This window comes from Ambystoma mexicanum, chromosome 4q, assembly GCF_040938575.1.
Source record: "Ambystoma mexicanum isolate Mex_15411 chromosome 4q, UKY_AmexF1_1, whole genome shotgun sequence".
NCBI classification, from domain to species: domain Eukaryota; kingdom Metazoa; phylum Chordata; class Amphibia; order Caudata; family Ambystomatidae; genus Ambystoma; species Ambystoma mexicanum.
Genome location: NC_090928.1, coordinates 376,367,044 through 376,511,222, shown reverse-complemented (window position 1 = coordinate 376,511,222; position 144,179 = coordinate 376,367,044).

Sequence of the window (144,179 nt, the reverse complement as noted above, 5' to 3'; positions counted from 1 at the left end):
TCGCAAGAAGTCCCAGAACCAAGCGCTAAGATCCCAGTTTCCTTCGGGAACGTGCACTTCTGAACTAAGGACATGCAGATTTTGTATTGCCTTGAAAATAGTTGGGGAGGAATCTGGCACAAAAACACAGCAAGCGGACCCCACTAATTTACACACTCCGCCACGTTCAGCCAGAATGACATCTAATGCCATCCGGTTCTGAAGTGATGCTAATCTTATTGCTTTCTGTTCTAATGTCATATTATAGAGTATGTCTGTGGTCCGGTTGATGGTTCTCTCCAGTACTCTCGCTAGTCTCCTGATGTCTTCAGAGTTCGCTATTTGTCTCCAGGAGGGCACAAAGGATTTTGCTACGTCTCCCAGAACCTGTGCTGGATTGTCACCATTCTCGTCCCGTCGTGGACGAGTCTTTGAAACCTCTACAGTACTGACTATGAATACCCCGGGTAACAAGATCCTTAAATAACACGTTCCCTGCCAATCCCTGGGTAACCATGGAAATGCTACATTACCGCAAACAAAGTAGACAGGTTCGCCTGCATACAAAGGTCTGTCTTCCCCAGTCAAATTTGCACCGTTGGCGCAACCTTTAATATCTCCCATTGACTGAGTGCCATTCCTCTGTATGCAGAAAGAAACTGAATCGGGCTATGGTTAACAGTGTAAGAAGGAGGCATGGCATCCTTGTTGCAAGTACCACAAGTACTGTTTGCTGGACGGTCTTGCCGAGCGGCTCTCCTCAGTGCTTTGGATTTTGCTTGGAATTTCGCCTGGAGGACGTCTTTAAACGCAACACCGCGGCTTGCCTGTTCTTCCATTAAGGAAAGAGAAAAAGGACAACTGCCTGCTGACCCCTCCCCTGTGGTGACCTCGCCCCTACCTGCCTTTTCATATATCCGGGGCCTTGCGCACCCGCGCCGCGCACCTGTGCAAATACCACAAGTACTGTTTGCTGGACGGTCTCGACGAGCGGCTCTCCTCAGTGCTTTGGATTTTTCTTGGAATTTCGCCTGGAGGACGTCTTTAAGCGCAACACTGTGGCTTGCCTGTCCTTCCATTAAGGAAAGAAAAAAAGGTGACTGTTTCAGCACGTTGTGCTCAAAGTGTGTATTTGGCCCTTGCATGTTCTGTGCTTCTTGCACGTTGTGCTCGTTGTGCTCGTTGTGCTCGTTAGCACAGTGAACTAATTCACAAAACACTTCTCTCATTTTCCCCTCTTTTGTGTTTATTCCTTTTCTTTTTTTGGACAACTGCCTGCTGACCCATCCCCTGTGGTGACCTCACCCCTACCTGCCCCATCATATATCCGGGCCTTGCGTACCCGCGCCGCGCACCTGTGCATATACCACAAGTACTGTTTGCTGTTTGCGGTGCGCGGTGCGGGGGCGCCAGGAGCAGTCCAGACGTCAGCTTTATTCTTCTTTATTCTTTTTGGTTTTAACATTTGTGATTGTTGGGACATCTGGAAGTTTTCTCTGTTAATAATTGTATATTTTTCTAGGTTTCAATTGAGGCGCTTCACCAATGTTTATTACTTGTGCGAATATTTAATTTATTATTACTCATTTCTCTTTGTTGTTTTTGTGTAACACGTGTTTCGTGAACATAGACGTAACCATGAACCATCCGTTGACACAGGTATCAGGATTAATACACCGCTTATTTCTATTCTTCCAAACTGTTTCTGAGCTAGCCGACTTGCAACTAATCTAGCCTAGCAACCTTTGTCCTGTGTCTGCCAACAGGATTGTTATAACTATGGCATATAGGCTTACTACAAATATGCCGCCTAACATCCCAAGCCTATCCGAAATACTGATGAGTCAATCGACTCAAATCAGTCATGATGAATTTGGAGCTCAACCCCAAGACTTCTACACTGCTCACTCGTTAATTTCATCAGGCGCTTTGTTATCCACAAAACCGAAATGTACTTTTGACGACAAGATAGATGAATCCATTGTTTCCATCTCATCAATGTCAATCTCCCATTTAGGCAACAGCAATAAACCAGAAGGCTCTCATGCACAGGACACATCCATTTCATTAAGAACCCCATGTATATGAGTCAACCCGCGTCCTCTATCTGACATTACAATGCTAGCCTCTACCAAAAATTGCCCACGCCTCTCTTCTTCCCGCATTGCCATCTCCCCGATTACCTTTCCCGCACTAGTGCAAGATCAAACTGGTTTATCCATTCATGCCAGCCAATGTGAATCTCCGATTGTATGGAGAGCTCTTCATTATTCCACCGATGACCCCTCACACAGCAAAGTTACCTTGTCTCAACAATTCTCACAGAACTCTAAAAACTCCATGCTTCATTAGTTTGCCTTACCTACACCTAGAATATCTAAAACAGTCCCTATGGAGAGCTCTTCATCATTCCACCGATGACCCCTCACACAGCAAAGTTACCTTGTCTCAACAATTCTCACAGAGCTCTAAAAACTCCATGCTTCATTAGTTTGCCTTACCTACACCTAGAATATCTAAAACAGTCCCTATGGAGAGCTCTTCATCATTCCACCGATGACCCCTCACACAGCAAAGTTACCTTGTCTCAACAATTCTCACAGAGCTCTAAAAACTCCATGCTTCATTAGTTTGCCTTACCTACACCTAGAATATCTAAAACAGTCCCTTCAGATCTATTTCTACAACACACAACCATGATTCAACCAGCGTTGATTGCTATTAACACTACTATCATAAGCCTGTGTACATTATTTGAATCATTGGACACAAAAGTGTCTCACCAATCCAAACAGTTTGATGATCTAATGAAGTGGAATTTGGCCCATTACAATTCTTCATTGTTTAAAAATCTGTCACTACCCCCTAGGAAAAGGTTGATAAATGAATCAATAGAATGGCAGGTTGGGTGCAAATCTACATTGACTAATGTCCCTGTTCCAATTGCAGTAGAAGTGTTACCTATGGAGGCATGTGCTTTACCCTTGATCACTGGTATCATACGACCAATCACTCATATGAGTCTCTCTCAGGCCCCTTCTCAAGGGCATGTTCCCACAACTCTACCACCACCAAATTTTGTGCCAGAGGCGATCCTGGTGCTTCCAGTGCCTAGCCATGAGCGCAAAACAGGACAGGGATTTAGCCACCTAGACGCCCTTAAAGTAAGAAACCTGAAAGTTGCACCTAAAAAGCCTCTTGCAATAAAAAAAACAAAAAAATATGGCTAATCTCAAGCAAACTAAAAAAACATTGAACTCATTCTTCAAGGCCTTGGGTAAATCTACTGCTCCAAAAAGATAATGTGTTGGGTGCTTCTCAACAAGTCCTTGTTCCTTCACTATTCTCTCCGGCCCCTTCAGTGCCGGTTGGCCTGCCCCCGGTCATTCCCATACCAGCTGCTTTTCATCCAGCCTTACCAATTCCTCCTCCTTTTCCACTTTTTTTGGCCCCATCAGTGCTGGTTGGCCTGCCCCCGGTCTCTTCCATACAAGCTGCGTCCCAACCAGCCCTATCAATTCCTCCCCCTGTGCATTCCATGATGTCCTTGAGAATGTTTCAACAAGCTAATGATACACAATCTGGTGCCCCCCTTTCCCCTCTGTCTCAGCTAGTCTTATCTATAGATCAGAATATTGAGGCAGATAAGCAACTTGCCATTTTAAAAGCACAAAATGCTGCCCATGTGGGGTTGCTTTCAAATGCCCACAATCCTGTTTTGATGGGCCCCTTTCTAACTAACACTGCAAATCACTCATCAGCTGCAGCTATTCAACCTGTCCAACCTCCAACTCCCCTTGCTGTAGCTTTTGCTAAAACCTCCACCAGCCGGGGTCAACAGAACTTGGCAGATACTTCCAATGTACTACCTACACCAGATCAGTTTGAGAATTTTAAACAAAAAATAGATGAATATCTGGCAATTAGCTTAGCTAAAGCGCAAAATTATTTTCTTCCTGTTGCAGCCAAGTCTAGCAAGCAGCCCTTCCATACTCCATTTAGCACACAGCAAGTTGCTCAAGAAGATGGGTATCCCGCTCAAGCTAGCACAAATATTGCTAACTTACATCTGCAGTGGGCTCCGGAGAAATCGAATGCTCATTCAGTCTCACGTCATCTGAACCCTCGCCGTGGGCATTTCTCTACTCTCATCCTAAAATGTAGAGAGGGAAATTTCCCATCTTACGATCTGAATCGGCAAAGTATTCTGAATTTATTCAGAGACGTCGCTGAGTTACGAAACCTGTCCTCTCATGACATAGACCAAATAGAATTTATCTCCGAATTCACATGCTCAGTAGTTAGACTGTGGATCCCCTCTGGGCTGGTCCGAGATTCAATTTGGCAATGCAGAATGCAACTATTTAATATGGGTTTCCTCATAGCAGAGGAACCAGAACAAGCTCACTCAAATCCCCAAAACATCAGTCGGAAATCTCACATCTATCAGGGAGTGCAGAGGCAAAACCATGAGACTCAAAGTGGAACCAGCCAACAGCAGTAACCATTAACAGTCTGCGCCAAAGATACTATTCAGTTTTTAAGCTGGAAAACAAGGGGTCATTCCCATTTGCAGTCTTCCATTGCCAATCTATCCAGCATTCATTATCTGATAGCCCTACAAGAAACTTGGCTTATTATTTGCCCCATCTCGGATGGCTATGAGACTACCCTCCTCCCTGCAATCCCGAGTAGTGGTCGCTCATCGTCGGGTCTCTTAGTGGGTGTGCATAGTGCTAGTGGCTTTAGCATTAAACCTTGGGCCTCGATAGGGGGCCAAATTCAGTTAGTATTAATCTTATGTCACTCCCAAGAATTGGCCCTAGTAAATGTCTATCGCAACACTGCCACCATGTCCGATGATGTATTCTATGAAGGTCTGAATGGGACCTTGGATTTAATTATATCCAGACATACCATCACTCATACCATCATTGCAGGAGATCTCAATCTGGATTGTCGAGATAGACCTAACATAACCAAGGCAGCTAAGAAATGGACAAGCATTATGTATGATCGTAATCTACATATGCTAAATGGCTCTGTTAAGGGAGATGTACCTCCCAATTACACGTGGCAACGTGGGAATAGTACAAGCACACATGATTACATCTTTGTGGGCCCTATCCTGTTTCAAAATGTCCAACTTCTTTCCATTAGTAAGCACCCCAACAGCGATCATAGATTACTTGTTGCGCAGATCGCATGGACCCACAGAGAAGCTTCATCCAGACAGGTTTTACACGCTGTGACAACAGTGAACACTGCCAGAAGTCGTCTTCGATGGAACTCAGGCAAGATTATGTCTCTCATAAATATTTTAGAAGACAATGCATTGCAATATAACGGTGCTCAGTACCCTGAGCTTTTAAAACCTTTAATGCAAACCATTACCATTTTACGGCATAATCGTGTCTGCCATCTGCATATCTTTGACGCTGAAACTCAGCGTGTCAAATCCGATTACAGAAAGCTCAGAAAAAAAATATTATCTGTGAATGATCCCTCAAGCTGGCAACTCTTAAAAACTGCCAAATGCCGCTATAAAAACTGGCTCAGGAGTAAAAAAGCGTCTCAGTTTCAGCGTGATTGCATTTCCATGCAAGCTGCCATGTCAAATAAAAACTCGGCGATGATGTGGCAATTACTAAATGATCAAAGATACAATCTTATGGGTGACGCGCAAATCAACTGTGCCCTTGAATCTGACTGGTTCACAAATTTTTCCTCCTTATATGCTGATCCAGCCTTCGATGATTTGATGTACATTCCCTCAGCTGACTCACCATGGCAGCTACAGTTGTCTGAACTATCAATTCGTTCCATCATTATGCAAGTCAGTTCATCCAGAGCGAGAGGACCTGATGGGCTCTCAAACTCCATGCTAAAGGCTCATCCTGATGAATGGGCCCACATCCTTTATATTATTTTTAAGAACATCTCACTTACTCGCGCGATTCCTAGTTCCTGGAAGACATCTATCATCATTCCTATATTCAAGAAGGGTGATCGTAGTCTCCCAGCTAACTATCGACCTATCGCCCTTCTGGATGCATCAGGGAAAGTCTTTGCCAAAACGATTCTTGCAGACTTCAATGATTGGACTCTACACTCACATTTGCGAGACCCACATCAAACGGGTTTTGTCGCAGGAATGGGAACATCGATTAATCTCTTCGCTTTAAACTCAATTAAAATATAGTGTCATTCACAGAAACAACAAGTATTCATTGCGTTCGTTGACCTCAACGCTGCTTTTGACTCAGTGAGACGTGTCCTCCTATTAGCGAAGCTGCGTAGAGACCAATGCCCTGCAACTTTACTAGATGTGATAAATGCATTACATTCCGGAACCTCAATAAAAGTCCGCCTTTCGTTAGATGGTGTACTTGCAAAGCAGCTCAACACCTCACAAGGCCTTAAACAAGGTTGTCTCCTGGCGTCGGCAATCTTTAATAATTTCATTCAAGACGTTAAATATGACTTATCCACTGTGACTTCGGACTCTCCCAAATTAAATAATCATCCAATTCAAACGCTCCTATATGCTGATGATTTAGTGCTTATCTCCAGAACACAAGTAGGCTTGCAACGATTGTTGAATGCTTTCTTTATTTACACTCAAAATAATGAATTGAAAATAAACACATCTAAAACACAAATCATTGCATATTCATCAAGGCAGCGTGGCCCGCTATCCCATGTGTGGACCTTCAATCATATTCCCATAAATATGGTGCCGCATTACACCTACCTTGGCATTCTTTTTGAGAGTTCAGTTCACCCAATGGGCCATATCACACACCTAGAGACAAGGTTAACATCATTTATCTCACAAGCAGTATTCTTATCTATAAATATGGCAAATTTTCAATCTTGCCAGCCTGGCATTTCTGGACCACGAAAACCACTCCAACTCTATTATACGGTCTCGAAACCTTTCAGGATAATCCTTCCATACAATTTGCAAAATGGGAAGCAAAATATTGCCGCTGAATATTACACCTCCCAAATTGCATTCCAATTTCCTGGATAAGATATGAACTTGGTTTAGTCTCCTGGCAGGCTATTTTCAACTGCCATCAATGCTCCTTTTTCAGGAAATGCTTGCTTTCAACCACTCTTCAAATTCTGTTAAAACATCTCTCATCCTATATTTTTTCATCAAAGCAGTGGTTTATCAAATCCTGGCTGACGGGTGTCTATCGCGTGCTAATCTCGGCAGATATCTCACTGGATTTACTACTACAAAATCCAGACAAAGCTAAATCTAAACAGTATCAAGCAGATTGGTCTCTTACACGAACAGCACGTCTTTTGTATCAAGATGGTGATGAGTATCGCTTCCCACACAAAAAAATACACACCTTACCAGCCTATTTAATTTGCTGCCCCTCACATAAACTTCGTAATAACATTTTAAGAGTGCGTTTCAATGTATGGGTCACACAAGATCTACAGGCCAAAAGGAAACTTTTGAGCCCCTCTGAAAATGTTTGCCGCTTTTGCATGTTGATGGACACCCGCGAAACCTTGGTGCATTTTATCACGGAATGTAAGGCCCTCCGGCCACTTCAGGAAACTCATTATGCCAGACATTGTAAATGTATATGCTTGCTCCCCAAGATTTTACCTGGTCTTTGATACTAGGTTCTGGTTATTTACCATTACAAATTGCCACTGTTAATTTTCTATTAAGTCTAAATTTGGAAACTCAGTGAATTCATCAAAAGTCCTGATGTCAACCAAGTTGAAGTTTGCGTTTCATACTGTTTTTATGTTTGTATCTTATTTTTTACCACATTATAGTGAACATTTATATGGTGATACCTATGATTAGACATAACTGATGTATTGTTAGCTACACTTTGCACTATTTAAAATCATGTGTCTCTCTATTTGTATCATTGAATATTGGAAAATGGGGAAAAAAAAGTTTTGTTTGTTTTTAAATTTTAAAATACTATTTCAATTTTTTATTTTGTATTTGAAAGGTTGATTTATTTCAACTAAATCAAATAAATAAATAAATAAATAAATAAAAATAGGAGCCACCTTGAAAGAGATCAAAGATTGAAAAGGATGAGACAATCTGTCAGAAGGCCTAATAGAAGCAACGTTGAGCTTGCTCCTATTCGCAAAATTCAAGCATCCCAGGGGCATAAGAACACGTTTCTCAAAACTATTCAAATTAATACCATCAAAGTTCCCCGAGATGCTATTGTTCCATCGATCAAAGAATAGTGCTCTAAGAGAGGCATAGCAGGCAGTTGTCAAAGGTAAAGGATGAATATACCAACCTAGCCCCTTATCCCCGTGTTGCGGTAAATGCGAACAGATCCAACAGTTGGACTTATTAAAAATGGCATGCGTAGCATTCATGATGAGTAATAATGTATTATTGTAGTATCTCTGTCTATGCTGAGAGTATCTAGGAGATAGAGTGTGCAGATGCACAAAAGGAGTAGAAACAGTGGGTACATTTTCAGTCGGTAACAAGGTTTCTAGTGGATGCACATCTTCGAGATACCAAAAGCCTAAATCAATTACTATTATAAAACCAATTAACATTATAAAAAGACAGCAGTACGTTTTCGGGGCCCAAACAGTTTGTCCATTCTCACAGCTGGTCACACAATCATTTATCAGTCCTGTACGAGCAGTAGCGGTTGCAGGCATTGCAGTCTTCAAACGAAAAACCCCAGTGTTTTTGGCTGGCGACCTCCTGGCCGAGCGACTTCTTAGTCCTTCCACAACCCTAGCCAACAGAATCCCCTTTTTCAAACAATTACTTGGGCAAAAAGCAAGCCCTTGATGATTTTTCTTCTTTCTTCTCATGCACAGCCGAACCGTGCCGTAAGTCTATATCCTTCAATGCAAATTGTACCTCGTTGTCCCCGGTACTGATTGATCCGAGAACAACGTGTCGTCACTTCCTGTTGGAAGCGACGTATCAAGAGCAAGTGAAGATGCAAGATCCGGAACAACAGTTTCCGGAAGCAAAACTTTTGGCTAATGTGGAGACAAGATGGCTGTTTCCCCAGGCCCCACGGGCTCAGAGAGAATCTCTGATGCGCTCTCAATGCTGTTTACTGCTTTGGGATCGTTGGTTGCAGTACTGGTGAGGGGTTCTGTTTCTTCTGTATCGTATGGCACCGGGTGTGGAATCCTCTTGACATGCGTCGTGTGGATCCAGTTTTTCCTGCCTGTGACCCGCACCGCCGTCTGTGTGACCAGCAGGACCTGGAATGGGCCCAGACACCGAGGTGCAAGACACTAGGATTGCTCAAATGCCTTCGTCAACACCCAGGCACTGGGCCGAATGCTATGACCTGGGCCCTCGTATCGTACAGGTAAAGCCTCTCGCACCTGGTGATAAATCAAATACAGGTTTTTAGTCAACTGGCTACAGTAATCTGAAAGAAGTACATTTTCAACATTTTTCAAAGACCGACATTTCGGAGGGTTCCAGATATTAGCAGGTCTCCCCATTACCACCTCAAATGGAGAGAGCCCAGTCTTAGTTTGAGGGGTTGTACGCATGGCTAGCAACACGATCGGTAAGGCGTCCGGCCATTTTAGTTTGGTGCCGGCACACGTCTTAGCGAGCTTGTTCTTGCTGATGCCGTTGTGTCTTTCTACTAGTCCGGCACTCTGAGCGTGTCTGGCCGAATGGAATTGTTTGTCGATCTGTGGTGCCGCACATATCTGCAGAATTACAGTAGCAACAAAATGTGGACCATTGTCCAACCAGATGACTCTTGGTAGCCCAAACCTAGGAAAGTACTCCTTTAACATAGTTTTTGCAGTAGTCATGGCTGTAGCGTCTTTAACAGGAAAAGCCTCAACCCATTTGCTGAAAGCACAGATGACAACTAACACATATTTCAAGTTATTACACCATTCCATTTCGATAAAATCAAAGTGAATGACCTCAAAGGGGACAGAAGGTGGACCAAAACCTCCCCTGGGAGTTGATGTTCCCTTTCCCATTTGTGCTGCAAACAGATCATACAGTCCTGAACATATCGCTAAGCTATTTTAGAGATTTTGTCATTTGCCCAAACTTTCTCCAACATTTCTGTAAGCTTCCGGGCACATATATGTGTAGGGCCATGAGCCATGATGACCATCATCATTATGTATGCGTCAGGAAGTAGCCATTTCCCTTCAACTACATCCACCCAATACCCATCATCATCGAGTTTCCCCAAGCCTTCAGCCCATTTGTTGGACTCCTCTAGTATGGCATCGGCTTGGATGTCTCTTACAGAGCCAGCACCCTCATCCATTACATAGGCATTTACAGTCTCCCTTGAAATGTATACGTTTACAGAGAAATCGGTGGCAGTCTGTTTAGCTATCTGATCAGCGAAAGCGTTCCCCTTTCCTATATCATCTACAATCTTTTCATGTGCTGCACATTTCACGACAGCTAACTGAGTAGGGAGTGCAAGCGCTGAGTGTAGTTGTACTATTAGGGAGCCATGCTGAATCTTTGTACCGTGTGAAGTTAAGAACCCTCTTTCTGACCAAAGTCCACCAAAGTTGTGAACCACTCCAAAGGCATACTGACTGTCAGTATATATGTTTAATGTAATCCCTTCGTAAAGTTCACAAGCTCGGGTCAATGCTATAATCTCTGTGGCCTGCGCGGAGTTATGCGTGATTCTCTTGGTTTCCACGACCGTGCTTAATGTGGTGATTGCAAAAGCAGCTGTGGATGTAACATCCAGAAGTTTGAAGCAGGAGCCATCGCAAAACAGCTCCCCTTCTGGGTTGTTCAAAGGAGTGTCTTTTAGGTCAATTCTACCCTTTGTCTCTTGTTCGGTAGTGTACAGACAGTCATGTGACTCTTCGTCACTGCAAGCAGTACCTTGCGGGAAAGGTAAGAGTTCAGCCGGATTAAGAACACAACACCTCTTAATTTGTGTGTGAGGGGTAAACAAGATCAATTCATATCTCGTCAACCATGCGGAAGTGAGGTGTTGCGTTTGAGTTCTGTTCAGTAGAACATCCACAGAGTGAGGCACCATCAAGGTTAGAGGATGGCCTAGGACCATTCCCTCACTCTGTTTTACAGATGCAGCAGCGACAGCTCGCAAACATCTTGGCAAAGCGCATGTTACAAGATCAAGGGCGGAAGAAAAGTAACCTCATGCCCTATTTTTCCCTCCATGTTCCTGCGTTAACACAGCCAAAGCACATCCATCACATTCATGCACAAACAACACAAAAGCCTTTTCATAGTTTGGTGTGCCCAAAACTGGTGCAGTCTTGAGCAAATCAAATGCTTGCTGGTGCTCCATGTTCCACGGCAATGGTGAAGAAATACCCTTCTTCGTCAGAGCCAACATTGGCTTAATCACTAGTGAGAAACTGGAGATCCACTGCCAACAGTAAGAAGCCATTCCGATCAAGGCTCTGACTTCCTTCTGTGTACTTGGGACAGACATGCTAGAAATGAGTTTTCTCCGTTCAGGGGTCAATCTTCTTCCCTCCTTTGACAGGAGATAGCCTAAATAGGTGATCTCCTGTCAACAATATTGAAACTTTTTAAGCGAAGCTTTGTGTCCATGTTTAGCCAAGTGTATAAGTAATAACACAGTGCCCTCCTTACAAGCGCTCTCTGAGTCGGCAGCTAAAAGCAAGTCATCAACGTATTGAAGCAGCGTAGTAGAGGGCAATTCAAGGGTATCAAGCTGTTCTATCAAAGCCCTACTATAGATACTAGGACTTTCCATGTAACCTTGCGGTGCACGGGTAAAGGTGAACGAGCGTCCCCCTAAGGTGAACGCGAACAGATATCTACTGTCCTTGTGTATAGGAATACTAAAGAAAGCATTCTTCAGATCCACAACACTAAAGTAAGCAGCTGAAGCCGGGATCATAGTCAATATTGTCGTCACATCAGGCACGATTGGAAATTGTGGAGCGACGATCTTATTGATCGCACGTAGATCAATTATGAAACGAAATGGAATTGCATTATCGCCTTTTTTGTACACGTGCAAAATCGGACTATTGCACAAACTACCTGCAATTCCCTCAATCACCCCTCGATGCACAAAATCGGAGACAATGCATTTCAAAGCTTGCTCACCCTCAACTGAAATCTTATAATGTGGAATACGTGGCAGTTTTACTCCATGTTTCAAGACTATTTTAACAGGCTCGATCTGCAAAACACCGATGTCATTGTCATCAATTGCCCATAAACACTCTGGTACATCACTGAATTCTGGCGGTAAAGGTCTAGTCAAGAATTGAGAGACAGAAAGTTGCTGTGGTGAAATCGTCAAACACACTCCGTCAGAAGAACAATGAATTACTGCATTTAATTCCTTCAACAGATTCAACCCCAGCAAATTCTCTCCACAATTCGAAGTCAAAAGAAATGGACAGTGGTCCGTAAACGGACCCAAAGCGATAGGCACCGGAAAAGAAACCGGACAAACAACTGGTGTGCCAGAAAACTCTACAGAAACATTGCTTTGCACTGACAGTGAATGTTTGGAACCCGAGAATGATCAATGGAACACTTTTGTGCCCCTGTATCTATCAAGAATAGATGTTTCCTATTTCCCACTATCATTTCAATGTAGGGGCCTTTCTGATTAACGGGAATAGGCGTAGGTTCAAAACCCTGCTTCGGCAATCCTAACGAAACAAAATATCGTCAAAAGGAAGTTCTTCAGAGAGGTAAGCAGCAGAAGGATGATCGAATATGTTTCTAGTATCCACTCTTGGTACCTGATTATCCTGTGAAAAAGGTTGCTGTGGATCCTCTGCAAACTGACCCCTACCAGGGTCCCCTACACCCGGGTGACCTCTGGTTCATCTCCCCATATTTCAAAATGTGTTATTTGACCTTTGACGAAGGACCGGGCATTGTGCACGCCAATGACCCTCTTGTCGACAATAGGCACACTGGTTAATGTTTACAGGACCCAAGCGCACATTTCCTTGTGGAACACATTGACCTCTAAACTGCGAATTACCCCCTCTTGGGCCTCTAACAATCTGTTGTAATAATACTTGTGTCGTCAAATCACCTTTTCTCTTTTCGATTCATTCCTTTTCATTATTGACACGATTCTCATAGTACTGAGCCATGTGCAGTACTTCTGATTGAGACTTTGCTTGCCAAGCGCTCTCAGAAGACATAATTTGCGACTGAATGTCAGGCAACAATCCACGCACAAATTTGTCTACGAATAATATTTTCCCAGACTCCATTCCTAAGTCTTGTCCACTAAAATCCGAGAATACTTGTTCGAACTGATTGAAGAACTCGGTAGCACCCTCAGACTTCCCTTTGACACAGGCCGTAAGCTTGTCCCAAATCATTCTTTTTTCAGGAATTATGGTTTTCAATTACATTTTCAATAGTCCTAAACTGTTTCCACAAATTTACGGGCAGGAGTACGGAAATAACAAATCAATATCACTTAAGGTGAATACTGAGGATTGCAAAACAGACTCTATTTCTTTATAGAACCCTGTCGGATTTTTCCTAATGTCGGGAATAGATTGTCTTATAGTGTTCACTTCCTGTCTTGAGAACGGGACGTGAACAAACTGTGACACATAATGTGCAGGAATATCTCGAGCAGGTGTACCTGCTGCAGTATCAGTGGGAATCTCAACTTTTGGGACAAATGTCAGAGGAACCTCTCTCATAGGCAACTGAGAAGTAGGCAACTCCCAACGCTTACTAAGCAACAGAGCCAAATCGAGCGCTAAAGCAGCCGAAGAAGTGTCAAGTGAAAAAGCTCTCTTATAAATACTTAATGACTCTGTGGGACAACAAATCTTTCTTTTTACAGACTCATCCTGTAGGTACTCTACCATTACCTGTATCACTTTCCTCTGCATTTCTGGTGTATACTGACTATAAGTGTCATATATTTCAACTGGAGTTATCGACGTGTCTGAGATCCATCTAATCGCGTCTTTTGTGCAAATTCGTGTTTCCTTAGACATCGATTTACGACAAGGAAGGAACCGTTTCTGTACGTACATACTATCCTCATTTTCATCCTCATTCTGTAACCTTTCCAACTCCTTTCTATACTCAAATATCCTCTCAACATGCTCTTGTACTTTCTCCACAGTGTCTCTAGAAAGCGCTAAGGTGTTCAGATCCCTCAACCCTTGTGGAAGATCTGTATTGTTTAATCTGTCCCACATTACGCATGAGTGAATCCCTAATCCTTCAATAAAAACTTTTTTCTCAGGAAAATTGTCCATATTAGAAAGTATGGCAAAAACATTAGCTCGATCATCCCTCTCTATACAATGCTTAGCCCATGCAATCGTCACGTTTTTTCTCTGGAGATACAGTACTGCGAGTGACAACCCTTGATCCCGCTCCCTGATCAACTACAAGCGGTGTAGAACCACTTGGAAGAGGAAGAACAGGCAAGTTCAACAGAGGTGCTATCGCTGGTACAATAGGAAGAGGCGTTTCCCGCTCGACAGGAGGGGGCCCTGTTCATGGGTGCTTAGTAGCATTTTGTGGAGGGGGGCTATGTTATTCCCGCCTAGTTTTTGCCAAGTTTCGACCGGGAACCCGTTAGGGCCCAGTGTTTTCCCTGTTTGCAGTTGTGCTAGGGCTTCAACTATTTCGGCTTCTGAGAGGTCAGAGTCCAGTGTCGTCCTCTGTTGTGCTGACAGGGTTGGGAGTGTGATATCGTTTAGGAGGGTTGGATCCAGTGACGAGGTTGGGGCCTGATATAGTGCAGCATAGAATTGGGCGAAGGCTTCCGCTATCTCGGCGTGCAATTGGCACCTCTCACCCCGTGGGGTGACGATCTCCCGGACACAGCGTTGTCCCTCATCCCTCCTCTCTAGCCAGGCTAACATTTTGCCAGCTTTGTCCCCAAGCTCATATATTCTTGCTCTGGAGTCCCAATGGGCTTGTTTGGCATTATCTAACATTAAGTTTCGGAGGCGCTCAGTGGCTCGTTTGAGGGACACTTGGGTCTGAGGGGTTGGGTCTAGGATGTATTTGTTCTTCCATTGGGTTAACTCCCCTTCTGCCTCTATTATCATTCGGAGTATTTTTTCTTTTTGTTTGCTCTCCAGGAGATTATTTCTCCCCGCAGCACGGTTTTATAAGCCTCCCATATTGTTACCGGGTTGTTTTCCCCAATGTCGTTAATCTCAAAGTATTCGGTGGAGACTTCAGTAAGGCGGTCCACCAGTTCAGGGTAGCCAAGATAGTAATTATTCAGGCTCCATGTTTTAGGGGGGGTTATACCCTGCAACTGCATTTCCACCAACAGGGGTGAGTGGTCCGAGACTCCCTGGGGGAGTAAGTCTGCTGACATTACTCTAAAGAGGTCTATGTGCGGAAGGAAGAGGTAGTGAAGCCTGGAGAGGGAGCCGAATGGAATGAATAACCTCTAGCTCCCGGGTGTAGTTCCCGCCACACGTCGCAGAGGCCTAAGGCAGATGCAAAATTAAATAGCTTCGTGGAGGTATTCCGGTTGCGTTGTCTGAGATGGGTGCGGTCTCTGGTATTGCACATGACGTTGTTAAAGTCACCTCCCAGAAACCACTTATCAGGTTGATGTTTGCCCATGAGGGTAGTCAGTTCATCTAACAGTTCCTGCCCCAGCCCGGGTGGGGAGTATATTGAGACAAAAGCAAATTTCTCACCCCAAAGCGTTCCTAGCATTAACACATAGCGACCCCGAGGGTCCTGTTCTAAATTCTGCAAGGCAAATGGGATGCGTTTATGTATAAGAATGAGGGTGCCCCTGGATCTCAATGTGTATCCCGAATGAAAGGCGGCCCTGTAGTTGGTTCTCTGGAATAGAGTACAGTGTGATCCCGCTAGATGTGTTTCAGTTAGCAGGGCCACGTCAGGGGAGTGTCTACTGATAAATTCTTAACCAGGTGTCTTTTGATCGCAGAGCCCATCCCGTTTACGTTCCAGGTGAGCACTTTGAGGGACTTGGGGCGTTGCTTCGGTTGGGCCCCACCTGCCTCCGTTCCGCCGAGCCGGGGTTCTTTAGTTCTTCTCCCTCGCTCCTCGCTCCTCGGAGCGTGGTCACCCAGCCCCCAGCCACGACCGCGGACGGGCGTCCCCTGGCCCAGTCATCATGCCCGCGGACCTCCACCACACCCCAGCGCACCAGCTCCTCTTTGCAGCAGGCAACAGGCTGGTAGGTTGGCCATCTTGGTTGCCTGCAGGTCGGCGGCAGCGCCAATCTTCACTGGCCTTCAGTTCTTCCACCCCAGCACGTTTCATTCTGATTTTAGGCATAGATGTGCCCCAAGCTGTCACACTCCGGCGGGAGTATTTTGGGGGTTGGCAGGTATAGGATTGCGGGCGTTACAAACAGGATATCAGCCGCGGTCGCAGGAGCTCAAGAGGCTCACGTCTATCGCATCTCGCAGTTGGCCACGCCCCCCCAAAATGCAGCTTTTCATTCCCCAACCGGAATAATTTAGCTGGTTAAATATATCATTTGGACAGGAGGAAAACTCATGCCAAGAAAGCATATGGTTATTGCTGTAATGCGCTGAAGAAGCCGGCACTGTTACCTTTTTCTCCATAGCCTCTCTGATCTGCCTGTCTGAACATATTGGCCTTTTCTCTGATTGTGAGCATAATTGTAAACAAAATACTGTTCTGTATTGCTCACAGTATCTCCTCTGTCGTCTGATGCTTTTCTATGTTTGTGAACAATTTAATGCTCGGTCTGTTTTTACTGTTTATTCAAAATGAGGTGTGTTGTATCCTAAACAGGGGCATGCATTCAATAACTCACAGACACCAGGTGCACGTCTGCTTCCCTTTATTTCCATACAATCACTAACTCATCCCCACGTGCGTTCCCTGCCCTTCCCATCTCCTCCCCGTCTCTTGTTTCTTTTACTTAAGGGGACTGTGTCCCATTAGCCTCCAACACCCCCCTTACTTATCACGAAACTTCGCGGCCTACATCTGTTCGTTGAGGTGGGGTGGCCTGCCTATACTTTGTTGTGGCCGGCCAGGCAGGCCACCGGCGTCTTCATCTGGTGCCTTTGGCGGAGGGTCCTCAGTGGGTTCTGACTGGAGTTCGTCGTCCCCCGTTTCGCTTTCTGTCACGGGTGTCTCATCTTCCTGATCCTCTTGGAACAATTTGAGAAAGAATGATGCGTTCCTTGTTATGTCTCTGCACTCTCCGGTGGCCGTGATCATGGGTCCTCTGACTTCAGTGACCACGAGGGGTTCGGGTCTGTATCTAGAGTCTGTTTTTCTCTGTTGTTTCTGTTGGACCAGTACAACCTCTCCTACTGGGATCTGGTGCTCTTTGGCCTTCCGCTTCTGATCCGTCCATTCTTTGGCCTTTCTTCTCTCAGCCTCCCTTTCCCTGATCTTGGTGTCTTCGGCCAGAGTGTAGTCTTCCAGCTGCAGTAGTCATGTTTGTGGCTTGTATTTGATCGACTGTATTGAACAATTTGGAGCTGGCATGGCGGTGCGGTTGCCGCTGTCACCTGACATGGTATGCAGTGTCTCAGTGTGTCCTCGACTATGGTGTCCATGTAGGGGAACCACACTTGATTTTGTAATATCTTTTTTGTATTGGCCATGCCCTTGTGCCCTTCATGTGCAGTGATGACGAGGGCTTTCCTGAGACTTCCTCTCAGAAGTGTCCCTTGTTCTGTTGTGGGCAGCTCTCTGTGTATCCTTGCCATTCTCTGCAGGTCTCTCCTGTCCACTTCCCCCATTTCAAAGCATTTTGTGGACACATGGTGCTATCTGTTGGCGTTCGTGAGTTGGACAGCTGCCTGAATGGTAGGGTCACCACTGCACTTCTCTGTGAATAGCTCCTTCGTGATGGTCGGAAGTAGGGTATTTAAGGACAGATATGCGATGTATGATTCCGTCTCCAGTTGCATATCGGCGTCCGGGGCACTGCCGAAGGGCCTCGACAAGTAGTCTGCCGGGTTGGCTTCACTGCCCGGCTTGTGGACAATGGTGTAGTCGTACTCCTGGAGGCGAATGCCCCGCCTCTCTATGCGTGGCGGCATCTTGATTTTAGGATTCTCGAAGAGCGACAGAAGTGCTTGGTGGTCCTTTATGAGGACGAAGGTTCTCCCAATTATGAAGTGGTGAACCTTTTCGCACGCCCAAACCGCAGCCATGCTCTTTCGTTCAGCTTTGGACTAAGCCTGCTCGATGGAGGTGAGCGCTCGGCTGGCATACGCTACTATGCGCGTCTCTCACTTCTGGTGTGGGTTGGTCTCGGCCAGGATGGTGCCCAGTCCGACTGGGCTGGTGTGGACTGTGATTTCGTTATCCCGCTGCAGGTTGAAATACGCAAGCTGGCGGTTGTTCGCCAGTTCCCTTCTCATCATGCAAAAGGCTGTTTGACACTGTTTGTCCCATGTAAAAGGGAGATCTTTTTTGAGGAGCAGCCTGAGTGGGCTAGTCAGTGTCACATAGTGAGGTAGGTACCGGGAACAGTATCCTGCCATCCCTAGGAAGGATCGTAGTTCAGACACATCCTTCGGGGGGTCTAGGTCGACAATGGCGCTGATCTTTTCTGGGTCCGCTCTGATGCCTTGATCTGAGAAAATATGTCCAAAGAAGCACAAGCTGTGCTTGTTAATGGTGCACTTCGGGCAATTGAGGGTGAGGCCTGACTCATGGAGAATAGTGCACACTTGTCTTAGTGCATCGTTGTGATGTTCTTGAGTGACTCCGAACACCAAGATATCGTGATTATAGTTGAAGGCATTGGTGACTGGTGCTATCAACCTATGTATTGTCTCTTGGAATATCTCGGCTGCCGAGGATATTGTGAAATTGAGCCTCTTATAGTGGAATAAACTTTCGTGTGGTGTGAAGGTCGTTTTCAGCCTTGACGCGGGATTGATGACCAGCTGGTGGTGGCCTTGGCTCAGATCCAACTTCGAGAACAGGGTGGCTTGGTTCAGTCTTACCAGCATGTCCTCGATATTGGGCCCGGGATGTCTCTCCTTTTGGATTGCCGTGTTTGGGATCCACATGTCGATGCAGAGGCGTAGATGCCCATCTGGTTTGGGAACTACCACCCACGGTGTAGGTCCTTCCACTCTTTCGATTATGTCATTTTGTAGCAATAGTTGCAGCTCGTGCGTCACTTTTGCTTGTAGATGGAACCCTATCCTTCGGGGGTGTTGCGGCACGGGCCGTATGGTAGGATCAATATGAAGGTGGATGACTGTGTCCTTTAGCATGCCTATTCCCTTGAATAGGTTGTGAAACATTACTATCAGCTCGTCCATGTCCACTGCTTTTTGAGCGAGGGCTTGTATTGTTTGGGTCTATGGTGGGAGGTCTTGGATCGTCTCGGACTGGTGATATTGGATGTAGATAAGTTGCAGAGTGGTGGCTATCTTATAACTGAAGAGGCATCTTCCTGTCACTGGGCTATGGATAACATGAATCGTGACAGGGACCCTTCGATCCCTGTGTATCAAATTGCAGAGAAATTGTCCTTTAGATTGTAGTGGTCGGGTTGCTCCACACTGAAAAATGCAAGCTCGGGACGGTTGTAGTGGGTACGTGCTTGCCATTGCCTGATATGTTTTCTCATTCATCACATTGACGGTGGCTCCTGTGTCAATGAGGAACGGCGTGTGGAGTCCTCCTAGGTGTAACATCACCTTCAGGGTTGTGCTATCATCAGAGGTGTTTATGAGCGGGATGTATTCCTTACTGTACCGGTCATACTCATAGTTTGGTTCTGTGCCGGGTGTCTCTTCTTCTAATGGCGGGTTCTCATAGGGGTCATCCGTCGAGAGCTCTCGTTGTTGGTCTTCCCCTTGGTAGAGTTGTGTGCGAACATGATGCTCTGAGGTGTCGAAGGCTCTGTCTGGCATCTCAACTTGTAAATGTTCTACTGCTTGTATGAATCCCGAGTGTGTTGTATAAGTTGTTGCGTTTCTATTGTAATTGGGTCTTGCCCCGTCTCTCTCTGGGTATGGCCGCAGGTTGGGAGCCCTCATTGGGTCATATCTCCGGGAGGGCATCGTTTGAGGTGGCAGTCTGTATGCCGGCAGTAGTGGGACCCTTTCCCGGCACATAGCTTGGAAATGGTTCTCCTGGCCGCACATCATGCACATTTGGCCTAATGGTGGGGCATTAGCCCTTGTGTGGGAATTCAAACCCGCATCTAAAGCATTGTCTTTCGAGTTGGGCACGGTGGGTGGCGTTCCAGGTGTTTCTTTAGCAGATGTTTCCTAAATTGTGATAATATACACCCCTCTATCACCCTCAAATGGATGGCTTCATCATCATTAAAGTTGGCAAAGTACTATATTTAATTTTTCTCTGGAGACGCAGTTTGAACTGTCCAATCGTCTAATGGGGGCTTGGGTGCACAGATTGAACGTGTATAATTTGTAGTCTCAGTTGACCATTTATTGCGGTGATGAGGAGATGAGGAGTTGGTAGGTAAACATTTCCTGGGGGGGTGGTCTTAATGACACTTTTCATTTCTTTCCCTACCAGGTTGGTGAAGATGTCAAGTTTGTTGGGTGCGTCTTGGTTTCCAACCGCTCTCATGAATTCCTTGAACTCGTCCATCCACTCCTGCCATCGTTGTCCTTGATCTTCTTGTGGTTCTAGGGTGAAGGGGTTCGGCAGCATAGGAAGGAGACCGGGTTGGTGGGGGCTACACCCGCTGCAAGCTGCGCTGCTCGGTCTGCTGGTCTTGCTCCTGGTTGTGACATGTTTGCCCTTTCTCGTCGGGTGCGGTGGCTGCTGCGTCACAGTCACTTTGGTTAGCTCTTAGGTGTAGGCGTTGCTTTTGGCACTCCCCTTGTAGAGCTCCGCGCCCTACGTCTTTGTGGCGCTATGGTCCTCGCTTTCAAATGGGTTTTCTGCAGCGCAAGCCCTCTGCTTGTTGGCAGGGTGCGCTCTGATTGCTTTACAATCCTCGCTTTATAGTGGGCTTTGTGTCGTTCACTGTTTAGTATTGTTGTCATTGTCTGGTCCTTGTGTTCTAGTGGGTTTCTTGTGTGGCACTTTGGTTGATTCCCAATCCTCGCTTTCTAGAGCCTTTATATGTGATGCATGTATACGGCATTTGCATCAGCGTCCCGTAAATATGTTCAGTATTATTTCTGTTGTCTAATCTTTGTGTTCTAGTGGGTTTTCTTGGGTGGCACTTTTGTTGATTTCCAATCCTCGCTTTCTAGTGGCTGAATAGATGGTATGTCATGCGGCGTAGTTCATGGAGCAGCGGCTGCTTCCCGCCGTCTCCATTGCATGTTGGGCTGCTTCCTTCTATGCATATTGTGCACAGGCAGCTGGACTCCTCTCTTCTTATGCTGGCGGAGTTCCTCTCTCCCCTTATCTGATCCTGATACTCCTCCGGTCTCTTCTGCACCACCCGTCCTTCAGCGCTGGCTTCCTACGCAGGCCGCGATCGGTGTGACGCTCTTCCTCAGCGATGCTCTGTCTCCGTCACCAGCAGCACTGTGTTGGTGCCGGTGGGCAGGCTGGCTTCCACTTCCTCATTCATGCCTCCTTCTCCTCAAGGACGTGAGCGTGGGCCTCCTTCTCGTTCAATAACTCACAGACACCAGGTGCACTTCTGCTTCCATTTATTTCCATACAATCACTAACCCTTCCCCACCTGCATTCCCTCCCCTTCCCATCTCCTCCCTTAGTCCCTCCCCCCAGTCTCTTGCTTCTTCCCCTTAAGAGGACCGTGTCCCATTAGCCTCCAACAAGGTGATCCATGTTAGAGGCATGCCTTATGTTTAAACTCATTTTGTGATTTGTCCAATGGGATAATCTCTGTACTCTTGAATGTGCAGGATTTGTGTGCGACAGAAACGACACAAAATAAGATTATTGATTAACTGCACCTCTTTACTTAGCATATGAAATGAGATTGAGATGTTGTTTACAGTTTTCAATTGTCAATGAAAGTATATTTTTTCAACTCCTCACCCAAATTTCTATTTGTTTTACACCTCACACTTCCCAAACAGGAGCTTCTCTAAAGAAACGGAGGTGCTAAAATGGCATACACATCATACAACAGACATTGTGGTTTATTTGTATTCATTTTATTTGACATTTGTATGGCGTCTATACACAAGTGTTTCCAGGCACAACACAACAAGATGGAGGGGACATGGGAGAACAACAAAAAACAAATATACTGGCCTTGTGACAATCCTACCGTGCAAGTACATGACAAGGTGGTAAGTGCATGGGGGTAGAAGGAGAAGTGCAGGAGTGGGTTGCCCAAGGGAAGGGGTGGGAAAGTGCTGGGAGGGCCAAGGCGGCAAGTGCCAGGAGAACAGGGGGGAAGGGAGGATGAGTGGGATGGACAGGGAGGACCAGGTTGGGCTAGTCTGAGAAAGGAAGCCAGAGGGCAAGTGCTGGCAAGGGATGCTTGGGGGACTGGTAGGGGGTGGTCTGGCCCCTGTATGACCAGGAAAGGATCAGGCCCCAGTCACAGCGGCAGAGGGAGAGTTAGCACAGGAGTGGGAGAGGGAAGGAAGAGGAGAAGAGATAAGTGTTGAGTTTCTGGAACTTAAGAAGATCCGGCTCAAGTCTGAGGGGGGCAGGGAGGCCGTTCCAGAGGGAGGAATCAGCTGTAGAAAGGGATCTACCTCCCACTCTCTGCTTGGAGAAACGTTCGACCTGCAGAGAGTTGAAGCCAGAGCTGTAGACGACACTGTTTTTCAAAAAGGAGGCATTGATGAAATGTGTAATGAACGGGGCTAAGATGTCTGTGCAGTCTTTGACAATAGATGCAGGACAAGTGTCACCTTTGCATCTAGATGGTTTCAGCTTCTGGATGATATTAGTAGTTTCTTCTACTGAAATGTCCCTGAAGTGAAAAGAGTTGGTAGGTGGATTGGTGTGGGGGTGTTGCAGTGGTATCTGTGACATCTACTCTTGTGACTTATTTCCCATTACTTATACATATAACTGAGTAATTTCACACCTGGCTTCCTAGTTTTGGAAAGGCATGTAAGTCAAGTCCTGACTAAATGTTCTCAACCACAAGGCAGGCACGCCACCATTCTTTGGCTTTCACATGGTGCTTATCCTCTAGATGAAATAACATCTGTCCTCCTGGGTCCTCAAGGGTCCTAATTCCTGCAGACACCTTTGATGAGTAACTAGACGGTTCATAGTCCCAATCTCCTCTGCTCTACTATCCCACACTCTAGAAGGATAGCGGCTATTACATTGGATTCTTCATATGTGCTAAAATCTCTGCTATCATACATGTGCACCAGAATGCTCTCCAGCATGCTTGGAGCTGTGGGGACATTCACTCTCACTTTTCATGCCACATATTATTCTTCTACAGCAGTAGATTTCCTCATTTTCATGAAAAGATTTTTTGGAAGGACTTTAATCACAGAGGAATCGGCATGCTTCTTAATTTTTGTTACCAAGTTTGGAACCTTTAAACTGATACATTTTCCTTGCTCAAGCTGTTGAGACAGCCTGGGAAAACCCCAAAATTACACAGAGGATCAGGAGCCAGAAAACTCAGACTCAATAACAGAAATAGAAAAAGTGAAAGGCAAAACCCAGCTTTATTAACATTCAAATAAAGCAGGGACAGCATACACGCATACAAATCTCGATGCTCCCAGCGTGCTTATCAAAACCAACAATTTTTAGACTATGAATGTGTCATCAACAACGCCATCATTACACTCACAGTTATGAAAACCTATGGGATGAGGGGATTGGTTAAGGGGATTGACTACATATGCATACTATACAGGTTAAACTTCTGATTGGGTAACAACAATCTGATAGCTCCTCCTGAGACCACCCCTAAATCTACCATATAATATAAAATTCATAAGTGATGATTTTCTGTAATATTTTTATGTAACAATATTTGTAATGCTTGAAATTGGGGTCATTGTATGTCTTACAGACATGGTGCTGGTGTCATTCGTTCCACGTTCAGCCCACTTTAATGGTATGCTGTCCATATCTGCAATTCCTAAGGCATTTGAAGTTTATTCACTGATAAAGTTGTGCATAAGTGACGATTTTGTGTAACTTTTTTTGCTTTTTCGTAACGTTTTAAATTGGGGTCATTGTAATTGTATATCCTAAAGACATGGGTCTGGTGTGATTTTGTTCCATGTTTCACCCACTTTAATGGTATACTGTCCAAACTGCAATTCCTAAGGCATTTGAAGTCCCTTCACTGGAGTTCATTCACTGATAAAGTTGTGTATGAGGGACGATTGTGTGCAACATTTCATATGAGTCTGGTGGCATTCCGTTTCACATGCATCCAACTTTGATGGTATACTGTCCAAATCTACAATTCCTAAGGCGTTTCAAGTTCATTAAAGGAATAGTGCACTCAAAAATATGATTGTCCTGAGGGTACGGGTATGTGTTTTTAAGCATACATTGATCGATCGTAGAAACATGTCCTATGCACCTTACCGTAGTTTTCATCTTTTTTACATATGCAAAATCAGGCAGCTGGACGTGGTCATCTTGTGTTAATCTTATCCGTTGCTGCATCGCCCTAAGGTGAACTGCCCTAGCGGCACTAAATTATATCCCCCGGACATGAGGCTGAGATCACTAGATGCGTACTGCCCATTTCACAACGCCAATGCACGTCTCGTGTCAACATTCACTGCGCTTCAGCTAATGACTTGTCTCCATGGAAATGGCAGGACGCCTCTTTCCTCAATAAGTATAAACAGACCGCTTCTCATCAGACAACATCAGATTTGCTTTTGAGTATTCTGTGCCTCGTTTCTGTGCTCTGGTCAGCTCCCTTCATTGCTCGTATTCCGTGAGAACAGATACTAGTACTATTACTATCCATTTATATATTGCTCCATAATGGCAACAATACAGCCCTACCAGTATTAGCCGGAGTATTCAGAGGCGGAATTACTCGAAAGAGAAAGATGCAGAAATGATGGGGCTTCCAACGACAGTTGGGAGGACGATTCAGCAGATCAAGAGCCTGAGCCTAGTCACATGGACGACGTCTCCACCTGGTGTACCTGCAATAGGTGCACGGTAATGTCAACCGAGGAGAACTGCTGCTGCCGAGAAAACTCTGGATGCTTGTCCTACATATCGGAAGGCGAGACATGGCTGCAATACGTTACCGAGCTGCATGACTTCAGGGCAGCCTGCCTCACATGGTCCGTGTTGAGGATTATGATGGTGCTTATGCACAAACTCCGCTCTACAGTTCGCCCTCTCAATCCAAGTAACGAGTAAGTGTACTCTAGTTGTGATGTCACTTCGGCCACTACCATTTCATGGTTGTCTCCTATATTATCGTAACTTTGATCTATTACTGCCAATTGAATGTAGTCTTGCAATTCTATACATCACTCGCAATTTGGGGAAATCATATTGGTCTTCTTATGTTTATTTCATTTACAACCATGAAGCAAAATTTCTTTGTGTCGAAAATGTAATGGAATGCATAGTAGTTTAATATTGTAATGTGTCTAAGTAACATTTGTACTGACAACAATGCCATTGGATACAAGATTCCATTTTCAACTAAGGTTAAATACACTTATCTTGTTAATTTAAAAACAGTTTGTATCTTTCTCTTCCACAGGTGGTACAGGCTGATGGCCTATCGTTCGTTTACATGGTGGCTTCATGGGAGGCTTGGACACCGCGTTCGACGAGTAATACCTGCCTGTGTCATTGGTGCCATTAGAGACACATTCCCCAGTGACAGCGGTCAGTACAGGGGATTTTCCCATACTGTGCTGCAACCCAAAGTTTATAATGTGTAGTACATTAGTGGCATCAAAATCGGAAACAAAATAAAATACAAGTGAACCTTTATGAATGGTTGTTTTAATTTTTCAGTGAAGGAAGTGTGTCTCCATTTAGCAGTGTTCTGGCCCTTTCCTGCATGCCTCATGCCCCTCCATCAACCCCTCCAGAATCAATAACTGTTAGCACCTGTGGGCGTGCCCTCCCAAGGTGGCTGGCAGGATGGGAACGGCCAAGGTGCCACACACCATGTACTCTTCAAAGGTATTTTACGGCTAGGGGCCATTGTTCACATGCCCTCCCCAGAACCAGTGTCTCCAGGCAGACTCCCCTGAAGCAGGCCGCGCCCCTGCAATCCACATAAGTATGTGTCTCCATTCAGCAGTGTTCCTGCCCTTTCCTGCATGCCTTTTGGCCATCCGTCCCCCCTACCCTATCAATGACTGTTAGCACCTGTGGCTGTGCACTCCCAAGGTGGCTGGCAGGGTGGGAACTGCCAAGGTACCACACACCATGTACACTTCAAAGGTATCTTATGCGCAGGGGCCATTGTTCACATGCCCTCCTCAGACCCAGTGTCTCCAGGCAGGCTCCCCTGAAGCAGGCCGTGCCCCTGCAATCCACATAAGTGTGTCTCCATTAAGCAGTGTTCCACCCTTTCCTGCACGCCTCATGCCCATCCATCCCCCATCCATTATCAACGGCAGTTCACACCAGTGGATGTGCACTGCCAAAGGGGCTGGCAGGGGTGGGAACAGCCAAGGTGCCACACACCATGTACACTTCAAAGGTATCTTACGCGCTGGGGCCATTGTACACATGGCCTAGCCAGACCCCGTGTCTCCATGCAGGCTCCCCTGAAGCAGGCTGCGCCCCTGCAATCCACATGAGTGTATCTCCATTCAGAAGTGTTTCGGCCCTTTCCTGCATGCCTTATGCCCATCCATCCCCCCTCCATTATCAATGGCAATTCGCACCAGTGGATGTGCGCTGCCAAAGGGGGCTGGGTGGGGTTGGAACGGCCAAGGTGCCAAACACCATGTACACTTCAAAGGTATCTTACATGCAGGGGCCATTGTTCACGTGCCCTCCTCAGACCCAGTGTCTCCAGACAGGCTCCCCTGAAGCAGGCCACAACCCTGCTATCCACATAAGACCAGGCCATATACACGTCACTCATTCACATACACACCCACTTTTCTAATTCTTTATAAACCACTTGATATTTATCATGAGAACATCTTTGAGCACTGCAAGTCAACTCGTGAACGTGCCACCTGAGAACTTCTGTGACCACTGAGAGTCAGCTTGTCATCGTGCTACCTGTGAACATCTTCCTGTTCTCCTGTTACTAACTGCCCTGCTTGCTAAATCTAACTGTTTGTTGGTCAAGGTAAGGGCAGGTCACCTAATCATATCTCCTTGATCTTGAAATTTCTATCTATTTCAAACGAACGTACCCAATAGTGTAATGTTCATTCATCTCATTGCCATTACCATTGACTTGAGTTTAATTTGTTCTGATATCGATATATAGCAATTGTCCTCAGTGTCAATTGAGATCGAATTGCATCCTTCGCGGACCGTGTCTATAAGCATGTTTCCTTTTGATGCATGATAGTACATTCAAGGGACGAGTAACATGTTACGATTTGCATCACATCAATGAATTGTGTATGAACGTTATCCTATAATACAGCCGGCTACGCTACACAGGTTTTGCTTCAGTGACCAAAACATAGATCGCACAGAAAAATGTATGATATAATTCCATCTTTCTCACGCTTTTATGCAAAATAATTTTTTATGATGTGGACCTTTTTTTTCACAGAATTTCCAACAATGCCTGCATGTATGGTTTACGGTTGCCGTTCTGAGACCCATAACAAACCTAAAGGCACAATAATGCATCTATTCCTGAGGAATATTGATCTAATAAAAGAATGGGTCAGATATTGCGGATTTGCTCCGGAAGAGCTTGAAAGTAGAGGCCATGATGTCTTGGTGGACTTGGGGGGTGATCGATTCGGCATCTGCAGACTGCACTTTGCTACGAATATGTACAACCAATCGCAATACACAAAGAAGCATCGACTCAGAAAGTCTTGTAAATTGCTTCCAAATGCAATTCCGACTCTATTCATGAGTCACGGTTCCTGATTTAGCTCTAGGACTTGGGGTACTGAACATGTAACTACATGGACGGAATGGTGTTACAAGATTCTATTGCTTTATTACTAAACCCCATTTTGCTATAAATGTGTCCTTGGTTTTAGGAGCATCATAGAAAACGATTTATGGGCACAGATAACTATGTTATAGTGCCCTTGGAAATAAGCATAATCTTTTCATAATCAGTTGCTTTACATGCCAATTTATTTAGGTTTGCATTTCTAATTCAAATCTAATTTTCCCTTTACAACTCTATGACAATGCACTGAATATGAAGGAGCAAGATTCTGCATCCATGTCTTTCCCGGAGTCAACAACAACTTTGAGCGCGTATCAGGTAGTTTTATTTTGCTATTCAGTTCTGGAAATGTTTTATGCATGGAATTAGAGATAATATGGTAAGGTTTACGTATCCTGTCGTTTGTTTACATAATGTTTCATTTATGGGTTTTTATTGATATGTACCATTGTCTGCATCCCATTGTGTGTGTTCAATTTCACTTTTTTCATCCATACTAAAACAAGTACTATGTTACAGGGTGATTCTGGTACTTCGACTACAATTACATCATCTTTCAAGCTGATACAGAGCCTGAGGTATGCGTACTGACAGTTCCCTTGAATGAAAGAAAGTATATCATACATCTGATACTATTAGACAGTGACATTATTATAATTGATCACCTTTTGCAAAACACTTGAGTGCAACATTCCAATCAGTGGTTACGAAATATATATTTTGACTAAATGATGTACACAGTGTACAAGGGTTTCTATGTAAGCAGTGTGTGCAAGGAAATAATTTGATTTCAAATACGATTTACTTTTTTTAAATCAATATTCTATTCTAGGCATTTATACAAGATCGGGAAATAGAAGAGGAGGCACGTGGATCCGAGGTGGCGGACCAACTTGCTGGTGCACTCGTTACAGTGAAGAACACGGTTTCAAAGAAAATCAAGAACAAGTGCAATTACAAAAAGTGTTTTGGGCAGGTGTCTTCATAACATGCTTTATTTTAAATCTAAAGTGATATTGTATGTTGGTTTTACATTGAACATGTTTTCACAACCCATCTCCTAGAGGCCCAGAAGTAAACAAACTTTGATGACACAGACTATTATTTGAGGCGCAGCGTGTTCAAATCAATAAGCAGACTCGAGATGCTTATGTCCAATGGCCAGAAAATGAATTGAATGTGACCGGAGAAGCCAGCAAAGTGTTGTTGGACCATTGCTACAATGCGAGAACTCCACAAGATGAAGACGAAACTGAATATAATGTTGATGCTTTTGAATTACTCGCAGACCACTTGACACAATCAACACCAGCAAAAAAGGGGCCACTCAACAAACAATTTATGTTTTCTCCGATTTGTGTTAAAATAACAGAAGCTGAATTAACAGAGACTGAAGCCTCAACACAATAGACCGAGGAACTTGCCAAAGATCTCGACTACAGTGCGTCCTGTTTGGCCGATATATCCACCACAGTTGAGTCACAAACCACATTCATGCAGGACGATACTCTAATACAGAAGCCCAAATGCATTGTATTCAACAGCTTCCTGATGGAGATAATACTGATGCTGAAGTGTGTCCATCCAGTGAGGGGGGAAGTATGCGGGAAGCCATTGTTGAATGTGACTCGTGTATCACAAGGCACTGACTTGAAAATACAAGCCACCTGTGATCTGCTCCATGCAAAATATTCATGGTCCGCTGAACCAATGCTGGGGAAAGTGGCAGCTGGAAATCTACTGTGTGCAGCAGCTTTACATTTCAGTGGCTCTACTTTTAATAAGTTGTCCAGTTTCTGTAAATTTGTGGGATTCCAGTTCCTTTCGAAAACGCAGTACTACAAATATCAACATGAATATTTATTCCCTGCTATTAGTGAAGCGTGGAAAATTGAACAAATGTCAATTGCAAGGACATTCTCTGACAAACGGTTCAGGCTAGCTGGCGATAGATAGTGTGACAGCCCCGGATTTTCAACAAAGTACTGCACATACCACTTTCAGGACATGGAAACAAAAAAAATGGTGAGTTTGATGGTCGTGCAGGTGTTTGAATGTAAATCCTCAGTGGCCATGGAGAAATATGGTTTCATCAAATCCCTGGAAGATCTCCAATCGAGGGGAATGCAAATTGACCTCATAGCCAGGGACAGACATGTTTCAATAACCAAGACCATGAGAGAGCAGTTTCCCAATATTCGCCATCAATTTTATATATGGCATGTTGCAAAATCAATTAATAAAAAAATCTCAGCTGCTGGAAAAAAAAAGGTTCTGAAAATATTTTACAGTGGTCCCAGTCTTTCAGCAGCCATCTATGGTGGAGCTCCAAAACTTGTGGTGGGTCTGTGGAAATTCTACTAGAAAAATGGCGGTCACTAATGCACCACTGTCCAATGTTCACTCTTGGACAGAAAACCAACATTTCCACCAATGTGCACATGGACCTTTGTCGCCAGAGCAGGAATGCAAAAAGAAGTGGTTGATTCCATCTTTACCTTCACACAAAGCTCTTGAGAAGATCATGTTTGATAAAACTCTATCAAGAGAACTGAAGGGACTCACAGAATTCTGTCACAATATGTGCCTAAAGTACAGGCCCAAGAGATTGCATTTCGGCATAGACGGGATGCAATATAGGATATTACTAGCGGTATTAGCACATGATGAGAACATAGGGCATGAACACTCGAGGACTGCAGGAAACTTTGGGATGCTTCCTTACCCAGTAGCCTTTACGAAAAGAAGCAAAAAATGGGTGGTCAAGCCAATATACCAGGAAATGGAATTCAATTTTGTGAAAGATCTTATTATGACTGTCTTGGACATACATACTCACGGAATCGCGCACGATTTTGTTCCGAGGACACATACATTGCCACAAAACATTGCAAACATTCCCTGTCCACCTAAAGCAGAGCTTGTGGAACAGTTCACTTCCCGGTTCAAATGATTACCATCTATTTCTTTCAACAATGTTTATATAAAGTGTCCAAATAAATCGTCCAATTATTCTTTTGAAATATATCCTCTTTGTAAAAAAAAATTTCAACAAGTGCCTTTTCTGAGAATGCCATGCAATGTAACGCTGTGCTTTCACACTTCCGAGTTTCGTGCACCTATTGTGGGACCTTCACTGATCATGGGAGGGTCAGATGGATAACAGCATGAAAGCAACTTTGGGGTTCTGCAGTTGCCTTACCAAACACTTGCCCAAGTAGCTGAATAATTACGCGTCCCATAAAAGGAATGAGACCTAGGCTAGATAAGATACTCGGCACGCAAGAACCACTGACCATAAGCAAAACAGCGCATCAAAGGGGGTTGTTGGTGAGAAATAGCTGCACTCTGACCTATATTTTCATGGGGACATGTTTTGGGGGTTGTTGCTAATGTATGGAAGGAGTGGGTCGGTAGAGCCCTTAGCCCCCATACATTCTAGGTGAAAGTGACACCTTGCTCTTGCACTCGTGGGGGACGCCTTCTTTGCCCTTCTGCAGCCATGGGGAAGAAGGCCCTGACATAAGCAGAGGTGGGGCTTTTGCTAGACGCACTTGGAGTCCATTTTGTGTACCCTCGACTCCAATTTTGGACTGGGCCGCATTCTGGCATTGCAAAGTTTCGTTTCCCCTCCCCCTCAGCAACACCGCGCACAGCGAGCACTGACAGCCCCACCTTTTTCCTCCTTGCGCCTATGCCTCCCAAGTCCCTTTCTCACGGATGCGCTGAGACAAGATGTTTGCGAACAAAGAATGCATTAATTTCATTCTTCCTCTGAGATCACTGTCCTGTGTGTGATAGGGCCAAACCATGACTTGTAGTTGTTCATCCATCTCAACAAATGTACTCTTGCTCCTCTCACCCCCGCTGCTGGAAAAGTACTGCTTGTTCAACCTTGTGCCCCTCCAAAGCTATTCTTTTGATGTACCAGAAGTGTGACCCTTCCTTGCTGACCACCCCAGAGTGCCTCCCAATAAAACAAGACCCCAGTCACAGTATATTCTGTCCTAAACTAACGTGTCAATCCACCCCCTTTCTCGCTCTGATGTGCCAGACCTGTCAGCTATCAATCCCGACCCATGCAGGTTACCTCAGGGGCAAGGCCCCCACTCCCTTCACCTCGCTAGTGACCCAAAGTGGGATAGTACAAACACACATGTGCAATTTTTAGGCCTCTAATATATACTTAAAAGGTATAGTGATGATCATTATTTAATGCATGTCTAGGATAAGTGTGTAGATCAGTGTGGGGAGTGAGCGCCTTCACTATAGGATGTCTTATCACAGGGGCCGATCTTTGATTTGCAGCCCTTGGAGTCTTACGATTTCAAACGCAGTGGGAGTAGGTGTAAGCGTTACCAGAATATATGACCAATACAGAATAGGTATATGGGGGGTGAGGTTGAGGTGGTACAGGATTTGGGTCTGGAAACCAGATGCGTTCCAGGAGAGCTGGGGTCATGGGTTCAGGGGACCATGGCCTGGCAGGAAGGGGTTGTAGCAGGGCTTGCTCGGACATTCTCGTATGAGCACATTTTGCCAGGGCTCGAGACTCGCTCCTTGCGAAAAATGTTTACGTGATTTGCCATGTGAACAGGAGATGGGCTGAGCTGACACGTGGTGTGGGCTGGCTGTGGGAGTCGCTGAGAGAGTGCAAAGTTCTCCAGAGGAACATTACAAATAAGGCTTTTGGAAGTAAACTAACTGTAACTGTTTTCATTAAAAAAAAGTAAGTTACTAGAAATTTCGTGCTGGCATTGGTGGATTGCAGCAAACAATTCATTTGTTTTTCAAAAATATTTCTAATGCCACTATGGTCTGAAGGGCTATTCGCTCGTAGTCGGAGTTAAGGTCAGCGGCTTTGATTTTTGCTTGCGAGCTGAGCAAACCCACGCATTGTACACAGTATACGTTTCAATTGTTTTTCGACCTTGGAAGAAAGGGAGGATTCCGAAAGGAATTAATGAAGCGAGGGGTGTAATACGTCAAAAATGATAAGGTTCACCATTGCAAAACTGGACAAAGGAACATGTAATTTCATTTTAAGAAAATTCGTTGATCTGAACGGAGTCTCTGCATTACGCCGAGAGAATGTAAATGCCGAATTTTATGTTAGTTTTACTGTAGACGATTTTGTAGACCAACGAGTCAACGTATCATTAGCCGACCGTTATTGCTGGCTTACATTGTACTGGGTTGTTCTTTGTGGTATATTGCAACGACACGCAAATATAACCTGTGTGTGTACTTGTCTTTGTCCCGGGCACATGGGCAGTCCAGCATCAAAATGCATGTAGTCCACAACTGGGTTCCCCCAGGTTCCACAAATGCCAAATTCTATGCTAATATGTTGTTAAAATGCCGTGTATGTGTTCTTCAAATTTTTGCGTCAGCTTCCACATCCCATTTCGAGCTGAACATACTCCACCGCACTAAGCTCTGAAGCAAGACTACTTTCCATGTTGTTTTCTCTGTGTTCCAATTTTTTCACGTCTGTGTTCATCATTAGTTTTCACATGGTGCAGAATTAATGGGTAAAATGATAAATTGTAATAAAGATCGGCTACTGAGACACATTTCTGTTATGTTTTTCAAACAGCTACATCCTGCCGTTCTGCAATTGTAATCGATTCCAGATACCAACTGTCGGGTTTTTTAACAGGCAGCTGCAGATACACTTAAATGGCTGCATCACCATGACGCTGATTTGGGCCAATTGCCACGGGCCAATATGCCCTTACGTGGTACCAGCGATAAGGAGCAACCTGACATCGTTTACGGTGGCCTAGCGTCAAGCTCTTGCCCAAGCCTTGCAATTCACAGCGCGTCTAATCCGCTTCTTATACCCAAAAGAAACACCGTGTGACTCACAATAAACATTTGTGGATGGAGAACAAAGAATAAAATTACTCAATTGCTTGAATATGGCAAATGCCGGATGTTCTTGGAGCGTTTATTGTGAAATAAAAGTACATTCAAATTGTAGAGTTTAGCTATTTCCTTTGAAAGTATAGTATTATATTCGAAATTGGGATGCGCTGTGTTCTAAGATGATGTTTGTTGATATTCCGGGTTCTGCGTCAACCTATGTTAACACGTAGGTGATGACTCGGTGCGTTTGGCTGCGCTGCCCAGTAACGTCATGGAGATAGGCAGAGAATGGGGGTCATTACGTTTACACCATGGTGGATGGCGGATTTACCGCCCCATTCCAAGGTGAGTGGGGCGGTAAATCCCCATTTCCCATTTTCCCTTCCCCATTCCCATTTTTGCCCCATAGGGCATAATGGGAGTGGGGAAGGCGCTAATTACGCCACCGTAAATTACGGTGGCGTAATTAGCATCATGGCAGGTTAGCGCCATGGATTTTAACGGCTGCTAAAAGCAGCCGTTAAAATCAGAATAGGCGTTAAGGGTTAACGACGGCGTTAACCCTTAACGCCTGGGTCGTAATGAGGCCCAATATCACTAGGTGATGTCAGCCTCAGGGGCGGGAGATACGATTTAGTGCCGCAAGGGCAATTACCCTTAGGGCAACGCGGCAATGGATAAGATTAGCACAAGATGGCCGCACCCTGCTGCCTGATTTCGCACGTGTAAAAAAGAGGAAACATATGGTGAGGTGCATGGGAAATGTTTGTACGATTGATCAACGTATGCTTAAAAACACATGCCTCGAACCCTCGGGACAATAATATTTTTGAGCGCACTATTCCTTTAACTGACATTAACTGATGAAATTGTGTGATGAATTGTGTAAGTGATAAGTGACAGTACCGTAGCACTTTGAATTGGGGTAATTGTATGCACTAAAGATATGGGTCTGCTGTCATTCCCTTCCACATTTCTTTGCTGGTATACTGTTCAACTTTCCAATTCCCCAAAGGGGGGGGTGCAAATGAAGCAAGTCCTTGGTGGAGTATCTCTACAAGCCACCAAGCCGCCGAGTACAACATGTAGCAGTCGCCAAGGGGGTTAGGGGGTGAGTGATGCAAGACCATCGGGGGGTTGGGCACCAGAGGCACCAGGGGAGTGGAGTCCCAGGGTTGGGTGCTGAAGGCACCAGGGGAGCAGAGCCTCCCTAGTTGATAACAATAAAAGACATCACTTCTACAATATATTATTGGTTAGTCTAATACTTACTGGGTGGCCTAACATCAGGGGTTGTCATTGGTTGGCTCCGTACTGATCAACCTTGGGAAACTGAGAGGTCATCAAGACATGAGCCAGATGGGAGTAGTGGGAGAGAGGTCCATGGAATGCTTCCCTTCCAAATAAAAAAGATACCATCCCTTATTCCTAGGCCATGAGTCAGGGTGATTCCTCTGTAGTTGGCCTTGTACGACATCTTGTGTCTAGAAATATATGTGAGGAGTGAGGCAGGTGTCCTATCTGTGTTTTGGCCAATGAATAGACAGTGTTCTTCAATTATGGGTCACGTGTGATGAGACCGTGTTTGGAATTATTTCACCTGGCATTTATTGGGATTTTAGCTAATATTATTACAAGTGTTATGGTTCCTTTTACCATTGGGGCTGGACCGAATTTCTATTGTGTGGGAGAGTGGCATTCTAATGGCAGAGGTGTTGTGCAATGTGTCTTAGAGTAGTGCATGTAGTGGGTGGGTGCTGAGAGGTAGTCCGGAGAGTATGCAAGAGCAGGCAAATCATTATATGTGCAGCTAGACCACATTTCTATCATGGGGATAGCTGCATTCTAATGGCAAAGGTGTTGTGCATGGGTTTTAGAGTAGTGCGTGATAGCAGATGCATGTGGGTGGGTAGCCGTGCCTTTGGCTAGTATCCATAGGCATAGAGTGTGATACGTACCTGTCTGTCCTGGCTGGTTCTTGGTTGCATAGATGCAGCTGGATTTAGAAGGGGATAAATACAAAATGCAACTAAATGCTGGCCATTGATTATGAAAATAAATCAAATATTCCTTAATAACATTACACTTAAAACACGCCATCAACTATGTAATTACTTAATACCCATAATACCAGTATATTACTTTCTAAACATACAAATTGTCTCCCTTTAATACATTTCACAGTCTGAAAAAAATTGAGAAAAAGTTGAACAAGATGCACATTCTATTAACAGTAAATGTACAAAATGGGTTTTTTCAATCAACCTTTTTTCTCCTGACCCAATGATTACAATATGTTAATACAACAACAGTGTATCACACACACATGTTGTAGAAAACATAGTACATGCAATGTACTACTTATGAGGGTAAAAACAAATAAATGTATATCGTCAATACCATGATCTACAACTAAATATATTTTCTTTTCTTTACAGACAAAGAACCAAAGATGTTCCCTTGTTACCATGTCCAACTAAACACACTGGGCCTCATTAGGACCCTGGCGGTAGCCGTGCCCTTATTAAGGGCACGGTTGCCGCCGTTAATGAATTTTTACCGGGTCCATGGAATGGGCAATTACTGGGTCATGCCGACCTTGGCGGACCCGGTAATTGCCCATTCCATAGACTTTGTAAAAATGAATCCCCTTTCCCATTGAGCCCGATAGGGGCTCCCATTGAGCCCCGATAGGGCTCAAAGGGAGTGGGGATGATGCTAACAACGGGCCCGTTAATGATGGGCCCGTTGTTAGCATGCTGGTCCCCTTGCGGGACCCGCTCTGGACGTCTGGTCTGACCAGACGTCCAGAGCGGGTCCCACAAGGGAACCTCGTAATAGGGCAGAATGGGTTTAACGGCGCCGGCACCTTTACCGGTGCCGTTACACCCATTCCACCAGGGTCGTAATGAAGCCCACTATTTTAAACATGTCCAGTAGCCACATTGCTGCTGGCATTGAACCCAAAATAAACAAACTATTGTGGCCATATCCAGTGGCTAGATTGTTCAGGCCATGCCCCAAACACTCAGACCACTGGCCATGGCCACAACAATATGTATTATTACTACTACTATTATATCCACATTCCATACTGGCTAACACTAGGGGTACTTTTCCCCAGCTCAATAAGACCATCCATCATTCCCCGGCTGATAATGTGCTTATTCCGTATAAAAATACCTTAAAGTGCTTTGTTATTTCGTCACTTATGCAAGGCAAAATAGCAATATATGATATAGAGTTTCAATCATCTCTGTGACAAGCTGGGTATCACTGATCAGGCTCTGGCCTGGCTGTCCTCTTTCCTTTCTGATCGACCCTCCCAGGTACAACTTGTGTCCTTCCTAACCTCTATCTCCTCTCTACCTGTGGTGTTCTCCAGGGGTCTAACCTCTCGCCCTGGCTTTTCAACCAATACCTGGCAACTCTCGCTTACTGCATCTCGATTTTCTGCTCAAACTTCCAGTGCTATGCTGATGACACCCAACTCATTTTCAGGCTTCCCTCAGACACCTCCTCTCCATCCTTCATCTCTGATTGCCTAATCGCCATTCGAAATTGGTGTGCCGCCAATGATCTTTGTCTTAATGCCAACAAGACTGAGATCCCCCTCATTGGTACACCCTCACCATCCCTTCACCTCACTCTCTGGCCGGCGTCCCTTGGGCCTCCTCCTACCACTACCTGCAAGGCCAAGAATCTCGGGGTCATCTTTGACTTCACACTTTCCTTCTCCGCACACATCTCTGATGTCTCTAAAAAGTCAAACTTCTTACTACACCTCCTTAGAGGGACTCTGCCTTTCCTTGCCTTCCCTTAGAGGCTCACTGTCTCCCAAGCTCTGGTTCTCTCTAGGTTGGATTACTGTAACATCCTCTTTCTAAATCTACCTGCCTCCACTCTCCGTCCTTTACAACTAATCCAGAGCAGGACTGCGAGACTTTTCCTTGGCCTCAAGCCCTTGGATCGTATCTCTCCAGCTCTGAAATCCCTTCATTGGCTCCCAGTGGATGCAATGATTACATTTAAAACCCTCTGCAATGTTCACAGGCTTTCTGGGGCCTGGGTCCAAAATACCTTCAACTATCCCCCTGTAAATACGTCCCTTCTCGAGCCCTTCACTCCTCTACTTCTAACTCCCTCAGGGTCAGTCGTTTTTCAAAGAAACAAGCTGGGGCAGATCTCTGTCTTCGGCTGGGGCCTCCCTTTTGGAATAGACTCCTGGCCACCCTGAAACTTGAGGAGAACCATCTCCAGTTCTGCCTTTGCCCCCCCCCCCTTGTCCCCTGCTGATCTGTTTTTCTCTCTCTGCACCGTGCACCTGGCCACCCTCTGTCCCACGGGCCCAGGTACCTGCTCACTCTGCCTCCCTCCTGCACTGCCTCCCGGCCACCCCTTGCACTGGGATCAGTATATGTACCCATAAAGTCCCCCATTCTTCTTCTGCACTTATCAGATATACCCTATCTGACTAATCTTGCACTTGCCACTTGCTGGATGCACTACCACTTGCATTTATTTATTTATTTATTTATTTATTTATTGCACTCATTATTTTTTCTGTTCTCTCCTCTATTCCGCACTTTCCACTTCTCCCCCATCCATGCAATGACCCCCTTTTTTCCCTTTTCCATGCACTTGTGCGTTTAAAATGTCACTGGGCCTAGTAAGATCGTTGCTTTTGTTCTCCCTTGTTCCCCTCCCTCACTTGGTCACGCTCTGAAACAAATGTGTATGAGCATGATATAAATAAAATATCATATCGTACCCTCCTTCTTACAATAATGACATTGGGTGTCCCTCGGACTGACTAGAGAGCTAACAGACAGTGCCTCTTTAGTAGGAAGCAAGTTCAAGCGTATTCTCATTTACTGCTTTCTGTAAAAGCTGTTGGGAAACTTAGTAAGGTACCTCGGACTGAGCGAAAGCCTTTGCTTCATGGTGCAGATAGTAGAACAGTTTGTATCTACCTGTTTCTTGCAAGGTTGTTATCCAATCCATTTTCCATAACTTCATTTTTTACCATGTGTGGGTTGGTCTTTACATCCCTTTCTGAGGCTCCTATCTTACCTAACAGCTCACAGCAGGATAAAGCCCAGGCCCTCAATGTCTTGTCTTGACCATTTGCCATTTCTGTTTTTAGGATTTACAAAATCGCTGGAGCAACTTCTAAAATACATTTCCTGTAAAGTGATAGCCTCTTCCATTGTACTAAGGCCCTTGATGATATCAACCCCAATTCTTGTTGTAAAACCTGGATTGGGGTTGACAGCGGAACCCTCTTCCAGAACAGTCCTTCTAAAACAGACCACGGATTTTCGTTATGAAGTATAAGGTTTCTGCTCCGTATGCCAGGGCTGCGGTCACTTTCCTCTTGTAAAACCCGTGAACATGTAACACGGAAAAACAGCAGAACTTCCTGTCATCACCCTATTTTCTGGTCATTCAAGGATTACAACTTTTGTTTTTTCTGTATTTATTATCAGATTATTCTCCTTGATGTAGTCCTCCAATTTGCTCAGCTGCTGCTGCAGCCAGACCGCATGTCGTCTACATACAGTAGCTAGCTAATTGGCCTAAATCTCACCCTTTGGGGGAAGCTCTTTGCTTGAGTTACTGATTGCCCAGGTCAGATAGAAACAGATTAAAAGGTGTGGGAGCCAGCAGTCAGCCCTGCTTAAGCCCCTGGGACGTACATACCTCTTGTTTAATAACATAATGATTACATTTGTTCCCAACCCCTGCACAAATCTAGTTTGAAAGATATCATTGTGTCCTTCTCTTGCACACCACTCATTCAGTCTAGGCAAGAGCAGCAAACCAAATATCTTACCAGTCACTTCCAAAAGGGCAATAGTTATTTGGATCATCCCTATTTGCCCCCTTGAATACTCGTACTATTGTGGCCCGCCTGCATGACACAGGGATTGTTCTGGTTTTCATGATTTGGCCAAACAGAATATTTAATAAACAAGCCCATGTCTCGGGCTTCTGCTTCAACAAGGCATTAGCTATTCAATCAGGGCCTGGAGCTCCAGAGCCGCTGGCCTTCTTTATCTTTGAAATGATATCTTCCACAGTGTGCGGAAACTTACCATGTCTTAGGCTCAATATCCAAGTTCTCACAACGCTGGTAACTAGTCTCTGAGTATAGAGTTTTAAAATGGTCTACCCAGATATCCTCGGGGACACTATTTATCTGTGTCACTATCTGTGATGACTTAGTGCTTTTTAGGAACCCACAGATCTCCCACTTTTTTATTAAACAAATTCCTTTTAGTTTGAATTCAGTGGTTTGCTGCAACATCTTGGCCATGTACCAATGTAGACAAGCTTTGTAATTTTGTATTATATTATTGACTGCAGGGGCAGCCTCTGGTGAGTTTAAGGTTTTTTCCCACCTGAGTGCTTTCCTCATTTCTCTCCTCTTTCCCACAATTACACTGTCATAAGCATTCCAATGGCTCTGCGCACCCACACCCTTACCAGATTTCTTTCCTCCAAAGCAGCATAACAGCAGTGTGTAATCTACCACCTTTTCCCCATCCCCCAGGTCCTTTAAGGCTACCCATTTGAGGTATTGGTATTGTGTGGACATTTTGAGGCAATTTCCACCACTGGAAGCTTCTACACACAACTTGGTCAGAGCACCCAGGTTTTCATTCCCAGACTGCCATAGCATTATTTACCAAATTGTGGTCGCTGGCAGCTGTATGCACCACCTTAAAATTCAATATTGTATTTAACAAGGCCCTTGAGACAAAGATATATTCTATTAATGCATTTAGCCCATCATGAGACCAGGTTGGCAGCCCGTTATGGCACCCTTAAAGTGACCTTTCAATATATGTAGGTCTCTTGACTCCATCAGTGACATCAAGGCCAACCTTCTTCTTTCAGATGGCTTCAAGTAGTGGGACTCATCAGAAAGTATTCCTCCCCCTCTGTCCAAGCACGTGGTGTTTCAGTCACCAAAAACAGTAATGTACCCTGGGCCATCTTCATGCTATGCCTTCTCTATTAGGGCTGCCACTCTTTCAATAAAGTCTTCTGACATCTCTGCTGGGTTCCAATAAAGATCAATGATAGATAAGTGATCCTTTTTCACCTTCTCCAGTGGCCCACCTGGAGGAGTCCAATGTGCTGCTATTCGCTATGTATAAGAGTTGGTAAGGTTAGCCTTTATCAAATCCAAACCACTTCAATTTTTGATGGCTGTTAGTAGTCCCGACATTGGTCTCACCTTTGGTGCTCTTTTTGCTGGACTGAGTGATATTGTAAAACTGTCCAGTAATGGTTTTTGAGCCCCCCACATCTCTTGAAGGAAAACCAAGACAAAGTTGCCCAAGCTAACATTTTCGCTAGTCATCAGGTCTCATCAGGTATTTGAAGCCTCGGGTATTCCATGATGCCAATACCAAATCTCCCCGACAGGTGTTCCTCTCAAAGGAATTTGGAGGTCTATTCTGAGGCATTGAGACCAATATCTACACTCCGCACTCTCTATGGCAGGACAGTGTCATGCCGATGTCACAGGTTTCCCCCCTTCTCACCTGTCTTTGTTGTTTGTGGGAGTTCTTCGATGGAATTTTCTTCCGTAGAGTTCGGGTCATGTATAACCCTGAGTGCAGGTCCTCGGGTTCCAGTGTGCGTTCAGCATTCCGAGTCCTGGGAACGTTCAGATGTCCCGGAATTCCGAGGAAATCCAGGAGAACAGTAAGAGTGCACACGGAAGACGAGTGCACGGAGATCCAGGATGCAAGGAGGACAAAAGGAGGGGGAATGAAGGAGGAGGAATTTAGCGGAACCGGGAACCAGGAATCAAAGGAAAAACACAAGCGAACTATGGCAGCACACGTCTAGCCACGGCAAGCGGTAGCATTGAGACGCGCAGGGCCGTGGGGGCGTGTCTGCTTTATAGAACGTAATGCGTACGGCGCAGAAACTGGTAAACAGTATTACGCCTTCGGCGGCCATGTTGGGAGTACTGCTGAGTGCAAGCCCCTATGGGTCAGGCACCAGGAAGTCCAGAAAGGACGCGTCCGATTGTTCATGACAGCCGAGGTTTACTTGGCTTGGCTTTAGCTCTTTATCATCAATCACAATTGGGAACCAATCAAAACACTGGGGACCTAAAGCCCTCCCAAGTGCAGCCCTCTGCTTTGTGGCCTGGCAATTATCCTTTACTAAATCTAAGGGGTATACCAAGGTTTCTTTATGGCTAGTGCTGCTCCCCACCTCCTGGCAATATTCTTTGACAGTTGTCATGTCAAAACCTAACAATTGAAGACTATCCCCCGCCTAAAGTAGCATGTTCTTGACAATTGGCGAGTAGATATGAAGGCAGATATGGTCTGTACGAATCTCGTCCACAAATTCAATCAGATGTTAGGCGTTGGAGCTAATTTGCCGAAGGTTAGGGATGCAATATAAGAGTTCAATAACATTTCATCTGTTTAAAATGATTTTGTTCTCTCTATCCACTAACCCTTCCAACTGCAAGCATCTTGAGCTATCTCTAGGTTTGACGTTTGTGGGCCTCTTGGGCGGGGTCTGTCCTTACCAGGATTTTTTTGCAAGACTTCTTTCCAGTAGTTAGAGGATGTAGCCATTCCCCCATGTTTGTTATAAGGAGGGGCTGGGAAATGCGGGGTACTCAGCATCTGACATTCCTTTGTCTTGCCCATTCGAGCCTTTCCCAAATGATCAGTGGAGGTTGTTTCTACTGACGTGAAGCTGTTACAGGGCTTATAAGCAATGACTCCTTCTTCCCTCACTTGATCCTTGTTGCCCGTCATTTGACTCTGTTTGAATTTGGCATCCGCTGCTTGCCTTTTCTCTGCCAGCGTTTGAAAACGTTTTGTGGGCAGTTCTGTTCTGGCTTTTACACTGTTGGGAAGTATGCCCTCAAGGACTTGGGGGTTACTGGAAGTTTTTGGAGGCTTATAGGTTGAACCGCACTGAACCTCAGCATCTTCCATGGAGTAAACAGACAAGTTCAGCATTATCCTTATCGAAGGGTCATCGGCCGGTATCTCATTCTCTTCTTCTTCAACAATAAGTTCCAAGTCTTCAGTCCTCCCCTCCACATTTTCCACCCGTTCAGGCTCTTTCTTCTTAGGTTTTACGGGTGGTTCAGGTGAGGTAGAGTCTATCGATATATTTCTCAGGAAATGCTGTGAGTCGTTTGATTTGACCTTGTGTGGGGCTGTCTGTATCTTCAACATCGGGTCCGGTTTCACTCTTCCATTTATTTTTTTCCTTTTTTGACTGAATATAGGAAACAATGTAGTAGATGGAAATGAGATCGGCTCGCATCACACTGCGTTTTCACTTTCCAATTCGACTTCAAGTGCCAGTGTTTGGCAGAGACAACATTCCTCTTCTCCCTGGTTGCATAGGTCAACCAAGGGTATTCCAGAGGGGCGGTATTTTCTGGGCATTTCTCAGTTCCAGGCTCTCCTTCTGTTTCCCATCGGCTGGCTGCATCTCTCCCCACCACCTTAGGTCTCACTTGGGTCATAGGCTCAAACGTCACGCCAAAGACTGCTTGATTTAGGGGGAACAGACCTCTACAAGTATTATCTGAGCAGGGGCTTTAACTGGTTCCCTCCATAATACGCCCCCCACTGGGAGGGACTTTAGAGGCTTTGACATTGCCCTCCATGTACAGCAGCTTTGAGTGCAACTTGATATTGCCATTGAAGTTGCTTGATATTTCACAGTGTCATGTATTGCTTTGTAGAGTTTCATGAAGGGAGCCAACTTGCAAGAGGGGTCAGTTAGTCATTCCACTTACTTCACGGCCTGTGCTCTTCTTTTGTTTCATCGGTGGGGGGGGCGGGGGGGGCATCCTTGTGGCTCCAGTGTCTTCGCTTCCTTCACCTTGCGCCACTTGAGCTACGGAAGGGAAGGCATGAGTATTGACACAGGCTTGGTGAGGGAGAGAGCGGGGGTGGGATGGGGGCTGTTGAAAAGGGCTTGCAGCCCACAAAGCCCACTAGTCCTCTAGCTCTGGGGAGGGTGGGTGGGGGGGTGGTAGGAGGGGTCTACGGGATCTATAGATGTTGAGTAGTCAGTGGAGGTCAGGGATGGAGATTCTAGGGCCTCCTTGCTTCTATTTAAACGTGTATTTATATGCATTTCTGAAACCAGGGAACCTTGAAGTTTTCTAAAATGTGCCATGGTCCTGCTCCCAGACATTGATGTTAGTTTTCACGGGGGAGGGCAAACAACCCGTATCCACCATTTTGATCTTTCGTTCTATTCTTGCTATGTCACTTTTCAGAGATCTTTCCATCTCTCGCCCCTTGTCCTTAGCTGTTAGTGGGCTCCCCAGACCTGAATCGGGCCCAGGGCCAGGCATACTAGTGGACATGCTCTTTGCTGGAGCCAAGTACACAGGCAGAGTTTCCACACCTTCCAGGTCCTCTTGGGTTGAGGTTTGGCTATGGATTATTTGAGATTCCTCCTGGCCATCTTGGGATTGCAACTGTACAATATACACTGACGAAGAACGTAGTAGTGATAATGGGCAGTGGTTTGCTCTTGGGATAGACACAGGAGATATTATTGGAATGCCGTTATTCTCTTCCTTCACAACCTCAATGATTTCTGCATCAGTCATGCCTCCTGTGCCAGTCACCCTCTGAATAGGGTTAGGGGTCTTTGCCTTGTGAAAAGATGTTATTTTTCCCACTGCATACCTCCCTACAGAAGTATTTGTCTTAGACTTCAGTGTGCACATTGGAAAACCAGCAAAGCTCTTAGGCGCTGGCTACATTTGGGAACACTCCCCAAGTTTTATGTCCTTGGCCAAATTTAGGTGCTGCCACCCCTTCGAGCTTGCCTTCAACTTGGCAGACGACAGTCACAGGAATTTGAAGTTGGGGAGGCGTCATAAATTCTAAATCCTTGTGGCTCCAGTGTCTTCGCTTCCTTCACCTTGCGCCACTTGACCTACGGAAGGGAAGGCATGAGTATTGACACAGGCTTGGTGAGGGAGAGAGCAGGGGTGCGATGGGGGCTGTTGAAAAGGGCTTGCAGCCCACAAAAGCCCACTAGTCCTCTAGCTCTGGCAACCTCGGGTCCCCGTGTCTCAAGCTCCCCAATTGTGCTAAGGACATGGGGTCGTCACAGATTTCCAAGGAATGTGCAGGAGCAGGTTCAGGGCAGGAGCACAAAAAGCCATGAGAGTAGAAGCCCCATCTTGATGGTTTGTTGTTAGTTCTACTATCCCTACCATACAGTCTACTACAGTAGATGTTGCCGGCATAGCAGGTGCAGTCAACACAACGGGAGGCATAAAAGACGTAAGCGGCATGGTTCGTGGGGTCAGAGAACAGTTTGCACTTACCTCCTATAATGTTTCTGTGATACATGCCTGTCTCGTCCTGGGCACCAAACGATGTGTGCATATTTGTTCCAGCTCCAACACCCGCTCCTCGACACTACCGTTTTTTCCTAAGATTGTGACCCTCCTCCATTACAGGGGCCTCAGACATTCTCCTGTTGTTCTCCTGGTGAGTGACTGACGAGCAACTGAACTCGTCACTGAACTCTGTGCTGGCTCTCCGGGCAACCAGCTGGTTCAAATGAGCAGTTACTTAAAGCTGTACCACCACTCCAGCACCTCCAGCAGTATCATAGCACACACTCTATTGTAGTCAAGGCTAGTAGCCACATTGTTGCAGGAATTTAACCCACAGTAAGCATACTATTGTGGTCATTGCCAGTGGCCATATTGTTTGGGATGGCCTAACAATCAGGCCACTGCCATGGCCACAACAATACGTACTGTGACTACTACTACTACCACTACTACTACTATATCCACACTTCAAAATGCATATTCCTCCTTTACACAGGGTTCACATTGTCTTAATTACATAACTATTGGTCACACTTACTAGTTTCATTACGTAAGTGTTAAACCCAAATTAAGCCTCGTTGTAGCACATAACATAACACCACCATTCTCATTGGATGTCCACAAACACTTATTGCTGTATGTGTTGGCCGCGGACAGTAAAAATGACAGCGAACACGACGACAAACCCACTGCCATTTTTACACACAATAACGCATATGTTTTTCCATTTGTTCTTTCCCTCACCCTCCACCAACATTCTTTCATTCTCAAAATAAACAGAAATGTATTTTTCAGAGGTTTGTTATACCACGTCTGCGAAGTATGGGCGCAGCTCGGGAATCCAACATGGCATCCATTTCAAAACCTTTGATGCTCTTCACATTGTACAATGGCCAATCATTGAACATTACATGGCTCTGGGATTGGTCCAAAGGTGTCCGTAGAATCCAAATCAATTCTTTACATTTATTTTTAAATCTACTGAACAGATTTACACCAAATTTACAAAAGCACGCTTTTGGGGCCAGCCCTTTGCTCCTTGCGCAGTTTTGGTACAAATCCATCCAGCGGTTTGTGCTGTAGCCATGAACAAACATTTTCAACAGTCATGTCTATCTGGATTTCACAGGTTTTGGGACCCCTGATAACTTTGCCCGCCCCTTCATGAAGCCTCACACAACTTTGCAAAATATTTCAAAGTTGGCTCGATACTATTTCTGCAAAGTATCGTGAGGATTCGTCGACTGGCGCCAATGTTTCTGCACCCCAAAAATTGCTCTTCCTATGGGATCTGTAACTTAACCATGACTACACGGTCACTACCGCCGACCCTGTAATAATATAAACACACACATATTTATTTACATATATATGTTAATTACTGAAGATATATGTAATGTCTGTCTTGACCTGGCCCATTTCTTGTTTCTAGCACCTCCTCCAGCATTATCTTCGTTACTGTATTAAGCATACATTGTGTGCACAACAATGGCTCTGCTCTAGCCTTTAATATGAGCTTGATACAGTGCTTCTTTGAAAAGTTCTCTTCATATCTAATTAAGGTTTATAGACCTCGCCCTCAGTGAGGCTGCGCCAGTATGGCCTGAGGGCATTGTCTATGAAGCTATGATTTCTTTTAAAATAACATTTAAAAAAAAAAACAGCTATCTTCCTGGAGTCATTGCTGGGAACTGGCTAATTCCCAGCATCCACTTTGAAGAGGCAGGGCCAAGGCTTAATAAAAGACGTGCAGCATCTGGAGGACGAATAATTCCCCACCAATAAGGTATGGAGTGAGGAAGGGAGGGGTGCCATCAGGTGAAGACCAGGTATCGAGATGAGTGGTGCTGACGGGCCCTTCTGCCCCCTCACCATTATCAGGTAAGGAGTTGGCGGTTGATTTAGGTTGCTCGGGCCTCGGGCCCTGTTTGTAAGGTGTGGCCCAGGCAAGGCAGAGGTCTGTGGTGGCAGTATGGCTCCCAGCACGGCACACCTGTCAGAGAGGGGGCGGTGCACTGAGAGCCAGGGCTACTCTTGATGTGGCGTTCCGTGGCGAGAGGAGGCCATACAGCACTATCCATCAGTGCGGTGTTCTAGTGATGGGAGGGGGGGCACCACGCTGACAGTCACGCATCCAGCGAGTCTGGAGAAATAGGGGGCCTTCCCTAATTGTCTGATTTCCGGGCTATATGGATTTTCAGATCCATACCGGTTCGTAAAGCTCATAAATTGGCCAATGGTGGAGTGCCACGTCACTCCCTGTGATATAATAAATAAATACACGTAAAGAAGTAAATAAAGAAATAACTACAGAATAAAATAATTTCGAATGCATTTTGGTCGGAAAAAAAATGTCGAAATAAAATGTCGAAAATATTTTTTTTTATTTTATGTTTTTTTTGGGGTTTAGTTAGTACAAAAAGGGTAAATAAAAAAAACGGAGGGTTCGGGGGGAACTCCCCCATTAAAAAAAGAAAAACAAATCGACATTTCTTTTTCGACATTTTTCATTCGAAAAAAAGACATTCGAAAATGTCACTATAAACCTTAGAACACAGTCATCTTATGCTTAAATTGCAGCACAATAGGGAGAAAACCAGGACAAAAAGTGCAGTGATAAAATATCCACTCAGGATTTTTGGGGATTTTGTAAAAGTCTTAAAAACGTAACACATGTTTGCCAACTGGGACTACACAACAGCTGCAGGCTACCTGGCGGATAGTAGCTACTGTGAGGGACACACGTAATGGGTATAGATATTGCAAAAGCCCTTCTAGTTTCACTAAAGTTCCTCGACAGAAATACACATACAATTGCGAACAGAACTGTGTGCCTGGAAGGGGCAATGGAGAGCCTTCCAGGCAGGATGCGAAGCTGAGCCGAGTAAAGACATTATAGCCGGGAGGATAGCTCAAGCATAAGGTGCTCGCTTTAGGACCCGGGCGTTGCTGTGCGTTTTAGCCTCACTATCCCAGCTGGGCCAGCTCATCCCTTAACAGCCCAACTGCATATATAAAACATTACATCAATTGTCAAGCGCTCTGAAAACTGGATTTTGGTGATAGTGGTACTATAATGAGAAGAAAGCCTCAACTGAAACTTTACTAATGCAGAATCTAAATCCAAATGGTGTGGATAGCTCTATACAGCCCAGAGAAGCTTTTAGTTGGTGGGGAAGTGCAGCAGGACCCTCGAAATGTCTCTTCACTGCTCTCGTTCTGCTTCAGGACTCTACCCACAGAGAGGCAATATTCAAAGAGACAACTACAGTGTAAACATGGCTTTTTCGACAACACCTGACCAGGGACTAATTCTAATGGATGCACAGACCTCAATTTACAGTACTTTGCTACTGTCAAAAGATGCCGACCCAAATGCTGGACACCCACACTCTCTACAGCGTTCTGCTGCTCTTGAGCAAGGTCTGCGACGTAAAGAAAAAAATAATAAATATTAATAAAATAATACTGCATCTACTGATATTCAATGAAAAATGACTCCACTTTTTACCTAACTTATCTCCTAAAATGATATAGAAGAAGAAAGATTTACAGGGGGTTTACAGCGGTTGGGAAAATCACTGCCTTACTTAGGAGTATCGGTCTTGGTTTGGCACCCCGTTAGTCCATTGATACAAGATAAAGGGCAGATTTTGTTTTTCATACAGGCACAAGGAGTTGTTAATGATGAATAAATGCAGTGCATGTCCCTGATATGTGACCTGCACAAAGTAGATGCTGTACAATCTATATCGAAGCTTGCTAGACCTAGCCCAAGAGCCGTATTGGGAGTTATGGGCCCTGAAGACCAAGTTAACAAGGTCTATGGGCCCATAACTTCAGGTACGTCCAGAAAGCGTGATCTATAAACCTATTATTTCCCACAGAAGGGATGTTCAAAAAAGTCCATCTGCCTGGGGTGGTTTCTGGGAAATGGCTAATCCTCAGCAACCACGTATAAATGTAATGAGGAGGAGGAGCAGGGCTGAAAATCAGCTGGGCTGTGCCTGCCGGTGATGCCCAGAAAATTACCGGAGTAGTAGTGCGGCCCAACGAAGATAGAGGGTGGTGCCATCTGCTCTGCCCCACCTCAAAAAGGTAAGGAGCGGGAGGGGTTGGGGGGTGGTGTGCTGTATCTGTCAGGTGCAGCCCATGCAAGGAGGGGAGCCCCGTACCAAGAGCCCTTCTATCAGCACAGAGAGCAATGAGTGGAGCCCTCCACTCCACCCCCACTGCAATAAGGAAAGGAGCAGGGGGAGAGGATGTCTGGTGTCCGGGCCATGTTTGTTAAGTGCAACATGGGCGAGGTGAGGAGGAGCACTGGTGGCAGGTCTCAGCGCGATGCTCCCATGATGAGAGGGAGCACTGTGTAACAACTCTGCCAGCAGGACACCAATGTTTCAGAGGAAAAGGGCGTGCCACCTTAAATGAGGAGCCACATTAAGAGGAGGAGGAGGGACTCAACACCAGGGACAGGGGAGGAAGAGGCAGGGCTACTAGAGCCCAGGAGGCAGAACGATGTAGAGGGAAATAAAGAGGGTCGTACAGTTCTCTGTCTCCGTGTATCTGTGTGTTGGAGGTACTGGGCTGTAAAAGCAAAAGAAATATCGAGGCTGAGTACCACAAAGGAAATAACCCAAACACGGGCTCTAAAGATTCACAGATCTTTTATTCTGTGCAGTTTACAAAAAAACATTGGTACAGATAGCTTCTTGCTCTCATCACCCCACAATGAGTACCAGCCCATCAAAGAGAGGAGAGAGAGTGCTGGACATCTAAACATTCACACTTTTATGCAGTTCTTAGAAATATTGTCCAGCCCCTCTACATGTTAATAATTCGTGGTCTAGAGTTCGTGCCTAGTTCACATACAGCTTATACAATAATATGCAGACGGATTACATGAGTTTGCATTTCCATCAAGTTACAATGGTGATGTATATTCTCGGATCCAGCGGTAAGCCTTAGTCTATATCCCTTCACAATGTAGTTCAACCTGTGTCCATGCTTGAGATTTACTCTGTATTGTCCCAGATGTGTATTCGAGGATGAGGCTTGTTAGTGTAGACAATGATAGGACAACAGTTCATGTGTAGTACAAGGCCTCATTACTTAGTCTTGGACAGCCTAAACATTAACAGAACTTAAAGGTCGGGAGGCTTGGTTACAAGTTGAAAACACAGTCCACCATTTTAGAACAGAGAATCATACAAACAGAAATCAAAATGGCGGATGACTCTAAAATGGCGGCGAAGTCGACCCAAAATCGGAACTTTGCAACGCGGTTTTCCCCATAGAGCAACTAGGCCTAGGCCAATAGAAATCAAAAGGAGGCACTATATGATTCCCGTTTAACAAAGCCTCCTTTTGGCCTAAGCCAAGTGCTAAACTAGAAATTAGTTGCTTCACGAGTAACTCCACGTTTCAATATCCATACGTCCTGAATCACATTCATCAGATATATCAATTGCCATAAAATCTGCGGCGGAAATGTCTTTCATTACAAATTCGTAGGTCTTTGTTCCCGGTGCGTGTATTTTTGGTCCTAACGTTCCCATAGTCTGTGCACAACATCCCCCTAACATTGAACATATGGCAGGAAGACATTGTATACAGCAACAGCAAAACAACAGAATACCCAGAATTATCAATAAAACCGAGAGAAGCTTCCAACCCCAAGATCGTAAGAAGTCCCAGAACCAAGTACTAAGATCCCAATTCCCCTCGGGAATGTGTACTTCAGAACTCAGGATGTGCAGGTTTTGTATTGCCTTAAAGATGGTCGGGGAGGAATCTCATGCGAAAACGCAGCAAGCGGACCCCACTAATTTGCATACTCCATCACGCTCAGCCCAGATGACGTCTAATACCATCCGGTTTTGTAGCACCACTAATCTGATTGCCTTTTGCTCTAGAGTCACGTTATAGAGTATGTCAGTGGTCCGGTTGATGGTTTTGTCCTAATGTCCTCAGACTTCATCATCTGTCCCCAAAATGGTACAAAAGATTCTGCTACATCACCCAGAATTTGTGGAGGTGTATCACCGCTCTCGTCCCACCTTGGACGAGCCCTAGAGATTTCAGTGGTACTAGCTACATATCCCCCTGGTAGCAGGATTCCCAAATAACAAGTTCCCTGCCAATCCCTAGGTAGCCATGGAAAAGCTTAATTTCCGCAAACGAAGTAGACAGGTTTGCCTACATACAAAGGTCTGTCCTCACTGGTCAAGTTTGCAACATTGGTGCAACCCTTGAAATCACCCATTGACTGAGTACCATTCCTTTGTATGCAGAAAGAAACAGGGCCTCATTAAACGGTAGGCGGTAAGGGTTTACTGGTACCGTTATTTTACTGGTACCAGTAAACCCTTACCGCCTTACTACGAGGTCCCTTTGCCAGTTGGAGAATTTAACGCCTGCTTTTTGCAGGCGTTAAAAACCAACCCGCAAAGGGACCAGGGAGCTAATTACGGTACTGCAATGTGTGGTGCCGTAATTAGCACCTTCCCCATTTCCATTATGCCCTATGGGGCAAAAATGGGAATGGGGAAGGGCAATGGGGAAGGGGGACTTACCGCCCCACCAACCTTGGAATAGGGCGGTAATTCCCCTTTACACCAAGGCGGTGCCGGTATTTTACCGGCATGGACCAAGATGCTAATAGCACCTTGGTCCACCGCCGTCCGTGTAATGAGGCCCACAGAGTTGGGACTATGGTTAACAGTATAAGAAGGTGGCGTGGCATCCCTATTACCTATAGGAGTCATTTTAAAAGAAATCAGAGATTGAAATTGTCGGGACAGTCTATCAGAAGGCCTAATAGAAGCGTCATTAAGCTTGCTCCTATTTGCAAGGAGTCAGCATCCCAGAGGTGTTAAAACTCGCCTTTCAAATTCATTCAAATTTGTCCCATCAAAATTCCTTGAGATACTATCATTCCACCGACCAAAGAATAATGCCCGTAGAGAAGCATAACATGCAGTAGTTGAAGGTAAAGGATGAATGTACCAGCCCGACCCTTTTTCCCCATGTTGCAGTAAATAAGAGCAAACCCAGCAGTTTGTCCTATTCAAAATGGCATTAGTTGCATTCATTATTAGCAGTAATGTATTATTATGATAGCTCTGTCTATGTTGAGAGTCTCTAGGAGATAGATTGTGCAAGTGCACGAAAGGTGTAGATACAGTAGTAACATTCTCACTAGGCAAGAATGTTTCAAGTGGGCGTACTTCTTCCATATACCAAAATCCTAAGGCAGCTAATACTGTGAGACTGGTTAACGCAATTACAAGAAAACAACATGTTTTTAAAGACCATGTATTTGATCGCCATCGTCATTGTTGGCCACACAGTCACTTGTTTGTTCCGCACGAGTAGAGACGATAACAGTAATTGTTCCTTTGAAGCTGTCTCTTTTTCTTTCGAAAAGATTCCTGCGAAAAAAACTCTGTAGTCGATTTGCTGGTGATCTCCTGATCACACATTTTCTTAGCCTTTCCCTATCCCCAGCCACCTACTTTCCTTCAGATGCAAAAGATGTGGCGAAGGACAAGCCCTTCAGTTTTCCCCCTGTAGGCACAGCCAAACCGTGCAGTAAGTCTAGCTCCGTGGATGCATATTGTACCTTGTGACTGCTGGTACAGTGTGATCTGCGAACAGTGTGTCGTTGCTTCCTGCTGGAAGTGATGAATTTGCAGCAAGACCAGACCAAGGTGCAAAAGGATATATAGAAGAGTGTGGAGACGAAGCACCCTCAGTGTTGCTCAATGCTGATCGAACGTTGGGAACAGAGCAAGTAAGTTTCTCCTTATCTTCTTCGTTGTTTGGCAAAGGGAAAGGTATCCTCTTTGCATGTGTTGAAGCAGCCAGTGTTTCTTTCTAGCTACTTGTACGGCAGTCTGTGTGGCCAGTAGGACCTGAAAGGGCCCTCTCCACCGCGGTGCGAGACAGGATGCTCTCTCAAAAGCTTTCGTGAGCACCCAGTCTCCGGGTCGGATGCTGTGACCTGGCCCCTTGTATTTGGCTGGGAGGGCTTTTCGCACCTGTTGATGAATCAAATACAGATTTTGAGTTAACCGCTCACAATATTCAGAAAGAAGTACATGCTCTATAGCCCTCAAAGCCCTAGGTTTAGGAAGATTCCAAATGTTAGCTGGCCTCCCCATGACCACCTCACATGGGGAGAGCCCAGTCCTAGTCTGCGGGGTTGTGCGCATAGAGAGTAACACTATCGGTAAGGCGTCCGGCCAATTCAAATTGGTGCCGGCACACGTTTTAGCGAGTTTGTTCTTTAAAATTCCATTGTGCCGCTCTACCAATCCAGCACTCTGAGCATGTCTGGCCGAAAAGGACCGTTTATCGATCTGTAATCCCGCATATATTTGTAGGATAACAGCAGCGATAAAATGTGGACCATTTTTCGACCAGATGACCCTCAGCAAACTAAACCTAGGAAAATATTCCTTGAGCATGGTTTTTACCGTCTTCATTGCTGTGACATCTTTTACAGGGAAAGCTTCAACCCATTTACTGAAAGCACACATGACTACCAGAACGTATTTGAGGTTATTGCAAAGCTCCATTTCAATAAAATCTAAGTGAATTACCTCGAAAGGGACAGAAGGTGGACCAAATCTACCCCTTGGTGTTGATGTACCCTTCCCCACATTGTGTTGTAGACAGACCATACAACTCTAGACAAAATGCTCTGCAGTTTTCGGGATATTAACATTTACCCAGACAGTTTCTAACATTTTGCAAATCTTCCTAGCATATATGTGGGTGGGACCATGAGCCATTGAAACCATCATAGTGATGTACACGTCTGGCAGCATCCATTTTCCCTCTAAGTTATTCACCCAACACCCATCATCATCCAACCTCGCCAAACCCTCAGCCCATTGCTTAGTTTCCTCTAGAGTGGCATCTGCTTGGATATTCTTTATGGAATGAATTCCCTCATCTATAGTACAGATGTTTGTGGCTTCCCTTGTAGTGTACATATCTGAATAGAGATCAGGAGCAGTCTGGCTATCTGGTCAGCGAAAGCGTTCCCTTTCCCTACATCGTCTATGATGTGCCGCGCATTTCATAATTGTTAGCTGAGTGGGAAGTGCAAGCGCTGAAAGTAGCTGAACTATCAAGGTGCCATATTGAATCTTCGTTCCATGTGAGGTCAAGAAACCTCGTTCTGCCCGAAGTCTACTGAAGTTGTGAACCACCCCAAAAGCATACTGACTATCAGTATATATATTCACTCTAAGCCCTTTGGAAAGTTCACAAGCACGGGTCAATGCAATAATCTCTGCGGCCTGCAAGGAGTTATGCAAAATTATTTTGGTTTCCACAATCATGCTTAATGTAGTGATGGCATAAGCAGCAGTGGATGTACCATCCGGAAGTTTGAAACAAGAGCCATCACAAAACAGCTCTACTTGTGGATCGTTCAGAGGTGTATCTTTCAAATCAATCCTGCCTTTAGTTTCTTGCTCTGTGGTATAAAGGCAGTCATGTGATGTTTCGTCACTGCAATCGATATCTTGTGGAAGAGATAATAATTCAGCCGGATTCAATACACAACATCTTTTCATTTGGATATGTGGTGCAAACAAGATCAATTCGTATCTCGTTAATCGTGCGTAGGTAAGATGTTGTGTTTGCATTCTGTTTAATAGAACGTCTACAGAGTGAGGTACCAACAAGGTTAAAGCATGGCCTAGGACCATTCCCTCGTTCTGTTTTACAGACGAAGCAGCAGCAGCGACAGCTCTCAAACATCTCAGAAAAGCGCATGCAACAAGATCAAGGGTGGAGGAAAGTGACCACGCGGCCTATTCTTCCCCCATGTTCCTGCTTTAATACAGCCAAAGCACATCCATCACGTTCATGCACATACAACTCAAAGGCGTTTTCATAATTTGGTGTGCCCAAAACCAGTGCTGAACACAGTGCAGTCATGAGCAAATCAAAAGTTTCTGGTGTTCCAAGTTCCATGGCAATGGCAAAGAAATGCCCTTCTTTGTCAAAGCCTACATTGGTTTGATCACTAGCGAAAAGTTTGGGATCCACTGTCTGCAAGAAGAAGCCATTCCTATCAAGGCTCTGACTTCCTTCTGCGTATTTGGGACAGACATGCTAGAAATTATTTTAATTCGTTCAGGTGTCAATCTTCTTCCCTCCTTTGACAGGAGATAGCCTAAATAGGCGACCTCCTGTCGACAATATTGAAACTTTTTCAGTGAAGCTTTATGTCCATGTTTTGCTAGATGATTAAGCAATAACACAGTGCCTTCTTTACAAGCACTTTCTGAGTCTGCAGCCAAAAGAAGATCATCAACATATTGAAGCAATATACAAGTAGTAGGCAACTCAAGTGTGTCAAGATGTTCTTTCAAAGCCCTACTGTACATGCACAGATTTTCCGTGTACCCTTGTGGCGCACGGGTGAATGTAAATGAGTGTCCCCCTAGAGTGAACGCGAACAAGTATCTGCTATCCTTGTGTATAGGAATGCTAAAGAAGGAATTCTTAAGATCTACAACACCAAAATGAGTAGCAGAAGCTGGGATCATTGTTAATATTGTTGTCACATCAGACACAACAGGAAATTGTAGAGCGACAATCTTATTGATAGCGCGTAAATTGATATTGAAACGGAAAGGATTTGCATTATCCCCTTTATTATACACTGGTAAAATCGGACAATTGCACATACTACCTTCAATTTCTTCAATTATCCCACGGTGTACAAAATCAGAAACTATACACTTCAAAGCTTGCTCACCATCAATTGAAATCTTATACTGAAGAATATGTGGCAACTTTACTCCAGGTTTCAAAACAATTTTAACATTCTCAATTTGTAAAATACCAACATTGTTGTCGTCAATTGCCCATACACATTCCGGAACGTTACTAAATTCTGGCAGCAAAAGTCTAGTCAGAAACTGTGAGGTAGAAAATTGTTGTGGTGAAATCGTCAAATGCACTCCATCCGAAGAACAATGAATTCCTTCAACAGATTCAATCCCAACAAATTCTCACTGCAGTTCGATGTCAAAAGAAACGGACAGTGATTCGTGAATGGACCCAGTGAAATCGGTACCGGCAAAGAAACCGGACTAACCACTTGCGTACCAGATAACCCTACAGAAAAATTTGTTTGCCCTGACAGTGGAATGTCTGGAACCCGTGAATGGTCAATGGAACACTTCTGTGCTCCTGTATCTATCAAGAATAGATGTTTCCTATTTACCACCATCATCTCAACGTAGGGAGCTTTCTGATTAATGGGAATAGGTGTAGGTTCCAAACCTTGCTTTGGGCAATCCTAGCGAAACAATATATCATCGAAGGGAATGTCTTCAGAAAGATAAGCAGTAGAAGGATGATCAAAAATATTTCTATTATCCACACTCAGTGGCTGATTGTCTTGCAAAAAGGACTGAGAATTCTGAGAAAACTGGCTTCTACCAGACCCCCTGTCCCAGGGTGGCCTCTGGATCGTCTACCCATATATTATTCGACCTCTGCTGGAGGGTCAGGCATTGTACTCGCCAAGGACCCTCTTGTCTGCAATAAGCACATTGGTTCACGTGTACAGGACCCAACGGTACGTTACCTTGTGGAACATACTGTGCCCGAAACTGTGTACTACCCCCTCTAGGTCCTCTAACAATATGTTGCAACAACACCTTGGTTTTCAAGTCTCCCTTCCTTTTCTCAATCCTTTCCTTCTCATTATTGACTCGGTTTTCATAATGCTGAGCCATATGCAACACTTCAGACTGAGACTTAGCTTGACATGCACTCTCAGAAGTCATAATTTGTGACTGGATGTCAGGTAACAATCCACGCACAAATTTATCCACAAATAATCTTTTTTCCAGAATCTGTGCTTAAATCTTGTCCGCTAAAATCTGAAAATACTTGTTCAAACCGATTAAAGAATTCGGTAGCACCTTCAGACTTTACTTGGATACAAGCAGTGAGCTTGTCCCAAACTATCCTTCTTTCGGGGATTAAGGCTTTCAATTTTGTCACTATTCTATCAGGCAAAGTCAGTATTACCTGCGGTGGTCTTTCACCAGCTGGCCTATCTCTATCTTGTCTAGTCAAATTATCCCATGTGTCCCCTAACCCAGGAACATCGTCTACTGTCCTAATCTGTTTCCACAAATCAGCAGGTAGGAGCACAGGAAATAACAAATCTATATCACCCAGGGTGAATACTGACGACTGTAAGACAGATTCTCTTTATAAAATCCTGTTGGATCCTTCTAATATCTGGAATAGATTGTCTAATGGTATTCACTTCCTGTCTTGAGAATGGGACGTGAACAAACTGCGATACATAATGTGCATCAATATCATAGGCGGCAACGCCTATTGCATCATTAGCCGGAACCTCGACTTTAGTGGCGAATGTCGGAGGAACCTCTCTCATAGGTAACTGAGTAATAGGTAAGTCCGAACGCTTACTGAGCAACAAAGCTAAATCGAGCGCTAAAACAGCTGAAGGAGTGTCGGATGAAAAAGCTCTCTTATAGATATTCAATAATTCTGCGGGACAACAAATCTTTCTCTGTATACATTCATCCTGTAGGTACTCTACCATTACCTGTATCACTTTTCTCTGCATTTCTGGCGTATACTGACTAAACGTGTCATATACTTCTACGGGAGATATCGACATGTCTGAAATCCATCTACGTGCATCTCTCGTGCAAATTCGCGTTTCTTCGCTCATCGATTTACTAACAGGAAGGAACTGTTTCTGTACAAAAATAGCACCAAAACTATCACCACCTATTTCATCATTCTGTAACTTTTCTAACTTCCTTCTAAACTCAAATACCCTCTCGACGTGCTCATATACTTTCTCCGCAGTATCTCTTGAATATGCTAGAATATTTAGATGCCTTAACCCTTGTGGGATATCTACATCATTCAGTCTGTTCCACATTATGGATAAATGGATTCCCATCCCTTCAATAAAAACAGTTTTCTCAGGAAAACCTTCCAGATTAGAGAGTGTAGCAAAGACATCAGATTGTTCACCTTTCTCCATGCATTGTCTAGCCCATGCTTTCAGATCTCGCTTTCTTTCTTTAGAAACTGTATTGCGAGTTACAATCTTTGATTCTGATCCCTTATCAACTATAAGTGGAGCAGAACCATTTGGAAGAGAAAGAGTAGACAAATCTTGTACAGTAGATAATGTAGGTACTATCACTGGTATTAAAGACAAATCTACCAGACCCATGGCAGCAGGCAAAGGTGAAGGTACAGGTGGAGGAGCGACAATAGGAAGTGGAGCAATAGCTAGTGGAGGAGGAGTAATAAGAGGAGTAATAAGAGGTGCAGGAATTAGTATGGGAGGAGGAACAACAGCAGGAAGAGGTAAAGCAACAGGAATAGGTACATAAGGAGGTGGCGCAGTGGCACCAGGCCGTCATTCATTTAAAAGCTTATCAATCAGTTGATCTGATGCATGAAAATCTTTAGACGGGTATATTTTCTGAATGCCAAGTTGAAAAGCCCTATCCATGTTTCTAGCTGACTCTGACTGTTTTTGTTGATCGTACAATAGCGCTTTCTCTGCGTGCATGTTTCTCTCTCTTTAAGTTGCTGCATAGCTTCTTTTTTCCAATTTTGTAAAACATCAAATGCTGCAGGTCTAGCTTTTTTCTTTAACAATATAGACTCTAAATATTCTATACGAGAAATCTCAAAGCTACCATTGATGATTGGCCACTGAAGTTCGGAAGCATGTCTAGTTTGTCTGTGCCAAATATCTTTGAACACTATACTACCAATGCCGTACTTACAGTACATAGTACATGCCGGCGACCCCTCCTGTGGTGGTGGATGGCCAAATTCCAAAGATTGGCTGTCTCTGTGGAATAACGCCCTGAAACAGGCAGACAATTTCTCAGGCATGTCAGATTACTGGTGTTACCTGGTCAACAATTGTACTCGCGAGAACAATGCGCCAAATCAAATATCAGGATACTTAGGAATCAGGGCACAACTCACCTGATCAAAGGACAAAGGGAGGTCCGATCAGATTACTAAGGACAACAAAAGGACCCTTGTGGTTGGTGATTTCGGCAAAACTGCCCGCCTCGATATATGGACCCTCATCAAGATGCCGTCTCGGGCCGTGCAGTACTGTTGAGGTGTTTCATCTCATCCAAGAAGGGGCCCCCTTTCTCACCGTCCGATCCAGGTCCGATAGCCACGTCAACTCTTCAACGAGATGGCATCGATCTTGAGGGTCCCTATTCGGGCGCCATCTGTAAAAGCAAAAGAAATATTGAGGCTGAGTACCACAAAGGAAATACACCAAACACGATCTATAAAGATTCACAGATCTTTTATTCTGTGCAGTTTACAAACAAACATAGGTACAGATAGCTATCTGGCTCTCAACACCCCACAATGAGTACCAGCCCGTCAAAGAGAGGAGAGAGAGTGCTGGACATCTAAACATTTGCACTTTTATGCAGTTCTTAGAAATATTGTCCAGCCCCTCTACATGTTAATAATTCGTGGTCTAGAGTTCGTGCCTAGTTCACATACAATTTATACAATAATATGCAGACGGATTACATGAGTTTGCATTTCTTTCAAGTTACAATGGTGATGTATATTCTCGGATCCCGCGGTAAGCATTAGTCTATATCCCTTCACAATGTAGTTCAGCCTGTGTCCACGCTTGAGATTTACTCTTTATTGTTCCAGATGTGTATTCAAGGATTTGGCTTGTTAGCGTAGACAATGCTAGGACAACAGTTCATGTGTAGTACACGGCCTCATTACTTAGTCTAAACAGTCAGCTCCTGGACTGCCTAAACATTAACAGAACTCAAAGGTCGGGAGGCTTGGTTACAAGTTGAAAACACAGTGCACCATTTTAGAACAGAGAATCATACGAACAGAAATCAAAATGGCGGATGACTCTAAAATGGCGGCGAAGTCGATCCAAAATTGGAACTTTGCAACGCGGTTTTCCCCATAGAGCAACTAGGCTTAGGCCAATATAAATCAAAATGAGGTACTATATGATTTCCATTTAACAGGGCTTGGGCCGCAGGCCCCCAGGGAGGCGGGATATAGACAGGAGTAACAGCTGGCGACGAGGAGAGATGAGTGCCTACGTTGCGCTACACATCGTACAGGCGGAAAGGAGATGTGCCCAGCAGTGTGACGGGCGTAGCGACACCTGCGGAAAGGAACCCAGCACACCAACAGACTGGGTGAGCCCCGCTGTGCAATCCACAGAGGAGGAGCGATGTGCGAGGACCCCCGCGGCGTCAAGACAGTGCCCAGAAGGTAGGCGCATATACAGCGCCCAAAACAGCAGAGAAGACCCAACCCGAACAGGCCACATGGCAGACGAATGCCGCCCAGCAGCCTGCACCGTGGAGGAAGAGGAGACCAGCCAGTAAAGGACACTTCGGCTGAGCGGACCGCGTGGTGGCTTCCCTCTTATTTGCCTATTTCCAGCCATAGGGGATTTCAGAGCCATACCGGGAAGTATAGCCCAGAAATAGCCCAATGGTAGAGTGCCATGTTACTCCCCCGAGATATAATTTTGATTTCAGCCTTAGTCCCACTCACATGCACTAGATAAAAAGGGTGCGTCTATTTATTAAAGGTTTTACTGTTGTTTCTTTACCATCTTAAGGAACTGTAAGGCTCCCCTCCCTTTTCACTCCTATTAGTAATGGAAATGCAATCTTCGTAATATGCTAATGAAAAGATGAAAGCAAAAACAATATTTTTGGGAATCACGTGTATACAGAATGTTAATAACAAGAGATTGGTACCAGTCCCAGGTATGCAGCTATGAAAACCAGCAACAGTTAAAGGAATATATGTGTTAGAATGTTATATTATTTATTTTATGAGTGGTACATATTAAGCACAAACTCGCATATGAAAAGCAATGGGGCGATGCATAAGAAGGAGAAGGAGGCTCCAACTTTCGAAACACATGGGGATTCTTAAAAAGTGGACCCATGGAGGAACGGTGATACCAAGCGTTAATGGACAGGGTCAGAGGCTAAAAAGAACTGTAGTGAAAGCAGGAAGGGTGCAGGTAAAAACAATATTGCTTTTAATATAGCAGTTAATGCGGATTCCCTATGCTTCTAATCACTGTAATAATACGTGCTATTATAGCATTAATGATATTGCAACCCTGGCATCAAACTCAGAGACTAATTTTGGAGTTCCCCATAATTTGGCTGCAGGGAGCCATTCCGTGTGGAGTATAAGTGTGCGGGGTAAATCGCGTTTTGCCCTGCATTTTACAGTGCACATGAAGTAAATGCTGCCTGCCATGATTGCAATGGATCCCTATGGAGTCTGTCTGCTTTATGCTGACACATAAAGCCATCGGGCTCCATAGCGATCGCTGGCATGAAAATGTGTACTGGTGCGAATGCTGCGGCATTTGTGTCGCGGAGAGGAAGGGAGGTGTTAGAAATGCAAGTTGCCTTCTACCCCTCCTCTATGCAAATAGGTCGTGAAGTAAATCACATGCGTAAAAGTCTTTTACTTGTATGCGTGCAATTTACTTTATGGCTCATTGAAAATTAGCTCCTCAGGCTGCTGATAGTGTGTGGTATGTACACAAAATATTTCCCTTTGAATAAAGAGAATTCACTGCTTTATCACTGTCCATCAAAAATAACTATTTCCACCAACCAAGATGGTCATCATGGAAAGGGGAGAGGGACATTTGAAAGCAGGCACATTCTCGCTTTCCATGGTGGCAACTGTGAGGGGAAGGTAACATGGCGGCGTCCAAGAGGAGTGAGTGCGACAGGAAAATTGGAATGCTGCAGGAGCTGAAGGAGTGGTTGTCGGGAATTTGGTGCAGGCAGACCAACGGGTGATGGTCACACACAGTATCCAGCACACTGGGGAGCAGCATGCAGCGCCCTTAGACTGCGGGTGAACACTGCTGGATTCGGAACAATGTTCAAGAAAGTTGATTTGCTGGCTCCTCATTCGCTGGGTTCTAATATCCAACGTATTGACACCTAATTTACCAACCACTGTACAATAAAGAGATGTTAGTATTTGGAACTGGTAACAAAGTTTGTCCATAGACCTCTGACACAAGACATTGGCTCACAGAGCTATTTTATAGAAGGGGTAACTCAATAGTCATAGGTTCTACAAGATCTTCAATCCGTTTGTCTGAATAAAAAGTCTTCCAAAACAGTTGAAAAGGTAAAAGCATCACGAGGATGGTGACCAATTCAATAATCTAGCCTGCATGTACACTGGAACAAGCACACTGCTTTATATGAAGTTCAACAAATCCCCACATTAACATTTCACTGACGGCAAGGTGCAAGAGCACATACCAGGTCAAGTGTCTAAATGCAATGCTTATAATTTACCTCACAAGAGTCATGCAAACATATTACCATTCTTAGGCTGATGATACTGCCAACTACTAACATGCACATGTCTTAGCTCGGGACTGAAGTGTACATTACCATCAAAAACCACAGTGTAGAAAAAATATGGTAATAAGACCCAATGCACTCCGACCATAGAAGAACATATTTTTTGGTCGTACAAATATGAATTTGTAAATGTGCAAGTGGTAGTTCACAGCAAATACACATGATGCAAATACACTAAAGGCTCCTGTGTTGTGCATCTGAATACTGCTGAGATGCCAGAAACAAAATATGTGTGCAATTGTGCAAAGGGGTAGACATGTGGCATTGACTGTGCATTCCTCTTTCACTAAATAATCCATATCCATTGCACATTTGAATAGTCCATTGCGATAATAGTACATAATGTAGACCCCTTCTCAACCCTCCATCTGCGCATGTGCACTCTGGGGGAAGGTATTCTCCACTAGCCTGCAGGTGGATCTTCTCTGCACTCCTAGCTGTACCCCGTACACCCACACTATCATCCATGCTGTGGCCCCATTCCCAGCCATCGGTCTGTGCCAGTGTAGGTCCTCTTTATCCTATCTACCCTTAGGGTGTGTGATGAATCGAGGGATTCAGTCACTTCTCCCCATGGCGGAGCCTTTCCCTGTGAGGCTACGGAGGGTAGCCGGCTATTGCGATACCTTCCCTAGGGGTAGAGGCAAGCAGGACCTCACCAGGAGACACTCCCCCCTTGGGGACAAGGACTCCCGTTCCCGTTGGGAACTCCCTACTCATCCCCCTTTCAACCTGAAATAATAACATTTGTTAACAGAGACTATGAAAAATCCGTGGATGTATGGTATTGTAACGTGGAATCTTTCATAAAGCCTGAACAAAATTACTCAGTTGGTTCTTCGATGAAGTAAACCACTGGAGTAATAACTGACAGAAGTAAGACTCAGAAGAAGGTCCTCTACACAACGCTGGGGACATCCCAGCACAGCGTTATAAATATGGGCGGAGAGAGAACAATTGAGAGAGAGAGGGCTGGGAGTTTCACATCATCTGCTGGAATAACGCTGAGGGACACAGGGAAATGCTACTTCCATAGTGGAAGCAAGCTGCAGTGGATAGGAGCACAGCCTGTTCAAGAAGCAGCCTAGAGAGAGCATAAAAACTGGAGTCTGTCCCAGGAGATACTCAAGAGGAAGTAGAAGTGGTGGACGGACAGAGGAGACAGAGAAATCCCTTACGGAAGGCAAACCGACTGGAAGAGCCACCCTGACAAGAAGGAAAGAAACGACAGAGGACAACGCCAATCCGGTAATGAAGCCCCATAATAAGGAAGGTAAAGGGGAGAGCGGGAGACGGGGACAGTGGCGAATTTAACAATTGGCATACTCATAATTGTCCCAGCAAGAGAAACGAATATAACCATTGGGGAACTCATACTCATCTTAGGGAAAGAAATTAATATAACGATTGGCGCACTCATACTCATGTCAGTGAGAGAGACGGATATAACGATTGAACAACTCATACTTGTTCCTGTGAGAGGGGAGAGGAGGAAAAGAGTGGGACAGATCACTGGGGAGCAGATACTCATCCCAGTGAGAGAAAAACTAACAATAAGAGTAAGATACATTTCTGGGTAAATCATACTCATCCCAGTGAGATACAAAGTGGTAAAAAGATTACAAACCTTTGCTGGGGAACCCTTACCCATCCCACTAATCAACAAGAATGGAAGAAGAGTGGAAGTTATAAACAAGTGCTGACAAAGTCTAAAGAGAATGGAAATTCTAATGAGAAGAATGTAATTAATACTAATCAAGAAAACACTTGGAAATTGAAATACGGAATACTTTATACATTCTGTGAGAAGCCAAGAGCAGAGAAATCACAAGTAACAAGAGGAGATCAAATCTATAACATATCAAGAGGTCAAGATAGGCAAGAGAAGGAAAAAGGGAAAGTCCCATTAAACGAATTGTACCACTTGATCAGAGACATTACCAAGAACTAGAATAGAGAATTGAAGAATGATGCTGAAAAAGCAGCCCACAGGAGAAGGGAGTCATTCTCCTATGCCTTAGTTCATTTTGTACATTGGTACGGCCAGATTAGCTTAGTTTTTGGATGGTAGACAGACTTATTTTTGACTCACAGATGACTGACGAGAAGTTAGTTTTGTTAGGTAGGGAAACCCAAAGTTTAGGGAAAGTTAGTCATTTTCACCTTTTATTTAAAAGTCTGTCTCCTTCTTTTGACCTCCCATACATGGTGTCAGAGTGGGATACGGACCAACTGATACAAGTTTGGGGACCCTTCAATTCACGAAGTTAAGCCTCAAGGCAAATGCACCCACAGTGGCCACCGCAGACTCTATTGTCTTTGATTTACAATGCATAGCAGAACTAATAATACCAGCAGGGGAAAGACATTTAATTCCTACAGGGTTAGTCGTGTCTCCACTCTGAGGGACATTCTTCAGGTTAGCTTAAAAACCAGGCCTAGACTGGAAACAGGGGTTGGATGCAATGGCAGGAACCATTGATCGCGACTATAGAGGTTATGTAAAACTACTGCTACACAATCATGGAAACAATCCTTATACAGTGAGGGAAAGACAGAGGATTGGCCAGGGATTCTAGAGAAATTCCTGCTTGCCATTCCACAAGAGGTACAAATACAAAAGGATACTGATAAAGGCTCTCAAGTCTTTGGTGAGGTGGACAAGTTTAAGAAAGGTCTACTTTATGGGGGCAATATTTCTCCAAAAGGAAAACATAGGTCAAAACTTGTGATTCCCAGAAGTAACAGGAGAATCATCTTGGAGATGGCTCATCCTCACCTGACCAGGGAGTTGGAAAGACTCAGGGCCAGGTCACTCCAAGGTTCTAAGGCCAGGAGTGTTTGCCGATGTTAAAAACTTTGTGTTAACGTGTCATCTGTGTCAAAAAATGGCAACCACCCCCATTCCACTGACTCCTTTACAACCTATCCCTCTTATTGACACACCATTCTCCCAAATTGCAATGGATATTGTGGGAACCCTAGAGCCATCTAAATTAGGGAATACATTTATATTAGTTACTGTTGATTATGCCACCAGATATCCCAAGGCCTTCCCATTAAGAAAGTATATAAATCAGGACATTTTAAATACATCTCTTGTCTTTCCCGAGCAGGATTTCCAAAGGAAATGTTAGCAGACCAGGGTACCACCTTTATGTCCTGACTCATGTCTTTAGTAATGGAAATTCTACAAATATAAACACTGAGAACATTGGTTTATCACCCCCAGACTGATGATCTTGTCGAGCTTTTTAATCAGATGCTCAAGCGAATATAAAAAAAAAACTTGTGGAAGCAGATCGTAAGAACTGAGACTGTATGATCCCATGGGCTCTTTTTGACATGATAAAGACACCTTAAGCCTCTGTGGGATGCTCCCCCTTTGAGCTCTTATATGGAAGGGACCCCTGGGGTGATCTAGATATGCTTAGAGAAACCTGGGAGGAGAGAGAAGAGACAATTTCTCCTATCTCACACACAGCCCAACACCTAATACAACACATGACCACAGTCCGCGAGATTGTGAGAAAACATCTAGGGCAAAGCCAGGAAAACCAAAAGACCAATTATGACAAAAAGGCTGTTTCCTGCTCCTTTTGAGTAGGGCAGTTGTTCCTAGTGTTATTACCCACATCAGACAATAAAATGCTGTTGAAATGGTTTGGCCATTATAAGATTTTGGATTGAAAAGGCCCTTCTGATTATGTAGTTTCACAACCCGATTGTAAACAGAAATCACAATTGTATCATGTTAATCTCCTGAAAGAACGGAGGGTAGATCCAAGCGAAAACTTCACTGAGACTATAGCCCCTCTGCTCACAGATAGAGGGTAAGAAAATACCTGGGTTTCACCAGTATTAACTCTCTCACAACAGGAAGACATCAGGGATTTGTTAGCAGAATTCACAGAATTTTTGTAGACCATCCAGGGAGGGCCCAACATTTCTTTCATAACGTCAGAACATCCCAAGGGAAAATAGTAAATCTCCGACGTTATCGAATTCCTTACACTAGAAAGAAAATAATAGAGCAGGAGATAGAGAACATGATACAAGCTGACATCGTAGAACCTTCAGAGAGCCCATGGTCTTCGCCAATAATCTTAGTTGCAAAACCGGATAATTCGTGGAGATTTTGCATTGACTTCCGGAAGCTGAATTTGTTGAGTAAGTTGAGTAATGCCAAGTTTGTTTCCATGATTTATCTAAGGGCTATTGGCAAGTCCCACTGAGTCTCTCTGCTAGAGAGAAAACGGTTTTCTCCACCCCTCAGGTATTGTTTCAGTCTAAAATGCTACCCTTCGGTTTACACTGGTGCCAGCTACTTTCCAACTCTTAATGGATATGATTTTACATCCTTTTCACATTTTTACAGGGCCTTCCATGACCATATAATGATCTAAATTGAGAGCTTGAAAGATGATTTTTTCCATCTGTATGAAATGGTCAGAGTGTTGAGAAAGGCAGCAGTGACTGCCAAGCAAAAGAAGTGTCATCTAGCCCAGTTGGCAATCAAGTACTTGGGATTCTTTGTAGGCAATTGATTACTCCAACCACACAGTGAAAACATTAAGGCAATGCAATCCACACCTACTTACCTACTTACAGGATACTATCGTAGATTAATCCCAAACTCTGCTATCAAAGCGGCTAGGCTTGCAGATAAACTTAAGAATGCACACTCTCACAAACTAGTATGGGGCACTCAAGACTAAAACAGTTTTAACAGCTTGAAGAACATCCTATGCAGCAAGCCAGTTCTTAAAGTCCTGAAGAAGGGGAAGTCAACGAAAGAAGGGAAACAGTATCTGACAATTCACAGGATTCAGTCACTTCTCCTGAGGGGGAGCCTTTCCCTGTGAGGCTAGGAAGGTGAGCCTGTTACGTGATACCCTGCCTAGGGGTAGAGGCAAGCGGGACCTCACCAGGAGAGACTCCCCATTGAGGACAAGGACTACAATTCCCGTTGGAAACTCCATATCCAATCCCCCTTTCAACTGAAATAGTAACATCTTTTGACAGAGACTATGACAAATCAGTGGATGGATGCTATTGTAATGTGGCAACTTTTATAGAGCCTGAAGAAAATGACTGAGCTGGTACTGCAACGAAAATAAACGCAGGAGTTATAAAGAACAGAAGTAAGACATAGAAGAAGAACTTCCCCACTGTGCCGGGGAAGTCCCAACACAGCATCCTAAATATCGGAGCAGAGCGAACAAGTGAGAGAGAGACCTAGGAGTTTCAAATCAGCTGCTGGAGTAACGCTGACGGACATGGGGTAACACTGCTTCCCAAGCTACGAGGAAGTTGCAGTGGACAGGTACACAAGCTCCTCCGTTGGAGAAGCAGGCTAGAGAGAACCTACAAACTGGTGTCCAGTCCCAGGAGGGACAAAAGAGGAAGAAGAAGTGGTGGCTGGCAAGTGGAGACAGAGAAATCCCTTACCAGAGCCAGGGCCGCTTGTGCACCTTAACTCCTGGTACACGCCAGAACTTAAAATACTAAGAAATAAAAAGTCCAAAATGGAAACCCTTTGGAAAATGAACCCATCAGAGGAACACAAAATCAATCTCACAAATGCATCCTCCCTTTATAAAAAAAGAAATAATTTTCACTAAAAAGGAAGCCTACAATACAAGAATAAGTAATGCAACTTCCAATACCAAAGAATTATGAAGGAGTTAGAAAATCCCAATCCACCTACGGACATGTCTGTGAAGGACCAACCCTGGTGCACTAGCATCCAAGATGCCATTGCAAACCAAATCACTGGCCTACAAACTAAAATTGGAAATAAAAGACTACAACTCTCTAATAGTAGCCCCACCCCTAGCCCCCCTATCCCTAGCCCACCTACCACCCCTAACACTAACGATGGCTTCACCTTAAAAAAAGTAACCGTACTAGAAGTGCAAAAAATCATAACCTCCCTCAAACCATCAAATTGTAAAGGGGACAGCTGTCCCGCACAGATTATAAAAGATGCAGCAAGAGACCTCGCCCCTTTCATTTCCAAGCTCATAAACGTGTCATTTTCCACCAATTCGGTACCCAACAATTTGAAACAGTCTTGGGTCCTCCCGCTACTAAAAAAACAGACCTTGGACCCAGCCATCCCCACAAATTACAGGCCTATCACAACCGTTCCCTTCCCGTTAAAAATCCTTGACAGAGTTGCTTACTTAAAAATTCAGCATTACCTGGAGTCCAACCAATTACTTGGATTGCGTCAGTCTAGCATCCGGCCTCAACATGGAACAGAAACGGCCCTTGTTGATCTTAAAAGTCAGATTGACGAAATCAAAGATAAGGGTAAGGCTGCCATCCTACTCCTTTTAGATCTCTCAGCAGCCTTCGACTTGGTCGACCATAAAATACTCTGCAACCACCTCTCCTCGGCCGCCCACTTTTCCCCCTCTGCTGTCATGTGGATACAGTCCTTCCTGGCCAATAGAACTATAACTATGAGAGTCTTCTCTCCGGTGGCAGCAGCAGACCCCATCCCTATCACCTGCGGTGTCCCACAAGGCTCTTGTGTTTCACTCACCCTATACAATATCTTTACAAAGCCTCTCTTTGATAAACTGGATCGTCTGGGTGTCACCTACACTAATTACGCGGATGACACCCAGATACTCCTCACCATCTCGGGCAACTACAATACCGATGTAGCCAGGATCAACGAAATCTTCTCTGTCATTCAGGCATGGATGGCCACACATGGCCTCTGCCTGAACGACGAGAAGACTGAACTGCTCATTGTTGTTTCTCCGAACAACCTACAAAAACTTAGTCCCAACTATTCCAACATGACAATTGATGGCAATACCATCCCGGTCGCCAAAAACGTGAAAACACTTGGCTTCTACCTCGATGCCAATATTAACCTCACTAAGCAAGTCAACTCAACAGCTTCAGCCACTGCCTAACAAGGAAAACTAATTAGAGCTTCTAGACCATTTCTTTCCTCTAACAGCTGCCTCACACTAGCTAAATCTCTTATACAATCTAAACTAGATTACTGTAATAGCCTCTACATAGGGGCTAACCAAGTGATAATTAGTAAACTCCAAGTCCTTCAAAATAATGCGCTACGGGCAGCGCTAAACATTCCCAGGCGTGAGCACATCTCTGCCACCTGAACTACATGCAAATGGCTCACTATCCAACAAAAAATCGATCTAAAATCCCTCTGCCTCACTTACAAAGCTCTCAATCATCTAGCCCCCGCTACCTGACTAACAAATTCACCATGAAATCTTCCATCAGAACCACGAGATCTTCCAATACCTTATGCCTCACAGTACCCAGATTTACCTCTAAGAGAGCCGGAGGCTCGAGCTTCACTGTCCTCGCCTCCCAACTCTGGAACGCCCTGACACTGAATATTAAGTCATCCAAATCCTTCCAGTCGTTCAGGAAACTTGCCATTGGGTGGCTTTTGACAAAAGTCAACCTTTAAGTTAGACTTAGCTATGAATTGTACATATTGCACATGTCTCATTTTTGTCTTTATTGGTTGCTATTACCTCCACTGTCTGTATATTCTGTATATAACTGTTATTCAACTATTACTGCTTATTATCATGTATTGTGCCTTGTAACTTGTACTAAGCGCCCTTTTACTCCCGGGTCCAGAGCACTATAGAAATAAAATAAACAAACAAACAAACGCTGGAACGTGCTGAGAGGAAAGCGGACCAAGTCGAAGAGCCAACCTGACAAGAAGGAAAGCAAATACAAAAAAGAACGCCAACCCAGTGATGCAGCCCCATTATAAGGAAGGTAAAGGGAAGAGCAGGAGACACAGGGAGAAAGGTGAATATACTTATAATAGTACCAGTGAGAGAAACGAATGTAACAATTGGTGCATTCATACTCATCTTAGAGAAAGAGACAAATGTAACGATTGGCACATTCATATTTGTGTCAGTGATAGAGACGAATATAATGAGTGGTGAACTGAAACTCGTTCCAGTGAGAGGGGAGTTGAAGAAAAGAGTGGGGTAGATCACTGGGCAACAGCTACTGGTCCCAGTGAGAGAAAAACTGAGAAAAAGAGTGAGATACATTTCTGGGCAAATCATCCTAGTCCTAGAGGGATAGGATGAGTGACCATTATCACTGGTGAGAGAGGCAAGTGGCGGAGGACAGCAGTGGCACTGACTCAGGGTTTGGCTGACCATCGGCGAGAATCTAGATCTGTTTATTGAAGAACAGAAGGCTAACTTGGCACATGACAAGACTGATTTGGAAAAGGACACCCCATATATAAAATTAAGGCGGGTCACGCTGTGTGTCACAGTGCATACGCCTCAATGAACCTTGCCAGCATACCAATAGAACATGATTGATCTGGTTTCAGGGCATGATTGGATAAGCAGCACCGAGTAACCTGAGTTTTGAAACTGTCACATACGCATGCGCAGTGGAGTTCTCAATATTGTAGAACTCACCCTGAAGAAGGACCCCAGGTCCAAAATGCATCGGCGCTAGTGACTTTCTGCTTCTTTACAAGAATGAACTTTAATTAAAAGATTTTGCGCATTACCTTGATGCAGCTCAAGAAACTGTTTCTTGTGTTTATGGACATATCACGATGGAATGAATGAAAGATCATTTTCAGTAGTCTTCACTACGATATTTGGCGACCCCAGGTCTGATGAATTCTTTCATGAGACACTCTTCTTCTTGATATTTTTATATCAATGTGGTGTACATTGGGTCTCTGAGGTTGGCCAATTACCTTATAAGGAATCTCATAACCACTTCAAAAAGACTAACTACCCTAGCAGTGCCCACCCACATCCCCTGTACTTTCAAATTCATTATCACGGGTGAACTCATACTCATCCCAGTGAGATACACAGTCATAAAAAGAATACAAACCCTTACTGGGAAATCCTTGCTCATCCCAGTAATTAACAAAAGTCGAAGTGATAAACAAGTGCTGACAACGTATAAAGAGCATGTACATTCTAATGAGAGTAATGTAATTGATAAGAATTTTAAAAAAAAGCTTGGACTTTGAAACACGAAACACTTTATAAGTTGTGTGAGAAACCAAGAGCAGAGAAACCACAAGTAACAAGAGGAGATCGAATCTATCACATATCAAGAGGTCAAGACAAGCAAGGGAAGGAATCCCCCTCCTCCCCTTACTTTCCTCTATGCACTTACTCTGTCAGAATTGTCCCTGGAGCTAGTATGATAGCAACCTCGCCTGTCTCCTCCCCTCTCCCTTACTTGTTCCCCCACCAGCACTATCTGAACTGTCATTAGGCCTAGTACAATAGTCGCTTGTTTTTTTTCAGCCCCTCACCTTTTGTTCATCTCCTACTCTACCAGAAATGACATCAGGCCTAGTAGAGTAGTCGCCTGTCTGTCTTCTTTCCTTCCCACTTTCCCCTCCCTTCCTTATCTATGTCTTAGCTCTAGCACTATCTGAAATGTCGTCAGGCCGAGTACGATAGTTAATTTCACATCCTTACTGTTCATGGCCTGTACGAATGTCATTGTATTATCCCTTGTTCCCTCCCTTGCCTTGAAGCGCTTTGAAACACATTGTGTAAAGGCGCTATATAAATAAACTATCATATCATATCAAAAAGACAAAGTCCCATTGAATGAATCGTACCACTTTATCAGAGACATTACCAAGAATTATTTAAGAATACAGTATTGAAGAATGTTGCTGAAAAAGCAGTTTACAGTAGAAGGGAGTCATTATCCTTTACCTAACTTGGTTTTGTTCTGTGTTAGGGCCAGATTAGTTTCGTTTTCGGACAGTAGACAGATTTATTTTTGGCTGACGGATGACTGATGTGTACCTTAGTTAGTTCTGTTAGGAAGGAAAAACCATGGTTTAGGGAACTTTAGGCATTTTCACCTTTTATTTAAATAAACACAAGTCCAAAATGTAAGTAGCAAGTCTGTCTCCTTCTTCTGACCCAACACAGGTGACAGAGGCCCACCCCCTAAAATCACTCCCCAGACAGCCATGCCACATAATTGGCATTCTGCTGGTCTATATTCATTGGTAGCCCTAGCTAACACCAAGTACAGTTCAACCCGCAAAGTTGATCTCTCCTTCCTGACCCACTCCCTCAAGATGGCGACTGACTTCATGGTCCCTCATAATCTTACACAACTTCAGAAGCGTCACTCTGAACCCTGTTTTTCTGTCGAGTTTAAGGCTGCTCGCCTCAAGCTCAAACATGCCAAGCGCAGATGGCGCCCCTCCTATGGGACTGCTGAAAGAGCAGCCTATAGGCAGTGTGCAAGTGACTACCATACTTCAATTGAGAAAGCTAAACAGAACATTTTTACCCAGAAAATTGATAAAGCAATCAATCAGCTTAGGGAACTATTCTCTGTAGTGCAATCCATCTCATGTGTAACAACGTTCGCAGCCTCTGTCATTCCGACTCAGGAACTCTGTGCCTCTTTATTCAGATACTTTGTGACAAAGATTGATGCCTTTCGGTCTAACATTCTTTAGCCACCCAGGCTGCTGTACAAGCCGTACCAGTTCCTGCTTCTGTCGTGGTTGAGTCTTCTTCTAAACAGTCCTCCTTCTCCCTATTCTCTGTGGAATCTGTCAGTAATATGGTAAGGTGATTTAAATCTGCATCCCCCTCGAAGCTTGTCCCGCTGTTTGTTCTGAAGGACATCTGTTCAGGCTTTATGTCCTGGATTAGTCAGACCATTCATTTGTCCTGTCAATCAGGCCATATTCCTGTAGAGCTGAAAAATCCACTGTCATTCCCTTGCTTAAAAAATCCTCCTTGGATCCCTGACTCCCGGTTTACATCCGACCTATCTCTCTTCTACCTTTTTTCAAGAAGCTGCTCGAAGCTTCGGCCTGTCCTCTTCTTACTTCTTTTTTGGAAACCTACTGAGAGCGTCCTGGTGTCAGTTATGAATGACATGCCCAGGCTGGTAGACAATGGTGGAGTTGGAGCCCTGATTTTTTAGATCGCTCAGCGGCGTTTAAAACTATTGACCACTGCACCCTGCTGTCCTGCCTGGCCCATGCAGGCCTCTCTGGTCTGGTGTTGGCTTGGTTCACCTCTTTCCCGGCTGATAGGGGACAAACACTGTCTCTTCCTCCTTTTTCCTAACCTCCATGTTCACTTTTGTGTGTTGTTCCTCAGAGCTCTGCCTTGTCTCCAATGCTTTTTAATATCCACATCAACCCTCTTCTGTGTCTCATCTGCTCCTCCCGCCTCCGGTGGTATTCCTATGCCTACGACACCCAGATTTTGGTCCGGTTAGATCTTGACCAGGCTGAGGTGTCGTCGTGCTTTTGCCGATGCCTGGCGGCCATGGGGGAGTGGATGAACCACAATTGGTTGAACCTTAATGGGGACAAGACAGAGGTCCTGGTGGTGGGTGCATCTCCTGTCCCGTGACTTTGAGTTTATTCTTTCTGGCCATCTGCACTCGGGAGTCTCCCTGTTGAAGTGATGGTGGTAAATAATCTTGGGGTGGTGCTCTCCTCCACCCTTTCCATGGCCCCTCATGTTTCACCAGTATGTAAAGCGAGGCACTTCCATTTGAGGATCTGCTGGAAAGTGCTTCCTTTCATCCCGCTCTAACTGTGTCCCCTCGGTAGCGGCTGCTTGATCCTTATCCGGGTCGATTATTGCAATGCGCAATGTTTGGCCAAGCCTAAGGGCCTACTACATCCACTGCAGCTCCTACAAAACCTTGCGGCTCGAGTCACCACTGACTCCCCTTATGGTGTTCACATCACCCCAGTTCTGCCGTCTTTACATTGCCTTACATGGCCAGATGAATTGGCTTTAAGTCTCTTTGCTTGGTTCACCACACATTGTATGGCTAAGGAGCTACAATCTACAGGACACATTTGCCTTCTATCTCCCTTGCCGCAAGCTTTGCTCACAGTCCGCCTGTTTACTCTCAGTTCCTACTATTCGGCTTGTCAGGGTTGGTAGTTGGGCGTTCTCAGTGGCCACGGTGAGACTCTGAAATGCCTTACCACTGCCACTGAGGTGTGTTTCCAATCACCTTGAGTTCAGGCGTTCCTTGAAGACTCTTCTTTTGTAGGCCCATGGCAAAATGATCAGCACCTGTGATGTTGCAGCGACAAGATACCCTTGGGTGATAGTACGCTATATAAAAATTGCTAACGTAACATATCAGTGGCCCAGGCACACTTATGGATGGGGAAACGTAAAGTAAGAGGCTATCTGAATCCAATCTGTTTAATGAACACTAAATAGACCATTTATAACCTTTTGGCCAATTAGATGGCAACATGATAGCATCAAAACAAGGATGGCAGGAAATGCAGTCTTTCTGCACCCGTGTGGATAGAATGAAGGGTGTAACAGATGAAGATCAGATGCTCCTCCACCCATGCCAAGCAGAGCAGAGGACATGAAGCTGTACGGGCCTGTCCTAAGATGATACTTGAGCACAAAAGCCCAAGATTTGGACGTCAACACATGCCAGGAGAAACATCATTCTTCTGTAGGGGAAGCCATTGATGACATCACACTCAATTAAAAATAAATGTTCTTTCTTATCAGTGATCCTGGTGCACTGCTGGTGTCTCTTTGGGCTCTGATGGAACTTGGGAGCGCCGTTCTTTAATGGATTTCCTCCATTGTACAGAATATGCCCTAGCAGGCGAGTCAGGATGCTGATATGTCATTGGCCATCTTCTTATGAGAGCCAGCAGCGATTGGACCTCCTGGCCATCCTCGGCTGTCAGATCATTTCAGGGCGCTGCCTCTGTTCGGCTGAAGTAGTGTGTGATACACGTAAGATCCCAAATTATAACCTTAACTTGAGTCTACAAAATGTCTTTGAAAGACAGTTGTGCAGGTGACATCCGACATGTGAACACAGCAAGTGCTACAATATATAGCCCCTCCAAACTTGAGCTGCAAATCCCATCCGTCAAGCTGCTTCTTTCCAAACCTGATAAAAATACTTAATGAAAAATGTGAGGACATTAATCCGCCATAGACATGATTTTGTTTTATTATTGTAACTGCTATGGACTATAATATACTATTCTTGGCATCATTGGTTCATACTAGACAGCTTGTATTTCACACTGTACACATAATAAACATCAAAGCTCCCTTGTGGAATTAAACCCCTTTGTCTCTCACTAAATGTAATCACAGTGCCTTGGATGACAAGTGTTCGAAATCTTTTCTCATCTTGTGGTGAGTGCCTTTTCTTTTGCTTGTCATAATTTGTCATAATATAGAAACCTTAATGTGTGAGATAAAAAGCGTAATCAATAGCTGCAGGAGCTGGGCCAGCAATGTATTGTTTAAGAAAGACATTGTTTCCCCTAGGAAACAAACAATTCACTGAACTGTGGGATTCTGGGCATGAAATGGATTTACATGACAGCAGGTCTAACTTGAAACATGTGCCCCTGCTTTGAAATCTATAAAAGGGCAAGCCCTGGGTTTTCTTCTCTTAAATAAAAGCAACCTTGCGGGGATAGGCCTGCGCAAAGGAAAGAGCAGTTCAGGCTGACTTCCATCATTCATGGAGTAATATCGTAAAAGTATGTGCTGCTGTGTACAATTTATATTTAAGATGGAGGTGACATAAATGTAAGGGGTCCTAGGACAAGAGCCTCTTTTCGGGCACAAGTCACCATTGTTCAGATGGATTTGTATTAGTATTATAATTGTTATTATGATTATAAAGCTAATAATAATATCAGATTTTTACATAGTGTTTTATGCCATATTCCTTCAATTTCTAAGCGCTATAAAAAAATGCTCTAATGCCAGGATTTGAACATAAAACTGTAGATCGTAAACAGATGATTCAGGCGACAGTTTAACTCGCTGAACTCGCCGGATAGGCTACTATAGGTGCTTTGGGCATATACATATATGTAAATATGTATATAGCACCCTTTTAGTTGTAATTCCATCCATTAGTCCATAGGAAAAGTGTTTATTTGTTCAGGTTTTAAGTTGGCTTGAATCTGTTAAATGATATAGAAAAATTTGTGAAAATTAAAATGAAAGCATGTGTGGGGATGTTAGTGTGATTTGGCTGAGACTAAACTGAAACATTTTTGGATGGCCTCCATTCTGGGATGCGGAAGTCCATGGACCAACTCAAAAAGGAAAACGTGTGGGAGGTGTAATGAATTAATCAAGAGCATGCCCCAGCAACGGGCATGAAATAAGCCTGGCTTTCTGCTACAAAAGGGAATATTTCACATACGGATCTGAAGGAGTCTATGCAGTATGTGTGAATAATGCCTGACATGTGGCCCCCATTATGTGTTTGGCAGATAATGCAAGGCAATCTCTCTGGCGCTCATTTTCCATTGTGGCATACAGTGAATGAAAGGGCTTTAATTCACAGAGCATCTTCAATAATTTGTATGATTCCTTCCTCTGCACCATACAAACAGTGCAGCATTTGCACCAGCATGGATTTTCATCCCGGTGGAAATGATGGAGATCCTTATGGAGTTCTGCTACTTTTAGCAGCGGCACAAAGCGAACTGACCTCAGAGGGATCTTTTGCGTACAATTACAATTAAATGCTGCCCACATGCTTGCGTGTTGGGCAGCATTTAATTGTAACTCTGAACGCTGTTTAGCATGCATGCATGGCAAGCAGCGCTCACAAGAATAATTAATCACTGTCCGACATGCGAGCATGTCGGGCAGTATTTAATTGTAATTTTGAATGCTGTTTAGCGTGCGAGCAGGACAGGCAGCGTTTACTCACTTTGCAAGGCAGAGTGCAAAAGTGCAGGGCACAAAGGAGGCACACACGTGTGTATACTGCCTTTTGGCCTTCACATTTGCACCCCGCATGGAAATGATGGAAATTTGACGCCAGGGACCTGGCTACACCAGTGTGCAAATGTAGCATGTCCAAGAAATCAAATTATGTTTCGGAGCAAGATGGGCTCCTCTGTGTTTGTGCATGCAGGGATATAAGCGTGTCCAGCTGATTATGGCTATACGGCTTGTTGTGAGATAATGGTGAGGAGAATGTTAAAACTATGTGCGCCTCATTACAAGTTTGGCAGTGTGGGAAAAAAGTGGCGGTAATTCCATTACCACCACTTTTGTTGGTAGTTATGGAATTACTGCAGTTTTTTCTGCACCGCCAAATCATAATGTTTGGTGGATTTACTGGTGCTGGAATTACCACACAGTAAATCTGCTGCTTTTTGGAGGAAAATTGGCAGATTGTCTTTAAGCGTGTTGCTGGAGGTAACTCCTGCACTTTACCTGCAAAAATTGGCAGATTTACAGTACAGTAATTCCGCTGGTGGTAAATTCACCAAAAATCCCCCATGGAGTTCTATGGTCTAAAAAAATGGGGAGTTGCCACCACTTGTAATCCCATGGTAACCCCACCAGACAGTGTTGGAGATCTGTGGCATCCAAAAAGGGGTAGTATGGCTACAAAAGAAGACAGAGTGGTAGCCCTCCCGCTATAGCAAAGTACTGTAAAGTGCAATACCATCAATCACTCTGCAGTCCAAGGCAATGAGAAAGGCTATGGAGGCCTGGCAATCTGGCTAGGATGGAGTGGTCTATAGGGAGCAGGATGTCCTGGACAGAGCATGACTCAACCCTCCATCTCAATCACAGAGAACTCTACTCATTTCCACCAGCCTCCATCAGTTGTCCACCAGACTCCCCTTACCAATGCCAGCATCTGGCTCTCATAAAATGCCATGAGTTATTAGGTGGTGGTGCAGGTACTCGATTTGTTGTGTTCATGGTAGGGAGTGGATGGATTTTGTTTGATTTCGAAGAGGAAAGGGTGTGTAGATTGGATATATTGGAGGGAGTGGGTTGTGTTTGCCTTGGAGGGGAGGGGTTGCCTGTTTTGGGGACATGGGAGAAATTGTTTTTTTTTGTCTTAGTGGATGGGTGGGTGTGTTTTGGGGATATGGGTGGGCGTGGTGTTCTTTGGGAATGAGGTTTCCCAATTCTTGTTTACATAAATAATACATTCTCATAATTATGGTGTTCATGGTTATATTTACAGTAAGTGAAGGAAGTGAGGGTAGTATTAGAACAAATGTACTCTTTGTCATGTGTTTCCATAGCCACATTAGTTAAAAAAGACATTGCCTTCATGTTCCTGGCACAGGATTTGCCCATGCATAACACGACAAGATGGACCCACTTCTTCCTTCTCCCAGTCACTCCCTGAATCATGCAGATCGAGGTCAGGCATGCAGACATGTCTCTTGATTGCTGTGTTGTGTTTCGTGCAGTAGGGGAATCTTGCAAACCTTTTTGAGCGTTTTCTGTAGTGCACCGCCCCTAAAATGCAGGCATCGGAACCCACTAAGAAGCCCAAATTCCCGCTCTATCATGTCAAAATTCGATTATTTGTGTGGTTATAGTTCTTTTCATGTTGGGTTTTCATGTTGGGTTCTGAGGTTATGGAAGTTTGTAAGGAGCCATGGAAGGTGTCGGTAACTGATGTTTCCTCTAAGATGAATTGGATATAGTCATGGTGATACAACACACAGACAAAGGATCTCAAAAAGGGGCATTGCGCTTGCTTTGCCCTTCTGTATGTGAATGCTGCTTTCTATGTGTGCCTCAATGAGCTGGAGGAGGGATGGGGCCGTCCCACTCCGAATATGCAGATTGCTGAGCTGCAAAGGGATGTTGTATTGCCCTTGGAATAGAGGTCGAACCCATGACCTCATCTTCCTTCTCCTGTGGGCAAGCTGACTCATGCCATCCTGCATCTGATCTGACCCTTGGCCCTCAAAGACCAGCATCAGCTCTTCTAAATGCCTGTCGATGAACCAAGCTCCATGCTGTTGTTCCTGGACTGTTGGCTTGTTTCCTCTGCTCCTGTGACTAGCTGCTCTTGACCCTTGTCTGGTCTAACTTTCCAGGCTCTAGATGTTGTTTGCCTACTTTTCTATGTTTACATTAGTGTGGCAGGGTCATGCATAGGACACTGTCATAGCGCAATAGGGAGAGAGTCCTCCAAACCTAGGGTAGGCAGCCTACCAGGGCATAGTCAGAGCCAGAATAACATGCCTAGCATTTTTGATGTTGTGTTTGCTGATTTGCACCACTGTCTCATCTTTGATCCCTAGTATTCTCTGTCCTGCCCATGTCTCTTTCTCTCTAATGTTTCAGATGGTCACACAGATCCATTGGGATCAGAGTGCCATGGTACTAGATCCAGAGACTACAAATGCCAGCATGCAGAATACTTCTGTAATAGCCAGTGAACCATGGGGAGCAGTAACTTCCAGAGACCAAAAGCAAGGATCAAGGACTTTGGGTCCCAACAGAGGTTAGACTGATTATTGGCATCATACACAGGAGAATAGAAGAAACCTTGAATGGAAAAGGACTACAAGTACCAAAATGTACCTGGATCCAACTGCCAAAACCCTGTTCGGAGCAAAAAGAGAGAAATGCTTGTCTGATATTAGTGGACTTTCCCACCCATTAAGGAGACCAATGGGAGACCCAGCACTTGCGCAAGGGCCCCTACACTTGTTACAATGGAGCAAGGGAACAAAGGTGGCACAGCTAGAACAAGCAAGGAGCTACAGATCAGAAGAGGAGAGAATGGAATCATCCACCAAACTCTATGTAACTTGCCTGAAACAGGAAGAGGAGAAGGATAGCAGAGAGCAAACAAAGTTGGGAGTGGCGTGGCCAGATGGAAGGACATGGAGGCTGACTGGGGGTGCAGAGAAAGACCCTTTCAAAACTCCCAGGTAAAGTGCCAGACCACAAGAAGAGGAGATAGGAAAGATTTGGCTTAGATAGTTCAGTGAATGGCCCAAGGAGACAGCTGATCCAAGTGCCCAATGGCAAACTAGGGACATTTCCAGACAGGAAGGGAGGCCTATAAAAGCCCAGGAGAGTCAGTGTTCAGAGGAATTTGTTCAGGCAAGGTTGGAAGGGCTGCAGGAGGACCTAGACACCAGAGAGGAGTAGAAAGCAGGGGGAGGAGGAGTTAAAGAGAGTACTGGCATGCTTAGAAAGTGTGGAGGCAACGTATTGGGATTGGGGGAGTGTACCAATTTGGTGTGAGCCAGAGTGATTGAGGGTATTTATTGATGGAGAGTAGGTGGGTTGAAAGTATAAGGGCATGGCTGATTATGAGGATGAGGAGAGAATAGTGTAAATGAGTAAGAGGTGAAGTGAAAGTAGGAGCAGAGAATGTTGATGAGTAGTGATGGGGAGTAGGAGGAGGAAGGGAGAATAGCAAGATGGACTGAGGGGAGAAGTATGAAGAGGAGGGGGCATAGTCAGGATGAGTGCAAGGAATACTAAAAGGATGAGGGGATAACCATGAGGAGGGGTGAGAGGAGGAGTAAACATGGTGAGAAGTTAGACAATTAGGAATAGTGAGAGGCCCAGCAAGAAAATATTGGAGTGTGACAAGGTTTAAGAGGAAGAGTGTGTGAAGAAAAGGGAAGTGGAGGGAAATAAGACTGAAAGGAAATGTGAAGACCGTGAACTAACATGAGAGGAAGGAGTAAACCGATACTTGGAGAACTGTGAAGAGGAGTAGGAGGTAGAGGGGAGAATAGTGATGGTTAGAGAGAGGAGGGGTAAGAGGACAAGGGAAGAATTGTAAGTAGGAATGCAAGGAGGAGTAAACCAAAATGGGGAGAATAGTGAGGAGGATTGATAGGAAGACTAAAAGAGGTGAGCAGTAGAATGGTTTGCAAGAGTGTCAGGAGAAGCATGAGAATATTGGAGTGGGATAAGGAATAAGAGGAAGAGTGTTTTAAGACCAGAGAAGTGGAGCTGGATAAGAAAGGATTACAAGGAAAAGAGAAAACTGAACCGACAAGGGAAGAACCCTCCCTATTAGGTCACTTGGGAATGTAGGCCTCAATATGGGTAGGGAAAGATAAGGGAGGAGGGCAAACCTGTTTTTAGTGGGTCAACCAGCGAATGCATAACTGGTAATAGTTAGACCTGGTAATAAGTAGACCTGGGTCTGGGAGGCAAGAGAGCCTAAGTACAAAGGGAAGACTTAGAGAATCACCCCTAGACCTAGTGCTCCATGTTATGTACAAAGTCATAAGAATGTTATGTTTGGGTGTTAGCATCTGTAGATAGATACAAATTGCTTATTTCAAGGTTTTAAGTTTTGCATCATAACTATAACTTTCCTTCATCTAATGGCTGATTTATCCTGATCCCGCCTTTGCCACACACAAAATGGGGGCATCATCCATCATGAATGCCCATACCAGCATCTGAAAATGAGACCCACAACTATGCCAAACCCCTCACAATTCTGCTCTCCTTCTGGTTCCCTGCCTCAGAAATAGTGATTAGTTTCTGTTACCAACCCTTGCCACCATCTCCCCTAAAAAGAAATGGAGGCATCAGGCCCAGCCTAGTATGACAATTGGAAACTGTCACATACAACACCGACACTTCCGCTCCTCTCCTGTCCTCCTCCCATAATCAATTTGAGGCCCGTTTCTTGGCACCCCACCTCTTAAAAATGAAAGGTCCAAGTGTGTAAGTCCATCTTCAGCTTTGCATCCTGTCCCACCGCACCCCAGCCCAAGCACAGAAATGCCCATGTGCACTTTTGCACACACATTGTGGTGTGTCCGAAGAAGGAGTCAGACACAATGTTGTCATTTTTCAGGTTATTTTATTTAAATAATAAAGAAAAGGCCTATCTCGCCCTATTGCTATAGAGTAATTCTCTAACTAATTAAATTAAACTAAAAGGTGCTTGTTTGTCATTAGGAAGTCAAAAAACAAAATGCTCTCAGTTCAAACCTAAATCTACCTGACCCTACCACTAATATCTAGTGACTAAGCTGAGCCAAAAGAATATCTCTCTTCTGGTTATGTCATGTTATGAACACTTATTACACGCTCGTATGCCTGAAGGCACCATGGCATGGAGTAGTACATAGCAGAACCACAGAGAAAGGTACAAAAGGCAAGATCAGCAAAAAAGTGTAGTCTTAAGTAGACGGCGGATGTCTAGATGGTACTCAGTGGACTTAGGCTTAAACAGGAGGCTGTTCCACAACCCAACTGCGACTACAAAGAAAGCTCTGCCACCAACTCTCCTGTGACGAAACTTAGGAACCACCACCAATTGCTTACTACTAGAACGAAGGGTCCAGTTGGGAATGTAAGGCAGGAGTTTATCCTGGAGAAATTCAGGCCCAGCTTGATAGACTGCATGGTGAACAATGCACAACGATGTAAAAGTAATCTGCTGCTGCACTGGAAGCAAGTGCAGGTGACGCAATACCGGGCTGATATGTGCGCCATAGGGAGTACCAGTAGCAACTCGAACAGCTTGTTTTTGGGGAAGTTGCAAGCAGTGAATCAGACCAGCCAGCTGAGCCAGGAAAAGAGCATTGCAATAGTCTATCCTACTTGGGACCAGTGCAGCCATCACCGGCGGGTGCAACCGGACAGGAAGAAAGGGCAGGACTCTACAAAAAGAACTCGCAACAGAAAGTGACCAGACTGGCACACTGCACTAACCTGTGCCGCCATAGACAGTGATGAAGACAAATAAACCCCCACATTTTTCACCACTGTCACCGGATTAGGAAGCAGGCCAGAAGGATGAGGACCATGATTCGGGGGTGGCAGAAGATCCCACCACCAGGATCTCCACTTGTCCCCGTTCAATTTGATCTATCTGGTACTCATCCAATCCCCCATGGCCAAAAACACCCATACAAGCGTACAAGCGAGACGGCACACCGTCCCGGTCAAGATCTAGACAGACCAGGATTTGTGTGTCGTCTGCATAAGAATAGTACCTAAAGCCATGGGAGCGGATGAGGGCAATCAGAAAACAGATGTAGATGTTAAATAACATCGGGGACAAGGCAGAGCCCTGAGGAACCCCACAGAACAAAGAATAGGCAGAAGACAGAAAAGGAGGAAGACAAACAGGAGGAAGGCCTGGTGGCCTCCCCTTTGCCTTTTATCTTGAGGCATTCCTTCAGAGTTGTCTTATTCAGTGCAACTCTTCAATGTGCAAATGCCTCTGTTTGGAAAAACAGCTCGTTATGGTGATATCTTCGGATAAGGTTTTAGGGTTTTGTTTACCAGCTCATGTAACTCTTCCCAACTGTTCATGGACCTTGCCTTCCATACCATACGACCCTTATTTTGGTTCTCCTTGAGATAGTCTCTCAAATATCTTTCTTTCACTTTAAGTGGTTCATGTTTTTTATCAACTTTGCCAATTCCCAGCTCTGGGGTATGCTTAATGAACTCTTCCCCTCCTTGTTCATCTCAGTATGTATTCTTAACTCACAACACGTGCTATAACATTTCGTTAAGTGGTCTCCCTCGTGCACAGTACTTCCCTCTTTGAGTTATCCCCTGGGGTTCTTTCTCTCTCCCCTGGGAACTTTGTCCCCACTTTCTTAACACTTCACAGTTATTCTTATTGCCCTTAGTTATCTTGCTGTGCTGGTTCTCTATTCCGTTATTGCCTTTATGGCCATCACAGTCTCTGTTCTTTTTTACAGACTTTCCCAGCAGCCTCCCTCTACTCCAGTCCACCTCAGTACCTGTGTTTCTGTGGGTGACCCTGTGGGGCTTGGCACTCATGCAGGCAGTTTAGGTTGCTTTCTCGCTTCCTCTTGTCGGGCTTCTCGCTCATTCCAATTTCAGCGTCACTGCATCTGGCCACAGTCTGGAAACAACGGCGGATGGGAGCTTTCCACGTTCCTGGTCTTCCTGGTTTTGGCACTGTTATGTGCCCCCCACCTCCAAGAAGCTGCTCCGCTCACACGGGTGCCACAAGTAAGTGCTCCTACCTCGCACTGGAAGGTCGCCGCCCTAGTGAAACACACCGCATTTTGGTCTCTCTGTGTAAATCACTCTAATCAAGTCGCCTGCAGAGTTGCTGGCCCCACGCATGTGCAGGAAGTGCCCATTCGCCTGTTCTTGCTGCTGGAGACATGAGCAAACTGTGCATGGGCGAAGTTGCACAGTAGGAATGCTACAGCATTCATATTACAGAAAGCGTGTCTCCCTGGGATGCGCTGCATTCGCTTTTCCCCATTTTGCCATTCAAGTGCCGAGCTTAATAAAGGACACAGAGCAATTACCTCTGCATCCTAGCATCCAAGTGCTAGGACATAAAGAAGAGTACTACCAGAAGAGTGAGCACCTCCACAGAGTGAACAACTCCACACGTAAGCTCCTATATATATATATATATATATATATATATACACCAAAATGGCAATGCCAGGTCTACCTGGTCCGCCTGTTTTTATGGCATCCCCGGGCCCTGCAAAGGTGAAATGGGCACAATGGAAGAAAGGTTTCATCCATAACATTAAGGCCGCTTGTGCAAACTAATATTGAAACGCATATATGACACCTTATCTCCTCTAGCAAATGAGGGGGGTGGCGACAACGCTAATGGACTGGATAATGCACTGCTGAAGTTAGGCTTGCATTTCAATCCCAAAACAAGCACCATCATGAAGAGGTACAATTTTGGTGTCAGGGTACAAGAGCAGGGCAAGAGTGTTGAGGAGTATGTGACAGTGCTGCGACACTTAGCTTTGTCATGTAAATTCAGAGTCTTTCGATGAGCACATACGAGATCAGTTTATGATTCACTGCAATTGCAACAAGATAAGAGAAGAAACGTGGCTGAAAGTCAAACCCACATTGGATGAGATTCTAGATGTAGCCAAGAGGGCTGATCACTCGCTGGCCTGTATTGCAACATTATCAGATAAGGAGGTTTTGAGTGTAGCTGATGGAAAGCATAAAACGAAGGTGAAGGAAAAAATGGCATCAAAAGGAAATTCGGATGCCAATAACAACAGATCAAGAGGAGAAAAAAGAGAACAGCGTTTATGCTTTAGATATGCCAGAAATGCACACTTTGCCAGATCATTGGCATGTCCATGTAGAACAGTGGTCTGTGCTAAATGCAAAAGACAAGGACACTTTGCTAATTGTTGCAAAAACTTTCAGTTCAGTCAGAAGAAAGTGTTATATGAGGAAGAAGAGCATAGGTTTTCTGAGGAGGAGGATGGTTGCCATGTTGATAATGTTACTGTTAACATGATTCAGGATGCAGATGAGAAGGAATGTGAGAATCCCTATTCAAGTGTATGGGTTAACGAAAGGGAGATATCAATGATGGCCGATTCTGCGTCAAAAATATCTCTCATTATGTTTGCGATTTGTTTGAACCAAATGTCAACCCCGGGGGTTACAACCAGGATAAAACTGACCCGCTTGGTTACTTTGAAGCTAAATTTGAGTTCAAAGGAAAGTGTACGCGACAAAAAAGGAGATGACACTTCTGGGATGGCGTGATCAAAAGAGACTAATGATAAGGTTAGTCCCAAATACTGATGACCAGGTTTTACATGTGGGGTCCACAATGAGTGAAAGTTTCAAAAAAGTCTTTAAAAAAGTAGTGGGAAAAGTGAGTGGTATGCATCATCAGATTGTATTAAAGAAAGGAAGTGTCCCGGTGTCATCAATATTATGGAATGTGTCCTTAGCCTTAGAGATGGTTTGAAAAAGGAATTGAGTGACTTTTTTTGTGAATGGGCATTATTGAAAGGGCTGGTGGAGTTGAATGGACATCTCCTTTAGTTGTTGTGAAGAAATCATCGGTTGAACTGTGACTGTGTGTGCATCTGCGAGAGCTGAATAGATGTGTGTTAATAGACCGTCATCCGTTGCCCAATATGGGGGAAATGTTGGCTATGGTTGGTCAAGGGCGAGTGTTTTTGAAATTGGATATGGCATCAGCTTACCATCAGGTTGAACTTGAGGAAGGACACAGAAGATTCACAGCATTTATTACATATGAGGGCGTGTTTCAGTTTCACAGGATGCCATTTGGTCTTGTTTCGGCATCGTCAGTATTGCAGAAAATAATGGACAGCCTTTTCCAAGGGATGAGTGTTGTGTTTTGCTTCCAGGTTGATGTGTTGGTCTGTGGTGAACCAGAAAGTAAACATGACAAACTAGAGTCAAATCCAAGATTATTATGGTAAGTGCAATAAAGGAAGTGGAGAGTCCAAAATCAAAAGGGGAACTATGCTCGTTTTTGGGTATGATAGAATTTTACCAGAAGTTTGTGAAGAATCATGCTGATAAAATTGTTGAAATGAGAAAGTTACTGAACAACAGGGAAGATTTTATTTGGAGTGGAAAATGTGAGGATGAATTTAACATGATAAAGGAGGAAATGTACTTAGTTCGACCTTTAGGAAATTGTAATACACATAGAAGGATACCAGTAACATTGGCATTGGTGCAGTATTGTTGCAGGTAAAGGATTCGGAAAGGGAGGAGATAATTGCACATGCTTCAAGGGGATTGAGAGGAGCAGAAAATGATTACTCTGTTCTGGAAAAAAAAATGCTCTAGCATGTCATTGGGCTGTTGAGAGGTTCAGAAACTTCCTGTGGGGTTCTGATTTTATTGTAAAGACAGATCATACACCACTTAAGGCTATATTTGAGTTTGAAGGCTTGGACAAGGTGTTTAGACGTGTGGTGAGTTGGGTCACGAGATTGCAAAGACATAGATTTGAAATGCAAGTGATTCTAGGGAAAGAAAACATTTTGGCTGATTGCTTGTCAAGCTTGGGTAGGTGTAATGAGGAATCCGAGGACGATGAAGTGTCAGAAATGTTTTTTGTAAACCATGAAGGAATAGTGAGCAAGGAAGATTGGGTTGACGCTACCAACAGGGATTATGTTCTTATGCGCTTCAAGGCGTACATGCAATCTGTTGAATTGCAACAAGGAGAAAAAGCATTCTGGGAGGTGCATGAAGAATTGAGTGTGGTGGATGAAATTATGTTTCGGTGGGAACGTGCTGTGGTACCGGAAGCAATTAGGGGTCGGATAGTTGATTTAGCTCACAGTAGACATGTTGGAGTGTCAAAGACAAAGGCCATTTTGAGGAGCGAGTACTGGTGGCCGGGATTCGATAGAGATGTTGAAAGAAGATTAGCTGATTGCGTTCAGTGTATAAAAGGAGGTAAAGGTGTGGAGGCCAAAGGACAACCTGTTATGAAGATTTATATCACGCACAAGGTGTGGGATGAAGTTGCCATGGACATTCTGGGTCCTGTAGATCGAGGTTGTGGATGTGGGAAGTATATTTTGGTTTTGGTAGACTTGTTTTCATTTTCGAGCGTGTTCAGGATAGTAAGGGAGATTTGTGGTGAAAGTATTGTTGAATTCATTCAAAACATCTTTGCAAGAGAAGTACTCCCAAGTAGTATACTAACTGATAATGGTACACAATTTATGGGTGGATGTTTTGTGGAATACATAAAGAAGTGTGGTGTGAAACACAAACGGTCAGCTTTATACCATCGGTAAGGAAATGGTATTGTCGAGAGAATGAATTGATGTATTATGTATACCATTCGCATGGCTGGTGCATATGGAATGGACAAGAAGGTAGAGATTCAGGAGAGAATTTATGCTTTGCTGATGTCGCCTCATTCCACTATGGGTGTGACCCCTTTTGAATTTATGAGAGGATGCAAAGCCAATACCAAGGTGAGCCCGCCATGGTTGGTAAGAGATAGAGAGTCAGATTCTGTGGTTGATGAATTGAGGAAGAATTTAAAGGAGAAGAAAGAGAAGTGGATGATGAGAGAGAATATGAGGCGGGAAAGAATGATTTGAGAGTGGAATGTGGCGATTGGGTGAGAATAAAGAAAGGAGTGATGAGGAAGGAAGATCTGTTATGCTCAGATCCCGTTTGTGTGGTAGCTGTACTTAAGGGTGCGGTGTGGGTGAGTGGTGTTCAGGTTTTGAACAAGAATAGGATTGCATTGGTGAAGAGAGGGTGTGTTGGGTAAAATAGGGGAGATGTGTTATGATGTAACTTGCTATATAAGGAGTGTGATGTATGTAACACTGCACTTAGAATGTTATTGTACAGTAAGGATTGCAGGCACAGCAGTTGGTGGTGAGCGTTCAAGGGAGAAGCTGTGCTGGGGGTCTGTGCTGGTGGACTTAAATAAACATGATGGGCCTGATTCATGGAATTTGTGCGCCAAAAAACGGGGATTTGTGCGCCATTGTGCCCGCAAATCCCCATTTGTTAAACAGGGATTTGCAGGCAGAATGGTGCACAAATCCCCGTTTTTTGGCGCACAAATTCCATGAATCAGCCCTGATATAAACCTTATCTCCGTGGTTCATATCATAACATATGAGCTGATCACATAATAGTAGATTTTATCGAGGACGATTTGATCAGGTTTTCTTTACCAAATTTCACCGCAATTATATGGGGGGGTGGGCTAGGGTAATAATTAAGGTGGGGGATATGCACACACACACACACACACTTGAGAGCATGCACTAGGTCAAACACAAAAGTTTAGGATTGAGCAAGGTTAACAAGAACTTGGTAATTGGGTCACAGATTGCACTCAAGCCCCAGCAATTAATGTATACCCATGTATCCCTATCACCTTTGCATGTTTCCATCTACAAAAACACAACGATATTTCTTATTGCAAATATAAGCACTTTGGTGTAAAGCACTATATAAACTCAATAAACTCAATAAACATAAACATAAACATAAACATATTTGTGTGTACCCATTTTACTGTTCAAATAGGATGTTCATGTAATGAAAACATGAGTTATTTCTCTACTCAACAACATTTGGACTGAATGCCATGTATGGGAGTACTTGTAACCCATGGAGGTAGACAAAATCAAAAAGTAACTTTACATGTAGATTGCTATCAAATCCGTTAACTGTTATAACTATCAGCAGTTAATGAATTGCTTAAGGATACCTCGCTTTAGCTGGACACCACCCTCTCTCTTCATGTTCCTATAATGTACGCTGGCTTCCTTTTCTGTTAGGGAAGTGAACATAACCACTAGTAGGTGTAGTTCCGACACACACTAAATGCACAGCTGCAAAGTTTCCAAGTTCCATGTGGAATCTTTGAGACAGTCCTGTTTTTTGTCCACACGCTGGGGTTTGCGGACCCACCCTTGCACTTGGGAAAACAAAACTAAAAGTTCCAGCATGCAACTGGAAGCAAAAACCAGGATTGGCTTAATGTGTCACGCATGGAATCACGCATGGACCTGTGAAACTTGGCAGGGAGGGTTGCGTGGCCCTCCTGCCCACATCGGCTGCTGGGTGCCCATGGTCGTGGGAAGGGGTTTGCAGCAGACCAGGTGCCCTGCTGTTCAACTGCTGTTCTCATGGAACCCTTCTCCACTTCGGCCTTCAAAGTTCTCATTTGAATATTTGCTACTACCACCAAAATGTGCACCTGTGGCGGCTCCAACCGGGCCCTCACCCCGGATTTCTGTGTGTAACGCAGCAGCCCTTCTACTCGTCACCGCTTAGCCTCTGCGGCTCTTAGCGCTGGCGAAGGCTGGGTATAGGCCAGACGCTCCAGCCCCATCCATCTTCAGGGCTAGTCCACCATCTTTAGGGTCCAATCAAACAAGCTCATGCTCCGCCTCCCTGCCGCAAAGGGATCCCACCTCAGATGTCATGTACCACCCCTCACCTTCATTGCGCCAGAGGGTTTTGTTCGGCTCTCCGACTCGTTTACATGTTAGACTCCTTGGTCTGGGTTTCTAGACGGGTTGGGTGGGTAACCGACATCACTGTAGACCCCTGCCATCTTTAATGGGCATCCTTGTCCAGTGGACAGTCTACCCCAGTCGATAGTCGCACCGGGAGCTGGGGAGCCGCTGTCCCCCGTCACCACCCCAGTGACTCCCGAGAAGGGCCAGGATGGTTGCGGGAGGAGGATGCAGTGGTGGTCAATCTCCCTCAGCCCTACAGACATGTCGAAACTACTGCCAGGGGGCTGCAACACTCTCAGAACCAGAGCTGGTCGTTGTGCACTGCCACAGAGGAAATGCGTCCTGCGAGGGCCCGGTGCACCCGGACAGTGGTCCCGCGAGGGGATCCTCTGTTCCGGGTGACCAACCGGCCTGCCATGTTCAATCCTCCTGGCAGACTGCACGGCCTTAGAAAGAGTTGAGCACCCACTTTGGGCTGCTTTCCCAAGCAACTCAACTCTGGGAAGACTCGATCCTTTGTCTGCGAGGTTCCCCTTGGCATCTGACATTGAAGTCACCCTCACACAGGGGTAGGAGGAACCTAGGGCCACAAGGTGCGTTTGAATTGTCGATGATCAATGAGTCCTGAAATTCACACTAATTCTCACAGATAGCTGTGTTCCTCATCCAAGTACAAGCCAAGAGAGCCACCGCCAAGAGTCACAGGCAACTTTCAGATGTTGGCCCGACCTGTCAATGCAGGAGAGGCTGGATGGGAGCATTGACGCCATCCCAACTGCACGGCGAGAAGGCCCAGTGCCCTGTCTAGCTTCCCCACTTGGGAGTCGGCTGAGACCATCAGGGTTTAAACAAAGAAAGGGTTCCAGGCTCTCAGCCTGGGAAGCCCCCACAAAACATCAGCATGAGAGGCTTCCCACAGCAACAGAGGCAGGCTTCTCTGCTGCCAGCCCACGCAGACACACAGCAGCAACTTATCCCCTTCGAGGGATGTAGAGGAAGGATGGAGGTGGCAGGGGGTTTGGTGGGACTGCCACAAAGGGCCGAGATCTAGGTACCTGGAGAAAAGGGAGGTTCACTCACTGCACTGTCAAACCTGGCTGACCCTGTTGCCCCCCAATCGAGTCAGCCTGGCTGTGCCATGGCTCAAAACTCACGCTGCATGCTGGGCACCATCTGCTTGGGCACCTGTCCTTCAAGAACAGGCAGGTTTCGCTCCATTCCAGGCTGCCCCCACTCAGGACTTTATACTGGTGGGGCAGGGGGCAGAGACTGAGCACCCAACCTACATGGTGGCTTGGGGCCTCTCTCTCTCTTTCTCACGTGTGTGTGGGGAGTGCTCTCCCGGGAGGTTAAGCCAACCCTGCAGGACATTTCCATCCTTCTGCTGGGCCGTGGCCCCTCTCGGTAGGGTATCCCAGACCCATCCCCTGGTCCCTCTCATGACCCGGCTGCAGACCTCTACACTGTCCGGACTGTAGCTCGACGAGTGTTCAGACTTTAAGTGTGCGTGTTTGGGACGCAACCAAGGGCAGGCCCGTGGCTCTCCCTCCGGCTGCTCCACCGTTAATTATCCTTTCACAGGTTCATCTATGGAAACCTTGTTGCAACTTTTACTCCTCTAGATAATCAAGCTTGATCGTCTTCTCAGTGCTCCAACAAGGCAGTTGCCAAACTCGGCGGGGCTGATACGAGGACCACACTACACCATCCAATTGGTAGTATTGATGGGCTGTGTTTAGAAATGGCAGGGACTAAAACAATGTGAGCTTATGACCCACACTTACTGGGAATTCATTGTTCATGGGAATGGGGTTCAGCAGGTTACCAGCACCTGTCGGCAAAGGGTAGACACATAATGATCTGTTCAGTTCAGCGTGTGTGCAGCCCCAGACATCTAAGGACATCACATACCTGTTATTGCTCAATCTCGTGTGGTTGAACGCCACTTGTCCTTCTAAGAAGTTGAACGTTGACTGCTGGGGGTTGAGTAACTAGTTTGCATTGGGAGTATACCATTAAAACATTCTTGGCAAATGCTTTCACTTTGGTTCGTCTTACCGAGATTGGTCTTGGTATAATAAATGCATGCATCCCAGGAGATCAGCGCTTGTCGGCATGTATTAGATCTAGAATTACCACAGTTATCCAAGTACATCAATGAGCCATTAGCAGTTTCAGTGTATCAGCCGTGTGTACTTACACATGCATTGCCTAATCTTTGAGACAAGCGTATGCTATTGGCAGAATCAACCAGGTAGCCGCACATGCTGGAGGGTGGAAACGGAGAGGGCCGTGTGTCCATCTCAGGCCAGCTTTCACACCCTCAGTGGTATGTAGGACCCAAGCATTAGAGCATGCCCCAACACTTGGGTGTGTGTAGACAGGACGGCAGAGGGAGGGGGCTTTTGCTAGGTGACACCATCAGTGTGGTGACAGGAGGGTAGAACAGTCATTCCGAACTGCTGGAGAAACATGTGGAGAAGGGGCAACAACATGGATTACAGGGCCTGCAGGGCTAGCACCACCTGACCCTGTCCACTCTGATCTGACCACTAGAGAGCTGCTCAGCTGCTCAGTCTTTGCTCTGCTCGAAGGGGAGAGCCACCCACGTAACGGGACCCTCCCTGAGGAGGCATAACCTCGAATCAACACTGTCCAAAGGTGGGTGGAAGCTAATTGCTTTAAACAACGGCTGAGGTGGGCCAAGCAGTGCAACCCTAGATGGACCAAGTGTGCCAAATTGATCCCATGGATTGCAGGGAGGCATACGGACAGGACACCCTGCCAGCCGCGTGCAAGTCAGTGGAGGTTGTTGTGTCAGCCAGGTGGCCAGCTTTCTGGGAAAAAGTTGGCCTCTCGGAAGAGCATCAAAAGCCACCTCCCCCCACCCGCCGGCAGGGTGCTCCTAGCAGGCCAAGCTCGGCTTGGCGGGGTGCAGTGGTTTCGCCACTGAGCCTGTGTGGGGCAGCAAGAACCAAGAGGAGTGCAGACAGGACCCATACACTCTGTCTACAGTAGTTCAGGGGAAGGTGACTACACTTTCTTGTAATCTGTGTACTCTGGGTGTCAGAGAGGGAGGTCTGGGCATAAGTGTCCATCCTCCTTATAGACCCAACTGGAGAAAAATGTCAAATTGGTGCCCATCTGGAGCTCCTGAGCAGGCCGGTTGTCTGGTCCTGCCATTCTTTCCTATGGCAAACTAGCCGATGGCTGGGCTTGGAGTGCTGGACAGAGGGATGGTCGGCCCATGTGCGAGGCAATAAAAAATAATTTGATACTACATTGTGACATTTATTGATATAACTAAAAAGATAAATGTATTAGAAGTGCCATTCCCTATCCCAGGGGTCCATTTTTGTGTGTTTCTAAGCTTATCGAAAGCTTTCTTGTGCCTCAGAAGTCCATTACAGCTGAGCATTGTTACGAGTGAGAGCAAAAAGATTAACAACAATTGTTAACCCTCCCCCCCGCCCGCCGCCCCCTAATATATTTGTGATAAATCTTCATGACATTGCTAGGAGAGGGCCATTGTAATACTACCTCTACCTACTCAGCATCCTTCTGAATGCTGTCTGTGATCATCTACACCCGGAATAGTCTATCAAATAAGTGTGGAACAGCATTTCTCCACTTTGGCAAATAACTGATGACCTCGTAACTGCTCGAGTAATGCCTATAAATGAATTGCACATGGATCCAGGGAGACCAAATAAATAATAACGTTGTCAACATAAACCACAACAAACTGGTCCAGAAGGTCCCAAAACATTTTTCATAAAATGGTCGAATGTTGTGGGGGCATTGCACAATCCAAAGGACATCAGGCTATACGTGAACATCCCATACCGTGTGCAAACTGCATCTCCAATCCTTACGTGCACTAAATCGTATGCCCCAATCAAATCAAGCTTCCTGAAGATAGAAGCAGAATGGCTAACTACCAGGAGTAAAATGATCAATGTCAACGGGTATCATTCTTTGATTGTAATATCATTTAATGAGCCAAAGTCCATGCAAGGGCTGCATTCTCGTCCCTTATTGGAACGACAAACAGAGGAGAAACTGCAGGGGACTTGGAAAGTCCTCTGAATCATAACTCAAAGTTCTCCTTCAAATATTGTGCAAATGCCAATCTTCTGCTGCTGTTTTGGGGTATATCTTATCACAGGTTATATGAGCCCCAAGAATCAAATAATTTGGGCAATCATAAGGCAGAAGAGACAGCTCTTTCCATCGATCAAATACATTGGCTCAATGTGCATATAATTCTGGTATTGCAGGAACAAAGACCGCAATCTCATGGACAGGCAATAACATTGCTAGGCTGGGTCCTGAGGATGCGAACACTTCCTTGCATGATTCAAGGCACCAATAAAGAAACAGGTACTCATGAATATGAGACTACTGTGTGCCTAATCCCCTGATGAAATATCTTGTACAATCAATACAATTAGTTATTGTATTCTTTTAAATGATATACTGCTGCATATATTGTCAAGATGGAGAATAACCACCGTGATCTGGTTATGCTATAAAAATCACGATAGTAGAATTTATAATTGAAAAAAGGTGATTGAAGAGTGAAAATTGAAAATTGTGAACAAAACTAACCTTTTATTTCGAATGAAATGTATCTTACTCAAAATATGGGTGTATTCATTGTGAACATAAAGGAATATAAAAGACGAGAAATTCCAGAGCTTTGTTGAAATGGTGACAGCGCATAGAATGTCGAAGGAAATGATCATTGGTTTGACACAAAGGCACATTTGGAGACAAAAGCTGGGTGAAAAACAAAGCGTCCAGACCGCCCAATCAATCACTCGATTGTGCACTTGTAGCCAAGTAATTCCTTATATGATCCCGTAATGATGAGCGTCGACAGCAGGCATTTTCCTTGGATTGGTCCTGCCATTAGCAGCATGGCCAGGCACAGATTGGGGCTTTTCAAACATGGCAATAGATATTTTGCATGCTTAAGCAATATCCTTGTATGCACCAGTTGCCCCTGAATGTATAATACACAGGAATGTTGGTCACTACCTTATTCTCAAGATGCAAATGAGCCTGGATCATCATCAAGTGAGAAGAGGTGACTGCCTCAACCAGAAATAGGTGCTTCCTTTAATGGCTATGTCACCCATGTCCCTCAGTTTAGCGGGTTGCTTACGACACTCTTTCAAGTAATATTTGGCTTTCCACAATACAAGCACAGGTTTCACTTGCATTGCCTTTCTCTCTCTCTTCCTGAGACAACATGCCTCTGATTCCCCAAATGTGCATGGAGCTCTACCAGAGCTTCTGAAATCCCTGGTATGCCAGTCTCAGAGCTTTCAGGCTTATCTGTAGAGGAAGGATATAATTTCTCCCCTCTCCGTTTTGCTTGTCGGGAGTCTGTCTGCAGTACCAAATCCAACAAAGGTAGGTAGTCAGTTAGGAAGGCAAGGATGGCACTACCAACAGTGTGTCCTGAAAGTCCTTGGATAGCCCCTAATACAACGTAGAGGCCCTCTTTCCCTCAAGCTATAAGGTCACTGCTACCAATTGATAAAAGCAGGCTACATAGCTCCAGAGATATTTTCATTCCAACAACTCTTGATCCACTGCTTGGCCTTTGGTGTTTTATATTGAATACAGAATTCATCGCAGTATTTAGCATCTGAAAATCATACATTTTTCTCCAGAAGAATGTTATCCCATAACCCAGCCACACTACCCAAATATGAGAGAAGAAATGCAGCCTTGGCAATGACATTTGGGAAAGCACGGACGCAGCATAAAAATGAAGCTTGCTCTAATTACCGAAGAATTGGTAGCTAGGTGAGTCCCCAGTGTAACTTTTTTCATGGGCTCATGTGAATGGCATCATACTAATCACTTAGAGGTTCGGAGTGTAAGACAATACAGATGGGGATGTCATCCTCACAGGAGCAGCTCCGGCCCCCATGCACACTGGAAAGTCTTCCTCAATATTACATAGAGGATGGGTATCAGCCTGTAATGCGTCCAACTTTGCCTGTACGTTGGCATGCTCACTGCCAATCTCAGTGTGTTAGGCTTTCAACTGCTTGTATCATTTTATAACTCTGGATCTGTTGCTGCTTTCATACTCACGAGTTGGACACTAAAGGCTCACCATTTGTCATGAATACAAATGTTACTTGTCTGTGCAGTGAGTCACTCCGGATGCCCCTGATCAGCAACTTAAATCAGCAATCACAGTAAATGATAAATGAGTGACTGCCCTCAAAGTAAGAGGGATACATTAATCACCACAATATCCAACCAGTAGCTGCAAAGGAAAAACATACAAGTATCAATTAATTTAGGTGCAACCAACCACCTTCCCATCACACCTCCATGATACCCTAAAATACCTTTAGGCCACAGACGAGAATCCCCTTAAGAAAGAAAAGATGTCACAAATGTGGAGGATATTTCAGCCTACTTGTGAGTATCCATAGATCAGGTAGCACTACTCACACAGCGAAAGGAATAACTAAGTGACAAAAACAGGCAACAAAAGTTCAGTGAAAGTTAAGTCCATTCTTTGGACAGGTCGTCTTTCCTTCCTGGCTGCATGTTGATTCTTCTGCTAAAAGCTACAAGGGGTATACAGTCCCATCTGTAAATACCGTGTTGATCTTCAATCCTTTGCCCTTAAGGCGTGCGCAGCAGCATCTGGGGAGGCCAGACCCAACCACCCAGTAAATGATCCGAGGTCTGGAGGTGCAGTACGTAGACTACTCTGTTCTCCCCCACAAATCTGGGGGCATGCGAGAGGGGACTGCGATATGGCCCATGCCACTGCTACTGCTCCTTTCAGGAATCACACTCAGAATATAAAGTGGAAATGTGTGGGTCCGGTATTCAGCTAAAACATATCAAAGTAGAATCCAGTAATGACAAGCTCCCTTCTTTTGAGTGAATTAATAGTGTATCATAGAGCAGATGCATGTCCTGCTAACTCTGCTCGCAGTGCTTGGCCGGTGCATCGGATTGTGCATGTGTGATTCAGTGAGATCCAAGATGGAGCCAGCCCTTTAGAGACTGGGACCACATTGAGAGAGCATTTGGTAGTTTCAGCAGATCCCTTAGGGTGCAGGAAGCCCCGGTGAAACAACCAACCCCCGAGTAGGGAGGTGTATCTTACACATCTGCAAGTCCTTACCACAATCCCAGCCCAGGGAGGGAAGGAACCATTGTAACATCCCACACAGGGAACAGAGTGGTGTGGATTCTGAAGTAGTGGAGCAGCAAATGGAGGAGGAACAGAGACATTGGAGGTGAAGGAGTCGTTAGAAGTGCAGGGCAAGTTTGAAGTACAGAAGAATTCCGGTTACAGGAGGAGTTTGAAGTGGGACAACAGGCGAGGGTAAAGTAGCTAAAGAGCCAGTAGGAGGGAATGTAGAAGAAGATGGTTGAGGATGTGAAGAAGGGGAAAATATAAAACCACCAGAAGAGAGAAAGTCAGAGAACCTGGGAGGAGAAAAGAAAGGCAGTTAATCAGACAGGGACAACCCAATAGGGCTTCCTTTGGAGGCACCCACATAATGTCCCAATTATGACATGGGGCCTTTCTTTTTCATTCCACATAGGCAGTGATCACATTTCATATACTCTACAGAGACTCCAAATGGTTTCACATGCAACAGGCTGACATGACACAGTGTCATTGCAAGTGAAGGGCATATACAGTAAATGTCATAGTATGGCCCTGGGGTCAATAGATGTGCCCCTGTGTCTACATCCTCCCACTTTGTTTGACACCAAACAACAAGGTCTGAGGACCTGCGGCCATATTTGACAATGTATCTCTTCAAAAGGCATATTCCACCCTTGTGGGACATGCCCCTTTCCTCCCTATGGTCTGGACATGCCTCAGAGAGTTGCTTTGGGTTTCGTGCCCCAAAGAAAGTGTTGCAGCTCAGACGACTTGGATTTGAGATGGTTACTAGCCTGACAACGGGCAGTTTGGAATTTAACGATCACATCCCTGCATTCCCATTTGAATTTGGTTCTGTGAACTGTCTCAGTGCCCAGTGAAAGAAGTAAATGACACACATGTTGACCTTTTTTTGTCCTTAAAAACATGCTCGACTGATTTTCACAAAACTAAGTGAACATTTGAAGTTGCCCCAGTTCCACATTTCATGTTTATCTGTCCAATGGATTTTTGCTAAGTTCTTGATATCAGCGGGTAGTTTGCTCTAGTAATAAAGAGCAAGAAGGAAGAGGTAGAAGAGTGTGGGTGGCAAAAGAGAGTTTGGGCACTGATTGGGAATGCAAGTAGGTGAGTAATGACAGACAGAGTTTGGCAGCTGTGAGGGTGGATGAGGACCAGAGCCTGTGGCTGTACTTCAAGACCAGCAGAATGAATATGTAGTGAGAACAGGACTGTTTATAGAGACAAACTTTGTAACGTTGGTGAGCAGAGATGGGAGAGCTTTGAGATAGGTTGGGGTGTATACAGTTAAGTACTTTATTGAGTGGGAAATGGAATAGAGGGGGCTGACTTTGCAGGAGACAAGAGCAATAGCTTGACCTGGTGAGGACAAGACTTGTTGGTAGTGTTGCAGGTGGACTGGTTTTGCAGACATTCAGGCTGTTAATCCTGGATGCCACGATAGCGGTGGTGATGAACATTTGTGAGCTGAGTCCCAAATATTTCCACTGGAGCAAATCTGGAGAGGACCTGAGCATCTGGGATTTGCACCTGTACCGATACCTGAGTCAAAAACAAAAAAAACGAGCTGAAGTACAGCAGCACTTGGAGCATGTCTGAGATTCCCTTGAGAAGAAATTTGCATATGATTTGCACATGCGCACATTAAAGATGCTCCAAGCAGCTCCAGTTTTCCTCAATTTTAGGCATTGTGGTTAAGGTATAGGTTTTCAGGAGCAAATAGGAGATCTTGAGGCATCTCCTGATTTTCTCCAGTGCAAGGCTTGTAAATCTGGCACTTGGAGTTTACACAGAGACGTTTTTATGGGAGGGCAAAAGGGGCCCTTGCCCAGGTCCCCCACCTTGGAGGGGGCCACACAAGGCTAGCTGATCTGAAGAAGTAAGATTCCATTGTTCACCAGTCTTAAATAGCACACTTCAGGATATGTTTATGGGGTGCTGCCGAGGCTATAAACCCACTGCCTTTCTGTTTTGGCAAGTGCATTCTGCCTTGATTAATTCATCATATATTGCTTTCTGTGTTCACTGTGGTATACATAGTTTGTGTGTTCTTTATGGCACAACTCTGTAGCATTCTTTCCTTTCTGTGGGAATTATGTTGATCATGTGCAATAGGCAATGGTGAAATGCATATTGACAAATTGAGTGCCACAATGGTACAGACGTTAGCTCAGTGTTTGAAGCACCCATTGCAGAGATATGTGTTCATATGCAAAATTAGAATATCACATTCCAGCACGGCTGGCTGAGCCTTTCATGTGTCTGAATTTTACAAACTTGCCTGCATATGTACTTGGTTTTGCAGAACAACATCTGCTATTATCAGCAATGTACCTGTACCAGATAGGGGCTGCTATAAAAATTAATATATCATCCGTATGGTGAAAGTCTAGAAATTGGTTTGTTCAGATGGGGTGTTGTAAAACCTAGACAATCGCCTCTAACGATGGAATAAACTGTTAGTCAAAGAGGTGAATAAGTATCCAAATTCAAGACTATTGGACGACAGCGTTCATGTTTGTATCCTGGATTTGCGAGCAAACGACACAGTGATCCTGGTCAAATCATCTAACATATCTTACATTACTGTGCTGTCTTCTGTGAGTTTTGCCTTCTTGGATGCTGCTTGTATCGTTTAGCCCCTTAGTTGATCTTACGTCTTATGTAGGCCATTTGGGTGGAAGGGTTGGTAAACAGAAGAGAATGGACCATATGTTGCAGGCCTCAGGCAAGCATATTTTATGGTCTGCTTGTTTCACACGAAAAACGGTTAGCTTTTTGGTAAAAGTCAAAGGTTTTTGTGCACGTTTATAAAAGAAAAAATCACAAGCCATTGTTTTGGAAGCATTTAAAGCTTTAAAATTCAAAAGACAAACCCAGATTAAATTTGTTAAATCACATCGATTGGTATAATGGTTCTTATATACTTCCCTTGATGATGGAGAGAATGAAGCTAAAATCATTCCCATTTTGCATAACACCCTTCTATAATATTTTGTTTAAAAATGGTCATGTTTGGTAATGTGATTTGGGAACTTTACAAGTCTGTTTTTTAATAAAATGAGATTGTTTTAATTCATGGTAAGAACTAGAAAAGAAAGTGCTCAAATGCTAAAATTGCAGAGTTGGCACAAATCCCAGCTTCACCCCTTCACCCCTTAACCAATGTGTGATCCTGGGCATCTCATTTAATCTTGTATTGCCTAACCTCTCAATATTGCCAGTCACTAAACCTTTCAAAATTCTCAGCCCTTCCGAGTGATTTCCTTCTCATGGTATGATCTTCATAAAAGCCTTATTTATGTTTTCACTGTGTTAATAGTGAGCATATGTATATTGCACACCACAGGCATTTCTTCCTTTCATATCCAATGCCAACACTATTTGAAAACCATATCCCACTTCTAATCTCAATCTGTCGGGATAAAGACACCTTTCTGGTAGCTTCTAATCTGCCTCCACTATCCATGCTACACTATGTGTAGTGTTCTCCTTCCTTCCAATTGATGGTCTCTATCCATGCATGAGCACTTTTGCATTCTGCGAGACAGCTAATGTGAGTTCTCTGTCTATTATGGGTTACATGTACCTTTTACATACGGTCCTGCATTAATACTACATCTACCTTCCTGGATGTTATTGATAAAAAGTATCCTGTATGTACTAGAACAGTAACCCCTTTGTAGACTGCTAATGTTGGTCTTCAAATGCTACTTGTTTATCATTTTGATTAGAGAAAGAATGAAGATGGCAAGGGGACTTAAAGGGAGTAAACATGCTTGTTATGCTGCAAGACAGCATATCAACCTATAGGTTGTGAGCGTGACGGGTGGGGAGCGGGGGGTGCGACAAGTATTCTTGATCCCTTAATTCCTTTGGTTTGGTGGAGGGGGGCCCCAAAGATGTCCGTGCCCAGAGCCCCAAAAGTGCTTAAGATGGCCCTGAGTTTACATTTTCTGCCAAAGAGAATCCCAAGGTTGCAACGGTTTAGCATTAGGCAGCGAAGTACCATCCAGTGGTGGATGGCATCCCTGGATGCAAGAGGAAATAATCATGGAAAACAAGGGGAAGAATAAGTGGAAGATTCAAATGTTATCAGCAAATTGGTGGCAAGAGAATGCACATTCAGCCAACAGGTCAATGACGACTATAGAGCGGAGTTTGGAATAGTGAGCAGTGGTGAGAAAGTATGAGAAGTGAGTGTGTCACATTTCCATGGTGTGATTACTAAGGAACCCAGATCTAAGGGAGTCACAGAGTTTGTTGGGACAGCTAGTCAATAATAAAGCTAAACACTAAACATTCCTGAATTTAGGAAGCGTGAGGTAGGACGGAGACATGTTAGTAGTTGGTTGAGTGGCAGTGGTTAGGTGTAGGATTTTTCAAGATGTGTACGAAGGTAGTCACCTTGTAGCAAGCGAGTAAGGAACCAGGATTCAGTGATAGGCTGAACATAGGAGAAAGGAAATAGGAAGCAATAGGAGATAGTAGCTTGGTTGTGTGTGGTGAAAGTCTGCAGGATAGGGCAGAGGATGAGGTGTCAGCTCAAAGGATGGCTGCCAATACAGCTGGAGCGATTGTTGGTGATGATTATAGGGAGGATAGAGCAGGGAGAGGTGTGCTGAGGAGATGGAAATAGGAGGAGGGAGGGTTAGGATGTTGGTCAAGGTATCCCTTATTTTCAAAATATTTGATGAGAAATAAGCAGTAAAGCCATCCTCAGAGAGGAGGAGAAGCAGCACAGGAATCATGGACTGATAGATGAAGGAGAGCTTGCATGTATGGGAGAAGTCAGTAGAGATTAGGTTGGTGGATATGAAGAGTCTAGGGGAGAAAAGAGGGCAAGAAGAGATTAATTGTAAGAAAAAGAGCTGGATATAATGTTTGAATTTGTAAAGCAGATTTAATTGCATTGTAATAATCCTTATTTTTCAGATCAGATATCACATATTTCCTGTATACGTATACAGTTGTGATATTTGTGTTGTTTAGGTTAAATCATGCACGAGCAACACTTACATGTGATTTTAAAATTTGAATTTATGAAGCAAATATCAAGGACATTGTATCTTGTCCTTCCCTGCGTCAGTGATGTGAGGTCATCTTAGAAAGTTTGCAGTGTGTGGAATGTTTGTACTTGACTTAATGTTCCACCCCAGGCAGTTGGAACTATGTAGCCTGGGTGGTGGGAGCCAGTGGCCCTTCTCCCTATCCTAGCTCCTAATCTTAATGGGTTATACCAGATGTCACCTGATTACCTAAAATGCTTAATAAATGAACGTATGGATCTTACCTGCTGACTTCCAAGGTTTCAACTTTGCTACACTGGCGACAAGCTGGCTTTGATGTGCATCCAGAGTAGAAGGAGAGGACCAGGTACCTGTCAAAAGTCGTAAGGAGCATTGTAACTGCTACAGGGGGTACAGAGAGAGGAGACAGTGGATGGGGAAATATGAGAAAGTCCCACTGCCCCCCAAGAAGATAATCCCACCACGCGGGGCAGAGAAAAAACAACAAACAAAGGAGAGAGTGGAGGGAGTTTGGTGCTGGAGTCTGGCGCTGCATCTAGGGTAAAGAGAATGGCGAGACAAGGAGTGAGAGACTGCCCCAGCACTGAGAGACTATCCAGCACTGAGAGTCTACCCCAGCACTGAGAGACTGCCCCAGCACTGAGAGACTGCCCCAGCCCTGGATGGAGTTTGGTGCTGTATCTTGGACACTGTGGGAGAGAAGTAACACGGCCTCCCAAGTGAAGGAGAGGGATGGGAGATGCTGGGAGATGCTGTGGTGTGAAGTGCCTCTCTGCTCTCCCTACTCTCAGGAGTTTCTTCCGTTTAATTCCATGGCGGCTGATGCCGGTCCCCGGAGTGTGTTTATGGAGAAAATGAACGGAAGCTCCTATGGTCCCTGCATCCCATGTGCCCGGGATGCAGGTGCTGTAGATGGGGCATGATGAATCTGGGCTCTCCGGCAGTGTGGCTGGATGGCATTGGTGGAGGCCATGGTCAGGAGAGTTACCACCAACCTGGATTCCTGTGGCTGCTGCGCGACCGTTGGAGCCCAAAAGCTCTGCTCTGTCCCGTTGCTCGGAGCACAATGGTGACATCAGCTTTGTTGGGGTGGGGGCTGATGATTGTGAACTTCACGTTCACATTCTTCCTTGAGTGCGCAGTGTTCGCTCATGGTTGCGTGAGCTTAGCCAATACATGGAGAAAAGCACCCTCAGTGCTGCGCTGAGAGGGCGTGACGATTTCACGTTGTTCCAGGGACGCTGCAGGGAGAGTGTGATTCCATCATGGTTATGGAGTTACTGGCAGAACTTCAATTAGGTCAGTACTGCCTTTGTTTTCTGATGCCTCAGAGGAAGAACAGCTATCGCGTTGCAAGGGGACCTGGAAGCTATTTAAGTAGCTGTCTCAAGAGTAACATGGAAGGAACTGAAACTGGTTAATGGGGCAGAGGATTGATTTAGAGAAAGGTGGCCCAGTTATATATGTTGTCGTCTGTGCTGCTCGTTTTTCTGGTGACAAGCTTGTCCAGTATCCAGTCACTGTGTGCGCTACGTTGCTCTAAGAAGTGGAAAGAGCGTTAATTGATGCAAGCTGAGATTCACAAATGTGAGATAACAGGAGTGAGTTAATATGATGACTTGTGCGGCGTGAGAGTCACATTTCTGGTTTGTTTTTGGCTGAGCATTGTTTATGGAGATTTAATATTTAGGTGTAATCTCTTGAGGATTTTGAGGTTTATAGCTGCTTTTAAGCGGCATGGACTCTTAGCTATCACAGTGTTACAATATATAGGACATGTTATATGTGTTAGTTTATGCCATGGGAGTGTGATGATTTATATGAGAGTCAAGGTTACAGGTCTAAGCTGCTCGCAAGCAGCATGGATGTATATGTTTGTTTGCGCATGGTTGGAGTAATACTGGAATGTATTTGGTAAATTAACCATTCTTGTAGGATTTGGAGGTATCAGGGCTTTTAGCGAAGAGGCTTGTTAGACATATTGGGCCTCATCACCAGTTTGGCATGAGCCCTTAAATGTGGCAGTAACGGTATTACTGCCGCATTTAAGGGCTTCCCAAATCACGAGTTGGGTGGACTAAAATTGGCATTTTTACCTCCAGCTTTTTGCTAGAGGTAAAAATTACAATTTGGGGACCTTTTTGGCCTTTTTCAGCGATATTACCGCCTTGTGCAATTACCGCCATCGGTAATAGTGCTGCCCAACCCCATTGGATTCTATGGCCCCAATGGGCAATGGGGACATACCGCCCCTCTGCAACTCGTGATCTGGCGCAATTTGCAGTGGAGCGAGTTGCGGTTGCGCTATTAGCATTGGGCGGTATCCCAGCGGTAGCACTGCCAGGAGACTGCACAACACGTGATGAGGCCCAGAGAGTAGCCAATGTACTAACCACCCCGCTCCTGCTCCCTCCAACACATCACCAAGTACTATACATGCCCACTGGGCTAGCCAACCTACACACATACCCACACCCAACATAAGTAACACCCGCATACAACAAACAACCCAGACACTGGACCTTACTCATACTGATACAACAAGCCAGTGTGCACAACCTTATATACCAACCAATCTACACATAAAACACACCTCCAACATAACAACTATTCACACAGAAAAACAACCCAGGCATTGGGCCTTACCAATCCGGATACAACAAGCCAGTGCACATATCCTAAATACCAGCTAATCTACTCATACAACACATAGACACACCTCCAACTAAACAAACATTCACACAAGAAAACAACCCATTCATTGGGCCTTACTCGTATGGATACGACAAGGCAGTGCGTGAAATTAACCATCTGCAAGCCAACACAAAGAGACGCCAGTTTCTCCTGGTTCTGGGCCTATCCTATTACTCTTCCCTCACTAACAACGCCCTCCTTCTTGCAGAGCCACGTGAGCACCTGGGGAATGCCCCTGGGTGGTAACGGTGTGCTGTATAAATCAACATAACATAACATAACATATTATATTTTCTCTCGCTCTAGGCCTATCAGCAATGGGAAAACATTAAATACATTCACAGGCAGTTACTAGTAGAGATAAAGGGCCTCATTAGGACCCTGGCGGAGAGGGTATTACGCCAGCGTAGTGCATGGCGTACCTCTCCGCCATACTACGAGTTCCCGTAGCGCCATGGAGGTTTTCTCCGCCTGGTTTTACCAGCCGGAGAAAACCATGGCGCTACGGGACCTCGTTGTTAATTACGCCACCGTATTTTACGGTGGCGTAATTAACTCCTTCCCCACTCCCATTATACCCTATGGGGCAAAAATGGGAATGGGGAAGGGCAGAATGGGGATTGGGGATTTACCGCTCCGCCGAGGTCGGAATGGGGCGGTAAATCCGCCAACCCCCATGGCGCTATCGGCGGCTTTCCGCCATGCTTCGCGGTGCATTTAGCACCGCGAAATCCGCCTGGGTCGTAATGAGGCCCAAAGGGTCTTGTATTGGGGCAAAGAGTGCATCACATGTCGACTGATATTGCAAATGTTGATGTAAAAAACTGCACAGCCCTTACATCCACAAGCACAGACCCCTTCCAGTGTCCCCTAAATCCTGCGCTGCATTACGCTTTGTTAATGTTTGAATATAAGAAAGTGAATAGGCAGTGTGATTCTGGGCTAAAATATGAATCCAGCAAGAGCAAATGCAGGAGAAGTGAACTTCCACCAAAGTAAGAAACATGCTGCTCTCTCACCAATACCATTAGACTTTTCCTGTGCTAATTTTTATAGGGCTATTTGCATTATTGAACCACAATATCACATTTACTGAAGTACACCGTGTTGTGAATGTAGGTAAATTAGAATACTATTGTACCGTTTGTGGCTGTGACCCCCCCCAAAGAATGCATTTCGGCACCTGCATTTCAACGGAAAGTTCATTTCGGACAAGCGTTTCATTTGGAGGAACTTAATTGCAACTTTGACAGATTACGTTCTCTGATTGCGCTGCCTTGGCTCTCTTGCCTCTCAGTGACTTGCCAGCTCTTCCATGCTTTTTAGGCTTCATAGACACGCAGAAGGTGGCCAACACAACATGCCCAAACAATCAAGGGAGCTTTTCCCATATCCATACACAGGAGACATATTCCAGGACCCACACACAGAGGTCAAGAGGCTGATCTACCCAGGGACAGACAGGACATCGGCATTTCCCCACACTGCACATGTAGTGCAAGGACCTCATCCCACTCCTGGAAAACACAGGAGAATGCTACCCCAACCCCCGTATATCCTAAGCAATCATAAAAGATTCCTTAGGGCATGTATTTATTACACGTGAGAATGCAAATATGAATAGAGGACAAAGGCTACTATGGCATGACCATGAGTTGAAAGGACAAAGAAAAGTCTGATACTGAATTTTCAGTTCTTAGAAGGATACTTATTTATGATAGGTTTCATGTAGTAAAAACTAAATTCCATTCTCAAATCAAATGATGGCACAGGATAGCATCACATTCCTGGGGCTCTATCTCCTTCCCAGGAGTCACATTCAGCCAATGAGCAATCCCTCTAAGATAGGTGTGGGCTCCCAAGGACCAGCAGCCCAATACTATCTACAAAAGAAAGGTTTGCAATGTCATCCTGGCCTTGTATCCCATAGGTTGCCCCAGTTTCGGGAATTTGTAGTAAGAAGACTCCGAGAAGTCTCAGCTGCTCCCACAATACAACGGGGAAGGCGTCTCTTGGGTCAGGGTTTAGTGATGAGAGATTTAAGGGAGATCTGGAACAACTGTTCTGCCCTGCTCCCACACTGCCTCTATAAGTGCATCTCATTCCTGGGCTCCAGTCCATCTGCTCTCCCCTGTTGTAAGCTCTATGCCCTATCACTGTGACTGCACCATCTGGAATCCCCACCCACCCCCAGGTCTGCCCGGGACCAACCTGATCTGCTGGAACCTCCTAACACTTCCGCACTCGGTTCTCCTGACAGACTTCTTCTAAACATATACTTTCTTTTCTACATATGCGCAACCTCCAGTGTCTTCTCACTGTTGGACCTCCCACAATATCTACTCTTCTTTTCTTCTTTCCCTTGCGTCACCTCCTCCTTCCACAGTTGGGTCACCTGTTCCAAAGATCCTTGCAAGGATCAGTCCCAAATTCCTGATCGGTTCTCTCCTGGTGCCTTCTTATAATTCTCCTTCCACTACTCACTACCTATTAGTGCTTTCCTTTCCTTTCCAACTGGGGTTCCTGGGCTTCAAAACACCCCCGCACCCCACTCTCTTAAACCCCTGCGTGCCTTTCCTCCAATCTTCTTCTGTAAATGGTGAGCCTTCAATGGCTCCAACATATTCATCCAAATTATATCCCTCTTTCCTAGTTCTAGGTGACCCTCTTCCTCTTTAGCATACCACAAGACTTCAAAGGATGTCTCGCCACCCTTAGGGACCAAACTACTCTGCCTCCTTTCCCTCCACATAACTCTTCTTTCCCCACCTTATTTTCACCCTCCTTACTCCGAGCACTCTATACCTTCTCCTTACAGTCTGGTTGCTCTCCTCCTCCTTCCAAACACTCTTGTCAATCTTCCTTACTCTCAAGATAGACACCTTCCTCCCTCCAAACACCTTGAACCTCCTCCCTCCCTCCTGTTCCTTAAGCTCCAAAAGTCTCTCCTCCAGAATCTTCTCTCTTCAGACTACTTCCTCCTGCTCCTTCTCCAAAACCCCACACTTTCCAAATGAAGGTTGGGGTTAACTTGGCAGATACTTGAAGCCATTGGGGCGTGCCTTCCCCTAGGGCAGGGTTGTCCATCTCCAGGCCTCGAGGGCCAGATCCATGCTGGGTTTTCAGGATACCCCTCATTAATATTGATGAGATAAATTTGCATACAATGATTCTAAAAGTATGCACATTTCTCCTCAAGAATATTAATGAGGGATATCCTGAAAGCCCGCCAGGATCCCGACCCTCGAGGCCCAGAAATGGACAACCCTGTTCTAGGGTCTACACCTGTGGGTTAGGGTTGTGCGTCTCCCTAAACAGGCCTTGTGACCTGAATCAGAAAGGGTTGCAGGGGGCTGGACCTCATCGGTAAGATCCCGTGCTTGCCACCTTGCACTTAAGACTAACCTCTCTAGCCCTTCTCCAAACTTCCAGGACCAAACTATTGCCTCATTTGCCTCCAGTGTGTGGATTGAATGCGGGGAAAAGCTTTTGTTAACATGTTTACAAATGTAGCATCTGAAAGGGGCTTCTCTATGTCAGAAACTGGAGCCAAGGTATCCATGATGGGCGTCTTCGTGTTCAGTGAACAATGGATCAATGTCTCTAGTTTGTTATGAAAGTCATTCCCTCCCAGGAGCTACTGTGTTGCTATTTTGTATTCCTGCATCTCCTGCTGCTCTCTAAGGGATCGAGAAATGTAACAATGATTTCCTTAACCTCAGATATGATATGATTGGTTATTTATAACCTGCTTAATACCCAGAGGTTTCTAAGCGTGGACCCGGGATCGAACCTGCAGTGCTCCGTGTCATCTTGTTTCCGTTGCCCCTGGGCACACAGTTTTAAGTCAAGCATGGAGCCAAAGCTGTCACACATTTTTGTTCTCGTGTCTAACTTTAGTATCAGTAGGAAAGGTGCTATATTTCTCTTAGAAGAGGGCAGGCAATGCTGTCTAACCACCCAGTCGGACTCTGAATACCCAATCTGTGTTTCCTCCTAAAAGGGAATGTATCTATTTCCGGTCAAATGCTTTTGGGCCTGGCTAGGGGCTGCTTTGGTTCACGCTCAGTCGCAACAGTATTAACTGACCTATCTGTGTTGTTTTGGAAGGGGTGAGCCTTATGAGTGTCCCCTGCCTTCAAGCAGGGATACCATTGGGGTGGTCTTGGGATCCTGCATGTACTTTCCGTGGCCCATTTCACTAACACAGTCCACAAAGTCAGGCAGAGCCCTTCATCTCAATACAGATCCATTTGCACACACTGGACAACATTTTTGCACCTGAACATAGACAAGTGGCACATTTGTATGACTCTAGTGGATTAATGAAAATTCTTCAGAAACTCGAAGATCATTTCTCTTATCTCTGTGCCAAGAATGTTTATGGGATCAAGAATGAGGGTGAATACACCAACACAGCTGTGGGCACATTCACATTGAGCTGAAGGGCCTATCAGCAAATCTTAAAAATACACATACCTCCAGTGTCCTGTGCCTCTCCTCTGTGTGTCTACATGCACATGGCAGGCATCAGTAATGTCCGCTGCCAGGAAAATCATACCATTGATCCCGACAGACTTGGCCTACTTTTTAGCACATGAAGGTGCCTGTCCCTGAAGTCTGCAGGGAGGAAGCCCCTCTGCTGACCCTGCCGGAACCAGGCGGGAAACCCTTCAAGGATGGGGCATATGTGGAAAAGGTACACAGCGCCTTTTTTGAGTGTTTTTTTCACACTCACTATCATTTGAATTCTTCTTCACAACAGAGGATTTCCAAGAATGGCACTACTCCTGTGTCTGTGCACTTGCAGAAACTGGGAGGCAGAGCATGAAGACTTCCTCAAACAGGCCTATGTTCCTTCTTCCACACTGCAATAAAACCTGAACTCTTTGATAACCCTAAAAATATGGATTATGGTGTTTAGCTTTTGTAGTATTCACACCAAAACATCAAAATCCTAAAATAATGTTGCATTGCGATACAGGATTTACTTTGCTAAAAAATAAACATACACAATGGACTCCCATCAGTTCAAATCAACTATTACTGTCCACAGGCCTTTGTATGTGTGCTCTTTGTAGTGTCCCAGCCTATTCACCTCCTGCCACCGTTAAACAGCACCATGGCAGCACATGCCCTGTGCATCCCAGGACAGGTGCAGATGGCAGACTTCCCTCTCCTCCTCACGTGTGAATGATTTGAACCGAGTCAGCGTTCTGTAAATGACATTGCTCGTAGCCACGCTGGAAAGTAAACTCTTTCTGCTGCTGGAGATCTTTTCAAAGGGTACACCTTACGATGTTAGGAACAGGCATTTGCACGACTCTGCATATATAGCTTGCCAGCTTGGATTTGGGAAGCTTTTCATAACTTGCAGAGGTATTTTTTCATATTTCTTTCTCCAGTTTTGGCTGACGCATCTCAAACAATTTATTTTCTTTTCTGGTTGCAAAACCGGTCTTTGCCTTAACCAGTCTCTGCCTGAAGCCAGGCTCAACCTGACCGGTATTCAAACCTTTTTATGGTGAGCCCCCAACCCCCCTGAGTAAAAACAGTGTTGCGAGGCCCCCCAGATGCCGTATATGCTTATATTTTCTATTGAAACCAATCACCATACTCCCTTTTGGAAGAGCCTGGTGCCCCCCCGACCATTCTTCGGGACCCTTAGGAGGGTGCCCTAAAGTTTGAAGGCCACTGCTCTACATGCACTGGTATCTGCCTGCTATGGTTTCTGCATGCACCGGCCTCTGCATTCACTTTTGAACATGTACGCAGCACACACGTGTGTACCCAGTAAATGTCTCTCCCAAAAGAACAGAAGTTTGAACATGTAACTGTTGTGTACTCCTTACGTCCCGCGACGCGGTGACGTAAGGCGCGCTCAATAAAAGCCCTGCCCCCGCCATGGGGAGACAGCTCCGGGCATGACACGAACCCTGTGTGTGTGTCTCCCTTCATCTCGCTCCGCAGCTAGGCCTCGGCCAGCTGGGCCCACATGTTCTCTCCCTCGCCAGAGGCACCAGTTGGAGAACAATATTACACTGGACACGAACACACCACATGCAGAAGCAACTAAAATACCAATGAGCCCTCGACATGGGCGAATATTTTGGAAACACGGTGGGGGGCCCGTCCCCCACCGGAATTTTTTTTTTTTTTTAAAAAATGTTTTTTCTTTTCCCACTGTTCCCATCTGGCCATTTTGCATCAAACCCACAAAAAGTTTTTTTTTATTTTCTTCTCTCACAAGAACCACACAATTGATACATGCTTGAGGCCAATGCATGATTGGAGCCAGCCACAGACCTCCAGGCAGACCAGGCAATACGGCACCGCCAGCCACAATTCACCTGAGGTGAGAAAATTCCATCGCACGCTCTCTACAACAGCCTACACTTCAGAAAACCCAGGCCTGGCACACCATCGAGGATTGCGGCCGACCTAACGCCTGCAACATCGTCCCCACGACCGCAAGGGGGTAACACGATGGCATTCGGACCTCAGGAAAATTAGGTCATACCTCCTACTCAACGTGGGCAATGAAGTCCTACGCATCTTCAACTCGCTTGTCATCGGAGATGGCATAGACGTCTACCAGCTAGCAAAGGATGCTCTCACAGCCCATTTTATGCCACAACTAAATCCGGACTACGAGACTTTAATTTTCTGCACCACCATCCAGCTAGAAGAGGAAACGCTTGGCGCATATCACACAAGACTCAGAAAACTTGCTCTCTAATGCGAGTTCGACAACGTCAAAAAAAAGATCAGACGCCAAGTCATCAACGGCATGCACTCGGAAAAGTTACGCAGGATGGTGTTGAGCAAGAAAGGCATCTCACTAGCCAGAATCCTTGAATACGGACATCAGAGGGAACTATCACATGCAAGGGTGGCACAAATGAGCACCACCCTGCAGAAGCTGCAGCTAACACCGATGACAGCGACATTAGCGCAAATTGTCAGCCGCTAACAGGCAAGCGAAGACTCCAATGACACAAACACTCCTCCTCGGTGGCAATCAGGGATTCAAGGGCCCACTGAATGTGGGTGGTGCAGAGGCACATGTCATGGAAGGAAAAATTGCCCGGCACAAGGAACCATGTGCGGTGCATGTGGCCAGAAGGATCACTGCATGAGAGTCTGGAGATCGTCAGGGCCCGCACAACGCCCCCAAGCGTAATAAGAGAAAGGGGCACAGAGGAAAAAGAAAAAGGATAATGCCTGCCGCGTGGAAACAGCCAACTCATCCACCGACGAAGAAGGTGATGGCAATGGCGACACAACAAAAGAGGCAGAAAGTAGACAACTGAGAAGAGGGAGGAAAGTGTACCTAGTCTCTGCACTTGATCACAGAAGCACAGGGTCAACAAAAAGACAAAGAAGACGGAAATGCATAGTGGCTATACAAGGCCAAGAGACACAAATGACAATCGATACAGGGGCATCTGTGAACTTTATGCCGGTGACCATTTTCCGCAAACTACGCCCCCCAGTCCCAAAGAATACAGACACGCTTCTAATCGCCTACGGGTGCAAAACTCCACTACCAGTGGTAGAGCGCTTTCGGACAACTCTCAGCAGAGGCGCCGATCACTACAATCCAAGGTGTATGTCGTTAACGTGGGCATGAAATGCCTGCTGAGTGGAGATGCAGTGGAAGATCTAGAATTAATACGCTTCGTTTGTAACATAACTGACTCGGCGGACATTGCCAGCCTCCTTGACAAGCACCCAGGCCTCCTCAAAGCATTGGATGCCTCAAAGACAAACTCATCAAACTCCATATCGATGAATCAGTACAGCCCAGAGCGGTGCGGCACAGAAGGACACCTTTTCACATGAGAGACCAAGTCAAAAGGAGCTGCGAGAACTTGAGAAAGCCTGCATCATAGAGGAATTGACTAGGCCGACACTGTGGGTCTCACCCATGGTGGTGACTAAGAAGCCAAAACAACCTTGGAAGGTGAGGATCTGCATCGACATGCACCTCCCCAACGCAGCCATCAAGCGAGAACGAGACATCACCCCCACGCTTGACGAAATTTTCACAAACCTCACAGGATCAAAGGTTTTCTCCAAGTTGACCTCAACGCTGGGTACCATCAGCTAAAACTGCATCGGGACTCGAGATACATTACAACTTTATCCACACACCTGGGCTTACACCGATACAAAAGACTGAGTTTCGGTATATCTTCAGCGGCCAAAGTCTTCCAGCAGGCCATCCAGGAAGTGATACAGGGCCTCCCGGGAGTACTCAATGTCAGTGATGACATTCTCATCCACGCCTGCAACAGGCAAGAACACATGCATCACCTCGAGATGGTACTTAGCAGGCTGGAGACCGCAGGGCTAACCATTCACCGGGAGAAGTGCGAGTTCATGAAGGAAGAGATCACTTTTTTCGGTTATGTGTTCAACGGCGCAGGAGTCTCAGCCGACCCACAGAAAGTTGCGGACATCAAAGAAGCCTCACCCCCTACAACACCCACAGAAGTACGCAGCTACTTGGGAATGGCGATTTACTGCGGGAGATTCATCCACAATCTAGCAACAAGGTCTGAGCCACTCAGGGAACTCACTAAATCTAATCCAAAATTGGTCTGGAGCCCCAACTGCCAGGAGGCTTTCGAGCAGATCAAGACTTCCCTGTCAGCCGATACCACAATGGCATACTACGACCCCACATTGTCGACAGAACTATATGTTGATGCCAGCCCCGTCAGCCTTGGGCAATCCTGGTCCAAGTTGCCCAGACAGGAGAAACAAATCTGATTGCCTACGCATCCCGCGCATTAACTCCCACTGAACAACGGTACTCTCACATACAGAAAGAGGCCATTGCAGTACTGTGGGGATGCCGCCACTTTCACATATACCTATGTGGATGAAAATTCAAGGCATACACGGACCACAAGCCTCTCATCCCCATTTTCACAGGATCCTTTTCACACCCCCCGGCGAGGATAGGGAAATGGCTGCTACACCTGCAACAATATGAATTTGAACTAACATACCAACCGGGTACCAGCAACCCCGCAGACTTCCTATCCAGACAGCCGAGAGCGGCCACGCCAAGAGAAGTGAATATAGCAGAAGAAACCGAGGAACACATCTGCCAGGTCGTCCACACAATGAAACCAAGAGCAATCAGCACTGAGGACATTTCACAAGCCACACAAGCTGACCCCTGCTGTGATCGTGTCAAGGACTCCATTATCTCTGGTGAATGGAGATCTCTTCTGAAAAATGTACACAATCGCACACCCGAAGCCAGAGACTTCCTCACGGGCATATTCCCAGTACGAAGGGCACCAAGGCATGGTCAGGACCAAAGCCAGGATCAGGCACCGAGTATGGTTCCCACACATCGACACCAAGGTAGAACAACTCATAACAACATGCCTCCCGTGTCAGATCTCAAGCGCACCACTGAACCCCAAACCCATACAAGCGGCAGAGCAGGGGTCCTCCAGATGGGACGTGATCAGCGTTAACTTCTGCAAGGTCCAAGAAGGCACGTATCTGTTAGTGGCCATTGAGGACCACTCAAGATATCCCGAGGTGGAAATCGTGTCATCAACCTCCCCAGACATGGTGATGCCGGCTCTGGAGAAGATCTTCGCCATCCATGGCCTACCTCGCTGCATCCGGAGCGACAACGGGCCACCTTTTCAAGGGGCAGAAATCAAAAAATACCTGGATGATCTGAACATCAAATTCCACCAGATCACGCCGAGATGGCCCCAAGCCAATGGAGACGCAGAGAGGTTAATGCGTACCCTGAACAAGGTGCTTCGCCTATCCCAGGCGCACTCCAGCCCATGGAGGGTAGACCTGTACCGATTCCTAAGGAACTACAGAGTGACACCCCACAGCACTACAGGAATACCACCGGCAGACATCATGTATGAGACAGTGATAAACTCATCCATTCCACACCATTCAAGCAGGGGGACTGATGCCTATGACAGCGAACGCACAAATCAAAGAAGGATCACAGCAAATGAGAGCATGAGCACCAAGAGACATGTAAAGGAATCCAGACACCAAGTCGGCAATCAAGTGCTGGTGAAGCGAAACCCCTCGAAAATGAAGCTGGACACCCAATACGACGTGGTTCCCTGGACTATAACTCGACGCGAGGAACCATGATAACAGCCACACGAGGGCAGCGACAGATCACCAGGAACGCATCATGATTCAAAGGAGTGCCATGACAAATGTGGACTGATGAGGACCAGCAGCCCTCGGAGGAAGCAGGGTCGCCGCTGGAAGACGAGCACCAACAACCCGAGGAGGAGTCGACCGAGGAGCACGGGAAAGACGGACTGATGGAGGAACCGAGGGAGGCGTCTCCAAATAAGGCAGGTGAGCCTCAACAGGACATGAGTTCGGGGACAGCCCCTAGATTTGGGCGCTATGCCCTAAGGACTGCACCAAGAGCCCCAGAAAAGTTAAGAGACTATGAGTGGTAGGACTTTAGGTCGTGCTGGACTAGGAGGCACTGTAGAGTTAAGTTGAATCCGGTTGATATAGTTATGTTTGGTGTGTTGTGTTTCAAGTTGTTGGAAAAAAGGAGGAATGTTGTGTACGCCTTACGTCCCGTGACGTGGTGACGTAAGGCGCGTTCAATAAAAGCCCCGCCCCACCACGGGGAGGCAATTCCGGGAATGACACAAGCCCTGTGTGTGTGTCTCCCTTCATCTCACTCCGCAGCTAGGCCTCGGCCTGCGGGGCCCACATGTTCTCTCCCTCGCCGGTGCACCGGCTGGAGAACAATATTACAGTAACATCACACCGCACACCGAGGTAGAAAGGGACTGGACATTGCGACTATTGCAGGGAATGTCCCTTGTGCTTGGTTTGGCGAGCGGTTACAACCTACGACCATACACAACCTTGACCGAATCATAGAACAAATAATAGAATTTTTAAGCAAAAATAAAAAAGTATGAAATGGATGCTTCTTTCGAAAGATAAACTGGAATTTTCTGAATTCATATTTTCCAAAGATGTTAAGCAATGTTAATGAAGATTACCCCTGCTAATTGCACAGGGACCATTAATTTTATTAAATACTAGGAGGCGAGCATTATGTTTATCCTTCAATTTTGTATTCCTCAGCAGTTTCAATAAACACAAGAAAACACTGAAAAGTATCCTCATCAAATTTTTCTTTTCTTGGAAACTACAAATCCCAATGTCTCTGTAGTCCTACGATGCTCAGTCCAGCTATGACACACTTCCTATTCCTGGACTACTCCTCTCTTTTATGTGCTCTGAACCATCCCTCGTGAACCTTTGAACAATGTCCAACCAACGGGGCGAACAACTTCAACTTTTCGCAGACTCAACATAGCTGCTTCTCCCAGGTCTTGGTGCCTACTGATCCTCAACCTTCAGTTATTCTTCTGGTCTTCCCCTTAGGACCATACAATTAACAATGTCAGGGTGGAGTCCATGTACTGTTGTATCCATCGTTCATTACATACATTTTAGACAATACATGATGGTGGGAATTTACAGCTCGCCTCCTAGTCTTTAAAAGAATGAATACTCCCTGAGCGATTAGCAGGGGTAATCTTCATTCTATGTCAAGACTGGAGGCGAGCATTATGCGTGTTCAAAGCTTCCCAATACAGTTGTGGCCAAACCTTCAATTGGTTTGAAATAAAACTCTTTAAATGTATTACCGCTAGCCCAATCTGCTGCCATGAAGGCTCTGTATGCCATAGCCCCTCTCACTGAATTTGCCCCATACATTCCTAAATCAATACCTGCTATCTGCATCATTTTTCCTACCTATCTTGCTATGGTGGCCATTGCTACTGCCTGAAAAGGCTTCCTACGCGCAATTAATAGCTGTGTAGTACTGGCTGCTCTGTACTCTGCCGTTCTGCTCTCGTATTACTTAATGCACCTCGCTAAACACCATTTGGGGTTACTCATGCAATACGGATAATGTACCATGGTAGTCCCTGTCTTAGTCCTTTTGACTATTGAAAAGGTCACCCCTTCAGGGCCGAAAGACTTCTTGTTAATCTCAAGCGCCTTGACATCTGCTGTTCGCTTGCAAGATACTAAACATAACAGCATCGCTAACTTGCCTGACAGTTTCTTTAGTGACAGATATCTACCTGCTGGCCGGCTCACCAGTAGGCGCAGCACCACTGTAATATCCCATACTTTATTAAATCTCAGCTCCGGTGGTGCTTTATCTCGCCCCTCTTATGAGCCTTGCTACCGCTGGGTGTTCTCCTGCTGGGACTCCTTCGACCGGCAGGTGCCCCGTTGAAATAGCTGACCTGTGCACACCGATGGTACAGAACGCTTTCCCATCTTGCAAAAGATGTGCCAGAAAGTTCAATATAGCTTCTATAGGGGCCGAAATGGGATGAAAATGTCTCTCTTTACACCAACTTGAACACTTGGTGCAAGCCGCGTCATAGCTACTCCTAGTGGAGGGTGCTCAGGGCTCTGCGATGAGCTCTGCAGCTTGAGATGAAATGCCTGGCAGCGCCCAGCGTATCCTGCACGCCATGAGTGGGAGAGTCCCTCTCACTTTCAGAGGATGAGATGACCCAACTGATTCTGTGAGAAGTCGTTTTCTGTCTGGGAGGACTCGAGATATGTCTTTTGTCAGTTCCATTAGTGTTCAGAACCAAACTTGCGACTTCCACAGTGGTGCTATCAAAATCAATTCTGCTTTCTCCCTTCCGACACTTCGATGGTTTCCTGCTCAACATCCTGAAGGAGGAAATGCGTAGTGCAGTTATCCTGACCACTTCTGAAGAAATGCATTTGTGCCTTCAGCATCTGGATCCAGTCTCCAGCTGAAGTAGCTGTGTGTCTGTGCGTTGAGGCGAGACGCGAACAGACCTGCGTGGACTGGACCCCACATCTGATTCAGGCGCTGAAATACTGCTGTGTTCAGTCTCCAGTTGCTGGAGTCTATCAGGTATCGTGAGTTCCAGTCGGCCACCACGTTCAGTGACCCCGGCAGGTATTCCACTGTCACCGACGTCCTGGACTGAAGGCAGAAATGCCAAAAGTCCTTCGCTAGCTCCGCTAGAAATCTGGATCTTGTTGTCATGATCTTTGCTTCCAAAAGGTCAGGGTTTTCCCAACTCCCTTGGAAGCAGATCCATAACCCAGGTTCCGAGTGCCAACCAGTCCCAATTGGAACCTTTTGGACCCTGTCCTGGCGCCAGTGGCACCAGGCTCATAAATATGCCCAGTCCCAGCGCTGGAAGCGCCGGGCTCATAATGCTTGGGTGGACTTACCTGCAGCAGACCATGCTGCTTACTTGCCTGCCAGTTGAGCCTCTGATCCTCTTCTGTTTGGAACTACCTTTCCTGTTGGGTGGGGCAGGAGCCACTCCCTAGGTTCAGAACACTGGAACTCTTCTGGAAAGCAGGAACTATTTTCTTACCTAGGCGTGGCTGTGGAAGGAGACACCTAAGCACTACAGGAGGCTATTTAAACCACACCCGATGGATGAATCTTGCTTTGCGTTATTCTGCATCCTCTGCAGCAGAACGCTCATCGTGTCTTCTGCATCTGATCCTGGGCCTAAGGAAAAAGGCTTACCATCCTGAATCCAGTCTTCAGCAACACCTATAAAGACAAAAAAGAACAGGTTAACATTACGGTCTTCAGGGACAGCGCTTCACTTACCTGGTCCATCGGCTGTCACCAACGCCTCGCGCTGCATTCCGGCATCTGAAAGACAAAGGCTTACCTACTCTTCGTGCGCTCCGGAGGTCTTCGCACTGCATTCCGGCATCTGAAAGACAAAAGCTTACCAACTCTTCGCACGCTCCGGAGGCTTTCGGCGCTGCATCCCGCATCTGAAAGACAAAACAAGGTGCGTTTAAAGACATTGGGGAACTTTAATACTCACGTGCCATTACTCCTTTCCACATCCAACCCAGTGGGTATTCCGGCACCCTGCAGCCGCTCCGAACTTGTATCTGCAAAATAAAAAAACAGTTAGAGCGCATCGTGAAGCAGGCAACAAGCGCTTACTTACGTGCTTCCAGGCGCTTCTATTCATCACACGGGCTCCATCTTCAACTCACTTCAGCCCGTCATCCGCCATCGCCGGAACCCTGCAAAACAAGAGACATCATTACTAAAGACTTTTAAAGACATCAGAATTACTCGAAACTTACCGTTCGTGCAGTAAACGACGGCCAGCAGTCCTCTGAAGTCAAGAGGCCTGCTCCCCTTATCCAGTGAAGAAACTGGTTACAGCACCCTGCCCCGAGGCAGATGGAGAGCACGGCGTTCACTTACCTAAGGTGAGAGCGTTAACCTTTGGGGTTCTACAGGAGAAGAGAAAGGGAAGAAGAGAGAGACATTCAATAACCCAGTTCATTAATCCCATATTTTCTATCTGCAGACATCTTACCCTTCGAGTCAGACATACAGTGCACAGAGGTCCAGCCCAAAGAGCCAGCCGTGTGTTACACATCACCTTTGAAGATACGGTATACGCCCAGTCAAGACCGGCGCCTCTACGGGAATCAGGTGAGCGTTACAGAACGCAAAGCCTAACGCAAAACTCCCGTCCAGGCGCTATGGAAACCTCGGATACCGACCAGCTAGCCCAGTTACTTGGGGAACTAAGGGCAGAAGTGCATGCAGCCCGTCAGGAAACGAACGCTCTAAGAAGGGAACTGATTATTTCCAAGGAGCGAACAGATGATCTCGCTAGACAATTGCTACAGTCACAAGCCGGACAGACCCTGTTACCCGCATCTGGGGGAAATCTTCCTTCTACATCCTCTATGAATCCAGTGCAGATCAACCTACCTGGGAATGTACCTCTGGCAACGCCCGAACGATTTTCTGGTGACCCAAAGAGGTTTGCAGTATTTATCAATCAGTGCCGGTTGCATTTCTTATGCCGGCCAGCAGCCTTTCCAACTGATCAAGCTAAAGTAGCTTTCGTGCTTTCGTACCTTAGTGGCAATGCGGCAGACTGGTCGATCCCTCTAGTAAATCAAGATGATCCGGTCCTCCATGATTTTCAAGCTTTTCAGCTCAGTATGGAAAAACTGTTCGCAAGACATTCACAGGGGCAGGCCTTGGACAATGAGCTTCTTTCGTTGCGACAAGGTAATCAAGACCTTTTGGCTTATATTGCGTCTTTCAACAGACTGATAGTGGAAACTCAATGGCCTGAGGACAAAAGGATTACGCTGTTTTATAGAGGTCTACGTGGAGAGCTCAAAGATGTGTTAGCCCAAGTAGTGAATCCCCCACAAGATTGTTCAGACTATATAGACTTTGTCGTTCAAATAGATCACAGACTGCAGAACAGGAAGGCCGATCTTTCCTAGTTTGATGCTTTAGTATTTTCCAAACCGCCAACTCCTTCCAAAGGAGTAGACTCCGGGGAACCCATGCAAATAGGGGGCCTGAAAGGTCCTCTAACAGAAAAGGAGCGGGAAAGGAGAAAACAGTTGCAATTATGCCTCTATTGTGGAAACTCAGGGCACTTTCTTCGAGACTGTCTGGTGAAACCTGCCAAGAAGGCAGTAGGAGCTGCAGTTACCAAAGTTAAAAACTCTGAGCAGGGAAACAACCTCGCCCGACAAGAATAGATGTCCTCTTGCCGAGCGTGAAAACCAGTTCCGTGACCTCGCATTTCGTGATACCTATTGTCCTCATTAGCCCTGATAATCCAGATCAATTACATGCAATTGAAGCTTACGTCGACAGCGGTGCCATCGGCAATTATGTGGATAATGAAATGGTTTTGAGGATGAATCTAACTCTTTGTCCCAAGGCTGTAAAGGACGTCATTACTACGGTGGATGGAACGGAGATAGCCTCCGGACCAGTAACGCATACCACTCAAGAAGTGACGCTAGTAAGTCAAGATGGACACCATGAGAAGATCGTGTTCGATGTGATCAAGGCTCCTCAGTTTCAGATTATTCTAGGAATACCTTGGTTAGAGAAACACAATCTTCTGATCGATTGGCGAGCAAGAACGGTCCATTTTCCAGAATGTGTCTCTACTTGTCACCCTCCACCTGGTGTTGCACTGGCCGCAATTTCTTCAGAGACTCCCCAGTTACCTCCCGAATACCTAGAATACCAAGATGTTTTCCGGAAGGATCAGGCTAACTCTCTACCTCCTCATAGGTCTCATGACTGCCAGATAGACCTGATACCTGGATCTACTCCTCCTTGTAGTAGAATGTATGCCCTCACCGAGCCTGAGAACCTTCACCTTCGACAATACCTGGATCAATACCTGGCAAATGGGTTTATTCGTCCTTCCAAGTCACCTGCTTCTTCAGCTTTGTTCTTCGTTCCAAAAAAGGAAGGAGACCTTAGAACTTGTGTAGATTATCGCTCCCTGAACCAGATCACCGTCAAGAATAGATATCCGTTACCTTTGATCCCTGAACTCCTGGACCAAGTCAGAAAAGCATGCATATATACAAAGCTGGATCTTAGAGGAGCCTACCACTTGGTACGAGTAAAAGAGGGCGATGAATGGAAGACGGCCTTCCGCACCAAATATGGGCTATTTGAATATCAGGTCATGCCCTTCGGACTTTGCAATGCCCCGGCCGCCTTTCAATATTTTATGAACGATGTCCTCAGAGAGCTCATAGATGTGTGTGTTGTTGTTTACATTGACGACATCCTCGTTTATTCTTCATCGGAATCTGAACATCGGAAACACGTGAAAATGGTCCTCGAAAGATTGCGTCAACACAAACTTTTCGCTAAGTTGGAAAAATGTGTTTTCAACGTGACTGAAGTTGAATTCTTGGGATTCATATTATCACCTAGCGGAGTGCGTATGGATTCAAAGAAGGTCGATGCAGTTCTCAAATGGCCATCACCATCCTCCGTAAAAGGTGTGCAAAGCATGTTAGGCTTCGCTAACTTTTACCGCAGGTTTATCCCCGAATTTTCTCGAATAGTCTAGCCCATCACTGCCTTGTTAAAGAAAAACAAACATTTTGAATGGTCTACCGAGGCGGAACAAGCTTTCCAGGATTTGAAGACTAAATTTATCTCTGCACCAATCTTAAAACACCCTCGCCCCGAACTCCCCTACATCGTGGAAACTGATGCTTCAAGCCTTGCCATGGGGGCAGTTCTATCACAAAAGGACCCGGTAACCAATCAGTTGCATCCCGTGGCATTTTGGTCCCGCAAATTCTCGCCTCCTGAAATCAATTACACGATTACAGACAAGGAACTTCTGGCTATCAAGTCTGCCTTTAAGGCTTGGCGGCATTATCTGCTGGGGGCCCGACACACCGTTACTGTGATTACGGATCACCGAAACCTGCAATATTTGAAAACCGCAAAAGCCCAATCCTCTAGACAACTCCGTTGGGCATTATTCTTTGCCGAGTTTGACTTCATAATTACCTATCGACCTGGTACAAAAAACGGTAAAGCTGATGCCCTTTCTCGGATGGGAGTGGAAGAACACTTGATCAACCCTAAACCTGTACCAATCATTCCCGAACAAAGAATTCTGGGTGTAATCGCCACACAATCCATAGAGGAAGTTAAGGATAAAGCCAGGCAACTTGTAACTCCAGCAGACATACAGAATTGGCATCTGCAGGGAAAGGACTTTGCAGTAAAGGACAACTTATTGTATTTCCAAGAACGATTATACCTGCCCAGCACAGATTTACAGAAAAAAGTAATCTCTTGTTATCACGATTCTTTAATGGAAGGACATCCCGGTATGGCCAAGACCTCAGAAAAGATCAAGCGCTACTTCTGGTGGCCGTCTTGGAAAAAAGATATCAGAGACTTTATAATGTCCTGTGTTGTATGCGCCCAAAACAAGAGTCAAAAGGAAAGACCAGCAGGCCTCTTACGCCCTATTGACATCCCACCTCGCCCTTGGCATACGCTTTCTATGGACTTCATCACCGATCTACCTCCATGCTCCGGATACAATACGATTCTAGTAATCGTGGACTTATTCTCCAAGATGGCGCATTTCATTCCGCTCAAAGGCTTGCCAACAGCAGCAACTCTGGCCCGAGAATTTCTCGAAAACATCGTCCGACTGCACGGTTTTCCTTCGGTTCTAATTTCGGATCGAGGTAGTCAATTTATTTCTCATTTTTGGCGAAGTTGCTGTCGGTCGGCTCAAATTGATGTGAGACTATCGACCAGTCACCACCCTCAGACCGACGGACAAACCGAGAGGACCAATCAAACTCTGGAACAGTATTTACGCTGCATGCTGCAACAAACTGAAAAAACTTGGAAAGACATCCTTTGGATAGCCGAATATGCCTACAATAACTCTGTCCATTCGGGAACTGGGAAAACCCCGTTTTTTCTTTTATACGGCAGTCACCCTAGAACCTCGGAGTTGGATCCCCTCCAGAATCTTGAAACACCAGCAGTAGACTACCTGCATTCTACAATCACCCAAGCCTTTAAGGAAGCTGTTTCTCACCTTCAAAGGGCTAAAGAACAATACAAGAAAGGAGCAGATCAACATCGGAAGGAAGCCCCTCAATATCAAGTAGGGGATCAAGTCTGGTTATCCACCAAATATCTACCTCTAAAAGGGCCACGGACATTCAACCCAAGATACCTTGGTCCCTATTCCATCACTACCATAGTAAACCCAGTAGCGGTCAAGTTGGACTTACCCCCGCACATGAAGATACATCCGGTCTTCCACGTCTCTCTATTAAAACCCGTGCAACCTCAAACCCGACTAACTAAATCTCCAAAACCCATCCTAGTTGATGGAGAACTCGAGTTTGAAGTCAAAAGCATTCTGGACTCCAAGATCTCCAAATCTAAACTATTTTACCTAATTGACTGGAAAGGCTACGGCCCCCAAGAGAGATCCTGGGAACATGCTGAATATGTCCACGCTCCTCGCCTAATCAAAAGATTTCACCGAACATTTCCTGACAAGCCAAAACCCCCGGAGAAGCCCGGTTTGGGAGGGGCCTTGAGGGGGGGTACTGTCATGATCTCTGCTTCCAAAAGGTCAGGGTTTTCCCAACTCCCTTGGAAGCAGATCCATAACCCAGGTTCCGAGTGCCAACCAGTCCCAATTGGACCCAGTCCTGGCGCCAGTGGCACCAGGCTCATAAATATGCCCAGTCCCAGCGCTGGAAGCGCCGTGCTCATAATGCTTGGGTGGACTTACCTGCAGCAGACCATGCTGCTTACTTGCCTGCCAGTTGAGCCTCTGATCCTCTTCTGTTTGGAACTACTTTTCCTGTTGGGTGGGGCAGGAGCCACTCCCTAGGTTCAGAACACTGGAACTCTTCTGGAAAGCAGGAACTCTTTTCTTACCTAGGCGTGGCTGTGGAAGGAGACACCTAAGCACTACAGGAGGCTATTTAAACCACACCCGATGGATGAATCTTGCTTTGCGTTATTCTGCATCCTCTGCAGCAGAACGCTCATCGTGTCTTCTGCATCTGATCCTGGGCCTAAGGAAAAAGGCTTACCATCCTGAATCCAGTCTTCAGCAACACCTATAAAGACAAAAAAGAACAGGTTAACATTACGGTCTTCAGGGACAGCGCTTCACTTACCTGGTCCATCGGCTGTCACCAACGCCTCGCGCTGCATTCCGGCATCTGAAAGACAAAGGCTTACCTACTCTTCGTGCGCTCGGAGGTCTTCGCACTGCATTCCGGCATCTGAAAGACAAAAGCTTACCAACTCTTCGCACGCTCCGGAGGCTTTCGGCGCTGCATCCCGCATCTGAAAGACAAAACAAGGTGTGTTTAAAGACATTGGGGAACTTTAATACTCACGTGCCATTACTCCTTTTCACATCTAACCCAGTGGGTATTCCGGCACCCTGCAGCCGCTCCGAACTTGTACCTGCAAAATAAAAAAACAGTTAGAGAGCATCGTGAAGCAGGCAACAAGCGCTTACTTACGTGCTTCCAGGCGCTTCTATTCATCACACGGGCTCCATCTTCAACTCACTTCAGCCCGTCATCCGCCATCCCCGGAACCCTGCAAAACAAGAGACATCATTACTAAAGACTTTTAAAGACATCAGAATTACTCGAAACTTACCGTTCGTGCAGTAAACGACGGACAGCAGTCCTCTGAAGTCAAGAGGCCTGCTCCCCTTATCCAGTGAAGAAACTGGTTACAGCACCCTGCCCCGAGGCAGATGGAGAGCACGGCGTTCACTTACCTAAGGTGAGAGCGTTAACCTTTGGGATTCTACAGGAGAAGAGAAAGGGAAGAAGAGAGAGACATTCAATAACCCAGTTCATTAATCCCATATTTTCTATCTGCAGACATCTTACCTTTCGAGTCAGACATACAGTGCACAGAGGTCCAGCCCAAAGAGCCAGCCGTGTGTTACACATCACCTTTAAAGATACGGTATACGCCCAGTCAAGACCGGCACCTCTACGGGAATCAGGTGAGCGTTACACTTGTTCCTCCTAAGTGGTTTATGTATCTGACCGCTGATATATTGTCCATCTTGAGTAGGACACATGAACTCACTCTCCCTTTCATGAACGCCCTGATTGCAAAGGAACCCACTAGGAGTTGCGGGCAGTTTATGTGAAGGCGGAGCTCTTCTTCGCTCCACTTCCCTCCGCATCTCGCTCCCCAGCCTATCCGGCTGGCATCTGATTCTATCACTAGGTCTAGTCAATCTCTGCAAATGGCACGCCCATTCCTGGCGTCCATATTCTTCAATCACCATTCCAGTTCTGTAATGGACTCTTGATCCAAGGGTATTTGCTGGTGGTATTTCAGACCCTGTTGCAAGTGCTTGATCTTTAGCTTCTGTAGCGCACAAAAGTGTAAGGGACCTGTAAAGATCGCTTGGATTGAGGCTGCTAGCATTCCTACTATCATCGCTAGAACTCTGAGCGATATCATCTGCTTGCTCAAGCAGTCTCTGATCTCCCTCTTGATGTCCCTTATCTTCCGAGCCAGTAACTCTAGTGTCGCTTTTGTGGTATCCAGGACGAATCCTAGGAAGTCCAGTCTTTGTGCCGGTGTGGTGTCTGATTTCTCCATGTTCACAAGGAATCCTAGGGACATCAGGAGATCCTGCACCCATGCTGCCTGGTATACCAGCATCTCTCAATCTTCTGATAGGTGCAGTAGGTCATCCAGGTATATAATCATCCTAATACCGTGTTCTCGGATCGCTGCTGCTACTGGTTTCATCAATTTGGTAAAGAATTTGGTTGAAGCTAACCCAAAGTGCATCGTTCTGAATTGCCAGAGCTGCTTGTTCCAGCGGAAAGCCAGGAAGGTCCTGAATTCCTCTTGCACTGGCACCATAAGGTATGCGTCCTTTAAGTCTAATCTTGTTAACCAGTCTCCCTCTCTTAAGGAATCCCTGAGCTGGTGTATTCCTTCCATCTTGAAGTGGCAGTATACAATCCAGCTGTTCAGATTTATGACTGGTCGCACTTTTTCCTTTCTCTGGACCAGGAACATATTGCTCACACACCTGGGGGTTGCCTTGCACTCCTCTATTGCTCCCTTTCTCTCTAGTTGGCGCAGTTTGTGGTCTAGACTCTCTTGCTCTGCTAGCGTTAGGCTGGTGTGGCCAGTATGTTTGTATGGGCTGTTAGATGAATTCTAGATGCACACCTCTGAGGGTTTGCAAAACTCAAGTATCACTGGAAAGCGCGCGCCAATTGTCCAAGAAAATCACTGTTCTCCCCCCCACCAGTGGGTATACTGTGACTCTCACCTGGGGTAAAGCTTTGGCCTCGGCCGGCTGCTCTTCCTTTGCGCCCTCTTGGGAGTCGTCCTCTGGCCGACAAGAAGGAGTCCTGTTGCTTATTTTCCCAGTACTGCGTTCTGGGATTCAGGGGTCTTCTTCCTCCTTGAAGACGACCAGCTGCTCGACCCTGATAGCGGCCGGTCCCTGTAAAAACTCTGCCCGGGAACATTTTTCATATTGATGCCTTGGCCTTTTCCAGCGAAATATAGGAGCTGACACATCGGCCCATCTCCTTGCCAAATATCTCTCCAAACAGGAGACACTGTGCTGCTTCCCCCGCTTCGTAGGAAGCTAGATCACTTAATTTTGGATCTATTTTATGTAGCAAGCCTCTCCTCCTTTCCGAAGAGATGGCACAGTTTGCATTGCCCAATTGCCAGACCGCTCTCTGGGCCCAGCTGGCCAGGGTTTAGGGATCCACTTCTTCTCCAGTGTCCGTGGCCCTCTCTGCTAGATGCATTATTTTAGCTAGTGGGCCGGATAAATCCAGCACTTTCACCTGGCAGCTCCTCCAGGACCTGTCAATCCCTTTACCGGGTCCTTGCTGGTTTTCACAACGAAGGTCAGCATCTTAGGGTCCAGTTCTGGCATCTCTGCCACTTTCCCCAGGAGGTCTGGATGCAGGCATTCTGCACGCAGGCATTGTCTCACCTCCTTGTCCAGGGCCTTCCTTAGTCTCAGGGCCATGTACTGTGTCACTCTGGGGGAGGGCTGAAAATCAGAGGATCCGGGGTTCCTGATGCTGTCTGGGTCAAAAATATCTAAACTCTCCTCTGGTTCTTCGTCCAGAAACTTTTCTTTGCAGGCTTTCTTACCCCCGCTGGGCTGTGCCCACTCTTCCTCTGCATTCTCTTCCTCGTCATGGGAAGATAACTCAACTTCTGCTGGCTCCTCTTCTGATCCTGGGTCTTCGTTGCCCATATTTACTTCCCCTGGGAAGGGGGTTGTGAGACCTGGCACTGTCCACCCTTAGTTAAAGGCTTCTTTTAGCTTGAGCTTGGCAAAGGCATCAACTGCCTCTGGGGTCTTCTCATTCACCGCTTATGGTCAACCCAGGGGGGTCAGTAGAGGTTTTCCTCTTGAGGGTCTGATTACTCCGCTTAGGCACTGCTTGCGAGGGTGCTGTGGGTGTGCTGCCAGTATCTCTGGTGGTCTCTGTGGGCTGGCTTAGTATGGATTCCAGTGTTTCCAGATTTTCTTGTAAGGGTTTCACCCCTTGTGCCACGGCATCTATCAACGAGCTCCCCAGCACTTCCTTAAAACTGGAGGCGAGAGCTAGAGGCTGCTCCTCCTCACTTTACTCGAATTCAGACATGCTTTCATGTGCTGTGTGCCTGGTACCTGAATTAGGTGTCTTTGAACGCCCACGGCTGCGTTGATTTAAGATGCTTTGTTATGTCTTGTAAGAGATCAATTCTACCTTCCTTCTCTTTTCTCTTTTTATTTTTACTTGTGACTAGCACCAGTACTTGTTCAAAATCACTTTTGTGGCCTTATGCCTCCTTCTTGTCAGGCTGCCTGAGGCCAGATCGGAATGAGAGGTGCTCCTCTCTGTCATGCTTTCTTTATGCGCTGCTTCTAGCACTTCAGTGCCAGCGATCAGCTGCTCTGCACTGATAGCTGCTTGTGCTCTTGCATCATATGTCTGCCACTACCAGACTTATATCTTATGAATCACTGCCGGGCCCAGTGTTCCTACTTCTTCTCGGTGGCCTAAAATGCTTATGATGCTATGCAGCGCTCCGGCTCCGCCTCTCCAAAGGAAGGGTGCCGGAGCACTTTGCTCGTCCTTGACTCTGCCCGTGTGAGGGTGGGGGCTGCACTAGATCACGGCCACGAGACCGGGCGAGCCCCGGGGTGTGCTGGTAATGCAACAAAGGGCTTGCCTGCCTCAGTGCTGGGTATTATGACAATATCGCCGGTCGCACTCTGTACACGCCTCAAACCGCGGGTTAGTCAGTTCACTTTTGCTAATTCAATTAAGTTCTCGACCTCCGGTGGCAGTATTTACTCTACGATTATCTTACGAAGTGTATCCCTGATACTATAGATGCTATTAGCCTATCTGTATATCATATATCATTATATCTTCATATTATATATCTTATTCTTTGTTTTCATTGTAGCAATCAACCAACCATGCAACATACACGGAGGGGAGATAAAATAGTACTCATCTGCTGAAGAGCAGTAAAAGAAGAGGAGGAGTCCAGGAACAGGAAGAGCGCCATAGCTGGACTGAGCAGGATAGGACTACAGAGACATTGTGATTTGTAGTTTCCAAGAAAAGAAAAGTTTGATGAGGATACTTTTCAGTGTTTTCTTGTGTTTGTTGAAACTTCTGAGGAGTAATAAATTGAAGTTGAAGCATAATGCTCGCCTCCAGTCTTGACCATAGAATTGCCTCTGTTTTAGTTTAGTTTATTTCATGGTCAAAGAAGTGATTCCTTGTCCCAAAGAAGTTGGATAGTGAGATGGTGAAGACCTCGAGCAAGAATTCCTGTGCCTTACAGCGAAGGTACTATTCATATTAAAGGATGTTTTTGTTGGTGCATGAGGTTCTGCTGATTACCATACAACATTTGGAGCATAGTGGAATTGTTGGAATGAATGAAACACAGGACCAAAATCATTAGAATCACAGAATCACAAAAAACTGTCTGCACCGATAGAAATAAAGAATCACTCATTTTTAACACAATTACGTACAAAACAGTGCTCGGTATCAGAATCTATACTTGCTACGCAATGCGGCTCTGCACGGTTCATACCAGTTTAAGTAATGGCACAGCTATTGATTCAGGTGCATTTCTTTGAAGTCTGAAATAGCCAATTGTAGCTAAATTTGATTTTCAAGTGAAATGAGACCATGTGGAATGTAGCTTTAATTGGTCAATCACTTTCACGTGGAATGTGGCTTTAATTGTTCAATCACTTTCACGTGGAATGTGGCTTTAATTGGTCAATCACTTTTTCAGCACTTAAAGCTGAAGACGGCTCAAGGATCTCAAACATTATAAGAGCCCGCTTGACATTCCACGTTTCATCATTGGGGGGCCAACTTTGGCGTTAAGCGCTATGCAAAATAAAAATAAATACAAATACAATCATAGTTTTGGATGTCATAATTCAAGCACAAGTGCCCAATGACAGAATGGGTGAAACCATCTATTGCATCACTTGAAGAGCAGGTAAAGATGTACTGGGTGCTTATTTGACCCAATTATGATAAAATCACATAGTACAAAGAAATCAAGAAGCCATATGCTTCTTAGAATAAAGAAGCACTTCTAAGACAGACGTAATTAGAGGCAGTCCAAATATAAAGACAACTTTGTGCAGATTTGGACTGTCGCTATTCGTATATATTCATCAGGTGGTTCTTTTTCAAAGTGGCCATTTTAAATGCCTTCATCTTCATCTTTCTGAGGGAGAGTGCACAGATTTGTGATGAATGGTTCTTCCCTCACTCATGAGGTGTTTGACTGGCTTAAATGTAGCTGGTTTCCGATCACTCATGGTCTACTATGGATATAGAGTATACATTGCCAATGCTGCCTCGCCATTTTGGATACAATGTTCTATGCCACACCACAGTCAAGAGTCAAGGGGGAAGATTTTGGTTAACTATGTTCTTGATAATGAATGTCAATGGGCAAAAAGCACCTGCTAATTATAGCCAGATTTGGTATCCAAGTGAAAGATGACCTTGTAACGGCATGACACTGTCACTGGGCAGTCACTTTTTCACCAGTCATCCATACTCTCATTTTCTAAGGAAATTGTTAAAGGAACACACTATGTTCATGAGCACCTTGCAACTATGCCAGGAGTGTGCGCTCAGACACCCACCAGTGCTTTTCATTGAATCTTGAAAAAGTTCAAAATGTGGCTATCGCCTTCATAGTCAAGAAAAGGCAATTGCCTACTCTTGTGTTGCCATCACTGGCAGCCTATTTCAGCACATTCCTTTAATGAAACTGAACACCTGTGTCAAGAAACCACGGCAGACTAAGGGGTTTAGGCTTCTGCATCATCCCCAGAAGTTGTCGTATTCTGGTGCTGTGGCTCCCATCTTACCTCGTTGCAAACGATACATGATTAGGGCACTTCGGTCTACCTCATCGGTCCATACTTCTTTCAGGGAGCATTGGGGATTGCCATGGAAACGCTGGTGATCCGCATTCCGTGGGTCATGTGTTTCGGCACGGCCAACCGTTTCCTCACTGTTACGTGAGTACGTTGCACCTTCATAGTCTCCTCCCACAACTTACTTGCTGCTTCTGAATCTGGTATTCTACAAGCTATGTTACTTTGTGATTGACCGTGTGTTTTTGAATCTTGCTACGTTATACGGACTTCCCTTGCCTAAGCTTTTGCCGGCATTGTTTTTGGACCGCACTGTTATCTGACCTCAGCACGAACATCGTTCTCCGCTTTCTCTTCGGAATTGTTTACTTTTGTTCGAACGTTGCCAGGAACTCGGAACGCCTTGAAACCTTGTTTCCTCTTGTGTTTTGCCTTTGTTTACTTGTTCTCAACACCCAGTCTGCCTCGAACCTGCACAGAACTCCTCTGGAATCAAGAACTTCTGCGGAGCATACAGCCACACTAGCGCCTTTCTTCCCTGCTCTTTCCTACCAGCTTCCCGTCGATCTCCTTATCCACAACAGCTACCACCTGCTCTGGCATTCTGGACTAGAGACTGCCTTTTGAACGCTCGTAGGTGTCCTTGTTTCGTCGGGTATAGGGTTTGGATTGCTCGGACCCTAAGACTTCACTGTGGGACTTTTCCAGGCATCCGCGTGCCGGCGGGTGTCAGGCATTATTGGATTGTGTTCTCTCTCTGGGCTTCTGCAACACTTCTTCTATACTGATGCTGTTCCCACCCTCTTGGTAATACTTCCCATTTTCTATGTTTGTCAGTTTGTTACACATTGATTGTTGTCCTTCATGCTATTTTATTGGTACCTTATTGTCCTTTCTCACAGGATAATGATCCACCACGTCTTACAATGCCTATTGCCATGGTGTTCATCTCCTTCTGTTAAGGATCAGCGGCGTTCCTGAGGCGTTAACCATCTTTAGGCCAATAGACTCCTCAGGTAGTTCATACATACTCCTTAGGAGTACATTGGCAAAAAGAACTAATCGGCTACACGACAAGTTCAACTGCCTGTTAAACGACTACTGCGTGGAATCTTTATAAAGATGCTTTGGTGCTTTGGTTCAGTTGGTTGCTGGTTTGCGGGCAGATATGACAGCCGAACACGAGGCCACCCAAAGGCAGATCCATGACCTCCAACAGGGTATCCATGCAGCTGGAGCTAAAGTTTCTGCTACCCCTTCGGGGTCTGCTTTCCCCTCGGGTGCATCTCCTGTGCGACAGGACAATGACCCGGTTTACATGGCTGCTCAGTTTCCTCTTGCTCCCCCAGAACGATTTTATGGTGACCCCAAGACCTTGTGGACATATATCAATCAATGTCGGCTACATTTTCTGTGCCGCCCTTCCTCGTTTCCAGATGCCACAACCAAGGCAGACTTTGTTCTGTCATATTTGGGTGGTACGGCTGCCATCTAGGTAATCCGTTATTGGAACAAGGAAGCCATTTGCTCTATGATTGCGATGCATTGTTAACAGCTATGTCGCATGTTTTTGATACCAGGTACAAGGCTCAAGCGAGAGATCTAGAGCTATTGGCCTTACAACAAGGGGATACCTCCTTGCTAACATACTTAGCCCGGTTTAATCAATTGGTGGCTGAGACCGGATGGCCAGAAGATAAGAAGGCTGCTCTATTTTACAAGGTGCTTTCGGATCGGTTGAAGGACATTCTGGCCACAGTGCCTGTGGTCCCTACTTCTTTCCTGGAATTATTGGATCTGGTTCTTCAAATCGACGCTCGTAGGGCTGAGAGAAAAGAAGAGAAGAGAGGATCTCTTCCTGTTCAGGTTACCGTTGGTTCCTCCCCCGCGAATAATGGAGTGCCCATGCAGATAGCGGCTATCAGGGGGCCTTTGTCAACAGAAGAAAGGGAACACTGAAAAAAGAGCAACCTGTGCTTTTACTGTGGCCCCTTGGAGCATTTTTTGAGATTCTGCCCAAAAAAGGCCAAGAAGCCATGAAAAGCCAGGGCCCGGCAATAGAGGGAGCCCCTTTGCCGAGCAAAATGGACCTGGGCTCTGCTGTGTCAAGTCCGTTCATAGTACATGCTACTTAGGTGTTTCCCATGAACACACCCTGGCCTGTTCAGGCTGTCTTGGACTCCGGGGCGACTGGGAACCTTATTGATGCCCAGTTTGTGCAGTATTGGAGTATACCGGTCACGCCCAAGGAACAACCAGAACTAGTTAATGCAGTTGATGGTACTGCACTGTTATCTGGTTTGGTCACGGAACGCACCATTACTCTTACCATGACTCTTGACTCTGGACATACGGAGGAAATAACCTTCGATGTCAAAGCTGCGCCACAGTTTAAGATAATTTTAGGGTTACCCTGGTTGGTTCTACACAACCCGTTTATTGACTGGCAACTTGGCTCTGTCACTTTCTCCTCTGATTATTGTAATGAGCATTGCCTGCTTGCAAGTTCCGATATTGTCAGTCCAGGTTACCCTTTGTCTGACTCAGCTCCCACGATAGGAGCAGTTTCTGCTGTTGTTCTGCCAAGCAAGTATAATAACTATAAGGACGTCTTTGATAAGGTCGGGGCAGAGGTGCTTCCCCCGCATCGTCCTTATGATTGCCCCATCGACCTTGTGGAGGGGGCTCGCATACCATCAGGACGCATCTACTCTCTCACACAAAAAGAGAACCTTGTACTCAAGGACAAGGCACTTGAGATTGGTTTCATACGCCCCTCTCAATCCCCGGCTGCTTCCCCCATTTTTTTTGTGCTCAAGAAAGAAGGGGATCTAAGGCCCTGTATTGATTATCGTGAGCTTTACGCAATTACCATACGGAATCAATACCCGATTCTCCTCATTTCAGTGTTGTTGGACCAATTGGGTTCCTCTGTGTATTATACCAAGTTGGATTTACTTGGAACCTACAACCTGGTGAGGATAAGAGCTGGGGACGAGTGGAAAATGGCTTTTAAAACCAAATATGGCTTGTTTGAGTACCTTGTTATGCCGTTTGGTCTTTGCAACGCTCCAGCTACGTTTCAGAGGTTTATCAATGACGCCTTGGGTGATATGTTAGATCAGTTTGTCATAGTTTACTTAGATGACATTTCGATATATTCATCAACCTATGTCATGTGCAACACGTATCTAAAGTCTTGCACCGTCTGCGAGAAAATCGTTTGTACGCCAAATTGGAAAAAACCTGTTCCATGTCCGGGAGGTCGAATTCCTTGGTTATGACATCATGAGTGGAGGCATCAAAATGAGTAATAACAAGGTTAGAGCCGTTTTGGATTGGCCAACCCCTACTACAGTAAAGTCATTACAGTCGTTTCTTGGCTTTGCAAATTTTTATAGACGATTCATTTGTTCATTCTCTGAAACTGTAGCCCCCTTGACCGCTCTGACCAGCAGCAAATGTTGTTTTGACTGGGGTCCTGAGGCCCAATTAGCATTTGACGCCTTGAAAGCAGCTTTTACCACTGCACCCGTGCTTCAACATCCCGATTCCAACCAACCCTTTTTTGTAGAGGCGGATGCCTCGGAAGTGGCCGTGGGTGCAGTACTGTCCCAGTTGTGTATTGATTCTGGTCTTTTACACCCGGTGGCCTATCACTCACGCAAATTGACTGCTTATGAGCAAAATTATACAGTCACTGAACGGGAGTTGTTGGCTATAAGGGATGCTTTCACAGTCTGGAGATACCATTTGCTTGGCACAACCACACCGGTACAGGTATACACCGACCACCGGAACCTCCTTGCTTTGAAATCAATCAAATGTACTACCGCACGCCATGCCAGGTGGCACGAATTCTTTTCTATGTTCAATTTCACATTGACTTTTCGTCCCGGTTCACTGCATTCAAAAGCGGAGGCTTTGTCCAGAATGTATGGTTCTCCTTCTCGTACCTGGGATGGTAACATTCTTTTGCATAACCAAGTTGTGTGTGCTTTCACCCTGCAGCCTTCATTGAAGGACATCATCCAGAAGTGGGTGGCCACGCGACGTACTGAAATCCAGGACTATAACATGGACATTATTCGGTCTTTGCCATATGTTCAAGGGTGCGTCTATCTCTCGGATCAGACGACTAGACGCATTGCACTACAATGGTGCCATGATTCTCTTGTAGCAGTTCAGCCTGGCAAACGCAAGACTACGGAATTGCTTCGGCTTTGGTGTTGGTGGCCGTCTATGCACCGGGATGTGGCGCCTTACATACTCTCGTACTCTGTTTGTGCACAGAGCAAAACCTCCACGAGTAAACCAGTGGGTCTCTTGCAACCACTACCAATTCCCGAACGTCCCTGGTCCATGGTTTCAATGGATTTTATTGTCGATTTACCTCAGGTCCAAGACTATGATACTATATGGGTGGTCATTGATTATTTCTCTAAATTGGCCTTGTTTGTCCCTTGCAAGGGTTTACCTACTGCTACTGTTCTAGCAGACCTTTTTCTAAGGAATGTGTTTCATTTTTTTGGGCTTCGGGACATAAGCGTCTCGGTTCTCGGAACACAATTTACTTCTCGCTTTTGGAGGCATCTTACATCTTCTATTGGCATCGAAGATCGATATTCCAGTGCCTATCATCCGCAGACTGACGGCCAAACGGAACGCATAATGCCACCCTTGAGCAGTATTTACGTTGTCTCAGTCTGCAGTATCAGGAATCTTGGTTTTCCGTATTGATACATGCATAGTTTGCTTATAATAATTCTATGCACATTTCAACTGATTCTACGCCTTTCTTTGTCCCTGGAGATTGCTAACCTGGCTGTGGCTGGTTGTCTTCATGATCTTTCTGCCGTAAATTCGGCGGTGAAACAACACTTATTGGATGCTAAAGAACACTCCAAGTTGTTTGCGGATCGTCATCGGTCTGCCGCACCATCTTATCAGCCTGGTGATAAGGTATGGCTCTCCATGAAGAATCTTTGTTTCCCTGGTCGGAGGTGTTTGCTTCCGCGTTTTGTGGGTCCGTACCCGGTGCACGTTGTGATCAACCCAGTTGCGGTCAGACTGGAATTGCCTACATCATGGAAGGTCCATCCTGTCTTCCACGTATCATTACTTAAACCCTGTGTGGAAGGTACCAGACTCCTGGATCGTCTGCCTCCGCTTATGGTTCAAGGCTATGAGGAGTATGAGGTGAATGCTATCTTGGATTCCAAGCTATCCAGGGGTCTGCATCTCTTTCTAGTGGACTGGAAGGGTTATGGTCCGGAGGATCGGACCTGGGAACCCGCTTCTAATAGACATGCTCCTCGACTTCTCTCGCATTTCTTGTCGTCCAGGAGGGGGAAGTTCTCATTGGGGAAGGATACTGTCAAGAAACACCGCAGACTAAGGGGTTTAGGCTTCTGCATCATCCCCAGAAGACGTCGTATTCTGGTGCTGCGGCTCCCATCTTACCTCATTGCAAACAATACATGATTAGGGCACTTCGGTCTACCTCATCGCTCCGTACTTCTTTCAGGGAGCGTTGGGGATTGCCATGGAAACGCTGGCGTTCCGCGTTCCGTGGGTCATGTGTTTTGGCATGCCCAGCCATTTCCTCACGCCCACGTGAGTATGTTGCACCTTCATAGTCTCCTCCCACAACTTACTCGCTGCTTCTGAATCTGGTATTCTACAAGCTAAGTTACTTTGTGATTGCCCGTGTGTTTTTGAATCTTGCTACGTTATACGGACTTCCCTTGCCTAAGCTTTTGCCGGCATTGTTTTTGGACGGCACTGTTATCTGACCTCGGCACGAACATCATTCTCCGCTTTCTCTTCGGAATTGTTTGCTTTTGCTCGAACGTTGCCAGGAACTCGGAACGCCTTGAAACCTTGTTTCCTCTTGTGTTTTGCCTTTGTTTCCTTGTTCTCAACACCCAGTCTGCCTCGAGCCTGCACAGAACTCCTCTGGAATCAAGAACTTATGCGGAGCATACAGCTACACTAGCGCCTTTCTTCCCTGCTCTTTCCTACCAGCTTCCTGTCGATCTCCTTATCCACAACAGCTACCACCTGCTCTGGCGTTCTGGACTAGAGACTGCCTTGTGAACGCTCTTAGGCATCCTCGCTTCGTCGGGTATAGGATTTGGATTGCTCGGACCCTAAGACTTCACTGTGGGACTTTTTCAGGCGTCCGTGTGCCGGCGGGTGTCAGGCATTATTGGATTGTGTTCTCTCTCTGGACTTCTGCAACACTTCTTCTATAGTGATGCTGTTCCCACCTTCTAGGTAATACTTGCCATTTTATATATTTGTCAGTTTGTTACACATTGATTGTTGTCCTTCATGCTATTTTATTGGTACTTTGTTGTCCTTTCTCACAGGATAACAATCCACCACGTCTTACATTGACTATTGCCATGGTGTTCATCTCTTTCTGTTAAGGATCAGCAGCGTTCCTGAGGCGTTACCCATCTCTTGGCCAATAGACTCCTCAGGTAGTTCATACGTACTCCTGAGGAGTACATTGGCAAAAAGAACTCATCGGCTACACGACGAGTTCAACTGCCTGTTAAAGGACTATTCTGTGGAATCCCTGGAAAGTCCTTTCAACCTGGCTTTTTAACTAATGTTCTGTAGCTTTTTAGATATGTTTATGCAAATTCTCTCCATTATTTGTGTTTTTTTCTTGTTGTTGTTGGCCGCATCCTTAAGCCTTCGGGTCCATGGACAGCGTGGTACAAATCAATAAAAGTAAAGTAAAGTTAATATCTAGTGATCCACACGATACATAGCATCAATGGCACAGCAATGCTCAGTCTAACATATTCAACATCACTCAATGTTAGGTTGTTCATTAGATTTGATCAGCCTCTGAGCCTTATTTACAAAAGCACAATCCCATTGGAAAATGCCTTGTGAATCAGGCCCTCTTGCTGTTACCAAAGTCTTGGCATCCATTGTAATTCTAAAACACATTTAATGAGTGTAGGAATTTGTTCTATTTTGTAAATCAGTAGCGATGCGAGAACATATTCAATTTGTTATGCTTTCGGTGTACGTTGTTTCACACACTAATTTAAGCAATTTCAGGCAAAACTTCAATTATGGGAATGTTTATCTTTGTGTAGTCTGTGGAACATTCATTAAAATATTATTAAAGCCCAATTAGCATCACAGCATTTCCACAGATTGATCAGCGAAATTACAATTTAGCGTCAGACACAACAATAGAATTGGCCGACGAGCAAGAGCCTCAACACTTTCCTTGTCATTCATCGTACAGATTGAGAATTCTGAGTCAAACTCATGCTTTACTGAACTATGTCAATTCCTACAGTAATTGCTGAAGTCCTAGTTCCATTTGTTATTCTTTGACATGGCATCGTTTTTAACTTCAGGACGCTGCTTCAACATGGTGAGCAGTAAATCCAACCTGATTTACTGGCAAGCTAAAGCAGGGCCTACCCCACTGTACTACACAAGTAACTGCATGGAAATATTTCTCATATTCTCACCCACCACTAAGCATCAGCCAATTTTGGAGGTCATGGCTATGGCCTACTGGTCTGCCTAGAAACTGAAATTGGAGCTTGGATTTACTCACACCTGTCGATAGGCACACTAATACCGATGCATCATTGCAGTGTGTGATGCATCCTTGGGATCTTTGGCATTTGAGGGCTTGTCAGGTAGGGACATATTGGGATATTCCTTCATATGCAGTGTTTATAGTGGTCATGGTGTCAGAAATTCTGGGTCTGGTCCACAAAAAGGAAATAAGGCTTTCAATTGCTTGTATATTTGGGCCAATTTTTCCAATTCATTTTTGAGAGGGTGGACAGACGAGACGGTTTGCTTAAACTCATCCACGGGGAAGCATCGATCTCAGTTTGAAAGGTTCCCAATAGTTCGTCGGTTAGGAACGTTGGGGAAGGCTACAAGGGGGAGAGGGTTGGTTAGGCTGTTTCTCCCTTGTAACCCTTTGCACTTTTGCAAAATTCTTACCCATCAAAAAGACTTCCCAGGCAGCTGGTGTGTCCTTACACACATGTGCACACTGTGTTTCCTATCTTTTTTTAATTTTATTCATCATGTTTCATACCACGCCACATGCAGATTGCACCATTTGAACGTGACAGACCTCAGCTCAGCCACTGAGGGGATTGCACATTTAAAAGGAGCACATTTCCGGTGCTGCAAGTCATATTGGGAGAAGAGGGACAGTATTGATCCCTTTCAATTACCCCCTATGGTATTTTCAAGTGCATGTCCTCAATGAAATAGTTATTAGAGTCTGTCGCTTGTGCACAGTCCTTTCTACCAGCCATGTCTTTCCAATCATTCATTTGCCATCTCCTGGAACATCCCCGCCTTTGGTCCTGCCGCCCTCTCAGTGGAAGCTAACCAATGTGCAATCCTCCTTACCCTCAAGTGGTGCTCACTGGGCAACTCAACCCCTCCTTTGGCTTCTCCTACCATCTATTTGCTGATGAGCTCTGGATCCTCTACTTTTTTCCCTGCCCTCTCCACTTGTGCCTAATGGTCGTCTGCCTATCTGTCACTAGTTGGCTCCTCGTTTGCCTACATTCATCTCCTCCAAGGCTAAAGTAATCTACATCATGGCATATAATTATCCACCCCGCCTTCCCTCTCCCTCCTTTCCCCATGGCGTTCTATCCTCATGCTCAAAGGCCCACAAACTTGGGGTTCACTTTCACAGTTACTTATGACTCCACCAGTTCATAGCATGCACTCTGGCCGCAGCTAGGTAAAACCTACTTAAGATCTGAAAAATCCACCCCTCTCCACCTATGAATTCACAAAAACTCGAACGTAGATCAGTCGATTTGAATACTGAATCAGTCATCACCTGGAACTCCCTTTCCACTACTTTGCATCCCATTCACACCCTTCTCAATTTGCATGCTGTATGTCCTTCCCGCTCTCCGACCACATCAGCACCACCCAGGAGTCTTAAAAGCTATTCATGGCCTCCCTCGCCTCTCACATCCATTCATACTCTTTCTCCTGTTATTCCTCTCCGCATACTCTAGGCTCCACTGCCCTCCATACTCAACCTCTTGTACTCGCATCCCCCTTGCTGCATCCCGCTTCTGATGCTTTTCCCTCCTAGCCTCTAAAATGAGGGTTTATACTCACATGTTATATCTGTTGTGTACTGGGTACACGTATTACGCATGCGCGAGACTCACGAGGCTCGCGCATGCGCTGTAGGTGAATAAAGGCGGTGCCCCGGCAGTTCGAGCCGGAGACCGGAGCCATCGCACGTCTCCGGCGTGTGTTCTTCGAACGCCTGAATGAGTGTGCCTGTTGCGTGCTGGGTGACTCGTGGGGGGCCCGCGAGCATACAAAACTGGCGACGAGGATGGGATGTGAACCGCTACTTCGTTCCGACAACATTGCAGGAACGGAGTACAGCTCCGCAGTCGCGGACCCGCTCGAGATAGCCGGCGGCCATTTTGAGCGCTCGATTGAGAACATCACACGCAGTGGTTGCGGCCCGTTTTGGGTGCTCGTGCGCCATCTGTTAGTCATCAGCAGCTAAAAATAATTTTTGGACACTTCACAGCCCAGCTGGAGCAGGGCTGTGATAGACAAAGCGACAAAAGACAACAAAGAAGATTTGTGTCACAGCTGGGAGCCGGATCACCCATTTTCAGCCAAGACTTTACTGTGAGTACCCAGGGAGATGGGTGATGAGACAGATGAGGAGGGTGCCACCGCTCCAGTACCACGCAGAGTGCGCACCACCCTAGTGCCCATGCCTGAATTCGACACTACAGGCCCCCCATCAAAACTCGGCCCCAAATGGCTCACATGGGTCAAAAGACTGGAAATGATGTTCAGGGCCTCGGGGGAAACAGCAGATGAGGCAAAAATTGCCATCATGATGTACTCGGCAGGCACGGAGGTCCAGAAGATATACGACTCCCTTGACATTCCAGTGGCGACATATGACGCAGTCAAGCAAGCGCTAAGGGATCATTTCCTACCATTAGCGAATGTCGATTTTGACAGATTTGTTATGGGGGCTGAAAAACAACGCAGCGACGAATCACTAGAACAGTTTTGTGCCCGTCTGAGACACCTGGCGAGCTCCTGCAGGTGGGCCAATGAAGAGGAAATGGTCCGAAACCAATTATTGCAAGGATGTTGCTCTGGCAAACTCAGGAGGCAAGTCCTGAGAGAACCGGGACTAACCCTCTGGCAAATCCTAGACATGGGGAGGGCGCATGAACTGGCGGAGGCCAGAGGGTCGAAGATGGACGCAGCCACTCATCCCAAATGTGAGGAAGAGGCACTCGCTGTCAGGCGTTTTATGCTGGGAAAGGCCAGATTGACACCAAAACCGGAGGAAAAGACAACAAGATCGGGCTCCCCTCAGTCGTGCTCATACTGTGGGTACGATCTCCCTCACAGGGGTGAGTGCCCAGCTAAGTCAAGGACATGTGGCAGATGTGGGGTCCCCGGACACTATGCCAGGATGTGCAGGGCCACTGTGCCCGTGGCGGCCAACAGGGGGCCGGAGAGGTTCGTGAGGAGTGGTGCCCGCACTGTGAAGGGTATATCTTCTCTGGAACAGGAGATACAGGATATGAACATCGCCGAGGAAGAAGAAGAAGAAGAAGGAGAAATATTCTGTATCTCCAGCATAGCAAGTGGCCCCGGAACTCAACGAAAACCTACATGCACTGTGAACATTGGGGAAGTTCCCACCCCGGTCCTCATCGACACGGGAGCATCGGTATGTGTGCTCGCGGATAGACACTACAATGCACTTGCGGGCCCGCCAGCACTTTCGCCGTCTAGAGCCCAAATATATGCGTTTGGCGAAGATACCCCTCTACCCATCCAAGGAGTATTCATAGCCCCAGTATCCCATGGCAGGAGCAGCATCAAGGCTAGGTTTTTCGTTACCAGCGTGAGCCCGCATTCATTGCTGAGTTGCGCAGCTTCGGAAGCACTCAACCTAGTGCAATTCACATTCGCAGTATACCAGTCGGATCTGAACAGTTTGTTGGTACGTTTTGAGAAACTCTTCAAAGGGATAGGGAAGCTAAAGGCTGAACCTGTACGGCTCCACATCGATAAGTCAGTCAGACCAACGGCACTAAAACATCGTCGTATTCCTTTTCACTTGAGGGCCCAGGTTGAAGAGGAACTACAACTCCTAATAGAACGAGACATTATCGAGAAAGTGGAAGGGCCGACGCCTTGGGTTTCCCCGATTGTTGTTGCCCCAAAGCCCAAGCAACCGGGGGCTGTACGCATTTGCGTCGATATGAGACTACCCAATCTGGCTATAAAAAGAGAGCGTCATATCACACCAACTCTGGACGACATCGTTGGCGAGCTTCCAGATATATCACAACCTTTACAACCCATGAAGGACTGTACCAATATAAGAGGCTCAGTTTCGGAATATCCTCGGCGGCGGAGGTCTTTCAAAATTCCAAAATTCCATCAAGGGGGCTCTGTCAGGGTTGAAAGGGGTCATAAATATGTCAGATGACATTCTTGTATTCGCCAGGTCGGAGGCGGAGCACATCAAGCGCCTAGAGGACACTTTTCGCAGACTGCACAGCCTTGGGTTAACACTGCACCAGGAAAAGTGCGAGTTCATGAGGGACAGTTTAGAGTTTTTTGGATTCATCTTTCACGCGGGGGGTATATCACCAGATCCGAAGAAAGTGAAGGACATTCGGGAGGCATCATCACCCACGTCCCCGGCGGAAGTTCGCAGCTTTTTAGGCATGGTGACATATTGCGGGCGCTTTATTCGTGACTTGGCCTCCATCTCTGAACCGTTAAGAGCTCTCACGAGGAAGGAAGTGGCATGGGCGTGGACTGGAAAAGAGCAGAGAGCGTTCACGGCCATCAAAGAAGCTCTGTCTGAACTAGACACCATGGCGTACTTTAACCCGGCCCGGGAATCTGAGATAGTGGTGGATGCCAGTCCCGTGGGACTAGGGGCAGTCCTTTTGCAGGCAGATCAGCAGGGAGCGATGAGGCCCATCGCGTATGCCAGTAAGGCACTGTACAGCACCGAGAGGAGGTATTCCCAAATTGAACGTGAAGCCCTCGCCATATTATGGGGCTGTAAACACTTCAGGTTATACATACTAGGGAAACCGGTTGTAGTGGTGACGGATCACAAACCACTACTGCCCATTCTAGCTAGTGCCTCATCCAAGCCACCACCAACAATAGAAAGGTGGATGTTATCCCTCATGGAATACGGGGTAAAACTGGTATACCGCCCAGGGACCCAAAACCCCGCTGACTACTTGTCTCGACATCCCGGGTCTGGACAGTCAGGGGATACCACGGAAGTTGCAAGCTGTGCGGACACCATTCACTTGGTTGTCGAGTCGGCGCTTCCCATCGCCCTATCGAGAGAAGAGATTGCCAACGAGTCCAACTCTGACGAGGCATTTCTGAGAGCGAAGGAGGCAGTGGCCTCAGGAGCATGGAAGGACCTTCTCATGAACAATGCCAGGAGAAATGTGGAGGTGCAAAAGGACCTGCAGGCATTGTGGAGTGCATGACACGAATTGTCTGTGACGACCGATGGATTACTACTGAGAGGACACAGGATCGTCATTCCCAGATCCCTCACAGCAAAGGTCCTTCAACTGGCTCACAATGGGCATCAGGGGATGACCAGAATGAAGGCACGCCTCAGACTCAAGGTCTGGTTCCCGGATTTAGAGAAGAGGGTTGAAGAATTTGTGAGGACATGCATCCCATGCCAGGCCACCAGCCCAGTGGAAAGAGGTCCACCAGTACAATCCATGGCAAGAAGTGAACTACCCTCGGGGACAGTCCATGCCGACTTCGGCTCCATCGGTTGGGGTCTGTACTTCCTGGTTGTGACTGACCAGTGGTCCCGTTATCCCGAAGTGGAACTGGTCGAATCCACGGCCAGCGATCACACAACCATAGCGATGGACAAGATTTTCGCCACCCATGGTTTCCCCGTGGAATTGTGTTCGGACAATGGGGCACCTTTCCAGGGGCAGGTGTTTGCCCGATATTGTGAAGAAAGGGGAATAAAACACAACAAAGTCACCCCGTTATGGCTAAGGGCCAACGGCGAGGTAGAGCGCTTCATGCGCACCTTAAACAAGATATTTCGCATATCCGAAAATGGAGGGGAAG